This window comes from Crotalus tigris, unplaced genomic scaffold (genome assembly GCF_016545835.1).
Source record: "Crotalus tigris isolate CLP2741 ecotype Arizona unplaced genomic scaffold, ASM1654583v1 scf7180000017550.10884619, whole genome shotgun sequence".
Lineage (NCBI taxonomy): Eukaryota > Metazoa > Chordata > Lepidosauria > Squamata > Viperidae > Crotalus > Crotalus tigris.
The window spans coordinates 7,189,071-7,333,249 of NW_024096468.1; the positions used below are offsets into that span (position 1 = coordinate 7,189,071).

General features: G+C 41.0%; 1 protein-coding gene across 1 annotated transcript; it reads left to right on the forward strand.

The window, feature by feature from the left end:
- Positions 1-20,906: 20,906 nt before the first annotated feature.
- On the forward strand, positions 20,907-86,209 carry WSCD1 (WSC domain containing 1). The gene is made up of 9 exons (XM_039341964.1): positions 20,907-21,417; positions 37,787-38,483; positions 49,283-49,397; positions 50,824-51,008; positions 60,599-60,720; positions 75,852-76,029; positions 81,794-81,958; positions 83,855-84,055; positions 84,734-86,209. The coding sequence occupies exons 2-9, from the start codon at positions 38,054-38,056 to the stop codon at positions 85,084-85,086; spliced, it is 1,749 nt and encodes a 582-aa protein (XP_039197898.1). The 5' UTR covers positions 20,907-21,417; positions 37,787-38,053; the 3' UTR covers positions 85,087-86,209.
- Positions 86,210-144,179: the final 57,970 nt, after the last annotated feature.

Below are 144,179 nucleotides of genomic sequence, written 5' to 3' on the forward strand. Positions count from 1 at the left end.
CGTTCCTTATATGTTTTAGCCTCCAGTCCCCTAATCATCTTTGTTGCTCTTCTCTGTACTCTTTCTAGAGTCTCAACATCTTTTTTACATTGTGGTGACCAAAACTGGATGCAGTATTCCAAGTGTGGCTTTACCAAGGCATTGTAGAGTGGTATTAATACTTCACGTGATCTTGAAGATGAGAAAGAGTATAAAAAGTTGGGACTGGACCTGATTGATTTGCCATTGGCCTATAGCTGTCCTTATTAGAATTGCTATGTCATTGGTCCTCATTGCAATGGGTTTTTAACGTAAGTGATGTTTAGGTGTGTGTTCAAAATTATTGCTGAAATAAACCTCTGAATCTTAAAATAAGAATTATTGCTTTGTGTTGCTGTCTCGTCTTTTTCATTGGGTTTTTCCACGACATTACCATCTGCACTTTGCTTTATATCTTGATCCTCATTCTTATATTATGAATCTCCTTCCTGCATATGGACAGGGTCCCAGTTATTCCTCTCTTAGTCAATCAGGCTGAAGATGTTTCCATGGCTTGCTTCACCTCTTATAAAACCAAGAACTGGGTTTGCTGCATGATCACTCAATGTGGAGGCAATCTCTCTCCTAGCTGAGCTGTATAATACATCTCTCATTCACTCAAGTTACATTTTTTAGCTTTGTACCAAGAAAAAGAAACATGTAGAAGCTTTGACTGTGAACAACTGCTGATATTCCCCTAAATACATCTATTTGTTAGTTTAAACCATTCCTGTATCCTTTTCCATTACAATAAGCTTCAAAATCAGTTACAAGGAATTTTGCATATGGATAAAGGTTTATTTTTATAATATGGTTCACAAGGAGGGTTAAAAAATGTAGTCCATCTCATTGTATTGGTGCAAGCCCTGCCTCCCCAAAAAAGGATTCAGCCTTCTAGTTTATTTACGTGGATATATTAGTACAACATTTTAACCAGGTCAGTTATCACCCAAATAGTTAACAATGGCACAACATGCTATGGTTAATTAATGGTAACCTAGATTGGATCTTTGGGATTTAACTTTTGAAATTTTGGTCAACTTATCTTATATCGAACAAACCCAGAAAATGGGTTAATTAAAACGTTGGGAGCTCAGGTTTTTCAGGACAGAAATATCAGTTGTGTCTACGATTAATAGTAACCCATCTTCAAGGTCAAAACATACAAAGAGAAAGCCTGTTAAGTTATGGGAAAGGGCGGAAAAAGAAAAATTAAGAAAGGGGATCTGTACACCTCTATTGAAAGGAATTCTCTTAAGTTCTAGAATGGAACTAAGAATGCTTGAAAGAATAAAATTACTATCAGTAATAGCAATATAAATTGGTGGTAGCCATCACTGTCACTCATCTCTAAGAAAAGAGACAGTGCTTCTCAATACAGCCTTCATTTCTCGGAAGCTCTGGATTTATAAGGACCTTCTATTTCCAGGTTCTTTTCTTCCCCTTGAGTCTCAGGGAAGAATTTCAGAGGCGCCAAGACCTTACAAGGAATGGTAACTGACATCCCAACTCACCAATGCCATCATTTGACTGAAACCTCTAACTTCCAGTGTCAGCTCTTGAGTGATACCTCAAGTGCCCAGTGCCATCTTCCATCTGAAACATCTAGCCTCTTGGGTCAGCTCCTGAGTGATTCCTTAGACTTCTAGCATTATCTTCTGACAGCTGACGTTTTCAAGAGCTTCTGACTGACATTCCAAATCTCCAATGCTATCTTCTGACTGATACCTCAAGCATCTGGCGTTCTCTCCTGCAGGGCACCTCATTCTTCCCGGTGCCACCTTTCACAAATCTGGTTGACCTGGAGGGGGTCTGTCTAGAATGTCTCAAAGTTGAGGGAAAGAGGGAATGGACTAGCATCACTGATAAGCCCACCCTTGAGGCAGGAAGCAATCCCTTTCGGCTCTTGTTGTTTATAAATAATTTACTTCCACCTGCTCAGAATTATAAACTGCAATGGGATTATACACACAGCAGCAGCTATAAAGGAAAAATAGAATATGCATATCAGTCTGAATGTACGTTGTTGATATCAACGTATGAGATGCTAGCATTTCAAATTCACCCTTTCCAGCTTGGAGCAATGAAAAACTCATCTGTGGAATGGACTATATTTTTCCTCAGCAACAAGGAGGATCTATAGGCCTGTTTTGTGTTGTGTATGCATGCTACTTCTTCCAAAACCCTACATAATGGGTTTTGTAATGCACCTAAGCAGAAAATCCCTAGGTATTTATTTTTGTGAGCATTTGTATGCATACCCTGACTGTGTCACTACATTGCATGTGTTTTCCGGCTGTTAGGATTTAGGTAACATATATTGGCTTGTAGTCAGCCTCTAGATCAGAAACCCCTAGCTTGCATGGAATAACAGAATAACAGAGTTGGAAGGGACCCTGGAGGTCTTCTAGTCCAATCCCTGGCTCAAACAGAAGATCCTATATCATTTCAGAAAAAATGGCTGTCCAATTTCTTTTTAAAAACCTCCAGTGAGGGAACACCCACAACTTCTGAAGGCAAGTCGTTCCACTGATTAATTGTTCTGTCAGGAAATTTCTCCTTAGTTCTAGGTTGATTCTCTCCCTGATTAGTTTCTTGCTTCTTATACTGCCTTCAGGTACTTTGGAGAATAGGTTGACCCCCTCTTCTTTGTGGACAGCCCCTTAGATCAGGGCTTTTCAACCTTTTCACCCATTGTACCACTTTTAGGATATGGCAACATCTGAGTACCACCTGTCGCCTAGCAAGGTATCAAAAACTTGATGACAAAAAAAAAAAAGGAAAAAAGTGATAAAGTACAGGTAGTCCTTGACTTATGACAGTTCGCTTAGTGACTGTTCGAAGTTACAATGGCACTGAAAAAAGTGCCCCCCAAGCCATAGCCGAGCAAGACACCTGCCTGCCCACCCGGTTGCGCTCTTCCTCCTGTCCGAGGTTTTCATTGTTGTGACCATATCTATTGAGGATTGGCAGTGGGAGTGGGGTGGAGGGGTGTTTGGTTTTTATTCCCCCCGTCTGCTGGGTGGTTGCAGCAGGTTTTGGTCACTTCACATGACCCTGGGACACTGTGACCATCATAAATATGAATCAGTTGCCAAGCATCTGAATGTAAATCACAAGACTCTGGAGATGCTGCAACATTCCAGCTGATCAGCGCTTCTTCTGGGCTCAGATGGAGCCTGGAACTGATCCTGGGGCTTCTGCTGAGCCCTGACAACCCTGCAGCTCCAGCCCTCTCTTGCTCAGGCTTGTGCGGTGCTGCCACCAGTTCAGCTCATTCCCCTCTCCCACTACCACTTTTCTAGGATGGTCGTGTACCACCTGCCAGGTGCCAATGTACCACAGGTGGTACCCGTACCACTGGTTGAAAAGCCCTGCCTTAGATACTGGAACACCCCCAGTGTTCCAATATGATATCCTTATATACAGTATCATGTCACTCCCAATCCTTCTTTTCATCAGATTAGACATGCCCAATGCCTATAACTGTTCTTCACCTGTTTTAGCCTTCAGCTAAATGCATAGTATGTTAATCCTTGGGATAAAACTGGGTGTGCTTATGGCACACAGGATAAAACATGTCCCAAATGAAAAATACAGTCCTTATGGTAAGTAGGAAATGTAGCACCACTAAATTTAGGAATCTGAGTTACCTGTCAAAAATTCAATTTCACCAGGAATCAGAGGTCAATATTTATAGGCTGATTGGTGATGATCATGGTATGTACTGTAGAACAGGACTTTTCAACCTTTTCACCGATTGTACCACTTTTAGGATATGGCAATATTCGAGTACCACCAGTTGCCAGCAAGGTGTCAAAAACTTGATGACCAAAAGAAAAGGAAAAAAGTGATAAAATACAGCTAGTCCTGGACTTACAACAGTTTGTTTAGTGACTGTTGGAAGTTGCAATGGCACTGAAAAAAGTGACTTATGACCATTTTTCACACTTATGATCGTTGCAGCATCCCCAAGGTCATGTGATTTACATTTGGATGCTTGGCAACTGATTCATATTTATGACGGTTTCAGTGTCCAAGGGTCATGTGATCTCCTTTTGGGACCTTTTGACAAGCAAAGTCAACAAGGAAGCCAGATTCACTTAAGAACCATGATACTTATTTAACTTATTATAATAATAGTAGTAAAGTAAAGTTGGAAGGGACCTTGGAGGTCATCTAGTCCAACCCCCTGCTCGGGCAGGAAACCCTACACCATTTCGGACAAGTGGCTGTCCAGTCTCTTCTTAAAAACTTCCAGTGTTGGAGCATTTACTGCTTCTGGAGGCAAGCTGTTCCACTGATTAATTGTTCTCACTGTCAGGAAGTTTCTCCTTAGTTCTAGGGTGCTTCTCTCCTTGATTAGTTTCCACCCGTTGCTTCTTGTCCTGCCTTCAGGTGCTTTGGAAAATAGCTTAATTTCCTCTTCTTTATGGCAGCCCCTGAGATATTGGAATACTGCTATCATGTCCCCCCTTGTCCTTCTCTTCGTTAAACTAGACATAACCAATTCTAGCAACCGTTCCTTATATGTTTTAGCCTCCAGTCCCCTAATCATCTTTGTTGCTCTTCTCTGTACTCTTTCTAGAGTCTCAACATCTTTTTTACATCGTGGTGACCAAAACTGGATGCAGTATTCCAAGTGTGGCTTTACCAAGGCATTGAAGAGTGGTATTAATACTTCACGTGATCTTGATTCTATCCCTGTTAATGCAGCCTAGCATTGTGTTGGCCTTTTTGGCAGCTGCAGCACACTGCTGGCTCATATTTAGGTGATTGTCTACTAGGACTCCGAGGTCCCTCTCACAGTTACTACTATTGAGCATGGTGCCACTTATGCTGTACTTGTGCATTTGGTTTTTCTTGCCTAAATGTAGAACCTTGCTTTTTTCACCATTGAATTTCATTTTGTTAGTTAGTGCCCAGTGTTCAAGTCTGTCCAGATCATTCTGTATCTTAAGCCTGTCTTCTGGAGTGTTGGCTATTCCTGCCAGCTTGGTGTCGTCTGCAAATTTGATGAGTTCCCATCTATCCCTTCATCCAAATCGTTGATGAAGATGTTGAAGAGTACTGGGCCCAGAACAGAGCCCTGGGGCACCCCACTACACACTTCCCTCCATATAGATGCAGTTCCATTGAGGACCACTCGCTGAGTACGGCCGGTCAGCCAGCTACGGATCCATCTGGTGGTGGTTCTGTCTACCCCACATTTTTCTATCTTGTCAAGTAGTAGGTTGTGATCTACTTTATCAAATGCCTTACTGAAGTCCAAGTAAATTATGTCCACAGCATTCCTCTGATCCACTAATTTTGTCACTTGGTCAAAGAATGCAATAAGATTTGTCTGGCATGATCTATTTTTGACAAACCCATGTTGGCTTTTAGTAATGACTTTGTTTGCCTCTAGGTGTTCGTTGATTCGTTGTTTGATTATCTTTTCCAGGATCTTCCCAGGTATTGAGGTCAGGCTGATAGGTCTGTAATTTCCTGGATCCATTTTTTTTCCTTTTTTGAGGATGGGAACTACATCAGCTCTTTTCCAGTCCTCTGGTAGTTCCCCTGTGTTCCAGGATCTTTGAAAAATATAGTTCAGTGGCTCCGATATCACATCTGCCAGTTCCTTGAGAACTCTGGGGTGTAATCCATCTGGTCCTGGCGATTTGAACTCATCTAGGCTGGACAGGTGCTCCCTAACCATTTTCTTGCCTATCTTAACTTGTGTTTCTGTTTTGTTTTTTATGGCACTATTTTTGATAGGTTGGTCTGTTTTTTCCCTTTGTGTAAAGACAGATGCAAAACATGAGTTAAATAGTTCTGCTTTCTCCCTGTTGTTTGTCACCTTCTTGCCACTTCCACCCACTAATGGACCAATCGTTTCCTTCACTTTTTTCTTGTTTTTTACATGTTGAAAGAAGCTTTTTTTGTTATTTTTGACTTTGGTCGCAAGCCTTAGTTCATTTTGAGCCTTGGCTTTCTTCACTTCATCTTTGCAGGCTCGGGCTATTTGCTGATATTCTGACTTAGTTATGTTCCCCTCTTTATTAAAGTTGTTACTTATTTAACAACTGATTCACTTAACAAATGTGGCAAGAAAAGTCATAAAATGGGACAAAACTCATTTCACAAGTTTCTAGCAACATAAATTTTGGGCTCAGTTGTGGTTGTAGGTTGATGACTATCTATCTGTACATCCACTTCCAACACTTTTAATGGGAAATATGTGCCTGTTTCTCTGACATTAATCTTTGCACTGTTCTATCCCCTTCTCTCCTTCTGGTTGACTCAAAGAAGCCGATAGGTGATTGCAGGGGCTTTGGGGGGAGTGCGGCTTCTGCCATTGAAGTGGGGGCATGGGTGGCATGTTGGGGTGCTAGTTGACTATCCCCCAAATATTCCCTAACCTTAAAATAGCTCTTGGGTGGCAACAGTTACCCAGCACGAGGGGCTCAGGACAAAGAGATGCAGCTACAAGCAGGGGAGGCAGGGAGGGAGGGTGGAGCAAAGAAAGGAAATCAAACCTGATTGACAGGGACCATAGTAACCCTGTCATGGTTCCGACAGATGAAACTCTTCAAAAGAACTTTGAGGCATTGTTTACCTTAAAGAATCTTTTATTTGAGAAACAAAGTATCGGCACTACATAGTTGAAGCTAAAAACAGAATTCCCCTCCCCTCAGATGTTCTTGCTTTGACACTCCGCAGAGGGCAGATCCCCATCATCCCCACCCTGTCAAGGGTCTTCCTGCTGCACCGTTGCAGACAAAGGGGGGCTCCGGTGAGAAGGAAGAGGTGGAGGAAGAGGGTTTAAGCAAGCTTAGCAATCAGTGGGGATTCGCCCCCCAAAACAAACATGCTTCATGGGTAACCTTCCAGCATGACAGAAGTGATCAAAACCTGCTACATCCACCGAGGTGTGTGTGTGTGTGTGGGGTAATAAAAACCAAACACCCCCTCACCTGACCACCCGCTGCCAATTCTTAACAGAAATGCTCACAACAACGAAAACCTTGGACAGGGGGAAGAACACAGGCAGGCGGGTGTCTTGCTCAGCTGTGGCTTGGGGGGGAAAGGGGGCAGTTTCACTCCCCCAAACGCTGCCCTCTCACAAAAGCAGGAAGAAAACTCCAAAAAACGACAAGAAAAAACAGAAGAGTGTCTCGCAATGGTTTGCTTCCCCACTTCCTTTTAGCAGTTCAAATATGTAAAGACCACAAAGGAAAAACTTGGCTTTCTTTCGTTGTAATTCAGAAGGGAAATACTGTATCACTGTAATAAAAGGACAAAAGATGGGTTTATTAAAAATTGGGGGGAAATTATGAATGAAAAGCATCTGGGGGGAAAAACAACATTTTGCTAAGCGACATGAATGTATGGGAGGGGACAAGGATGAGAGAGTATAGAAAATGTGATTTGGTTATTCAAGTGAAATAAAGTTTGTTTGATGAGAATCAGCTTAGAAAAAGGAGTGCTTAGTTTAAGCCAACTGCAGTGATTCACTTAATAACCGGGATGGGGGGGGGAGTTGTAAGTCTGGTGCAACTCACTTAACAACTGCCTTGCTCAGCAATAGAAATTCTGATGTCAATAATTGTGGTCACAAGTCAAGGACTACCTGTACTCCAAAAAGGTCTTCAGCAATTCCTCAGGAGGAGGTTGAGTTGTGATCTGATTCTAGGGCAGTGTTTCTCAACCTTGACAATTTTAAGGCATGTGGACTTCAACTCCCAGAATTCCACAGCCAGCATTGCTGGCTGTGGAATTCTGGGAGTTGAAGTCCACATGCCTTAAAATTGTCAAGGTTGAGAAACATTGTTCTAGGGGCTCATCAACTGGCCACTCTATCATCAATAATTTTATATTTTCTATTCATGTGGTTTTCTTGGGAAAAATACAGAAGTGATTTATCACTGTCTTGGTCTGCACAGAATAAACTGATGCCTTCGCTAGGGTCACTAAAGTGATCCTCTGCTTTTGCATCTTCCTACATACTGTTGTTCAGTATAAGTGCCTGCGTGTTTTAAGTAGGCTTCTGGGATGATCTTCACAACTCCTCCATAGGAGCCTTGGTGACGCAGTGGTTAGAATGAAGTATTGCAGACTAATTCTGCCGACTGCCAGCAGTTCGATCCTGACCAGCTGAAGGTGAACTCAGCTTTCCATCGTTCCGAGGTCAGTAAAATGAGGACCCAGATTGTTTGGGGCCAAGATGCTGACTCTGTAAACCCCTTAGAGAGGGCTGTAAAGCACTGTGAAGAACTATATGAGTCTAAGTGCTATTGCTATAACTTTGGACACTTTGCTAGGGGAACATACATCTGGCTTACATTCCTGGCATTCTTTAGCCATCCCTCCCAGGAACATCCCTGCCATAATAAGACTGCGTAGCAGGACTTGGGGAGGGGAGGGAGATTGTACTCCTAAGAACACTTCATAATGTGCTTTGTAATCATCATGCAGCTTACATATACATTCTTGTGCATGATTTGTTCATTGGCAAAAATAAATGCAAGCTTGCAAGGTCTGAAGTAATCATTATAGAGATGGGAGGTTTGTTGCAAAATGGTTAAGACATACTTTGCAGTGGCTGTTGCCAGAACACTGTGCAAGTGTTTTCATTATTAACAACTCGTTCATTTATTATAAATCAATACCCTGGCTGTCCTGCTTAGAGAATATTTGAGCAAAGTGAGGCAATCTATTTTCCTTCCTTCCTTCCTTCCTTCCTTCCTTCCTTCCTTCCTTCCTTCCTTCCTTCCTTCCTTCCTTCCTTCCTTCCTTCCTTCCTTCCTTCCTTCCTTCCCCAGTATTATTTCCTTCCTTAGCCAGTGTACTATTGATTGAACAACTGTAGACTTCCTTCCTTCCTTCCTTCCTTCCTTCCTTCCTTCCTTCCTTCCTTCCTTCCTTCCTTCCTTCCTTCCTTCCTTCCTTCCTTCCTTCCTTCCTCCCTCCCTCCCTCCCTCCCTCCCTTCCTTCCTTCCTTCTTACCTACATACCTACCTACCTACCTACCATCTAGAATGGAAATAGCATTTAATATACACTGTATCCATGGAGTTATTGAACAGCCAAGCTTTATCACTGAGTTAAATAACCATCCATGTCCCCTCTGTGCTTTTGATATAGTAATAAAAAAGCAGAATCTAGCCATGACAGATTCAAAATCATAAGTAGGCTTGCATAAGCAAAGTGGGGAGCGCATCCCAAAATGAGTCTTGACCTACCCTATGTTTTCTTCACGAGCCTGATTAGATTTAAAAAATGCATGGCACCCCTGCCCATCTCAAATTTGCATGCTACTATCTCAATTCACATTTTGAAAATTTCTCCCAATTCTTTTCTTCACAAATTGAGCAGGGAATTTAGAGACCCCTTTAAAGCTGAAATCCTATCCTGCAGGTTATAGGCTGCAGAGGGAAATGCAAATTTTATGATTGGACAACTGCATTGGCTGTAAATTATTTTCATGTTTATTTGTTTCGTTTTGGGTGATACAGTTCATCTCAGTGTCTTGTGGTACATGCACAAACCAGATTCTTTTGTTGTGATGTGCAGTTGTATGTCAGCTCTTTAGAACCCTTGGGTTCCAAGCATCCTCCTTTAAATGGAATTTATCATTATAGGAAATTAAAGAAAAACTTCTTTCTAAAACATTAGGAGATACAAAAAGATTTGATTTTACAGGTAAAAGGGACTGAAATTAATTTTTTTAAAAGACTTTTAAAGGAGAAACCCGAGAGCATTGACACCAATGATCTACCTATCCCTATCCATCTGCATACACACAATTTTCAGAAAATTTAAAAAAAAATACGGATATCAACACTCATTAAATTCATACACATGACAACATCATTACTTTATAAATCCCATCATGAGATTTTATAAACATCTCTGCAGAAATTTCTTGCCAAAGGATTTTGGATGTGGAGCAATCATAAATGTAAAGGTGGATGCAGGTGTGTGTCAAGGGAGGGAAAGAAGATGGAATCACCAATCTTCAGATGCACTTTCAACCAGTTCCACCTGCATTCTGGAAATGAATTTTGAGAGTTAGAATCAAGTTATTTTTAAAAATGTAAGAATGTAAACTCATGGTCTGTCCAAGCCAATTCTATAATCCTGGCTAGAATTATAATACTGAAGCACCATTCAGTATGGAAATCCAGACTGAAGCATTCAATATGTGAAGTATTAATACCACTCTTCAATGCCTTGGTAAGGCCACACTTGGAATACTGCATCCAGTTTTGGTCACCACAATGTAAAAAAGATGTTGAGACTCTAGAAAGAGTACAGAGAAGAGCAACAAAGATTATGAGGGGACTAGAGGCTAAAACATATAAGGAACGATTGCTGGAATTGGATATGTCTAGTTTAACGAAGAGAAGGACAAGGGGGGACATGATAGCAGTATTCCAATATCTCAGGGGCTGCCACAAAGAAGAGGGAATCAAGCTATTTTCCAAAGCGCCTGAAGGCAGGACAAGAAGCAACAGGTGGAAACTAATCAAGGAGAGAAGCAACCTAGAATTAAGGAGAAGCTTCCTGACAGTGAGAACAATTAATCAGTGGAACAACCTGCCTCCAGAAGCGGTAAATGCTCCAACATTGGAAGTTTTTAAGAAGAGACTGGACAGCCATTTGTCCGAAATGGTATAGGGTTTCCTGCCTGAGCAGGGGGTTGGACTACATGACCTCCAAGGTCCCTTCCAAATTTATTATTATTATTATTATTATTATTATTATTATTATTATTATTATTATTATTATTATTATTATTATTATTATGGATCATCGCACAGTCAGCCAGATGTTCAGACTGGATTTGGCATTTTGTCTACCTATCGAGTCCTTACCCAGGACCTGGGATAGGCAGATGTGGATGTTTGATGGTATTACAGATATCGTCGCAGGATGGAAGCAGTTCCTAGTAAGGCCGCCTTTTGCAATTGACTAATAGCGAATTTGTCAATGCCAATGGTGTTCAAGTGGTGCTCCAGTTGTTTTGGGATTGCACCCAAGGAGCCTATGACTATTGGTACTACCCTTGCTTGCTTTTGCCACAGTCTTTCTATTTCTATTTGTAGGTCTTTGTATTTTGTTATCTTCTCCAGTTCTTTCTCTTCTATTCTGCTGTCTCCAGGCACTGCCACGTCCACTATCCAGACTTTTTTGTCTTTCTTATCGACAATTGTTAAGTCTGGGGTGTTATGTTGCAGGTGCTTGTCTGTTTGAATTCTGAAGTCCCAGAGCAGTTTAATTTTATCATTTTCTATGACTTTCTCTATTTTATGATCCCACCAGTTTTTGCTTACAGGCAAATGATATTTTTTGCAGATCTTCCAATGCACCATTGTTGCTACTTTGTCATGCCGCTGCTTGTAATCAGTCTGTGCAATCTTCTTGCAACAGCTTACCAAGTGGTCCACTGTTTCTTCAGCTTCTTTGCATAGGCGGCACTTACTGTCTGTTGCTGTCTTCTCAATTTTGACTTTGTATGCATTTGTCCTTAAGGCTTGGTCTTGTGCAGCCAGAATTAGTCCCTCGGTCTCTTTCTTCAATTTTCCTGCTCTTAGCCATTGCCAGGTTTTATTATTATCTGCTTTCCCAGCTATTTTTTTCATGTATTGGCCATGTAGTGCTTTGTCTTCCCATGCCTCTATTCTGTTCTTCATTTGATCTTTCTTGTAGGCCAGTTTGGTCTCTCCAGTAGTTAGTAAACCTTCCTGATATACTAATTTCAGTGCATCTTCATCATTGTTCTTCAGATATTCTTCCAAAGCCATTTTTTCTTCTTCAACCATCTGATGTACTTGTAGCATTCCACGCCCACCTATTTGCCTTGGTAGATAAAGTCTATCAATGTCACTTCGTGGATGAAGGGCATGATTCATTGTCATTATTTTTCTGGTCTGCCTATCCATTGCTTTTAGTTCTGCTTGAGTCCAGTCCACTATTCCAGCTGTGTACCTAATGACTGGAATTGCCCAGGTGTTGATTGCCTTTATGGTATTTCCTCCATTGAGTTTGGACTTTAAGATCTTCTTCACTCTCTTGATGTATTCACCTCTAATCTTTTTCTTGACTTCAGTGTGCTTGATGTTGTCAGCTTGAAGGATACCCAAGTATTTGTAGTACTCTTCCTCATCCAGACTCTTAATGTTATTTTCGTGGGGCATCTTGATTCCTTCAGTTTTCACTATTTTTCCTTGTTTGATAGTAAGTGTGGCACATTTGTCCAAGCCAAACTCCATTACAATATCTTGGCTATATATACGGACAGTGTTGAGCAGCGATTCTATTTCAGATGATGTTTTTCCATACAGCTTCAGATCATCCATGTAGAGGAGGTGGGATAGTCTAGCAGATGTTTTTGATGTTTGATAGCCATGTCCTGAGTTATTCAGTATTGTTGACAGAGGAAACAGTGCAATAACAAATAGTAATGGTGATAATGAATCTCCTTGAAATATTCCTCTCTTGATATTAACCTCTCCCAGCTTCTCACCATTGATCTGCAACTGTGTCTTCCATTGTGCCATCGATCTTTGCACAAATTTTCTGATGTTTCTACTGACTCCTGTTATTTCTAGGCACTTTATTATCCAATCATGTGGCAGAGAGTCAAATGCCTTTTTGTAGTCAATCCATGCCACATTCAGGTTGGTCTTCCTTCTCTTGCAGTTTTCCAAGATCATTTTGTCTATTAGGAGTTGATCTTTTGTTCCTCTGCTATTGGGGCGGTTTCCTTTCTGCTCAGGTGGAAAGAGATTGTTTTCAACTAGATGCTGTTGTACTGCATCAGCTACCACACCAGTTAGTAATTTGAAAGTTGTTGGTAAGCAGGTAATTGGCCTGTAGTTACCTGGTGTTGCCCCTTTTGCTGGATTTTTCATTATTAGGTAGGTTTTCCCAGTTGTTAGCCACTTTTCAATTTCTCCTCCCTGTAGTATATTGTTGAACTGCTTGGCAATGAGTGGGTGTATAACAGTTAGATGTTTCAACCAAAACCCATGCAGTTATTATTATTATTATTATTATTATTATTATTATTATTATTATTATTATTATGGATCATTGCACAGTCAGCCAGATGTTCAGACTGGATTTGGCATTTTGTCTACCTATCGAGTCCTTACCCAGGACCTGGAATAGGCAGATGTGGATGTTTGATGGTCTTACAGATATCGTTGCAGGATGGAAGCAGTTCCTAGTAAGGCCGCCTTTTGCAATTGACTACTACTACTACTACTACTACTACTACTACTACTACTACTACCACTACTACTACTACTATTATTATTATTATTATTATTATTATTATTATTATTAACAGTTGAGCATCCAGGCTTCTCTTGAACTTACTTAACGAAGGCACGTCTATCACCTCTTTAAATATTTACTTTGACTGTCAAATTGTTTTTAACTATTGTTTTTCGCCACATCTCTATGGAGATTCTCAGTCATCCAGGTCATGGTTCTCTCAAAGATGCTTTTTCAAGAGGCAACTGGACTTTCTGAGTTTTTCCTTGAAGACATTTTGCTTCTCATTCAAGAAGCTTCTTCAGTTCTGACTGAATGGTGGAGAATGGAAGGATTTATATTCCTTGCAGCTACCTGGCTGTTAACACTTGGAGGTTTACCTAGCAGATAGACACCACCTATATTGTGTTTACAACACAGTCCTTTCAGCGGTTCCAAGCACTACTCAGGTGACTCTGAGGGCAGAGATAAATCTTCAAGTGGCCTCAATGAGTCTCAGAAAGAGTGTTAATGACCAGATGACTTCAAGGGATATAAATCCTTCCATTCCCCACCATTCAGTCAGAACTGAAGAAACTTCATGGATGAGAAGCAAAATGTCTTCAAGAAAAAACAAAGGAAGCCCAGTTGCCTCTTGAAAAAGACTTTGGGGGCTTTTGGCAACATTTTAAGCAAAGTTGGCCTTCCTGTGACTGAAGGATGTTTCTCTACCTTTTCTCCAAAGCACCTTAAGGCAGAACAAGAAGTAATGAGTGGAAACTTATCAAGAAGGGATCCAATCTAGAACTAAGGAGAACTTTTCTGATAAGGAGAACAATTAATTAGTGGAATGGCTTACCTCTGGAAGTTGTAGGTGCTCCATCACTGGAGGTTTTCAAGAAAAACTTGACAGCCTTTTGTCAGGAATGGTGTAGGCTTCTTCTTGAGAAGGGGGTTAGGCTAGAAGACCCCCAAGTTCCCTTCCAATCCTATTGTTCTATGTTCTGGGGTTTATGGATTTCCTTGGGATGGCATCTCTGAAGTTCTTCTTCACAAAATCACAGAACCATTCCTGGAAGCTTTTCTAGTCCAACTGCTGGCTCAGTCCAGGATTCACTAGAACAGTGGTTCTCAACCTTTTTAATGCTGCGACCCCCAACCGGTCGTAAGTCGAGGACTACTCAACCGGTCGTAAGTCGAGGACTACTCAACTGGTGCAGCACTGTTTGCAGAATGGGACTTTTGGCGGGCTCAGCAGGGCAGAGACAGCCTGGACAATTCCTATTGGCTTTTGAAAGCCAATAGAATTAGACTTTATTCAAGAGAGTCTATTCTATTGGCTTTCAAAAGCCAATAGAATAAAAGGGAGTAGCACAGCTAAGGAAAAGGGGAAAAAAATGACGGACTGCGTTGTTTGGCGACCCCTGTGAAATGGTCGTTCAACCCCAAATGGGGTCCCGACCCACAGGTTGAGAACCACTGCACTAGAATGTCTCTGAAATGACCATCCAAACCTCTAGTGGGACAACCTGTTTTCTGGTTGACAGCTCAGATGTTCTCTTGATATCTAACTTTATCTCTTGCCTGTTTTTTTCTTCTCAAGGCTTCTAGGTATCTCTATAACTAGTAGAACAATGTATCTTACTAAGAATGGGAAAAACTATTTGTCTTTCAATGAGTTTTCCTGGTAAAGCCTACATTTGTTTCATGCCTTTTCATGTTTTTGCATCCAGTTGAGCATATTTTTATTAAATGTCATCATGAATTTTTTATGTCGTTTTGTCTGCAGTCCTTTTTCCTATAGGCTTTTTCGGGACACGTCTCCTCGTATGCATATTTTATACAGAGTTTTTCCTATTGTACATGTTTTTGCAAAATAATTTATCAGATACTTGACCTTTCAAATGCAATTTTCTCTAGTGTATCACTAAATGTATTCCCTGATTGAAAAACTACACCACAAAATTCAGAACTGAATTACCATTGTAGGAAAATTATATATACATACCACACTTGCAGTAGTTGAGGAATTTGTTTAGAAGGAATAAAGCATGGTGGTCTAAACAAGATTTTCTTCAATCTCTCTAATTTCTCATTTAAAAAAAGGTGAAAGTTTCCTCTGTCCAGTCATGTCCCACTCTAGGGGTTGATGCTGATCTGCAACTTAGAACTAAGGAGAAACTTTCTGACAGTTAGAACAATTAACTAATGGAACCACCTGCCTCCAGAAGCTGTGAATGCTCCAACACTGGAAGTTTTTAAGAAGAGACTGGACAGCCATTTGTCTGAATGGTGTAGGGTTTCCTGCCTGAGCAGGGGGTTGGACTAGATGACCTCCAAGGTCCCTTTCAACTTTATTATTATTATTATTATTATTATTATTATTATTATTATTATTATTATTATTATTATTATGGATCATCGCACAGTCAGCCAGATGTTCAGACTGGATTTGGCATTTTGTCTACCTATCGAGTCCTTACCCAGGACCTGGGATAGTCAGATGTGGATGTTTGATGGTATTACAGATATCGTCGCAGGATGGAAGCAGTTCCTAATAAGGCCGCCTTTTGCAATTGACTAATAGCGAATTTGTCAATGCCAATGGTGTTCAAGTGGTGCTCCAGTTGTTTTGGGATTGCACCTAAGGCGCCTATGACTATTGGTACTACCCTTGCTTGCTTTTGCCACAGTCTTTCTATTTCTTTTTGTAGGTCTTTGTATTTTGTTATCTTCTCCAGTTCTTTCTCGTCTATTCTGCTGTCTCCAGGCACTGCCATGTCCACTATCCAGACTTTTTTGTCTTTCTTATCGACAATTGTTAAGTCTGGGGTGTTATGTTGCAGTGCTTGTCTGTTTGAATTCTGAAGTCCCAGAGCAGTTTAATTTTATCATTTTCTATGACTTTCTCAATTTTATGATCCCACCAGTTTTTGCTTACAGGCAAATGATATTTTTTGCAGATCTTCCAATGCACCATTGTTGCTACTTTGTCATGCCGCTGCTTGTAATCAGTCTGTGCAATCTTCTTGCAACAGCTTACCAGGTAGTCCACTGTTTCTTCAGCTTCTTTGCATAGGCGGCATTTACTGTTTGTTGCTGTCGTCTCAATTTTGACTTTGTATGCATTTGTCCTTAAGGCTTGGTCTTGTGCAGCCAGAATTAGTCCCTCGGTCTCTTTCTTCAATTTCGAGCCTTTCCCAAGCTTTGAGAAGGGCGGTAGCTGGGTTGCCTAGGTGGGCTAGTTGAGTGTTCTCTACTAATCGTGTGGAACCTGGTCCCAGCCATGTTTTCATGTGTCCGAGCACTTCGTTATAGCTTCATCTTGGATAGCGGTTTGGAACGTGAGCTTCCACAATACGCAGTCCTTCCCCGGTTTATCGGGGAATTTGTGTACGCCCTTGGATGCCAGATCTAGTTTGCTTCTGTAAAGTCTCATAGGGGTGTAACTGGGTGGCCATGGTACATCGCTTCCAGGAGTAGGGGCGTGTGCGGTGTTTGGCTGGTAACTTCCTTTGGCGTATTGGTGGCTGGGTGTATTTTGCCATGTCACGTACAAGGGACCTTGTTGGCTTGGTCTGAACTCTGCTGCTCTGGCATTGAGCTGAGGGAGCCCAGGCTCTTGCTTGCTTACGTGTTGGAAGATCTGTGTTTCTGGTAGAGTGTAGCTAGCTTCCTGGTAGGCTGTCAGAGCTGATGCTCAAGGCTGTCCTCTGTAGTCAGGATTGGTGGCAGTTCCTTAGGATGCTGCCTCCTGTTGGTGCAGCAGGGACTCTAGTGACTCTAGTGTGGCTCTAACTCTTTCAACCTTGTCCCTGAGCGACGGCTGGTTCTGCTGTAGGGCCGTTGGCGCTACAGGTGGATCCATCCGATTGCCATTAGTGGTATGGTTTAGTGGGTTCTGTGGGGTAATGACGGTGGAAAGATCTTGTGGCACTCCCCGCTGTGCGATTGTTGTCGTTGCTGGGGTAATAATGGTGGAAAGATCTTGTGGCACTCCCTGCTGTGCAGTCATTGCCATTGCTGGTGATCCCATCGGGTTCGATGTGGCAACAACGGCGGGAGGATCTCGTGACCTAGGTGTCATGACATCAACTCTGCAGTTGACCAGCGAATGAGGTCGTTGAGATTCCTCTGTTCGTCTACTAGGTCTTGGGGGGCTTGTGGCTGGCTGTGGCGCTCTCATCTGTGCATTCTGGAATGCGCTTTGGTTGTCCATATAGGTCTGTACGCGGCTACAACGCTCTTCGTTTTCCAGTTGTTGTCTGTCTGGCAAGAAAGTGGTGTACTGGAGTATTTTCTGAAGGCCTTCCGCTCTAGCCATTTTGTCTGCCATAACTCTTTGGCTTTGAGTAAGTTCAAGTTCTTCTTGGGCGTCTTTTCTTTTGGCCTTCATTATTATTATTATTATTATTATTATTATTATTATTATTATTTCCCAGGTGAGGGAACCAGCATTGTCAGAAGATGCTTCAGTGATCATGTGGCCAAGACAACTATTTGCTGAGGCACACAGAACACTGTTATTTTCCCACCAAAGTGGTACCTGTTTATCTACTCACATTTGCATGCTTTCGAACTGCTAGATTAGCAGGAGCTGAGGCAAGGGCAGGAACTCACCCTGTCACACAGTGCTCGAGTCTTGAACTACCAATCTTCTGGTCAACAACCAGAAGGTTTTTGTCTTAACTGCTAGGCCACTGTAGCTTTCCCTAAATAAATAACCCCAACATTTGTGAATTTCAGCTCCCAGAATTCTCAGTAATTAAGAGTTCTGAAAGAGAAAACCCACATTCATTTGGAGACTGAAAGGCAATGCTGACTAAGGAATGTCTGTTTGATCACATTTTCTTTTAAAGAAGAACTAATATTAGAAAAGATGTAAAAACAACTTTAACAATAAAATATGAAAGAAAGCAATTTTGACAGGAGGTTTTGAATGTTTACCATTCTTGGCAGTTGAATTCTGAAATCTCTTAAGATTACAGAAAAGATCTTTTGAGCTCAAATCTCTAAAAAAAAAAAAAATGGTGGTCTTGAAAGATTTAGGCCATTTAGTATTTTCTGTACTTGCTGCATAGGAAATTGCAGGAATATAGAACAGTGATTGATACAACTATGCTGAGTTTCAAACGAGCACTTTGAATTAATGAATCTTCCACCTCTGCATTTGTTCAAAGCATGTCCAATTGTAGCAAAACATTAATGGTGCTGTGTAACTTTGATCCAAGATGATCAAAAGGGGCTTTGGTACATGGGAGCACATGTTCCACAGCCCCCTTTTCTTCAGAATATAGTGATGGGTCAAATCAAATACTCAAATAGAATAATCAGTAATCAGTAGAATGGCTTGCCTTCAGACATTATGGATGCTCCATCACTTGAGGCTTTTAAGAAGAGATATAGGGTCTCCTTCCTTCTCATTAGGTGGCCAAAGTACTTGAGTTTCAGCTTCAGGATCTGGCCTTCTAAAGAGCAGTCAGGGTTGATCTCCTTTAGGACTGACCTGTTTGATCGCCTTGCAGTACAAGGGACTCGCAGAAGTCTTCTCCAGCACCATAGTTGGCTCAATTCTTTTCCGCTCAGTCTTACTTATGGTCCAACTTTCACAGCCATACATTGCAACTGGGAAAACCATGGCCTTGATTATACACACTTTTGTTGGCAGGGTAATGACTTTGCTTTTTAATAATGCTGGGAAAGATTGAGGGCAATAGAAGAAGGAGACAACAGAGAATGAGGTGGCTGGATGGAATCACTGAAGCAGTAGGCGTGAGCTTAAATGGACTCCAGAAGATGGTAGAGGACAGGAAGGCTTGGAGGAATGTTGTCCATGGATTTGCAATGGGTCGGACACAACTTCGCAACTAACAACAACAAAATAGGGTCTCCTGCTTGAGCTGGGATTTAGACTAGAAGATCTCCAATGTCCTTTCCAATTCCTTGACTTACAACAGTTCGTTTAGTGGCCATTCAAACTTACAACAGCACTGACAAAAGTGACTTATGACCATTTTTCACACTTACAACCATTGCAACATCCTCCATGGTCCATGATCAAAATTTGAATGCTTGGCAACTGATTCATATTTATGATGGTTGCAGTGTTCCAGGATCATGTGATCCCCTTTTGCGAACTTCTGACAAGCAAACTCAATGAAGAAGCCAGATCCACTTAACAACTGTGTTACTAACTTAAGAACTGCAGTGATTCACTTATTAAGTGTGGTAAGAAAGGTCGTAAAATGGGGCAAAATTCACTTAATAAGTGACTCACTTAGCACCAGAAATTTTGGGCTCAATTGTGGTCGTAAATCGAGGACTACCTTATTCTCTTATTCTGTTAATCTGATTTTTTTCTAACTGAAATGCCACTGTGAATTGGATTACTCTGAGGTTCTGAGAATGTGATATTTCTAACCTGCTCATGGTGGCTGACATAGGAAAAAGCTGCCCACTTCTAGCTTAGCTTTTAAATGAATCCCTGAATGCTGGGGTAGCTTATAAAGCTGAATTAGATTGGTGGTAATTTCTCACTGACTGCTCATCTTTAAAACACTGGAAAGAACTCAGCTATTCTGTTCAGTTAGTGCAGTTGGCTAAGAATGTCAAGGTTTATTTATCTAGTGTTTTTCTTAAAAGCAACATGTTTCTTCATAAACAAGACAGAAAGAATCTGAGATTAAAACACTATGACTGTGGGAAGAAGTGAAACGGGTGTACTTCCTCACCCAGCAGTTTCTCTTATCACATGAGAAACTGTAATTTACTCCTCATATCTAGCAACACAGAGTACCGTCAGTTCATTTCCTCTGAATTCTTCATCTTGTTCACCACAATGTCTGTTCACACCTGCTGCTTATCAATTTGGGGTGGGGGGGGGACAACCAATCACATGTATATTAGCTTACATCTTTGCATTCTTTTCTAGCAGTCACACTTTTTTTTACATTTTTCCATAATAAACCACACCTGTGCATACTTTATGCATTCATGTCTGTCCATCTGTCCACCCGTTTATCTCTCTCCCGCATGTACATGTTTTGTGTGTATATTTTGAATTGTGCATTAAGTTGGCGTTTCTGAAGAGTATAGATTTTTGGCACTTTAAAAAAAAAACATTGGCAAACCCTGTGTATCTGTTGAAAAATGCCAATAATTGGGTTTTTCATTCTGCTCTATGCATCTCTTTTCTTCTCTACACATTAGAGAAACTCATTTTCCATACCAGTTAAAGTGCCTTTCAACAAATCTTTACTCCTCATCCTACTTCTTGAAATAAAGAAATCATTTTTAGTTTAATGTCAATTCATGAACCAAATGAAACTTTTAGAATTTAACTCAGCAGGGTCCTTCCTTCCTTCCTTCCTTCCTTCCTTCCTTCCTTCCTTCCTTCCTTCCTTCCTTCCTTCCTTCCTTCCTTTTAAATGGTTTCAGAAATAAAATATTTAGACAGTGCTTCTTCTGCTCTATGTGAATTGGAGGTTAAGCAGGGCAGGAACGTTTTAGCCCATAGGCGCAGCTCCTATAGCTGTTTGTTTGGACTGCTTGAAGGAATTCATCAGAGCTGTAAAGCGACGGTGGCGAAATTGTGGTTAAAAAAGAAAAAAAAAGGAAGGAATCACAGTTTATAAGTCATCAGATCAATCTCCCAGGGCAGCTCCCACGGGATCGATCTTCTTTATCCTGCAGCACATAAACCTCGCAGACCCGATCCCGAAGCACAGCCCCAGAAGCGACGCGGGTGATATATATATATAATTTTTTCGTATCCAGGCTTGTCATTTGGAACCGTGGCTGAGTGAGTCACTTAGGACCCCGGAGAGCTTCCAGCTAGTGCAGGAACAAAGGCTGGTGCCCACTGAGCATGTGCAAAACTGAGTCTGCTCTCTTAAGGCTCGGTTAGTTACTGATATAAACAGCTGGAGGTATTTGAGGGCTGAGTTTAGAGACCCAGCAGAGCCGTCAGAGTGGAGATACGGGAGGATTACAGCTTCTGTGCGTTTCCATCGGGCTGGCAGAAGAAGGATTAGTCAAGGGCACCCGAAGATCCGCTTTTCGACGCTGCATTCCAGTTTGGGGTTGTTTTTTCCTCGGGTTTGCCAGGGACGTTTCTCTCTGGTAGAATCGGAGTTTGGAATATTGTTTCCAAAGGTGAGTGTTTCCTTCCCTTCCTCCTGGCACATGGGGAAACCTTTGCACGTTCCCGTCCGCCACTGCTTGACTCGGGACTGGAGAACTTTTCCAGGGCTTTCTTCGCCACAATTGTTCAGCCTTAAGGGTTTGCGCGTCTTTTTAGAAGGAAGCATCTCTAAGGAAGGATGGAAACCGTCGGGGGCGCATTCCCATGTGGGAGACGGACACGACGGTCCCACGAAGGTTGCGGTTAGTGGATAAGGATTTCTCTCGCGCATGTAGGGCACCAAGGGAGGTTTGGAAGGACCCATTTGTATCTGGGTCTATTGCAGAAAGAGGTTGCCTGGGCAGGTTTTGAAAAAAAAAAAAGAAAACAGCAGGTAGACTCCACTTTCTCTTCCAAGCACCCTTCTTAATGCACAGATAGATTTTCTAGGACATCTATCGCTTTATGGGGCTCAATTGCTGGAGGGGGGGGTGTCTTCTGGCATTTTGGATGCTTTCAATGATCAGGCCTCTTTCAAGATGTATTGGGAACAGTGTCCTCTCGGGCTGGAGGGAGCTGTTTTTCCGAAATTGGTGTTATGCAAAGCTTCTTTTAGGGGTTCTCTCTTCAAGAGAAAAACTTATTCCTTCGTCCCTAAAAATCACATTGGCTTGCAGGGAAGTATTTTCATGCTGTTCCAAGGGAGATCCAAAGTGAGCGTTTATTATTGTTTTTAAAACTCCACTTATCTTAAATTTTATAAGAATTCTTTTGCAGCCTGGCTTCTCCTTTTTAATTTTGATATAAAAGACGATAGACACACATACACACCAAAGCTCAAGTTTATTTCTGTAAATATGTAGGGTTCAATCTTGTGCTAGAGTATATTTTTTACCCCGTAATCTGCAAATGTTTTGATTGACTCACAATAGACCATTGTAAGATTGCAGGAAGCAATCATATAGTTCTACTAGAAAGGAAGGAAGGAAGGAAGGAAGGAAGGAAGGAAGGAAGGAAGGAAGGAAGGAATTTTCCTCTTCCCCTTCAATCAGTCTCTGTTTCTCCAGGATAACAGTAATGTTCTTGAAAGTAATTGCAAGAATACGTTTCCTTCTCCAAACCTTTCTTTTCCAATTTAACATTGACTATGATGAACACCGATATCTCAGATTGTTGCTGATGATACTACTGATGACCAGCGCAGGTTCAGCTTGATACAGTTTCTCTACAATACCATGTTTATTGACTGCTTTTCACCCTCTCCCTGGGCATTTTTGTATAATTTCTTGCATTTCTAATGTGGCATCTGCCTTCCTTCCACCATTCTTCTTCACATATTCTCCATGATTGCCCTTTGCCACTTCTGTATCTATTGGTTGCCCTTTAAGTCATCAAGGCTTGCCAGTTCATATTAGCTTCTGATCCTCAGAACAAGGGAAAGAGTGCAAATGAGCCACTTATATCATTAAAAGGAGAGGTTGTTACCCAAGAGGAATTGAAATCAAATTGGGTTTCAGTAGTAGAAGTAGGTCCATCAATAACTATTTTTTCTTAAAGGCTCTAGGACATTAAGGATGTAAAACAAATAATTGCCTATTTCCTTTAGAACAGAAAAATACAGTCCAGCAGTACAGTCTGAGTCATAGCACGGCTGGCAGAAATACACAGAATGTCCTCAAAACTTTTATATAAAACTACATGTGTTTGAGAAAGAGGTAGGCACACATCCTTCCCCTTTGTGGGGGAAGGGGGGGGCGAGAGGAAGTCGGGTGAAGGAGTCATGATAGATGCATGAGTAAAAAAAACAGTTATGAATAAACTGCATAACAAGTTGGGTGTATATTAGGTAAGTTTGTGTACAAAGATATTTTGGGAAAATTGCATAGAAAAAGGTGATCTGATTTGATGTGCATTTATGAGATAGGGATTGGTACAAGGTACAGGTATAGATACAGGCGGAAAGATAGGACAAAATAATAAGTAAATATACAAAATCTAATCCAGAATGTATTTGCAAAAAACCCAACGCCTGTATAAGGTGTCAAGTGTCAAAGGGAGCATGCTCCTAACCAAATGTAATTTGCCAATAGGTAACAAGGTAAGCCTGTTCAAATGTTAACCTGTTATGTGACTTCTAGGAAATCTCTGACTTACAAGCATAAATATCAGATTGCTCCTATAACTAAACTGGGGGTATAATTGTCCAGAGCTCAGTTTCATTAACTGGATGCAGTATTCTAAGTGTGGTCTTACGAAGTACCGCTTTATAAAGCCTTAGTAAGACCACACTTAGAATTATTGCATCTAGTTTTGGTCACCATATTATAAAAAAGATGTAGACATTCTGGAAAGAGTGCAGAAAATAGCAACAAAGATGATTAGGGAGCTGGGGGCTAAAACATATGGAGAAGAGTTGTAGGAAATGGATATGGCTAGTCTAAAGAAAAGAATAGGGGTGACACGATAGCAGTGTTCCAAAATTCGAGGGGCTGCCACAAAGAAGAGGGGATCAACCTATTCTCCAAAGCACCAGAGGGCAGGACAAGATGCAATGGATGGAAGACATGAAAGAGAGATCCCAGACTAGAACTAAGGAAGAATTTCCTGACAGAACAATTAATCAGTGGAACAGTTTCAGAAATTGTGGGTGCTCCAACACTGGAGGCTTTTAAGAAGAGACTGGACAGCCACTTGTTTGGAATGGGAGTCTCCTACTTGAGCAGGAGATTGGACTAGAAGACCTCCAAGGTCCCTTCCATCTCTGTTATCCTATTATTCTGTTAAGTATCTATGGATGTTTGGGAGAGAATTCTCATCTTCAGTACAGCTTTGATTGCTTTATTGTCCTCTTTGGAAGCACTGCAAAGAGATCTCATGAACATGAGAAAACTTGACTGGATGTTCTTTGGTATAATCCATCTGGATGATGCCACTTAAATTCAAGAAATAAAATACTTAGTGTATGCATCTAAGCCTGTTTTTTTTAAAGTCCTTGCTACATGTATAATTCTGGCAAGAATAATCTCTTTTACCTGTCTGAGAAGTAGAGTGAAGAGAGAACTGAGTGACAAAGAGAAGAAAGACTCACAAAAGAGAAGAGGGAGAAAAAAGCAAGGACATCCACATTGAGAAGGCCAAAATCAGCAAAATGGTGGATGGAGCCAAGGCAGTGAAAGCTCCTCCCCCGTTAAATATGGACATTGGAAAAGAGTGGGGCTTGCACAGTGAAGTTCTGCCCACTTTTTTTTTTTTTTTTGATAATTTTGACCCTCCCAATATGACACTCCCAGATTTTGCTTGGGAAAGGAATGTTGACAAAAATTGAGAAAATCTATTACTCTTTTTTTTTTTTTTTTACTTTTGACTCTAGACTCAGCCTAGGCTCCACCCACCATTTGTGCCTGAGGGAATATACTCCTTGGGAAATATATATATTTTTTATTTTTTATTTTTTAAAAAGGTGATCTCTGTTCTATGTACTTGTTTTAAGATGGAAAAAATAAGACTCAAAAACATGTTTTTTTTTTTTTTTAAAAAAAACAAAGACAACTAGTAGATGGAAGCTTAGTTTGAGGCTTGAGGAGAGCAACAGGCTAGGTAGAATAATTCCAGTTTATTGCTGAGATTGTCTAAATGCTGTATGTTAATTGAGCTTGCTGGGTCCCTATAAGAGAGTGGGAGAAAATGAAACACAACTTTCCCACAAACACCTAAAAGTGCACTCATTGTTTCATTCAGTAGTAAATGGGATAGATCAGAAGCCCAATCAGCTGAACAGAGAGAAAGTGGATTACAGGTAGTCCTCGATTTACAACACCTCATTTAGTGATTGCTCAAAGTTACAATGGCACTGAAAAATGTGATTTATGACCGTTTTTTCAAAGTTACAACTTTTGCAGCATCCCCTGATCATGTGATCAAAATTTGGATGCTTGGGAACCGGTTCATATTTATGACTGTGGCTGTATCCCTTTTGTGATCACCTTTTGTGATCTTTTGACAGGCAAAGTCAATGGGGAAGCCAGATTCACTTAACAACTGTGTTCCTAACTTATCAACTGCGGTGATTCACTTAACAACTGTGGCGAGAAAGGTGGTAAAATGGGGCAAAACTCACTTAACAAATGTCTCACTTAACAACAGAAATTTTGGGCTCAATTGTGGTTGTAAGTTGAGAACTACCTGTATTTACCAGGCCTGCCTTCCACTCTTCTGGTTTAGTTTTCTCTCTTTGCAACCTGCATAGCCTTCTGCAACTTTCTACTAATTTTAATTCACTTGTATCTTTCCCCTTCTATGCTACTTATGTTCATAAAATACATTAAAATAAAACACATGCTGTTCCTACCCATCAGACAAAAGGAAACTTGACGCCAGTGTAATATGATTTCCTTAAGAAGAAAAAGACCTGGTCTTTTAAAGATGGGCATTTGGTTTCTTTGCCCGCTGCTAAAACACTATGTGTATTTCAATCATCTTTGGTCAGGAGAGCCAGCTTGGTGAAGTGATTAAAGATACCAGGCAAGAAATAGGAAGGCTATGAGTTCTAATCCTGTCTTAGACACAAACCCAGCTGGGTGACTCTAGGAAGAAATGGTGGGAAAATCACGTTCTGCCTAGAAAGCTGCAGAGATCTTTCCATGTAATCATCAGGTGTCAAGATTACAGCTTGCAACCAGGTCATTTAATGACTGTTCAAAGTTAAGATGGACTAAAAAAAAAAAAGCTATTGATGACCCATCCTTGAAGTTACAAGTGATGACCCCTTCCTATAGTCATATTATTATATTTTGGACACTTGGCTAACATTTATGACCAATTGCAGCATCTTGCGGACATGTAACTGCAGTTTGCAATTATTTGTTTTGCCAATTCCTGGCATTTTTTCATGGTTTCTGGCAAAACCCTGCCCATTCGGAAGAATGGATTCGCTTGATGACCAGATGGTTGGCTTAAGAACTGTGGTGACTTTTTCTGATATGATAAAAACAGTTGTAAAATGGAGTCCACTCGTGTGGTGCCTCAATTTATGATGGCAATGACTTAAAACTGAATTTCCGATCCCAGTTGTGGTTGCAAGTAACTAGAAGGGACCAAAATGAATAAGGACATTAAAATGTTCAATCAAGATAAAACTAAAGCAACTAAAAACTGGGTAGAAAATCATACAGAATACTGAGATGGGATTTGAGGGCTTATTTAGCTCTGCTAAATGTTCCCAGGTAAACCAGACAGGAAACAGGACCAGATAAGCTAATTCTACTTTCTTGTAAGGTTAACTTTAAGTCTGAAAGTACAAATCTCCCACTGTTTCCTTTACAGTCTGAGAAGTTAGGGAGGGTCTTTTCTGAGTGTCTTTCTCCACCCATTATGCAGCTGCAGGATATGCCATCATTATCTGACCTTTCCATAGACAGCATTCTGGCTGGGGAATTCTGGGAATTGAAGTCCGCACTTCTTAAACTTGCCAAGGTTGAGAAACACTGATGTAGAGAGTTCTTCTGAGTATGTGCAGAATACTTCTATGTAACAGAATCATAGAATAACAGAGTTAGAAGGGACCTTGGAGGTCTTCTAGTTTAATCCCCTGCTCAGGCAGGAAACCCTACACCATTTCAGACAAATGATTGCCAGTCTCTTAAAAACTTTCATTGTCAGTGCATCCCAACTTCTGGAGGCAAGTTGTTCCACTGATTAATTGTTCTAATTGTCATTTGTGCCGGGTCAGCGCTGTCAGTTCTCACCCATCATGAATGGGGAAAAGTTTGGTGCCTCTCTGAAATCTTTTTTCTGTTTAATCAGAATTAAACTCTTGCATAAGAAAATGATGCTAGATTCATAGTGTGATAAGACAGGAAGTATAGCTTTCTGTTGTGTTTCCTGCCACCCACTCTGTCCATCTCTGGGTGATTCATGTTTTTTTCCAGGTTTTAAATCAGGTGTTCTTTATAGTTAGGATGATGAAAAATGCATTGATACAATTCCAGAAACACCTTTATTTATTCTGGGAATAGAGAAATTGAATGGACATCATTCCAGTGATCCTCAGTGGGACTAACACTGTCAAACCTTGTTGGTACTTATAAAAATGTACAGGGACTTTAGTCATTTGCAGCCATCATATAAACCAGCATTTCTTAACTTTGGGGAAACTTTAAGATTAAGGACTTCATCTCCCAGAATTCCCCCACGAGGCTGGCATAGACTGAGAGACTGGGCATGCTGACACGTCCCGGAAATGTTATGATAGGAACAATAGGTGATGTATTATGGGAATGAATATATATATTCCAAAATATATGGAAAAGTTGTCTCTTTCTGTGTTTAAAGCTTTAGCTTCTGTAGGAAGAGTTGCAATTGAGGGGGTCCTTGGTGCTCCCCGAGCTTGGTTTTTTTCTTGCAGATGTTTTATTATCCAAACTAGGCAACATCATCAGTGCTAGTCAGTGTTCAACATAGTCAAGGTAGAAAATTTCCCATCTCATAATTCCTTCTAGCCATTCACGTTCTCCTGTGGGTTACCAGAAGAATCTGAATTTAGCCATCCTGATCAATGCTGAACTCAAATCAAAGATGTCTTCAATCTTCTCCCTCTCTTCCTACGAAGAGACTTCTGTTTTTTGACCTCATTTTCAAGATGCTTAAGAATTTCTTTAGAATTCCCCTTTGAATGTATTTGATTGTTGGACATGGTGAGGTTGCTACTGGTGGTGATTTCTGTATCGTATTATTCTATTGATCTACAGCAGGAGTCTTCAAACTTGGCCCTTTTATGACTTGTGGACTTCAACTCCCAGAATTCCTCAGCCAGCATGTCTGGCTGTGGAATTCTGGGAGTTGAAGTCCACAAGTCATAAAAGGGCCAAGTTTGAAGACCCCTGATCTACAGCTTTCATAGTTTCCCAAACATTCCTGAATATGATCAAGGCCCCTGGGAAGACACCTCTTTTGAGGTCCACCATCATGATTGAAGGGGGTATAGAAAGCCAAACAAGCTGTCATTCACTGCAAAGAAGACTGCACAAGGGTAGACAAGGCAATTGCGCAAATAACCTTGGCCATCTTGTCATTAAATAAGTGCAAGACACAACTTTCCTTCCATGATGAATTCACCATCTTTTTCTTCTTCTTGGAAAGAAATCTTGAACTTCTGCTTCGTCAAACTAAATGAGAGCAGACAGCAAATAACTGTGAGAATTTTTTTTGCCTCCTTCTCTAAATTTGGCATGGGAGATAAATTCCACATGGTGATCATAACTTTATGAGAGCCAGTGGTTAAGACAAAGAAGCAGACTAGAAACTGGGAAACTGTGAGTTCTAGTCCTTTCTTAGACACGAAGCAAACTGGGTGAACCTGGGCCATTCATTATCTCTCAATCATAGAAAGAGAATAATATCAAACCACTGCCAAAGTGTTGCCAAGAAAACTAGAGAGACTAGTTCAGACAGTCACCAGGGGTCCACATTAACTTGAAGGTGTCCATGTGCACAGGTGAGTGCATGTTTATGTGTGTGCATGCACACACACACACAGTAAAATCTTAGGGCATGTAAGCCCATAATCTCCTTTGATCTGTTTGTCTTCCATATTTTAGCAGATTTAGAACTTCACTATCGAGACCAGTGTTCCCCAATCTCAGCAACTTTAACATGTACAGACTTTAAGTCCCAGAATTCTCTAGCTAGTATGTTGGGAGTTGAAGTCCATACATCTTAGAGTTGCTGAGGTTGTGAAATAGTGATCTAGACATTTAATACAAGGAAAATCGAATCGATCCCTTGTGCCTCTAGTGACCTCTCTTGACAGCCATTTCCCAGTGTTTTTATTGACCAGTCATTAAAACAAGTTTGGGCGATACATCACTGGTGTTAAAAACGAAGTGAAATACGTCATTGCAATTTCTATTCAAAGAATCAGAGACAGAAACTCCAACAATAAATAAGAGAAGTCTTTTGTGAATCCCATTTTGTAAAAAAACATGGGTTGGATTATCAAAATGTTCTCATTCCTCAGCATGATGATTCTGAATGTGATGTAAAAATGTATATACTTTAAATGTCATCAAAAATCATAAAAATAATGGGCAATAATTCTTTCCATTCCTGTCGCTCCCAGGTTGACAGGGAATAGGTTTTGTTACCCAACTAAACAACATCTTCAATGTTATTCAGCACTGAAGATATCACCTAATCAGTTAATGAAATGTCTGCAAGCAAACAATCAAGCTCAGAGAGCAACAAGGACGGTACAGACTAAATTCTACCTAGCATTTTAAAAATGTTCAACTTAGCCTGAATCTCACTATTTTCTTTCTTTGAATAATGAAATGCCTCATTCATTCACCCTACAGACCGCAGGATTCTTCTCCAAGACCTCTCTGTCTTTGCAGAGTTTCCTGGATTGAACATGTTACCAGACAACCTGGGAGGGGGCACACAAACCTGTTTACTCTTAAAGAAGAGAAAAGATTAAGAGATCCTTTGTTCATTTTAAGAAATAAAATGCAGAAGTAATATCTCCATTGCCTATCAATATTTAAGGTCCCCATCCCTCCCCTGTGGAGTCCTTGGTGCTTTCTGGACTTGATTGTTTCATGCAGACATTTAGTTAATTGAGCAGGTAACATCATCAGTGCTAACGAGTGTGGTGTTTCCTCATGGGTAATATACAATAGTTTGTCCTATTGGTGGTAATGTGGTTTTCTCCTTGATTAAGCTATTGTTTTCTGCTTGACTGTCTATTACTTGACTGCTTGCAAACTCCTGTATATAAACAGGAAGTAAACACCACACTCACCAGCACTAATGGTGTTACCTAATCTGACAATGAAACATCTGCAAGCAAACAACTAAGCCTAGAGCAGGGGTCTTCAAACTTGGCCCTTTTATGACTTGTGGACTTCAACTCCCAGAATTCCTCAGCCAGCGTGTCTGGCTGAGGAATTCTGGGAGTTGAAGTCCACAAGTCATAAAAAGGCCAAGTTTGAAGACCCCTGGCTTAGAGAGCATTAAGGACTCCACAGCTGAATCTTGAACTACAAATATTCTTTTCTAATTTTTTTTGTTTTCATGGGTTCTGGTTATTTTACACTAAGAATCTGGGAGGAAATGCTTGTTTTAAAGCAGCCAAAATACACCAGACTGATATCAATCCAAACATTCCTGTTCATATTTATGGATGCCTTGATGTACAGTATGTGAAACTGTTCAATTATTCTTGATATCTCTCCATTGTGTGCCTTCTGATGTAACCTATTGTTAGCCAAGTTGACCTTTCTATTAATAACAATGCTTTGTTGCATAGGTATATATTTTTGGGCTTTTTTACTAGTGACACTTTTACTTCAGTTATTCCAAATATAGAGAGTGATAATGGGAAGGGATTGTAATGGAACAAGTTACTTTCTGTATTGACGGTTGTTTTGAGCCGGAATAAACACGCAGCTAATTTATGCACCATTGCTAGAATGGTGTTAAAATGCACTAATGGAGCTCAGCAGTTTTCTGACCACAATACAGAATTCATTACATTTGGAAACCACTGGAAGGAGAAGGAAACATTTCAAATGAACACAATTGGATTTTGTTGTTTCAGTTACTAAATGTTTTTCTGCAAGATGATCACTGGATGATCACTGGCATATGAGCCAGCAGTGTTAACTGTTAGCCTAAAAAGCTAATACAATCCTGGGTTGTATAAACAGAGGCATAGAATCAAGATCACACAAAGTAATAGTACCGCTTTATAAAACACTAGTGAGACCACACCTGGAATACTACAACCAATTTTGGTCACCATACTACAAAAAAGATGTTGAGACTTTGGAAAAAGTTCAGAGAAGAGCAACTAAGATGATCAAAGGCCTGGAGACTAAAACATATGAAGAAAGGCTGCAGGACTTGAGTTTGGCTAGTCTAAAGAAAAGAAGAAACAGGGGTGACATGATAGCAGTATTTCAGTATTTGAGGGGCTGCCACAAAGAAGAGGGCATCAAACTATTCTCCAAAATACTAGAGGGCAGGACAAGAAACAATAGTTGGAAACTGATCAAAAAGAGAAGCAACCTGGAATTAAGGAGAAACTTCCTGACCATGAGGACAATTAACCAGTGGAACAGTTTGCCTTCAGAAATTGTGGGCGCTCCATCACTGGAGGCTTTTAAGAAGAGGCTAGGCCACACATGTCAAACTCGCGATGTCACGTGACGTATCAGAGCTTTTTTGCCATTGCCGGCAATGGGGTGGGCGCAGCTCCAGTATGATGAAACTGGCCCACGGGCTGGCAGTTTGACACCCCTGGGCTAGACAGTCGCTTGTCTGAAATGATATAGGTTCTCCTCCTTGCACAGGGGGCTGGACTAGAAGACCGCCAAGGTCCCTTCCAGCTCTATTCTCTATTCTTTTCTAAGAGTAACCTCAATTTCTTCTGACAGGAGGATTGCTTAATATATATGTTTTTATTAGTTAGATTTTTATCTTGCCTTTATTAGTTTATAAGTAACTCAAGGTGGTGAATATACCTAATATTCCTTCCTCCACCAATTTCCCCCAATTTTCAACCCTGTGTGAGAGAAGGACCAGCCTAAATCCACCGAGTTGGCTTTCATACTTAAGGTTGAACTAGAACCCACAGTCTCCTGGTTTCTAGGCCAGCACCTGAACCACTACACCAAACTGTCTTTCTTCAACCAATATACCTGACTGAACATCTCAATTCTGATTTTCTTTTTAATTGGAAGGAGGATGTAATGTTCTGATGATCCATTTTATCTTGGTTTAAGACTAAAGAATTGGACCCCAGCAACAGATTTGACTGTGGGTCATTACCAAAGGGGATGTGAATTTGAATGGATGTTTCAGGTTATTTCTTCCAAAAAAGAAACTGTTTGTCAAAAGCCGGACAAATATGCTCTGCATATTTTTGCATTTTCCTTCTTGACATGACACCATCATCACATCTTTCGTCTAGTGGTGAAAATATCACCAAGAAAAACCACAGACTGGAAAACAGGAGGACCTAGGTGACTGCTTCAGCTTGGTAATATCACTGAGCCTTTGGATTCAGGGTCAGAGTGAGGTGGCAAGATATAGATATATATACAGTATATAGCAAATATATCTTCAAAAGAAACAGACCTGCATGATGCAAGTGGGATACACAGAGAGGAAATATGTTTGTAAATGATAAGGGAAAAAAAAGTGAGGTGCTTCGCTGGTTACTAAGGAGGCAGACTCCATAAATTTGTTCTAAACCCTTTATCTGGTTGCAGAGCTATCTGACCTACATTTCAGATGAAGGACGTAAAATGGCATCTGACAAGCTATCTGTTCAAAATCACTATGAAGGCTTAACTTTACTACTAAGTAGCCATTCTTAACATCTTCTTTAGTTTGGGAGTTGAAGGCCACACATCTTTCGGTCACCAAGTTTGAAAAACAGAACAGAACAGAATAACAGAGTTGGAAGGGACCTTGGAGATCTTCCAGTCCAACCTCTTGTTCAAGCAAGAGATCCTGTACTATTTCAGACACGGGACTGACCAGTCTCGTCTTAAAAGCCTCCAGTGATGGAGCACTCACAGCTTCTAAAGACAAGCTGTTCCACTGATTAATTGCCCTCACTGTTAGGAAATTTCTCCTTAATTCTAGGATGCTTCTCTCCTTGATTAGCTTCCATCCATTGTTTTTGTCTTGCCTTCTAGTGCTTTGGAGAATAGGTTGACCACTTCTTCTTTGAGGCAACCACTGAGATATTGGAAGACTGCTTTCATGTCACCCCTCGTTCTTCTTTTCACTAGACTAGATATACAGTACTTAATTCCTGCAACCATTCTTCATATATTTTAGCCTCTGGGCCTCTAATGATCCTTGTTGCTCTTCTCTGCACTCTTTCCAGAGTCTTAACATCTTTTTTATACTGTGGTGACCAAAACTGGATGCAGTATTCCAGGTGTTGTCTTGAAGCACTGCTCTACACCCTCTGTTTTGTCTTGCATACATCTAAGACCAATAGGGAGAGAAAGGCTATTGACATAGTCTGTTGAGATACAGGTAGCCCTCAACTTACAAGCATTCCTCACTTTTCTCAGTGCCTAGAAAACGAACAGCTGTAAGTTGAGGACTATCTATATATACGTGGTTTTGAAAGGGTGGAGAATTCGAGCATCCATACATATGATAAGAAAGCTTCCTTCCTCTCTGGGCTTCCAAGAAAACCTAGAAGGCTTGCAGGCTGAGAGGCTGTCACTGGGAACTTCCTTTCAAGGTTCTGAACAGTAGGAGGCTGTCCTAGAATGAGAAGAAAACTATTTATGTTCTGGGTAACCTTTAACCTTTTCTTGCAAGTGGAAAACAGTTTCTGGCCAAGAGTTTTCTTGGGTGTCCAAGGAGCATTTTTTTTCATGTCAAAACAGCTTGAGGGAAGGCAAAGGAAACACGTCCCTTGTTCAGCTTTGTACAAAGAAGGCAGGAAACATTTCCATAGTGAGAGCTTTCATTTGCTCTCTGGTTGCAAAGATGTCAGGCAAAAAGTTAGGTGCTGCATGAAAAGGGAGATGAATAGAGTAGAATAGAACACTTTATCGGCCAAGTGTGATTGGCCACACAAGGAATTTTTCTCCAGTGCATAAGCTCTCAGTGTCCATACAAAGAACAAAATGATAAATCATGATCATAATCATAAATACAATCATCATAAGTCATAAGATACTACACTCGGTGATAGTCATAGGACACTAAATCATGAGATACAAACAACAAAGTTATAATCATAAAAAGCTAAAGAAATGGATAACAGAAAAGATGATAAGTATAATAGTAATACAGCCCTACTAGGTATTTTGACATCCCAGGGGCATAGGTCAGTGTTGTGGGAATTAGTTGTTTAGCAGAGTGATAGCACGGGGGAAAAAACTTTGTGTCTAGTTGTTTTGATGTGCAATGCCCTGTAGCATCATCTTGAGGGAAGAAGTTGAAACAGTTTATGATCAGGATGTGTGGGATCTATTGATATTTTCATGGTCCTCTTTTTAACTTCTGCATTGTACCGGTCCTCAATGGAAGGCAGGCTGGTTGCAATTGTTTTTTCTACAGTCCTAACTATCAGTTGAAGTATGCTTGTCTTGTTTGATTGCTGTACCAAACCAGACAGTTTTAGAGGTGCAAATGACAGACTCAATAATTCCTTTGTAGAACTATATCAGCAGCAATGATAAAAAAAATAATTTTATCATTGATAAAATAAATAATTTTATCAGCAATTTTGTAGACCTATATCAGCAGCAATGATAAAATAAAATAATTTTATCATTGATAAAATAAATAATTTTATCAGTAATGATAATAAAACAATGATTGGATTAGATTACAGCGAGTCCTTGATTTATGACCAGTTATTTAGCGACCATTTGATGTTACAATGAACCTCTCCTGAGGTAACTGTGGCCTGGTTCTGATGGCCAGGCCTCTTGTGCGGTCATGTGACTGCATGTCAGGATCTTGGCAACCAGTTAGCATTTCTGGCTGTTTGCAATGACTTATGATTGGACCTTACACTTACAGCCATTATAGCATCCCTGGGATCATGTGATCAAAATTTGGGTGCTTGGGAACCGGCATGTTTTTATCACATTAAAGGATCCCAGGATCTCCATTTGTGACCTTCCAAGCTGGCTGCCAATAAGCACAGTCAATGGGGAAGCCAGATTCTCTTAACTGTGTGATTCATTTAACAATCAGGACGATTCACTTAACAACCATGGGAATTCACTTAACTATGGCAAAAAGGTCATAAAATCAGACATGGCTCACTTCACAGTCATCTTACTTAGCAACAGAAATTCTGATCCTAATTGTGGTTGTAAGTCAAGGATTACCTGTATTGTGTGGATATCTCTGGACAGGTCCTTCTATTTTAAGCACACACCACAACATTTTGGTAGTCTATTTGATTTTGGGTAGTTTATTTGATGATTGGAACTGACACATTCAGAAACTATTCCTTGAGAATCAAGACCACAGGAAAAACCCATGGAGGGACTATGGCCACTTATTTGTTGATTTAGGAAGCTTTGCAGAGGTTAATCTGAGAAATGAAAAAGCAGCCTAGACGAAGGCAATGGCAAGCCAGTGGTGGGATTCAGCCAATTTGCACCAGTTCGGCACAATCGGTAGCTAATTTTTTGTTGCCCAGGCCCAGAATGGACTTCTGGAAGCAACATCCACACAGAGATCTGGTTGTTCACATATTTGAATCCCGCCACTGTGGCAAGCCTATGTTATTTCCAAGAAAACTATATGGATTCAATTATCATTAACTAGGCTTGGCATATTTACTACTTTAAGAACAGATAAATCGATCTATTTCCAGTTTGTGTCAGTTTTACATAAAGTCAAACATAAAACTCTTCTTCATGGAGTTTTCAAAGATAGTATGAACATCTGTATTTACTCTCTAAATGTACATTTCCTCTCTAAAATTTGCATTTCTCCTAAAGTACTCTATTTAAATCAATATTTGCCTAAAAATATAGATGCTTGTGCACATTTTCTTCTAGAAAGAAGTGAAATAAAAAATGTGGAGGAATGTGAAACATGGATAACTGTATTCTGACATATGAATCCTGGGAATGCAGATTAAACTGCTTTGCTTTAAAAAAGGAAGACACAGTCAACAATCCCATCTGAGACTTGTTTGCAGTTCAGAGCTCCTGAAACAACTGGCAGCGATGTAATTTTAATGTTCCAGAAGGGGATAATTGTTAAATGCATGGGGAACAATACTTTCTACTGTATTCAATTAATTTTGCTAAGTTTTAATTAGGTTTTAATTTAAATTAGGTTTTAACTTTTCATTGGCTGGCCCACCCAAAATCCAAGGATAAACTTGGTTGAAAATAGGTTATGTAGCTTGTTTTAAAATAGGGTCTGAATCCATTTCTCCATGGTTCCGTTTTAGGCACTGAAGTCAAAATACCATAAAACAGAACAGAGAATAGAGAATAGAGAATAGAATAGAATAGAATATACTTTGTTATTCAAGTGTGATTGGACACACAAGGAATTTGTCTCAGATGCATAAGCACTCAGTGTACATACAAACAACAAAGTAATATAATCATAAAATACCAATAGGAGAAGGTAATAGGAAAGATGAGAAGGATAATAGTGATGTTGAAAGAAAAATCTTCATCAGGGTCCACTTCAAGCCGGGAATAAACAAAATGAAGATTGCTTTAGAGAAGGTTGCAGTTTATTGAAGAGCAGAGCCAGACAGAAATGAAGCTCTGGGAAAGCTGAACACATGTAGTAGGGAGTGGTGGGTTTTTATACATCCTTTCTGGTATTCTAATGGCGGTGGGTTAATCCTATTATGTCCCAAAGGTCGTACCCTGGGACTGGGCCTGATGACTATGTCCTGTGTTGGTTTTTTTTTTTGGTGAGGGGTTGTTGATTCTAGGGATCTTCGTCTTTCTAATCCTATCAGCTCCAAGCTTCCTGGCTCCAATCTTTCTGAAAGAATTAACAAATCTGCATTTCTATAGACCTGGTTTCTGCTCGGGGCAGAGAGACTTGGGGGGCAGGGTCTGCCTTTTAAGATGCTCCATTATTCCTTTGGGGAAATATATTATTCTGCCTTTTTAATATTCCCCAAAATATTTCTGTCTCTGGGGTGGGCTGACTTTCCACAGTAATATAGTCCTATTACATGGGTAAATATCCTTAGACATAAGGCAATACTGTGGTTATTAGGTATTCAGCAGACTGATGGCATGAGGGAAAAAACTGTGTCTAGTTGTTTTGGCACGCAATGTCCTATAGCAGTGTCTCGAAGGGAGGAGTTGAAACAGTTTATGTTCAGGATAAGAGGGGTCTGTAGATATTTGTCAGCCCTCTTTCTGACCCTTGCAATATACAGGCCCTCAGTGAAAGTCAGGCTGGTTGCAATTGTTTTTTCTGCAGTCCTAGCTATCCATTGAAATATGTACCTGTCCTGTTTGGCTCCTGTACCAAACCAGACAGTTGTAGAAATACAAATGACAGATTCAATAATTCCTCTTTAGAACTGTATCAGCAGCAACTTGGACAGTCTGAGCTTTCTGAGTTTATAGCTGCCAAAAGATCAAATGTCTTTGATCATCACAAACTTTCTCAGTGTGAATTTTGGTGAAATTCAGAGAAAGTAGAAGGAAAATGAGCTACCGCAAGCTGAAGGCCCTCTGTTTTGTTTCTCTCCTACCCTATGTCTCATCCAGCATTTTTGAAGGATTATTATTTTTACAGACTGTGATAGAAACAGACTGTGGTAAATTACAGATTAAGGTTTCAGCTAAGAGGAATGGAATGGATTAGGAGAACAAATTGATAAACCGGAACTGAACAGATTGTGCTTTCTTATTGCAGATCTGAGGAACTGAGTCTTTGAAGTGTGATGGGCCACAATCAAGAAGATGCTTGTGGATGGTTGACCGGATGTTCTGGTCTTCTGAAGCCTCCTCAGTGCAGAGGACTATGGCGACAAGCCTAGTGGTGATTGCAGAAAGCAGCTTATTTGAGACAGGAAAAGTTCTAAGATGATCAGATGAACCCATGGGAGGACCTAGCAAGAAGCCAAGGTGTGGCTTCAAAGCTGTTCTAAAGGTGTGAACGGCTCCGTTTCCCAGGAAGGGTATGGCCAAATCCTTTTTCAGACCACAAAAGTTTCTTCGGAGGACCCAGGTTCTGCTCTTTTTCCTCACAGCCGCCTATCTGATGGCAGGTAGCCTTCTCCTCCTACAAAGATCTCGCTTGGTTCTGCAGCAAGGCTCCCGAGGCTTCTCCAGGAATCAGGGCCTACCAGTTGCTGAGACTTTGCCAGGGGACACAAATGCAGAGAGCAGACCAGTGCAGGTGCCTCGCTTGACTTCTAAGCTTCTTGTAAACATGGATACAGTGTATGGGCCCAACCCGGACCAGAAAGATGGACCACTGTGGTTGATTTCCAGAAATTCTGAATTGAGACAGTTACGGAGGCGCTGGTTTCTCCAATTTGTAAATGACCAAGAACCTGTTCTGGCTTCTGGAGCGAAAACATACCTGAAGCACACCTCCAAAAGCAAAGGTAAATCTGGTTTTGAAGTTTGCACTAGATTTTGCAGAAGTATTTCAGAAAGGAGACCTAGATACCTTGAAATATCTTCTGTGGGTGATATTATTATTATTCCCCACCTTTCTACTTATCAAAGCACACCAGGCAATTTACAATAGCCTGAAAGAAAAAATATTAAAAAGCACCACCAAGAAATCAGCAAAGAGCTAAATCAATATTGAGATAACCTACAACAATAGCATTGTAGTAACTGATTCTTGCAAATTTGCGTCTCCTATCCTTTGTATCATAGGGCAGCATCTCTCAACTTGTCAACTTGAAGATGTGTAGCGTTAACTCCCAGAATTCTCCAGCCACCATATTGGGAGTTGTAGTCCCTACATCTTAAGAGTTGCCCAGGTGAGAAATGATACCCTAGGGCCATGGGTGGCGAGCCTATGGCACGCGTGCCACAGGTGACACACAGAGCCTTCTCTGTAGGCACGCATGCCGTTGCCCCAGTCCTAGGCCTTCAGCTGGGTTTTATAAAACCTTTTTGCTTTAGGCCTCCACCGCCGTGTGCAAAAAAAAAAAAGGTTCGATCAATCAATCAATTTCAACTTCTTGCGGGGAAAAAAACGATCTTGCAAAGTTGGAATTGATTGATTGAACTTTTTAGTCCCACCCAGTCTGCTGTTACCACCGTAGCCCCGCCCACCCAATGGGCCCCGCCCACCCAATGGGCCCCGCCCACCCAATGGGCCCCGCCCACCCGGCACCCGATGATAAATAAGTGGGTTTTGGGTTGCAGTTTGGCACTCAGTCTCTAAAAGGTTCGCCATCACTGCACCCCGCCATGGTCATGTGATCAAAATCCAGACTGGCAAGTAGTAGTAGTAGTAGTAGTAGTAGTAGTAGTAGTAGTAATACTAATATTAATAATAAAGTTGGAAGGGACCTTGGAGGTCATCTAGTCCAACCCCCTGCTCAGGCAGGAAACCCTATACCATTTCAGACAAATGGCTGTCCAGTCTCTTCTTAAAAACTTCCAGTGTTGGAGCATTCACCGCTTCTGGAGGCAGGTTGTTCCACTGGTTAATTGTTCTAACTGTCAGGAAGTTTCTCCTTAGTTCTAGGTTGCCTCTCTCCTTGGTTACTTTCCACCCTTTGCTTCTTGTCCTGCCTTCAGGCGCTTTGGAGAATAGCTTGACTCCCTCTTCTTTGTGGCAGCCCACAAGGAATAGTATTTATGAGTGTTGCAGTGTCCTTGGGTCATGCGATCACCTCCTGTAACCTTCTGACAAAGGTCAACGGGGAAGCCAGATTCACTTAACAACTGTGTTACTAACTGAACAACTGCAGTGATTCACTTAACAACTGTGGCAAGAAAGGTCGTAAAATGGGGCAAAACTCACTTAACAACTGTCTTGCTTGGCAATAGAAATTTTGGGCTCAATTTTGGTCCTCCATCAAGAACTACCTGTCATCTTAATTAAAAACACTAACATAAAGCAGGAGGAAGAGGTGAAACCAAATATTTTATCTACCTGGCAATGCAGCAGCACCTGAGGAAGCCCAGATGGCTTCCGATCTGCAGCTGCAAAGGATAAAAACAAAAAAACAAAGCCCTTCCAAACCTGTGAAATGGAGCTCAGAAAGAAACTCCCACCTTCTTAGCAGCTTATTGTGGGTGTCTGTTCACAGCTTGTGAACTTCCTAATTGCACGTTTGCAAAGTGCCGATGTTCACCTCTTTGGAAGAAACATACCATTCACCTTGTCTCAACATTTTAATTCAAGAATTCTAGCTTTTCCTCCTTCTTTGCTGATTTTTTTTCCTTCTTCTTTCCTCCCCCCCCTCCCCCCAAAGGGAGGGTGATGTAGACTCTGTTGGCTATTTTTAGCAAAAAAGAAAAAAGCAGCTGAACATTGATTTATTTTGGATCCATCTGTGAAAAGCTTTCGTTCAGAGACTGCATGTGAGTCTGGAAATAATGGAGGAAGAAAATGGAGAGAAAAAAAGCACAGCCTCCATTAAAATCTAAAAAGCTTGGGTATAGAAGTGTTCGCAGACATGGTGTATGTCAGAAAAAGTCCGGATGGTAGCTGTAGTTATTCAGAATTGCCCTCTTGAATTTCTTGATCCTGTTCCCTGTAAAGCAGGGGTGTCAAACTGCCAGCCTGCGGGCGGGTTTCATCATACCGAAGCCGTGCCCACCCCATTGCTGGCAATGCAAAAAGAGTTGTGATACATTGCAACACGTCATGTGACGTGGTGAGTTTGACACCCGTGCTATAAAGGAACATAGAACAGACTTTGGGGAAGAGATAAGCAATCTGTTAAGAGGGTCGATACTATGTTGCTTTACGCCAAGGGTATCCCACCTTGGCAACTTTAAGACGTGTGGACTTCAACTCCCAGAATTCCTCAGTCAACCATTCAGGCTGTTGAACTAAAGCAGGGGTTCTCAACCAAAGCTGGCTGAGGAATTCTGGGAGTTGAAGTCCACAAGTCTTAAAGTTGCCAAGGTTGAGAACCCCTGAACTAAAGGATCACCCAGATGTCATCTAACTGGTTGATTTCTATGATAGCTTGATTTGTTAGAAAACAGGCTCATGTAGCTCTACAATAACAAGGAAATGGAAAAGGTGTGCAGGAATGTGAAACTCGAGAGACTTTTTGAAACAGGAACATGCATGCCATTCATATATACAATTCTTTCTACTTCACTCTCCTTTAAAGAAAGAAAAGAAAAAAGTAGGCTAAATCAGGCAGGGTTTTGCAAGTTGCTTTGAAGTGAAATAAATAATTAAATGACAACATGAAACAAATCTCTCTCTCTCTCTCTCTCTCTCTCTCTCTCTTCTCTCTCTCTCTCTCTCTCTCTCTCTCTTATCTTTTCCCCAACTTTAAAGTACTCAGACTGGGATATGAGAAATATAGGTAGTCCTCGACTTACGACCACAAGTGGGACTGCAAATTCCATTGCTATGAGATGCGGTTGTTAAGTGAACCCAGCTTCCCCATTGACTTGTTAGTCGGAAGCCCATGGAAAGGTTGCAAATAGTGATGACATGACCACAGGATGCTACAACTGTCATAAATACACGACAAACACTTGAATTTTGATCACATGATTACGGGGACACTGCAACACTTGTAAGCACAAGAGCCAGTTCTAAGTCACTTTTTCCAACGCCATTGTAACTTCAAACATTGTTAAATGAATGGTTGTAAGTTAAGAACTACTTATACCTAGAACAGTGTTTTTCAAACTTAGCAATTTTAAGATGTGTGGACCAGGGCAGGGGTCCCCAACCATCAGACTGTGAACCAGCACCGGTCTGTGGCCTGCCAGGAACCAAGTCACACAAGCAAGCGAAGCCCCAGCACACGGATCGGATCTAGGCAGCAGGTGAAACCACATACTCCTGGTCCATGGAAAAAACATCCTCCATGGAAGCGGTCCCTGGTGCCTAAAAGGTCAAAGGCTGCTGGACTAGAGTTCTGGGTTTTGATTGGAGAAATCCAGGCTGGCTGGGGAATTCTGGGAGTTGAAGTCCACACATCTTAAAGTTGCCAAGTTTGAAATACAATGACCTAGAAATGTCTGTAATGTGTCCTTGTCGCAGAAGTAATTTAACTACATTGCATGAATTCTTCATTCATGGAAATGAAATTGTAATAATAATAACAACAACAACAACAACAACAACAACATTAAGAGTCTGGATGAGGAAGATTACTACAAATAGTTGGGTATCCTTCAAGCTGACAACATCAAGCACACTGAAGTCAAGAAAAAGATTAGAGGTGAATACATCAAGAGAGTGAAGAAGATCTTAAAATCCAAACTCAATGGAGGAAATACCATAAAGGCAATCAACACCTGGGCAATCCCAGTCATTATGTACACAGCTGGAATAGTGGACTGGACTCAAGCAGAACTAAAAGCAATGAATAGGAAGACCAGAAAAATAATGACAATGAATCATGCCCTTCATCCACGCAGTGACATTGACAGACTTTATCTACCAAGGCAAATAGGTGGGCGTGGAATGCTACAAGTACATCAGATGGTTGAAGAAGAAAAAATGGCTTTGGAAGAATATCTGAAGAAAAATGATGAAGATGCATTGAAATTAGTATATCAGGAAGGCTTACTGACTACTGGAGAGACCAAACTGGCCTACAAGAAAGACCAAATGAAGAACAGAATAGAGGCATGGGAAGACAAAGCACTACATGGCCAATACATTAAAAAAATAGCTGGGAAGGCAGATAATAACAAGACCTGGCAATGGCTAAGAGCAGGAAAATTGAAGAAAGATACCGAGGGACTAATTCTGGCTGCACAAGACCAAGCCTTAAGGACAAATGCATATAAAGTCAAAATTGAGAAGACAGCAACAGACAGTAAGTGCCGCCTATGCAAAGAAGCTGAAGAAACAGTGGACTACCTGGTAAGCTGTTGCAAGAAGATTGCACAGACTGATTACAAGCAGCGGCATGACCAAGTAGCAACAATGGTGCATTGGAAGATCTGCAAAAAATATCATTTGCCTGTAAGCAAAAACTGGTGGGATCATAAAATAGAGAAAGTCATAGAAAATGATAAATTAAACTGCTCTGGGACTTCAGAATTCAAACAGACAAGCACCTGCAACATAACAGCCCAGACTTAACAATTGTCGATAAGAAAGACAAAAAAATCTGGATAGTGGACGTGGCAGTGCCTGGAGACAGCAGAATAGACGAGAAAGAACTGGAGAAGATAACAAAATACAAAGACCTACAAATAGAAATAGAAAGACTGTGGCAAAAGCAAGCAAGGGTAGTATCAATAGTCATAGGCTCCTTGGGTACAATCCCAAAACAACTGGAGCACCACTTGAACACCATTGGCATTGACAAATTAGCTATTAGTCAATTGCAAAAGGCGGCCTTACTAGGAACTGCTTCCATCCTGCGACGATACCTGTAATACCATCAAACATCCACATCTGCCTATCTCAGGTCCTGGGTAAGGACTCGATAGGTAGACAAAATGCCAAATCCAGTCTGAACATCTCGCTGACTGTGCGATGTCTGAACATCTGGCTGACTGTGCGATGATTAATAATAATAATAATAATAATAATAATAATAATAATAATAATGGCATGGATTGACTACAAAAAGGCATTTGACTCTCTGCCACATGACTGGATAATCAAGTTCCTAGAAATAACAGGAGTCAGTAGAAACATCAGAAAATTTGTGCAAAGATCGATGGCACAATGGAAGACACAGTTGCAGATCAATGGTGAGAGGCTGGGAGAGGTTAATATCAAGAGAGGAATATTTCAAGGAGATTCATTGTCACCATTACTATTTGTTATTGCACTGTTTCCTCTGTCAACAATACTGAATAACTCAGGGCATGGCTATCAAACATCAAAAACATCTGCCAGACAATCCCACCTCCTTTACGTGGATGATCTAAAGCTGTTTGGAAAAACATCATCTGAAATAGAATCACTGCTCAACACTGTCCGTATATATAGCCAAGATATTGTAATGGAGTATGGCTTGGACAAATGTGCCATACTTACTATCAAACAAGGAAAAATAGTGAAAACTGAAGGAATCAAGATGCCCCACGAAAATAACATTAAGAGTCTGGATGAGGAAGAGTACTACAAATACTTGGGTATCCTTCAAGCTGACAACATCAAGCACACTGAAGTCAAGAAAAAGATTAGAGGTGAATACATCAAGAGAGTGAAGAAGATCTTAAAGTCCAAACTCAATGGAGGAAATACCATAAAGGCAATCAACACCTGGGCAATTCCAATCATTAGGTACACAGCTGGAATAGTGGACTGGACTCAAGCAGAACTAAAAGCAATGGATAGGCAGACCAGAAAAATAATGACAATGAATCATGCCCTTCATCCACGCAGTGACATTGACAGACTTTATCTACCAAGGCAAATAGGTGGGCGTGAATGCTACAAGTACATCAGATGGTTGAAGAAGAAAAAATGGCTTTGGAAGAATATCTGAAGAACAATGATGAAGATGCACTGAAATTAGTATATCAGGAAGGCTTACTAACTACTGGAGAGACCAAACTGGCCTACAAGAAAGACCAAATGAAGAACAGAATAGAGGCATGGGAAGACAAAGCACTACATGGCCAATACATTAAAAAAATAGCTGGGAAAGCAGATAATAATAAAACCTGGCAATGGCTAAGAGCAGGAAAATTGAAGAAAGAGACCGAGGGACTAATTCTGGCTGCACAAGACCAAGCCTTAAGGACAAATGCATACAAAGTCAAAATTGAGAAGACAGCAACAGACAGTAAGTGCCGCCTATGCAAAGAAGCTGAAGAAACAGTGGACCATTTGGTAAGCTGTTGCAAGAAGATTGCACAGACTGACTACAAGCAGTGGCATGACAAAGTAGCAACAATGGTGCATTGGAAGATCTGCAAAAAATATCATTTGCCTGTAAGCAAAAACTGGTGGGATCATAAAATAGAGAAAGTCATAGAAAATGATAAAATTAAACTGCTCTGGGACTTCAGAATTCAAACAGACAAGCACCTGCAACATAACACCCCAGACTTAACAATTGTCGATAAGAAAGACAAAAAAGTCTGGATAGTGGACGTGGCAGTGCCTGGAGACAGCAGAATAGAAGAGAAAGAACTGGAGAAGATAACAAAATACAAAGACCTACAAATAGAAATAGAAAGACTGTGGCAAAAGCAAGCAAGGGTAGTATCAATAGTCATAGGCTCCTTGGGTACAATCCCAAAACAACTGGAGCACCACTTGAACACCATTGGCATTGACAAATTTGCTATTAGTCAATTGCAAAAGGCGGCCTTACTAGGAACTGCTTCCATCCTGCGACGATATCTGTAATACCATCAAACATCCACAGCTGACTATCCCAAGTCCTGGGTAAGGACTTGATAGGTAAACAAAATGCCAAATCCAGTCTGAACATCTGGCTGACTGTGCGATGATCCATAATAATAATAATAAAGTTGGACGGGACCTTGGAGGTCATCGAGTCCAACCCCCTGCTCAGGCAGGAAACTCTACACCATTTCGGACAAATGGCTGTCCAGTCTCTTCTTAAAAACTTCCAGTGTTGGAGCATTCACCGCTTCTGGAGGCAGGTTGTTCACCAAGATGTGTGCATGGAAAGAGGGCAAAGTGGAAAGAGGATCGGTCAGTAATAATTTTTAATCCACAAACGCACGTCTGAATAAAATTCTCTGGTGAAGCTTAGTACCTTTCGTTATTATTTATTTATTTATTTATTTTTACTGTCTGCAGTGGCTTCCCTTTGCATCAAAGCTTTGTGATTCAGACTTCCTTGCATGTCTTTATCTTCCATGATTCAAACCAATCAGATAAAATTTAGCTGTGCTTTTAGAGAGCGCTGTGCACATTTGTGTTGCTGACAGATTTTGTGTAGGATAACACATGCAGTTGAAGAGATTTCTAAGAAACCCAAGAAGGCAGCTAGCTATCATGGGAAAAGAGACTTTATAGACCATCAACCAATCCATTTCCAAAGCTTTTACAGCAAATGCTTAAATGAAAAGGAGATATTTATGAGTGCTACACTTTTCTAGTTGATATGATAGAGTGCTATAAAAATACACATGTATTCAGTTTGGGAAGCCTTACAGAAAATGTCAGCTGATCAATAGCCAGTGCTGCTGGCACGCACTAACCAAAAGGTGATATTTTTTTTCACCATCATGTCCTTTCACAAGAAATCAAATAAACGGTTAGTCTTTATTTCTCCAGGTATGATTTTTTTTCTATCATCTTTTCACTACATTTGCCTGACAGTTTGCAAGATCGAATTCAGAAGCTTTATCAAGGAGATGCAAACTTGATGGTTTCATTTTAATTTTGCATTACAGAAGGAGGCAATGAAGGAAGATTGGTTTTAAATAAATGTCGCATTGCTTGAAGATTTTTCAAGTGGGATGTCAAAGTCAAGGAAACGCAGCAAACATGCCTTAACAATGCCAGAAGAAATTATATCACTTCTGCTTTCTAAACCTGATTCTGCTTTTTTTTTCTTATTTCTCTGATTAATACAAAATCTGGGTTGGCTCATTTCTTCAAGCAGATCCGCTTTAAAGTCTGACTAGAATCAGGGAATGGATTATAATGGTTTGCAAAGGGATATGGGAAGTTTCATAAACACTCCAATCAACCTTTATGGTGGAAGTGAGAAAGTTGATTGTAAACAGTCATAGTTTTGAACAAAAATGAAATATCTAGCAGTTAGTCCTCAACTTACAACAATTCCGTTAGCAACTGTTCAGAGTTACAACCGCACTTTGGATAAAGTGACTTACGACCAGTTCTCACACTTACAACCATAGTAGCATTGCCTGAAGTCACATGATCAAAATTTAAAATGGTTGCAGCATCCTGGGGTCATGTGATCAGCATTTGCAATCTTCCCAGCCAGCTTCCAACAAGCAAAATCAAGGGGGAATCCAGATTTGTTTAACAACCACATGATTCAACTCTCTGATTCGTTTTAAAAAATGTGGCCGAAAGATCATAAAATTGAACATGAATCACTTAACAAGCACCTTGCTCAGCAACAGAAATTCTGGTCCCAATTGAGAAGAAGGGCTGGGGTATGTGTGTGACATGACAGCAGTGTTTCAGTATCTAAGGGGCTGCCACAAGGAAGAGGGGATGGTCAACCTATTCTCCAATGCCCCTGAAGGCAGGACAAGAAGAAATGGATGGAAAATAATCATGGAGCGAAACAACCTAGATTAACCGCAATGATTCACTTAACAACCGTAGCAAAAAAGAACATAAAATCAGGTACGGCTCCCTTAACAATCACCTTCCTTAGCCATGGATATTCTGATCCCAAGTGTTGTCATAAATTGAGGACTATCTATACCAGAAGATTGTTTTTCAATGTCAGCATGCAATTTCCCTCAATTCAGGTTTCCTGCAGTACTGTAAGAAATTAAAATGGTTTAACCAGATGGATATTTTTTATAGAAGACCCACCCAGACCTATAGATAGCCATCAGGAAGGAGCACCAGCCATTGTTACCATTCATAACCCACAAATTTAAGGCGGGGAGGCAGGAACACCAGGGCAGTGATAAAGTGAAAGATGTTGAGACCCTGGAAAGAGTGCAGAGAAGAACAGCAAAGATGATTGGAGGACTGACGGCTAAAACATACAAAGAACAGTTTCAGGAATTGGGTATGTCTAGTCTAGTGGAAAGAAGGACTAGGGGTGACATGATAACAGCGTTCCAATATTTGAGGGGTTGCCATAAAGACAAGGGGGTCAACCTATTTTCTAAAGTAACTAAAGACAGGACAAGAAGCAAGGCTCAGGCACGAAACCCTATACCATTTCAGGCAAACAGTTGTGATTTGAAGAGATTGGACAACATTTCCAGTGATTAAAAAAAATCAGTGATGGAGCATTCACAACTTCTGGAACCAGGTTGTTCCACTGATTAATTGTTCTAACTGTCAGGATGTTTCTCCTTGGTTCTAGGTTGCTTCTTTCTTTGGTTAGTTTCCATCCATTGCTTCTTGTCCTGCCTTCAGGTCCTTTGGAGAACAGCTTGACTCTCTCTTTTTGTGGCAATCCCTGAGATACTGGAAGACTGGAACCCTTGTCCTTCTCTTCATTAAACTAGCCATGCCCAATTCTAGCAACCATTCTTTATATGTTTTAGCCTCCAGTCCCCTGATCATCTTTGTTGCTCTTCTCTGCACTCTTTCCAGAGTCTCAATTTTAACTTATTCTAATGTGTTGTGTGAATATATCCTTACAATCGAAGAAGCACATCGAAAGTTTGTAAGTGGGACTAGAAGGGTCATCATCTGTCATTTTTGCATCAGATCACCTCCAGGGACTATTCTGAACCATGGTCTTCCATGAATTCAACTAGTCTTCTTGGAAAGTCACCTAAGATGGCAGCTGTCACTCCTACCAATTCCAAATTATTTCTGCATTATGTAAATATGTCCTTATTTGGTCTCAGCTCCACCTTCAGTATGTTTTAGAGCATGTACTTGAGTTCTGTTAATTAATACATAATTAATGTTACATGTGAGAATTAAAATATATATTCTCACTGCTAATGCTGCACAAGACAAGGTAGAAAGAAACAACAACAACAAAAGCATGGTACAGGTAGTCCTTGACTTACGACCACAACTGACCCCCAAATTTCTGTTGCTAAGCAACACAGTTGTTAAGTGAATTTTGCCCCATTTTACGATTTTTCTTGCCACATCTGTTAAGGGAATCATTACAGTAGTTGTAAATAACATGTTAAGTGAATGTGGCTCCCCATTGAATTTGCTTGTCAGGTGATCACATGACCCTGGGACATGGCACGGCAACTGAGTCAGTTGTCAAGCATCTGGATTTGATCATGTGACCATGGGGATATTGCAATGGTCGTTAAGGGTGAAAAATAGTCATAAATCACTTTTTTCCAGTGCCATTGTAACTTCAAACAGTTACTAAATAAATGGTTGTAAGTCAAAGTTTACTTTTGTTATTGTTAGTTGCAAAGTCATGTCCAACTCATCGCGACCCCATGGACAACATTCCTTTAGGCCTTCCTGTCCTCTATCATCAGTTTAATTCTTAATCATATTTTATTGGTTCTTCCTGGCAGAACATGATGCTACTGGTATTATACGAGAGGAATGCAAGGCTGTTCTTTAGAAAGAACACTGATTTTTTTTGTATTCTTCTCATGATTCTTTCTAACTGTCTTTCTATAATATTTTCATATGCTCAAGGCACTTACATTGGCTGCTTTGGTGATGACTCAAGAAAAAGGACATTGAAAGGAGCCGTGTTCCACGACTTGAGAAAAATGACAATTTCCCACTGCCAAGAAGCCTGTGCTGAGAGGTAAAAAATTAGAATAAGAAATAAGAAAACAAAAAACAAACATTTCTTCTGCATCCTGTTGCCTCTCAAATGTTCAGAACAGATTGGATAAACCAGCCTAACGTGAATTGGTCCCTATTTTATAAATATATTGACTCAGCATGAAATGGCAGGTGAGAAGGACCTTGGGAGGCAGAAAGAACTGCTGCTTCAGGGAATTCATCACATTTGCAGATGACACTGAACTAGTAGAAATAGCCAACATAACAGAAGATAGGCTCCAGATCCAGATGGATTTCGACAGACTTGAACACTGGGCTCTATGAAACAAAACGAAATTCAGTATAGAGAAAAGTAAGGTTTTACAGTTAGGCAAGAAAAACCAAATGTACAGGTACAGATTAAGTGAAACATGGTTCAATAGCAATAACTGTGAGACGTTACTTGGAATCTTGGTGGACAATCACTTAAATATGAGCCAACAGTATACGGCAGCAGCCAAAAAAGCCAGCACAATCCTAGATTGCATTAACGGAGAGATAGAATCACAGTCACATGATGTATTAGTACTGCTTTATAAAGCCTTAGTAAGACCACACTTAATACTTATTACTTGCTGCATCCAGTTTTGGTCACCACTTTATAAAAAAAGATGTAGAGACTCTGGAAAGAGTGCAGAAAAAAGCAACAAAGATGATTAAGGAACTGGAGGCTAAAAGATACAATGAACGGTTGCAGGAATAGGATTTGCCTACTCTAGTGAAAAGAAGGGCTAACAGTGACCTGATAGCAGTGTTTCAATAATTGAGGGGCTGCCCACAAAGAAGAGGGAGTCAACCTATTTTCAAAAGCACCAGAAGGCAAGACGAGAAACAATGGATGGGAACTAATCAAGGAGAAAAGTGCCCTAGAAATAAGGAGAAATTTCTTGACAGTTTAGAACAATTAATCAGTGGAATGACTTGCCTCCAGAAGTTATGGGTGCTCCATCACTGGAGGTTTTTAAGAAGAGATTGGACAACCATTTGTCTGAAATGGTATAGGGTCTCCTGTTTGATCAGGGGGTTGGGCTAGAAGACCTCCAATTCCCTGCTCAAGCAGGAGACCCTATTCCTGTAACCATTCTTCATATGTTTCAGCCTCCAGACCCCTAATCATCATAGTTGCTCTTCTCTGCACTCTTTCCAAAGTCTCAACATTTTTTTTTTATAATGCGGTGACCAAACATGGATGCAGTATCCCAAGTGTGGCCTTACTAGGGCTGTATAAAGAGTCCTTGGAGTCTCTACCTTTTCCCTCTTCAACTTCTCTCCTTTCAGTTTCTCCTGGACTCCCCCCACCTCCGCCTCCCAGGTCCTTCTCTTGGCTGTCAAATATTACTCCATATTTGTTTTTGGTATAGGTTGTAATAATGATATAGGAAGAAATTCTTTTTGATTTCATCCAGGGCTTATAAATATGCCGGCTTAGAATATGGAGCAGAATGCTATTGTGGAAACCAGCTGCCAGTGAATATTGCAAAGCAGGAAGAATGCAACAATGAGTGCAAAGGGGAGAAAGGGACCATCTGTGGAGGCATCAACAGGCTGTCTGTTTACCAGGTGGAGGAATCAGGGGCAGGGCCTAAACGACGTAAGTGATGTAAGCTTCTTAAGTGAGTATTTATTTCCAATAGGGATGGGGGCAACTGAATGCATGTATGGTTTTCTGTTTGACTGTTTGTCTGGTGTTAATAGATTTGCAGGGAGAAGCAGTAAGTAAGTAGATAAGCAGGGATTAATACCAGATAAACAATCAAGTAGAAGGCTTTATGGGTGGGGACCCCCCAAATGCTTAATAATCTTTATTATGGGTATAGGATATGGGTGCAAGAGATGGATCTGGGAAGTTGATGGGGTTACATTTTGAACTCTATATTCTTAATTCACCTCATCAGGACAGTTCCAGGTTGTCCCTTTGCTAATGTACACATCAACACACTTTGATATGGAAGGACCCTACAGACATATAGATTAGCACTTCCCTCAGCTGATTTTGTTTGATTCTTAGCTTCTGTCCTAGTTGTAGCCTATCATTAAGGGACCAAACAACAGAAAAAAATGGAAGATTCTAAAAAAAAAGACATAATACCTGTAATGAGTAAGAGTTAATTCTGCAATGAATAAGAAATTTGTGATAAACTTCGTTCATCATTTTTGGTTTTAAAGGAAAAACATTTCCTTTTTCGTCCTTTTCTAGTTATCCTGTTAGAGAGAGTGGAGAATAATATATCTTAAATCTCTGATTCATTCTTATTTTACTCAAATATATAGCTTCCTATGAATGCTATTTGTGGATAAGGAATGCTAAAATTGTTCCCTTTGCTAATAAAAAGGATTTTTACCCTGCAGAGTTTAACTTGCTCCTTGGCCCATTCCCAAATTTGGATCAGTGCTAACACTTCCTCAAGTACAAAAGCAGCCTGGGGTTTATTGAGTGATTGAGTTATTTGTTCCCAGAATTGGGAATGTTTGAGTGGGAAGAGGGAGTGGAGATACTCTGTGACTTACAACCATTCATTTAGTGACTGTTTGAAGTTTCAACAGCACTGAAAAATGTGACTTATGACCATTTTTCACACTTAACAGCCATTTCAGTATCCCCATGGTCACGTGATCAAAATTCGGATGCTTGGCAACTGACTCATATTTATGACAGTTGCAGTATCCCGGGGTCACGTGATCCCCTTTTGCGACCTTCTCACAAGCAAAGTCAATGGGGAAGCCAGATTCACTTAACAACCGTGTTACTAACTTAACAGTGTTGGGAGGAATTCCCCCGTTCGGTTCTTCCAGCCGGGATTCTCCTTGACAGCGCAGTGCAGAAGAAATAGATCGTGAAGCCAGCTACCAGAAAGAGGTTTTATTTCAAGGATCAGCGTTGAGTGACAATTCAGCTCGAGTCCCCGGCTAGCTAGACAGAATGATCTTTAAACAGGGGTTTTTATACCCTTTTGTGGTTTCCAAACTTGTCATTTCTGATTGGTAACAAACTTACCATTTCTAATTGGTGAGTTAAAATTTGTCTTTCTTGATTTGCTGGTTTGTGACTATTGTTAGTTCCTTTTTCTTGCCTAAAAGGTGTTAATTACTTTTATTGTTGTGTCCTGATTGCTGCTAGCTGGTTCCTCATTGTGTGTGTCAAGTGTTTGCTGTTTTAGCCTCAGGCTGCTGTTGACCCAGTTTAGTTGGGGTGTTCCTAGATTATTTCTTAGTTGGGCTGGGGAGGGGGTGTCCAACTCTCATCAATTCCCCCATTTTGGGCTATTACTGATGTATCAGTGATTAGCCCAACTGGTTCATATATACGGTAGTGGTGATCAATTTGGCACATCATGAGAGATGTTTTCTTGCTCTGTCCCTTGCTTCTGATGGGAGTTGTGCAGACCTTTAGGCATTTTAACCCTAAAGGTGCTAATTGGCATAGGCAACAAAGGAGGGCTCCACCTATTGCGACTGTGATTATACTAACAATGAGAATTTTCAACCAATGGAAGTCTGGTAACCATGAAAAGAGCCAGGAAAGGTTCCAGGATGACTGGTTGTGCCCAATGTTTTGTGCTAGTTCTCTTAAATGTTGGATGTCACCTTTAGCTTCCAGTCAGGTTTGCATACCCCCCAAAATTCTTCACAGCCATGGTTTTCCTTAGTACATGGTTGCCCGTTTTTAGGGGTTGTTTCCTGCCTTAGCTCTTAATTCAGTGCATCCAGGTTTGTAATGTCCAATATGCCAGGCTATTAAATTTTTCTTTAAATTGCACATACTGAGCTCTAGGAATCCCAATCTGGGCTCACCAGTGCAAGATATTCAGGGCTGAAGTTTGTGATTTTTCCTGTTGTTTCCTTAGTCAGGGCATATGAATTGCAAATCACCTGAGGGGGCCTAGTTCCCTACCCCTTGGAATCTGTTGGAAGTTGGTCCCACAAAGCTTTGGTGCAATAGAGCAAAAATCAGCCTGGGGAACTTTACTGAAGGTAGGTGGAGGGAATAGACTCTGAATGGTGTGAATGGTGTATGTGTGCATATGCAGCTATTTCTACAAAACAGGCAATACAAACATTCTGGAAAAGTTTTCCCTCCCACCAGATAGAAGTCCAAGGTGTTCAGTACTTGTTCTGCCACCTATTCCTAAATGCCATCTCTCCATTAATACATTCAACTGGCTTGTTACAATACAAATGGGGCAAGAAAGAAAAGTTTACAATGAGTTTCCACCCTCCCCCCACAGTCTTAATTTTCTCTTCTGAGGCTTCACATGGCACCACCTTCCTTCTGCAGCTCTCACAGGCATCTGGGTAAATGGTAGGACTTGGGAAGATATTCCACTCAGATTGTTTGGTGGCTTTTTAGTGGATGGCTGGATTCAAAACTCAATTCCATGGCTCAAATGGATGGAGGCAGCATCTGGGTCTGTGTGTTCTGCTTCCAAAGGCTTGGGAGAAGGTTTCAGGGCTGAAAGATACAAGAACAAGGTCTCCCCCCCCCCCGCTTTCTGGGCGGAGTCTACCAGGAGAGGCAGACAAAAGGTATGGAGAACAAAGGGCAGGAAAAGAATTGGAAGGGGGGTAACTTGCAGGCAGTTTGAAAATGCTGAAAACTCCAAATAATTTTAAAAGCCTAATATTTTAAGGTGTGCAACTTTCCAGAGGTAGGAGAACATTTATTCTAAAATAGACCACATCATTTTAGAGATTGAGAAATGCTTATGTTTCAGAAAGCTTCATAGTAGTTTCACCAGTAAGTGATAGGATAAGAAAAGTAACTTTAAAAAATTATTTCCCCACACAAGCAGACTTGAGTTTCAAAAGGCTCTTGTAGATAGACACACATTTTTCAGGAAAAGGAAAGATAAAACACATACAGTAAATGCAAGTGAAACTTTTCCAACAGATAAACTTAAAACAATCCCTCATGGTAACTTAAGGCTGTTCTTGAGCGTACACAGAGAGAAAGAGGAAAACAAACAAACAAACAAACACCATTCTTTTTCTTCACTCTGTTTGTTGGCCAGACAAACAGAGTGAGGTATTTCCTTTTTGTGGCTTATTTTTAAGCATAATTTCTAGCAGAATTTAAAATTCTTTTTTCTTTGGATTTGAAACAGTTAACAGTCACATTTACCTCTCATGCACAGACTTTGACAAACATATACACAAAGACAAGCGAACAGAAGTCTTAGTTTTACACATCCTAGTCATTCCCACCATAAATTTCAGATAACTCAAGTTAGGGAAGGCACATATTTTAAACATACCACGTGGTTGCATAGAGAAGAGAGAGAGAGAGAGAGAGAATCACTATTTCTTATTTTCCCTTTTAAGTACCTTTATTTAGCCAAATTGGTTTCCCAGCAAGGCCCTAAGCAAAGTCTTTCTTTCATACACTACACAGTCGAAGTCTCCTTGTGAGACTTCTTTCCTAACTTTGCATTGCTTACAGGGCCTTACCAGCTAGTTGCCCAAATCCAATTCTTTCATTCACTCATTCCATTTCATTTTCACACATTCTCTCCCTTTTCCCTAACAAAAGGTTCTGTGCTCTGGCCAACCCCCATGCTTTCCAGGTTCTGCCAATTAAACAGATCCTTTCTGCGTCTAGGAAAGACCAGAAGCAGCAAAATCCAATTGTGAGTGTCTACAATAGACTTTATGGTCTCTATAACGGTTTGAGGATCCGCACGAAAGGTGGCAGTATCCTTTTTCCAAACAACCAAATCGGACGGGGAGAAAGGGGTGTGGGTTAAAATGTGTCCTGTCTGGCCCCTCGGTCGCCCGGGTATGGGCCTGTTCAACAAGGGGGCCATGAAGGTCGGTTCAGGGTTATCTAAGGGAGGCTGGGGGTCCAAGTTGACTTGGGTCGGGTTCCTCTGTCTGGATAGTTCGACCCAGCAATACCAGTACGGTAGTTGGGTTGGCTCTATCCTTGACCTAAGTTCTTTTAGTATTCTGATTTCTAGGGTGCCACCTTCGGGCCAAATTTGTCTCCCGCGGTCATCTTTAAGCAAAGCCCATTTCCTACATAATTCCCCTAATCGCTTCTTCTTCATTCCAGCCTAGACAGGAAGCTGATTCCTGTCCCAGGCTTCGAGCAAGCTCTCAACTGGGAAACCCACTTCGGCCCTTGAATTGGAACTCCCCAACCTTTTATAACGGGGTTTTAAACCCACTTCAGCCCTTGAATTGGAACTCCCCATTCTTTTATAACGGGATTTTCCTTTCAATGTTAAAGGGCACTAACAGTCGAAGTCTCCTTGCGAGACTTCTTTCTCCTAATACAGTCGAAGTCTCCTTGCGAGACTTCTTTCTCCTAATACAGTCGAAGTCTCCTTGCGAGACTTCTTTCCCAATACACAGTCGAAGTCTCCTTGCGAGACTTCTTTCCCAATACACAGTCGAAGTCTCCTTGCGAGACTTCTTTCCCAATACACAGTCGAAGTCTCCTTGCAAGACTTCTTTCCCAATACACAGTCGAAGTCTCCTTGCGAGACTTCTTTCCCAATACACAGTCGAAGTCTCCTTGCGAGACTTCTTTCCCAATACAGATTCTCGGAGGTGAGCGGCCACCTCTGCTCGGGGCTACTGCTTTAATATTTACTGGCAGAAGGGGTCCTGGCTTGCCCAGAATAGAGTTTTCTCTCTCTTTCTCTGCCCGCTCGGTCCTCCTCTCTCACCAGAAGGTCTCACGCTCCGGTGCCCCCCCCTTGCTTTCCCGAATTCCACCGGTCACGGCTCTACTAGAGCTAGCAGCAGGTCGGGGTGCGGCTAGAGGGCACACGGAGGGAACGAGCTCCAGCTGATTCTAAGAGGAGGATGCCTCACATACACACTCATGCATTCTTCCTTTCATTCCCCCAGACCCTTTAACCTAATAGATTTAAATTTGGTGGCACTTACCCTCTTTCCTGGTAGCTGTTCGAGCATAAGACTCAAAAACTCCCTTTGCTACCCGATGCCGACCGGGCAGGGTCCGAGGAGGCTTCCCCACGGATCAAAGTGTCCGCTGCCGGCTGGGTGATGACTCTTCCGGGCCCGGTCCGGTGGCTGGGTGAGCTGGAAGTCCCTTCGTAGGTCGCCAGATTGTTGGGAGGAATTCCCCCGTTCGGTTCTTCCAGCCGGGATTCTCCTTGACAGCGCAGTGCAGAAGAAATAGATCGTGAAGCCAGCTACCAGAAAGAGGTTTTATTTCGAGGATCAGCGTTGAGTGACAATTCAGCTCGAGTCCCCGGCTAGCTAGACAGAGTGATCTTTAAACAGGGGTTTTTATACCCTTTTGTGGTTTCCAAACTTGTCATTTCTGATTGGTAACAAACTTACCATTTCTAATTGGTGAGTTAAAATTTGTCTTTCTTGATTTGCTGGTTTGTGACTATTGTTAGTTCCTTTTTCTTGCCTAAAAGGTGTTAATTACTTTTATTGTTGTGTCCTGATTGCTGCTAGCTGGTTCCTCATTGTGTGTGTCAAGTGTTTGCTGTTTTAGCCTCAGGCTGCTGTTGACCCAGTTTAGTTGGGGTGTTCCTAGATTATTTCTTAGTTGGGCTGGGGAGGGGGTGTCCAACTCTCATCAACAGCTACAGTGATTCACTTAACACCCATGGCAAGAAAGTTCGTAAAATGGGGCAAAATTAATTTAACATCTGTCTCATTTAATAATAGAAATTCTGGGTTCAGTTGTGGTCGTAGGTTGAGGGCTACCTATATTCCTGAAGCTTTCAAAATTCTGATTGATACCACTTGGGCTCTGTGAGATGCCTAAATAAAAAGCATTATTATTTATTAAAACAGCCGGACCATTTAATTGATTAATTGGGGGGGGGAAGAGTAAATGATTGGCATTACTATCATATTCTTACTGACTTAGAAATAAAGTCTGCAATATTCAGTGGAGCTTAATCAAAATCTTTCTGGCTGAAAAATTGCAGCCTCTGCAGTTTTCTTAAGTATACACCAATTAATTTGGGTTGTTTTTTGTTTTGTAAACTGTTCTTAATCGTGGTTCATACAGATTCTGCAAAGTATATCATCCAATATGGTACTTTCCCATTCTGGCTGATTCTTCTGTCCTGATGTGGCAGAGAATACATTTTGGTCATCTTTCATATGCAAAATTAATCAAGATTAATTGATTCATCACATAAAATCAGTTGGTTAAGAACTTTCTCATAAGGAAATTTAATAAAATTTTGTTAAAAAAAAGAACTTTCTCATAAGGGAGTTACAGTCTCCAAGAAGCCTGCCTGTTCTCTAATGAAACCAGGATTTTTTGATCATTTCACTTAAAAGTCTAATGATCAAGAAGGATATGATGTCTTCGTAGGGTTCCTTTTGTTTTCTGTTGAAAATGTAGAAGCTCGGGTCCCTACATGTTCCCCTTTTAAAAGACAAAAGTCAAAATGAACTATACAGATAGTCCTCAACTTACAGCTATTCATTTAGTGACTGTTCAAAGTTGCAACAGCACTGAAAAAGTGACTTATAACTGGTTTTCATACTTAGGACAGTTGCAGCATCCCCGTGGTCACATGATCAACATTCAGAGGCTTGGCAACTGGCATGTATTTATGACGGTTGCAGTGTCCCTGGGTCAAGTGATGGACATTTGAGACCTTCTGACAAGCCAGGTCAATTCGGAAGCTAGTAACCATGTTACTAGCTTAACAAGTGCAGTGATTCACTTGACAACTGTTGCAAGAAATGCTGCAAAAGTGGGGCAAAAGTCACTTAACAGCTATCTAACTTAGTGACTGAAATTTTGGGCTCAATTGTGGCTGTAAATTGATGACTACCTATATACAACATTACCTCTACATACAGTCCATGGGTTCCTCCTTCATTAAAGTCTCCTAGCTTTCAAGGATCTTTGGCAAATCTTCATAGGTACATTATTTTGTATAAATGAATATCATTCAAGCTTTTGGAAAGTTTTGGATCCCCCGGGATTTAGCTGATTTTATTTCTGATCATCAAAGTATCCTAGAGATGCTTTTTCAAAAGACAACTATACTTTCTTTGTTTTTCCTTCAAGGGGCTTCGCTTCTCATCCAAGAGGATTCTTCAGTTCTAACAGTCTATGGAGATTCTCAGTCATCCAGGTCAAGGTGCTTTTTCACGAGGCAACCGTACTTTCTTTTTTCTCTTTGAAGATGTTTTGCTTCTCATCCAAGAAGCTTCTTCAACTGGATGGTGGGGAATGGAAAGATTTATACTCCTTGCAGAAGCTATCATTTGCATTCTTTTAGAGAGTCGTTGATGCCACCTGGAGGTTTATCTGTGTCTTCAGGGTCGCCTGAGTAGTGCATATGGGTGTGGAGCCTTCTTGAAACTGTCGAAAGGACTGTGTTGTAGACTGGAGATAGATGATGTCATATCTCTCCCCCTCTGTTGAGAGAGGGCTATTCAGTTTTGACATAGATGGCCTCTTTGACCCCTCTTTCAAACCAGATGTCCTCTCTGTCCAAAATGTGGACTTTGCTGTCTTCAAATGTGGCCTTTGTCTTTTAAATGCAAATGGATTGCTGAATCTTGTTCTGATGGGTTTGTTCTCCTATATTGTGCCATACATTTATGAAGTGGTTGTTTTGTTTCCCCAATGTATAGATCTGCACATGGCTCACTGCATTGTACTGCATAGTTAAAACAATTAACCAGTGGAACAACCTGCCTCCAGAAGCGGTGAATGCTCCAACAGTGGAAGTTTTTTTTTAAAAAAAAGACTGAAATGACTGAAATGGTATAAGGTTTCCTGCCTGAGCAGGGGGTTGGACTAGATGACCTCCAAGGTCCCTTCCAACTTTATTATTATTATCATTACTATATACCACGTTGCTCAGTTTGTGTCTGGGTGTTTTGTCCTTGAGGTGGACAAGCTTCTGCCTTACTGTATTCTTAGGTTTGAAGTGTGTATGTATATCGTGTTGGCTGAACATCCTCCTCCTGCAACGTATGTAATGACTTCATTTATTGTTTTCTTCTTTATCTCTTATGGAGGATCTCCTGTTGTGTCTTTTTTGGATTTGATGAAGGCCCATTTGGGATAGCCACAAGTTCTGGGGGCTTCCTTGATATGTTTTAGTTCTTGGTCTTTTCCATCTTTGCTGGTAGGCAGGCCTTCAGCTCAGTGATGTAGGGTTCTGATAACTCCCATTTTGTGCCCCAGTGAGTGGTGAGAATCCAAATGTAAATATTGATCTGTGTGTGGGGGATTTCTGTAAATTTCAGTGTTAAGGCTTCTGTCTTCCTTAATGTATACTGCACAGTCCAGGAAGGCTAGACTATTTTCCTTAACATTTTCATGTGTGAATTTGATATGTTTGGTGAATGCTTCCAATTCCTGTGTTTTGATCCTGACCCAAGTATCGTCCACATACTTATACCAGTGAGTGGAATTCCTGTGAAGGGCTTTAGTTTCTACTTCTTCCATGTGGCCACAATGGGGGATAGAGGTGAACTCATGGCGCAGCCATGTTTTTGTCTGTAAAAACCTTCACTGTATTTAAAATAGTTCAGTTCTAACAGAACAGAAGAAGCTTCTTGAATGAGAAGTGAAACATCTTCAAAGGAAAACAAAGAAAGTCCAGTTGCTTCTTGGAAAAAAAAAAACATCTTTGGGACAACCATGGCTTGGATGACTGAAAATCTCCATAGACACATCATCACACCAGAAATTGGTTTAGTATCTGAACATCGAAATAACCTTCCTATGAAAAGGAATAAAGATGAAGACATGTTTTGGATAAAAAAAATCCGCCTTTCCCTCCACACACAAATACACAGGAGGCTTCCTGAAGCTGTTTTTGCAAATCATTGAAATGCCAGGTCTTTCCGGAAGAGGAACAATTTTGGAGAATTGTTTTTAAATCGAGAGCTTTTCAAACCTCACAGGGGAGAATGAGGAAGAGGGGACAGAATAGAAGAGACATTTTCAAAGGGAAAAAAATAGTGTTGCTTCCCTCAAAGGGAGGGGGTCATTTAAAACCAAAAATTTTAACAGGCCAGTAGGGCCGAGTTAAAAATCAGGAATTGTGAGTAGGCTTCACAGAAACCAGATCATATTTTTTATCATGTTAACTATTTCTCTCTCCCTCCCTCTGTGAGAGCATGAGTATGTTCATGTACATTCCTTAGGGTAATAGGAGATTATCCTGGTTGCCATTATTTAAGAGCAATCTTCTTGTCTTTCTTTTGCAGGGCAAAATATTATCTATCGAGGATGTTTTAAAGTACCAGAAAATTTAACGAACATCTTGCCAGCCTCATTGATACATTCCAATTTGACAGTGGAGATGTGTTCTGAATTTTGCTCCCAAAAAGTAAGAATTCCTTTCCTTTTTCCTTTTCCTCTTCTTTTTCTCCCTCCCACCCTCCTTCCTTCCTTCCTTCCTTCCCTCCCTCCCTCCCTCCCTCCCTAGTTTAATATATTATTAGGGTTGGATGTTGTTTAATAAGATATTGCTGCAGGATGTAAGTTGTTCCAAGTACTGGTAATCCTCAACTTACAACAGTTCATTTTAGTGACCATTCAAAGTTACAACATCACTGAAAAAAGTGCCTTATGACCATTTTTCACACTTAGGACCATTGCAGCATCCCTGTGGTCACATGATCAAAATTCAGATGCTTGGCAAGGGTTCATATTTATGACGATTGCAGTGTCCCTGGGATCATGTGATCACCTTTTGCAACCTTCTGACAAGCAAAGTCAATCAGGAAGCCAGATATACTTTACAACCTTGTTATTAACTTACCTACACTACAGTGATTCACTTAACAAGGGTGGCAAAAAAGTCATAAAATGGGGCACCACTCACTTAACAAATGTTTCATTTAGCAATGGAAATGTTGGGCTCAATTGTGATCAGAAGTTGAGGACTATGTGTAAAGCTGCCTTTTGCAATTGACCAATGATTTTCTCCATGCCAATGGTATTCAAGTGGTGCTCCAGATGTTTTGGATACTGGCCAGGATATTCAAGCTGTTCCAGATGTTCCAGATACTGGCCAGTATCTGGATACTCCAGATGCTGGCACTATCTTTGCTTTCTATTGCCACAGTTGTTCTACCTCTCTTTGCAAGTCTTTATATTTTGTGATTTTCTCCAGTTCTTTGTATTCTATTTCAAGAGTCTCTAACCTTGGCAACTTTAAGACTTGTGGACTTCAACCCAGAATTCCTCAGCCAGTTGAAGTCCACAAGTCTTAAAGTTGCCAAGGTTGAGGACCCCTGTACTATTATATTCTATTCTACCGTCTCCAGCAAATGCAACATCCAATAGCCAGACATCTTTGTCTTTCTTATCAACAATTGTTAAATCTGGGGTGTTATGTGGCAGGTGCTTGTCTGCTTGAAGTCTAAAATCCCACAGTACTTCTTCAGAACTTCTTCATTTCCTATTACTTTGTTTATTTGTGATCCCATAATTCTTGATTTCTGGCAAGTGATATTTCCTGGAGATTTCCTGTGCATTATTGTTGCTACTTTGTCATGCCATTGTTTGTAGTCAGCCTGTGTGATCTTCTTGCAGCAGCTAACCAGATGGTCCACTGTTTCCTCAGTTTCTTTACAGAGACGGCATTTCCTGTCTGTAGTGCTCTTTCAATTCTGGGTGTTTTGCATTTGTCCTTAAGGCTTAGTCTTGTGCAGCTAGAATTAACTCCTTTGTTTTTTTCTTCAACTTTCCTGCTCTTACCCATTGCCAGGCCTTGTTGTTACCTGCTTTGTTTTCTACTTTTGCTTATATTTAATGTACTGGCCATGTAACTTTGCCTTGTTCTTATTATTATTTAATATGAAATCACAGACGCAAGTTCTTTAGCTCATGTTGGCCTTCAAACACATTGAGTAATTCCCAAGAACCTAGGATGTCATTATGTGTGTATGTTTGTGTATATATTCATGTGTTTGTGTATGTGTGTATGTGTGTACACACATGCACACTGTATATCCCATGTTTATTATTTTTACAAATAACTCAAGGTGGCAAACATATCCAACACACCTTCCTCCTCCTATTTTCTCCATAACAACAACCTTGTGAGGTGGACTGGGCTGAGAGAAAGGTCAACCAGCAGGTTTTCATGGCCAAGCCCTTTAGATGTTGGAACACTGCTATCATGTCACCCTTAGTCCTTCTCTTTATTACACTAGATATTCCCAATTCCAGCAACTTTTCTTTATATGTTTTAGCCTCCAGTCCTCTGATCATCTTTGTTGGTCTTCTCTGCACTCTTTCTAGAGTCTCAACATCTTTTTTATATGGTGGCATCAAAACTGGATGCAGTATTCCAAGTGTGGCCTTATCAAGTCATAGTAAACTGGTATTAATACTTCATGTGATTCTATCCCTTTGTTAATGCAGCCTAGGACAGTGGTGGCAAATCTATGGCCCAGGTGCCAGAGGTTGCACTCAGAGCCGTCTCTGTGGGCACGTGTGCCATTGCCCCAGTCCTAGGCCTTCAGCTGGGTTTTATAAAACATTTCGCTTTATACCATATGCAAAAAAAAAAAAAAGGTTCGATCAATCAGTCAATTTCAACTTCTTGCGGGGAAAAAAACAATCTTGCAAAGTTGGAATTGATTGATTGAACTTTTTAGTCCCACCCAATCTGCTGTTACCACCGCAGCCACATCCACCCAATGGGCCATACCCACCCAATGGGCCACACCCACCCAGCACCCAACAATGCATAAGTGGGTTTTGGGTTGTAGTTTGGGCACTCAGTCTCTAAAAGGTTCGCCATCATTGGCCTAGGACAATGTAGTCCTAGGGCAGATATAATCTATCAATATAACTATGGGATGTAATGCATAGTGAACAGTCATTAGCTTTCTTTTTTTTTTGTGCCCAAATTGTCCAGTTCAGCCTGTGTCCAGTTAATAATTCCAGCAGCATATTGTGTCACAGCTATGGCCCAGATATTGATGGCTTTGATGGTATTTCCACCATTCAGTTTTGTCTTTAGCACTTTTCTCACTCTTTGGATATATTTGTCACTAATTACTTTTTTTTAATTTGTCATGCTTGATATTATCCAACTGTAAAATGCTCAGATACTGGTTGGCTTCAGACTGATGGTTCCTAATGGTTTGGCCATTTGGCATTTCAATTCCATTATTGTTCATGATTTTACTTCAATTTATTTCCACTGTAGCAATTTTCTCTGGGCCATTATTATTATTACATCACATTTCATTTTTCCTATATTTTCTGCCACAAAATTAGAGCAAACTGAGCCACTATTGCTTGACAAATGAGGTCAAAGAAGGGTCTTGGGATATATCTATGAAAGAGGTTTGTAAGCTCTGAGTCTTTAGTTTCCTAACCTCTTCTCAAAGCTAGGGGCTTCTGATATAGAAAATGTATCTGTAATTGATTTTAAGATGATAACAAAGATGATTAGGGGACTGGAGCTAAAACATGTGAAGAACAGTTACAGGAATTTGGTATGTCTAGTTTAATGAAAAAAAAAAAAAGGACCAGAGTGACATGATAGCAGTCTTCTAATATCTCAGGGGTTCCCACAAAGAAGAGGTAATCAAGCTATTCTCCAAAGTACCTGAGGGAAGGACAAGAAGCAACAGATGGAAGCTGATCAAGGAGAGAAGTAACCTAGAAGTAAGGAGAAATTTCCTGACAGTTAGAACAATTAACCAGTGGAACGACTTGCCTCCAGAGGTTGTGAATGCTGCATCACTGAATTTTTTTAATCACTGGAAATGTTGTCCAATCTCTTCCAATCACAACTGTTTGCCTGAAATGGTACAGGGTTTCCTGCCTAAGCAAGGGGTTGGACTAGAAGACCTCCAAGGCAACTAACATGGATTTATGGCAACTGCACTATCCTTGGGTCAAATGATCACCATTTGTAACCTTCTTTAGCTGACTTCCAACAAGCAAATTCAATGGGGGGGGAGGGGAAGCATGATTCATTTAATGTCTGAATGATTCACTTAATAATTGCAGTGATTCCCTTAACAAGAAAGGTCATAAAATGACAAGAAAGGTTGTAAAATGGAGCAAAATTCACTTAAGAACTGTCTTGCTTAGTGACAGACATTTTCGGCTCAGTTGTGGTTGTAAATTGAAGATTACCTGGAAATTGAATGGAATAAGACTGTGTTTGGCCTTACGTTTATGATTCTTCACATATTTTTCACTCTAGACATATTGTCAGTCCTACAAAATGTTGCCCTTTCTTAGTTCCCAGAGATTTATAAAATTCCAACCTTCAGCATTCTCCCTCAATCTTTTTTACTAATGAAAAGAGAAAGATACTTAGATTTGCCAGTCTTAGAGACGGGAACTTGAAGAAGCCCTTTCCTGAATTGAATATTCAGGACAGCAAAATAAATCACAATATTGTAAACAATGTGGCACTATTATCTCCAAATGTTCCAATTCTGGGGTAAAACATCCAGAGAGGAGATTCATCTCCTGAAATAATCAAGAGTCTTGCATGTTGAATGAGATGGCTTCCTTTGACAGACCAATGGCCAATAAATTAAAGTTGGTGACATTTCAAAGATTACGTTTTGGTTCTGTCATATTTTCTAAACACTCGGTGGTAACTTAAGTCTATATAGTGTTTGAATGTTTTAAAAAATACCATGCTATGCTCCTAAGTATTTAGATCTTCATCTAAGTTGAATATGACAGTATGTAATTTATCAGTTAGATACTAAAGCTGCCTTTTCTTTGAGAACAGAGATGGGTAACCTTCAACTGAGGGATGTTGTTAACCACAAAGTAACCTACAATCATTCTGCTGAAAATCAGTAGCAAGGTGTCAGATCTTCATTAAAAAGGAAGCGTTAATTGTTGTAAATGTCTGTCGTGACCTTTTCAGCCTCTTCATATCAACTACCTCTCCTAAAGCTTCCCCTCAAATAGCATCTAAGGTTTTTCTTTTTCCGATTCATCTTCACAACAATCCTGCAAAGTGGGACAGGCTGATTAAGAACGAGTAGGCTGAAACCTAAATGACTTTGTTAGCTGAGGATGCAGACCAGCCCTAATCCAATAGTTCATGTCTAGTCTAGTGAAAAGAAGGATTGGGGTGATATGATAACAGTGTTCCAATATTTGAGGGGCTGCCACAAAAAAAAGGGGGTCAAGCTATTCTCCAAAGCACCTGAAGGCAGGACAAGAAACAACGGATGGAAACTAATCAAGGAGAGAAGCAACCTAGAACTGAGGAGAAATTTCCAGACATTGAGAACAATTAATCAGTGAAACAACTTGCCTCCTGAAGTTGTGGGTGCTCCAACACTGGAGGCTTTTAAGAAGAGACTGGACAGCCTCTTGTCTGAATTGGTATAGAATTTCCTGCTTGAGCAGGGGGTTGGACTAGAAGACCTCCATGGTCCCTTCCAAGTCTGTTATTCTGAAGAAGACATCCAGCCCCCTTCTTACACTTATAGGCCCATGCAACTGATTTTAGAATTACTAATTCTTTGTAACTTTAATTGTTCTTATATTTATAATTGTTTCTGGATTTCTGTAAGCCATCCAGAGTTACTTTGGACAGCAAGATGAGTGATGTATTAGATAGATAGATAGATAGATAGATAGATAGATAGATAGATAGATAGATAGATAGACAGACAGACAGATAGATAATGTTTTCTTAGAATGCTAGCCTCAGGTGTCTTCACCGTCAGTACCATTTCCATGATAACATACATCGTTAACATTTCTCTTCATTGTTTCCATGAAAGCAGAAAGTGAGCTTGCTCCTGCTGTGATTCATTTTGAACGTGCTTAATGTTAGATCATGGCTTTCTTTGAGAAAACGATGCTATATTTCAAATGTGAAAACAAAAGGCAGAAAGGAACATTTGGAATAACACACATCTACTTGCCTGTGGCTGAAAAGGGTGACCGCTCCAAAGAAACCATCACGTCCATCAAAATGTCAAGTCAGATTATTGTAACTAGTTCTGTTTTCACCCCAATCCCTCTTCTCTACCCTGAGGAGTCCTTCTGGGGGCAGTCAAAATATCAAGATGGCAATTGCACTAAAAGTTTTTTTTTCTTTTTTTATGCAACACACCCACACACCCACGTAAAAGGCAGGATTTTAATTGTGTGGATTTCGATCGCCATCTTTGCATTTTTGACCTTTCCTCCAGATACCCCTGAGCAGATATTAATCTCTGCAAAGAGGATTAAATAAAAAAAGGATTAATAAAACCTGAATGTGGTTAGTTCCAATTTTATGCAATTCCAGGAATTTTAATAAGAGTAGCAGGGGTAGGCAACCTTGGCTCTTTTATGACTCATGAGAGTTGAAGTCCATGAGTCATAAAAGAGCCAGGGTTGCCTACCCCTGGATTAGGGTTAAGAAGATCAGAGTCCTATTGAGAGAGATTGAGGGTGAGAGTGTACATGGAGTTCTCAACTTATGGACCATTCATTCAACAACCCGGAACCTCCCCCCTCCCAAAGCATCCCATGCATCACATAATTATTGCAGTGGGAAGCGGGATTGCATCAGTGCCTTGCTTAATGACAGCGACAATTTAATGGACTCAATTGTGGTCATAAGTCGAAGATTACCTGTAGAAATTTTGCATTCAAAACATTTTGGGCTCAAAACATCTCCTTTGAGGAGGAAACAATTGTTCTGAGTTTGAAACAGGTTGTTCTGCCTCTGATAGAAATATTTTCATAGTGAGCGTAAGACATTTCCAGTTTGAGTTAATCTATTTTGAATTGGAAGTTGAGCTGTTTTGGGGTTCCAGGATGTCCTAAATAGTATCGAAAGCCCATTGAGATGTCCCAAAAAATCCATTCAGGTCTCAAAACCAGTGTTATCAGTTTTAGATGTCATGCCACAATCTTGAAAGACCTAACTTTGAGCAAAGACAATGACAGAGCGGTGATGACGCAGTGGTTAGAATGCAGTATTGTGGGCTTACTATGCCTACAGCCATGAAATTCGATCCTGACCTGCTCAAGGTTGACTCAGCCTTCCATCCTTCTGAGGTTCGATAAAATGAGGACCCAGATTGTTGGGGACAATATGCTGACTCTGTAAACTGCCCAGAGAGTGTTGCAAAGCACTGTGGAGTAGGATATAAGTCTAAGTGCTCTTGCTATTGCTATAGAAAGAAGGGATATCAATATGGGAAAAGATCAAGTCCGTTTTCTACCTTTGCTGAATGTCTTTAAGTTACAAGGAGGCAGTGTCTGATTGAACATTAGGAAACACATCCCAGTGTTAAGAACAACTGAACCACCAATACTGGAGGTGAACACCACTTTGATGAGTGCATTTTTCTATAGGACATGCTTTAATCTGTGTTACTGTATTATTTCAGTAAAAAGTTGAACCTCGTGACTTAAATACAGATAGTCTTCAATTTCCGATCACAAATGAGACCCAAATTTCTGCTCCTAAGCAAGACAGTTGTTAAGTGAGTTTTGTCCCATTTAATGACCTTTCTTGCCACATTTGTTAAATAAATCCCTGCAGTTGTTAACTTAGTGAAATGTTTGTTAAATGAATCTGGCTTCCCCATTGACTTTGTTTGTCAGAAGATCAGAAAAGTTGATCACATGACCCCGGGCCATTGCAATCATCATAAATACATGCCAGTTGCCAAACATTTGAAATTTGATCATATGCCCATGGGGATGCTGCAATGGTTGTAAGTGTGAAAAACAGTCAGAAGTTGCTTTTTGTCAGTGCCCTTGTAACTTCAAACTGTCACTAAATGAATTGAGGATTATCTATAGTCTCTTCCAACTCAATGGTGGTGTTCAAACGCTATTCTTAAACCTTGTTACTAAATTAACCTGTTTTCTGGATTTGTGCTACACACTGGACCACAATCCAGCCAGTAAGTTAGATAATGTGCTAAGCCACAGAAAACTCAGTTATGGTTAATACTAATCAAACTTAGCATATTATGCAAAGGCAGCTACAAGCTTTTCCACTGTGATTAGTTGTGTTGTGTATCCAGAAGATACAATTTAGCAGTCCGAAATATTGCAGAAAATCACAGGACTCAGACCACAGAATCAAAAGAAGTTGCTTTATTTTGCGCAAACGGTTCAGAGCACTATATTTGTAGCCACATCTGAACAGCTTCTCATAACAAAACAGAAGTTTATATATTCTCATCAGAAACAGCAAAACACGGAAATGTAGCAGGTAGCATGGATTGGTTGCTTTGAATCACAACCCCCTTACAGCATACAGCCCCCCTTTCCATAGCTAACATATCTTGCTTAAACTTCTGTCTAAATTTCCTGTAACGTACTTGTGGTTAGCTACAGAGGAGACATGGTGACATATGTGGTTAGCTGTAGCAGGCCTTCAAACTTTAGCACTTCTGTGTGACCGACAAATGAACCTGTGGTTTTGACATCTTTCACTTCCTTTTGTTCTTCTTCTAACTAATACACGTATTTAAAACTCATGTCTTGTCTTATGACTGTAATACACACATTTAAGTTTCATGTTTCACTCCATGACCCAGGTCCCCCTGCCTCAAAATGATAGCTCTGTCCTGCTCAGATAGACCTCACTGTTTTCCTAGGCTTCATCTCTATGAAGGAAAAGGAAAATCTGCTAATGATTTTCTCTTAGAAGATGTTTTTTTTAACATGTAATCAAACTGAATTTCTTTCTATCCTGTTAAAATGGACTAATGAGAGCCAGTTTTCTCCCCTGCCATGATTTTAACCTAAAGGGAAAGTCAGAAGGGGACAGTTTGAACCCAATTATGTTGACAACTATTTAATGCCTTGTCATGCTGAAGGAACATTATTAAAAAAAGCCTTAGGGACTCTCCATAAATTACCTCATTAGGAGGGGATCATTACCAACAGAGCCTATGTTCTCTTTAGGAGAATAGCGTTGGGTCCTGTTCACCAGACACATTTAGGGAGTTGATAGCTGCTGCCTGCTTTGAACTGACCTTCTGTTTTGCATAGATAGGAGAAAGAATAGGTTTATTCTTTCCTGATGCCCTGATCCATAAAGGTGATCCTAGACATACCTTCTTAGCTATAAGACTCACCAGATTATGGGGCTTCCTTTCAAGTCCACACTCATTTTGTTTATTTAATTTGTATCCCATCTTTGAGCGGTGTGATGGTCTAGAGGTGGAGGTCTTGACTCACAATCAGGAAGCTGTGAGTTCAATCGTAGGTAGCTGCAGATATTTCTCTCTCTGGGCGCAATGAGTAATTCTTTGCTGTGAACTTTGCATAGGCGTCAGGAAGGGCATCCAGCCAGTAAATGCTCAGCTCCATTCAGTCGTCCTTTCTCCACCCTTATGCAAGATATTATAGGGATGTTAAAAGAGGAAAAATGTATCCCACCTCTATTATTTTTACAAATAACTCAAGATGGCAAACATAGCCAACATAGCCAAGCTTCCTCCTTCCATTTCCTTCACAATAACAACTTTGTGAGGTGGGTTGGGCTGAGAAGGACAGGCCCAAAGTCATCCAGCTGGCTTTTATGGCTAAAGTGGGACTTGAACTCAAATTTTCCTGCTTTCTAGCCTGGTGTCTTAATCATTAGACCAAACTGGTCCTCTTTTATTGCATTTCACAATTTTAACCCATTCACTGCATGAAGTGAGGTGAAAAGCACAATTTTGCATGTAGATAGGTTGTAGATAAGTTGTAAATAGTTCCAAGGATACTCTTTTGGGTGATTTTGTTTAGTTTCCATGGAAAAAATAACCTCCACATGTTTTATATTTCCTGGAATAATAAGTAGATTGGAGTATGGCCCCTTTCAGATTTTCACAATGTGAAATGTTGTGATTTAACTTTCAAATAAAAAAAAAACCTGCTCTGAAATATTTATAGTAATTGAGAAAAAAGATCTTTAGCAAGATTTGTTTTGAGAGTTAGCACAGTACCTTCAGATTGGGCCTTCATTGTCATATGTAATATGCTTGTTCAATCCAAATTCCAGATCAGTCTGAAATTAAAAAAAAAAAAAAACCACTCAAAATGGCACACAGTGTTTTCTAGCACAAAATGGTTTTTAGCAGATCATTCTACATGCACATAAATGTACACAAATGCAGAAATGATATATACTTGGCCAGTAAAGTTCTGTTCTGTTTTGTTCTACTCTACTCTGTTCTGTTCTGTTCTACTGTACTCTATTGCAGGGATCCCCAACCTATGGGCCGTAGCCCGGTACCAGGCCGCAGGCTCTTGGCCAGTGGGCTCCAGAAATGGCTAGCCAGGGCATGTACACGTAGGCATGCATTTTCCCCCACTCACACTAGCACCCACAGTCCTGTTTGCACACGCGCATGGGCATGAACAGAACACTAGCGTGGGGGGCATGCTCCCCTGTTATTGCATGCATGAATGGGCTGCTTGTGTGTGTATGCATGGCCCATTTGCACATGTGCGAATGGGCGGTAGCCACCCCAGGGGATGCACAGCCATCCGTACAAGTACATGGCACCAGTGCTTGCTGCATGCACAAATGCGGCTACTAGTACTGCGCAACTGGGCGTGGCCCTGTTTGCGTGCACATGCGCAGGCATGCAGAAATTTGGAAGATGCTCTCCCCTCCGGGCCATGAGCCTGGAAAGATTGGAGAACTCTGCTCTACTGTACTCTATCCTGCCTACTCTATCCCTATCCCTATCCCTATCCCTATCTGCATTCCATTCCATTCCACCTTTATAGGTGATTACAAGTAGTCCTTGAGTTACAAACATTCATCTATTGACTGTTTGAAATTACAGTGGCAATGAAAAAAGTGACTTACAACTGGTCCTCACACTTGCAACCACTGCAGCAACCCCACAATTACATCATCAGAGTTTAAGCACTTGGCAACCAGTATGTATTAACGATGGTTGTAGCATCCTGGAGTCATGAGATCACCATTTGCGACCTTCATAATTGGCTTCTGACAAACAAAGTTAATAGGAAAATGTGGACAATTCACTTAATGATTACAATGATTCACTTAATCATGGCAAAAAAACCCTCAAAAAGTCAGGTGCGTTTCTCTTAACAATTGCCTTGCTTAACAACAGAAATTCTTGTCCTAATTGTGGCATAAGCCAGGGATTACCTGTATTCAGAGAAGACCATGCTCAAAAAGGCAGTTTATTAACCTGGAAAGTATGTGTCATCTGTTGCTTAATATACACATAGAGATATACATTTATTCAGATTGATCTCAAATGTTTCTGTTCCATAGAACCAGGTAAATGTCTTCTTTTATTTCTTCAAAATTATATGAAAAGGTACTATAGCAAACATTGTACAAATAACAATACATATTAGAGCTGGCTAATGTTTTGAAGACATAATTTCCCAGGTGGGGGGCAAAGGCATGAATCTCTACAGTGGCTTAATCCAAATTAATCTTGTCCTGTGAGAGATTCCTGGGAACAGATTCTGAGACAGTGAATATGGTGGCCACGACTCTGCAATTTTATTTACTTATATCCCACCTTTATTATTTTTAAAAATAACTCAAGGCAGTGAACGTATCCAACACTCCTTCCTCTCCTATTTTCTCTGCAACAGCAACCTTGTGAGGTGGGTTGGGCTGAGAGAGAGGGACTGGCCCAAAGTCACTCAGCTGGCTTTCATGCCTAAGGTGGGACTGGAACCTATGATCTCTTGCATTCTAGGGTGGTATCTTAACCACTAGGCCAGGGGTTCTCAACCTTGGCAACTTTAAGACTTGTGGACTTCAACTCCCAGAATTCCTCAGCCAACAAGCTGGCTGAGGAATTCTGGGAGTTGAAGTCCACAAGTCTTAAAGTTGCCAAGGTTGAGAACCCCTGCACTATGCCAAACTGACTCTCAATTGAAGCCTATCTCTTTTTAATGAATGCCCCATGTTGACAGCCCTGGATACAACACATACTTTCACAGGATTCAATCAGCAACTGCTTTTTGAAGTTCTTGAAAATCCTGCTTAAAACACCAATGACAATATCTAGCCACTTTGTCTTCTGTAGGCATCTTTTTCTATTGCTTTCAGTTTTTATCAAGATCTTTTCCAATAACTCTTGCCTTCACAATATGGCCTCAAAGTATTTAAACTTTAGCTTTATTATTACTGCCATCTGGTTTTACTTTGTCTGGCACTGAGTGATTTGTTCTTCCTGGTGTCCAAGGCATTCTCCACAATATTTTCTAGTACTACAATTCAAAGACATCAATCATTGTCTTTGTTCACTTTCTGATAATCTAGCTTTCACACCCATATGTTGCAACTGGGAGAACTCTGGCCTTGGCAATATTTATCCTCGCTGTCAATGGGAAGTCTCTGCAATATATTAGTTTTCCTACATCCATCATTGTCTTTTTCCCAAGTAATACCCCAAAGGTGCTTTTTCAAAAGGCAACTGGACTTTGTTTTTCTTGGAAGACGTTTTGCTTCTCATCCAAGAAGCTTCTTCAGTTCTGACACTTCTTGAGTGAGATGTGAAACATCTTCAAGGAAAAACAAAGTCCAGTTACCTTTTGAAAAATCACTTTGGGCTCATGGCCTGGATGACTGAAAATCTCCATAGATACTCCCAAGTAGTAGATATTTCTTCACTCATTGCCACCATCATCCCTATGACTGTTTGAGCCTAGGAAGAGAATGTCAATTACTATTTCAACCTCTTCTTTACCACTTTGTGGGGCATTGGTGTTGCCTCTGGACATAGACTGAGTTATTATTCTGTGCAGTTTTTGCCTTTTTGTCATCTTCAACACAAAAAGTCTCCCTGGATGCTTCTGTCCATCAAAATAGTGGCTCCTTTATGTATATATGTATTTGGACTTCTGTACTATTTCAATCAAATTTTGAGCAATTATAATCATACATACAGTAATATTAAGGTTAAAAACCACCTAAATACAAAAACTTTCAAGAATAATCTACAAAACAACATACAGGTAGTCCTCAACTTACAAACACAATTAAGCCCAATTTTGGGGGGGGGAAAGCAAGACCATTATTAAGTAATCTTTTTACCCTATTTTATGACCTTTCCTGCCACAGTTGTTAAGTGAATCTCTACAGATGTTAAATTAGTAACCCAGTTGTTAAGTGAATCTGGCTTTCCCATTGACTTTGCTTGTCAGAAGGCCGCAAAAGGTGATCACGTGACCCTGGGACACTGCAACTGTCATAAATACAAACCAGTTGCCAAGTGTCTGAATTTTGATCACGTGACCATGAGGATGCTGCAATGGTTGTAAGTGTGAAAAACAGTCATAAGTCACTTTTTTTAGTGCTGTTATAACTTTGAACAGTCACTAAAAGAATGGTTATAGGTAGAGGACTAACTCTAATTTGAAACCCTAGCCCCATATCTTAGTTTGTGGACACTTCTCCTAGCAATTTTAATTCTAGTTTCTACTTTTTCATTTCTCATGACCTGTTCTACATCAGAGTTTCTCAATTTTGTCCTCTTTAAGATGGGTGGACTTCAATTCCCATTGCTGGCTGGGGAATTCTGGGAATTGAAGTCCACCCATCTTAAAGAGGACAAGTTTCTATCTACATAGATACTACAGAAGGAAGGTGACTATATGCAACCTTGAAATATTCGTTTTCCATTTTAAACCATCTGATTATTAAGGGCCATGAGGTCATTGTTGATTCCTAATGATCACGTAGGTAGATTTTCTCAGGATAATCTATTCCTAACCTAGTCTTTCAATGGTACACTCTTCGTCACTGTTATATTCTGACTGTAGGTCAAAGTAATTGCTATGATTCAAGATTCATTTCCTGCTCATCATCCAAACTGTATAATAAGCAGTTGAACTGGTTTGTTATATCCATGTTTTTAAACACTATGCATAATTAGCTGTAATCCATCCAAAAGACTTAAAATGAATGAAAAATGGGCATACTTTTGAATTCCCTTGTTTGTTCTATGATCCATCAGATGCTAAGCAATGCTTAGCATCTGATGGATTTTTCCTTTTCTGAATTTTATTCTTGACAGTTCTCATTCCATGAAGTCTGTTTTGTAAAACCCTGAGGATTATTTTATAAGCATTTGCAATATGTGCAATTGTTTGATAATTTCAGCATTCTTTAACATTGCCCTGCCTATCATTAAATAAAGATCAGTAAAAATTCTTCTCATCATTAGCCCAAGTATTTATTCAAATACCCTTATATTATTACAAACACAATTTCTTTCTTTAGATAAAATGTAGGTTTAATGCAAAATCAGAACAAGCTCATAGAGTGGACTTATGAATAGATACACGGTAGGGAGAGAATAACCAATTGGGAGTTAGATTTAAATATTTTTTTCTTGAATCATAATAATTACTTTGACCTATTTACAGATGTATGCATTTTTAATATATTGTTTTGTGTCAAAATGAATATCTGAGGTCAGGTCTTATCACATCATTGGGGTGGGGGGTTATTAGTTTATTATTTTTATTTTTTATTATTTTTACTTCTTTTATATTGTGCTTTTATGTCTTGTAAGCCACCTTGAGTTGTCTTGTGTGAGTAGGCGGCAATATAAATTTTCTAAATAAAAATAAATAATTTACAAAGGCTATCCTTCACTATGTGTTAACTGGGGTGAGTCTCACTGAACTCAATGGAGTTTATTTCAGAGTAGATATATATTGCATGAAATTGTACAGTTAGAGAATTTTTGTCAGATGACACTCTCATTAATCCTCTTCATCTTGCACAATCTACCCCCAAAAGCCCCAACACACTGAAAATGAAATTCAAAAGAGTGCAGAACTTAATTTCTCTCATTAGTTAGGGTAGCTTCATCCCTGCTAATGTTCAAAAGTCCCTCAGGATCTGGTTATGTCACCAGGTTGGGGGAGATGGTGACATGTTAAGGCTGCTTATTGGGGATAATACTTAAATATATTTTAGATTTTTAATGCCACCTTTATTATTTTTATAAATAATTCAAGGAATCAAACATACCCAATACTCCTTCCTTCTCCTATTTTTTTCCCCCACACAACAACTCTGTGAGATAAATTGGGCGGAGAGAGAGTAACCGGCACAAAGTCACCCAGGCAGCTTTCATGCCTAAGGCAGGATTAGAACTCAGTCTCCTGGTGAATGGCCCAAAGTCACACAGTTGGTTTTCATGCTTAAGGCAGAACTAGAACTCAGTCCTTTAGTTTTTAGCCTGGTGTCTTAAACACTAGACCAAATTAGCTCTCTGAATATGGTAGATATGTGCTAATTATACTTTTCTGTTTATGGTTTGCATAATTTTAATGATTAAATTATTAACAATTTTATTTTCTATATTTTTATAATGATGTTTTTATATTGTGGTTTTACTTGATTGTTGAATGCTGTCCAGAGTTACTTATGGTGACATAGGTGGCTATATAAATTGGGTAAATATATTTTTAAGAAAGTAGCTGGTATTTACTGATGTTTGTCACTATGGTTGACAGCCTAATTTTCTTCACTTTCTTCTTGATTAGGAATTCCCTTTGGCGGTTATTAGAAGACCTCAATGCCACTGTGGCTTTGCAACAATTAATTTCCCACTGCATAATAGTTCTGACAGATCATTCTGCAGCAGTCTTGAAGATGTCAACAATAGGGCTGAAGTTTCAAATGCCGAAGACCATCGCTTTGTTTATCAAACTCCAGTCCAAGGTATAAGAGAGTCCGTTGACACTTATGTTGATTGTAGTCATATCATCTACCATTATATTAATATTTGTAGAGTAAATACACATACAGACAAACACCACAGGGATTGAGGAAGGAAGACAGAATTTTACTCTTTAAACAACATTCTAGAACAATGTTTCCCAAACTTTAGCCATTTTAAGATGTATGGACTTCAACTTCCAGAATACCTCAGCCAACATTTTTAAAATGTGTCCATTAAATAAGAAATGTGTCCATTAAATAAGAGTTGTGGTTAGAATGCAATATTGCAGCTAATTCATTGCTCACTGCCAACAGATCGATCCTGACTGGTTCAAGGTTGACTCAGCCTTCCATCCTTCTGAGGTCAGTAAAATTAGGACTCAGATTATTGGGGACAATAATGCTGACTCTGTAAACTGCTTAAAGAGGGCTAGAAAGCACTATGAAGCAGTGTATAATACTAAGTGCTATTGCTATTGCCATTCTGGGATTTGAAGTCCACACATTTTAAAATGGCTAAGGTTGGGAAGCACTGGTGTAGATTTACACTTCCATATTTCAACTTCCAGAATTATCACCAATGGTCATCCTGGCTGGATAAGTCTGTAAAGTAAAGTCCAAACATCTGAAAATTGCCTACTTTTTGTCATTTCCCCCTGCAGGGGCAGGTGTACACAAAGGATGGAGCAAAGGGTGAAACACAAGTTTCATATATATTTTTACAATGCAAATTATAAAGGTGGATCTTGCGTTGTGTACATCACCACACACATTTCATTGTGTTCACCTCATGGTTAGAATAGTTTGTTTCTAGTGGCCCTCTCCTGGTTTTTTAGTGTAATTTAACATACCAGTAAAAGTATCCAAGGGCCTATATGGTAAGGTGGGGTGAGATAGAATTCAGATTGATGTGGTGTAGCAGTTAGTATTGTCAGAAGAATAATTTGGGGTTCCAACTTGAACCGGGGCTATGGAAGAATAAATAAAAATGAGATCCAGACTGCTGTGAGGAAAGAATAAATATTTATTTTTAAAAGCAAAGAGTTTTCCTTTAGAGGCAGCTGCAGAGAAATGGGATATATAGCAACATACTTTTATAGGGGAAGTTTTTTTGGTGTGGAAGTGTCTACATGCTGACACTTGAGGGGCATGTGTGCAGGTATGTTACTGACGTTTATACTTGTGAATATGCAGTTCCACTGGGAGACTTAATTAACTGTATTTGCAGACCTTATCTTTTGATATATGGATCAGATTTGGGTAACTTAATTGGGGGTTTGAAGAAGTTTGAATAAAAGATTTTCCCTGTTTGTTATTTTTACTTGATTAACTTAGTTTCAGTTTGATTGTCAATTATCTAGTAGAGATGCTGATTCTTAGTCCATTGTGAATTCTGTAAATGTTTTAAAGGAAGATGGAAACAGTATTGAAGAATAAAATATATTTTGATATAAAACTTCTCACAGTATGCTGAATTGGCACCCAGTTTCAAATCTAACATAATAATAATGATGATGATGATGATGAAGATGATGATGATGGAAGGGACTTTGGAGGTCATCTAGACCAACCCCCTGCTCAGGCAAGAAACCCAGTGGTGGGATTCAAATATGTAAACAACCAGTTCTCTGTATGGATGCCCCTTCCGGAAGTCCATTTTGGGACTGGGCAACAAAAAATTAGCTACCAGTTCTGCCGAAGTGGTGCAAACCGTCTGAATCCCACCACTGAGGAATCCCTATACCAGGGCTGTCAAACTCAATTTCATTGAGGACCGCATCAGCATTGCGGTTACCCTGGGGGGGTAGGTGTGGCCAAGTGTGTGGCCTTTAGGGTGGGTGTGGATGGAGTGGGTGTGGCCTACTGGATGGGCGTGGCCAGCTCTACATCATTCACATCAAGGGTGCCTGTGGGGGCCTGGGCAGGAGTAGGACAGATCTGAGGGTCTCTGGCAGAAGGGGGTGGGACCAGGGCAAGTGCCAAGGCATGGCCCAGTGGAGGAGCCTCACTGTTCCTTTCAGGCCATGCCGGGGGGGGGCTGGATAGTAGTGTGGGCTGCTGGGAGTCCTGGACAGCAGAGGTCAAATGCCCACCTGGCCCTTGAGCACCTGTGGCATCAAGCCGAGCCCACTTCCCCAAGGGGGCACCCAGCTGCACTTACCTCCTCCTCAAGGTGCTGCTGCTGTGCTTGCTCTCTTTACCCAGGTTGCTCATGATGGGTACAAGGGCAAAGTCAGAGGGAGGCCCATTCCCTCTCCATGGGAGGAGACCCGGCTTTGTTTTGAAAGCTTCCTTAGCAATAGGATGGGAGACCCCCAGGATAGGCCAGGAGGAGGGTGCAAGGGGATGGTGAAAGGACAGCAGGGCAAGACTAAAGCAGAATTTCCCTCAGACCCTCCCTCTCCTTCTTTCCTTCCTAAGTACAGAGTGGTGGGAAAATATTTGATATGAGGGAGGGAGAAAAACAGACAAGAAACGCAGCTGGGGAGGTGTCACCTTTCATGAGGAATGAAGAAATGCACCATCACCTGGAAGTGGCCAGCACATGGCCCTCACCTACTTCACATATCTGGCTTGGTGGGCTCTGGGGGAGGGGATGCCATGAGCAGTGTGAGAGTCAACATTACCTGCACAATGCCACCCAGCCCCCAGCCTGCCTGGTTTCAGCAGGCAGCCGGGCGCTCTCCTCACAGCGCCAAGAGGTTGAGCCGGGTTGCTGCCTGCTGAAACTGGGCAGGCTGGGGGCTAGGTAGCATTGTACTTCTCATCAGATTCGCACCACCCGGCTCAGCTCTCGGCGCTGTGAGGAGAACGCCCCACTGCCTACCGAAGCCCCTCCCCCAGAGCCCATCAAGCCGGATATGTGAAGTAGGCGAGGGCCATTTTCTGGCCACTTCCAGGCGATGGTGCATTTCTTCATTCCTCACAAAGGGTGACACCTCCCCAGCATGCACCCAGGGGGTCAGGCCGATGTGGCAGGGGTTGGTTCCTTGCTGTTTCCAGACGGCCTTGTGGAGCTAAGACTGAATGCATTTCAGCATAGATGGCCACCACAAAATTGTACATTGGCTCCCAGCTGGCCTGGGCCAGGGCCAAGGTAGCGGGGGCCGTTCCCTCACTGTTTCCAGGATGGCTTTGCGGGCCACATGAAACCATTTCGTGGGCCGCATCCGGCCCCTGGGCCTTTTGTTTGACATGTCTGCCCTATACCATTTCATACAAAGGGACTCTTCTTAAAAACTTCCAGTGTTGGAGCATTCACAGCTTCTGGAGGCAGGTTGTTCCACTGATTAATTGTTCTAACTGTCAGGAAATTTCTCCTTAGTTCTAGGTTGCTTCTCTCTTTGGTTAGTTTCCATCTGTTGCTTCTTGTCCCGCCTTCAGGTGCTTTGGAGAACAACTTGACTCCTTCTTCTTTGTGGCAACCCCTGAGATATTGGAACACTGCTATCATGTCCCCCCTTGTCCTTCTCTTTGTTAAATTAGACATACCCAATTCCAGCAACCGTTCGTTATATGTTTTAGCCACCAGTCCCCTAATCATCTTTGTTGCTCTTCTCTGTACTCTTTCTATAATCTCTGTACTCTTTCTAGAGTACAGACATGTGATAGAGAAAGGTCAAATTAGATGACTTTAGTGTAATCATCTTTGTGAAATTGTGGTGGAATCTAGCATTGAGGGGAGAGAGGAATGTAACAGTTGAATCCCTTGTGGGGAAGAAGAGGCTGAAGGGAGATCCTCCCTAAAACTTAGCAGTATTTATCTAGTAGTTATGCAGTGTGTACTTTAGTCTGCCAAGATTCCTATCTATAGGTGAGCAGCAATGACATATCACTTTGATCAGTTCATTTTGTCATTTTTTATTCCTTGTGCCTGACAATTATGGGCTTAATGTTGAAGAAGAAAAGGTTTTGTTTTTTTTACTATGACAAACTTCCTGAGAAAAGGCAGAGTATAAATCTGATAAGTAAATAAACTCTCATCCTATGGTCTGTTCTGTTCTCCTATGCTTTTGATGCTTTTTAGAAGGACTTACAGTTTTTTTTAACTGCTTTTTTTTTCTGGTTGAGCTGCATTCCTTTCTTGATTTCAGAACTGCTGATCAGTTCCCCTTGAAACTGTCTTATCAATGTTCATCTTCTTTAATGTTATCTGGAAGTCATTTGCTGTGAAAGATAAACCATAGTCTGTAGGTCTGTGTCCCTGTGTGTCCAAGTGTGAACATGTTCATCTATAAAAAGATCTTCAACTGCTTTTGCTAAAAGAAAAGGGAGATTTTCAAACTTCAGCTTTCCCATTGTTATGTCAGCTGTCCACCCTTGGGGGGAAAATGATTGATTGATTTATTAAATTTATATGCCATCCTTCTTGCTATCATGTGTCTCTGGGTGATTCAAATAGAATAAAAATTACAGCGAAAGAAAGAAAAAGAAAGAAAGAAAAGAAAGAAAGAAAGAAAGAAAGAAAGAAAGAAAGAAAGAAAGAAAGAAAGCCAAGTCCCTTGAAGAAAGATAAGCTATAAATTTACTAAATTGTAAAAGATATAAATAAATGCCAACATTTAAAAAATAAGCAATACCTGCTATATAGTCCAACTGGCTTCACACAATACATTTAACCTGGCTTCATGCCACATAACTGCTCTCTTTACATAGCATGCTACACCCCAAAAAAACAAATCACAGTATAACATATTGGCCTGGTTAACCCAACATTTCAAGACAGCAGTTGGGCTCCACAACATGCTGATCAACAGATTACTTAGTTTCATGAGCTTAGCCTATAAAAGGAATGTTTCTCAACCCATAACTAAAAATAAACTCACATAAAATTAAGCCAGGTTTTATTAATCCTGGTTCTTTGAGCAAGTTTTGACAGGCTGGGTTCACTAATAATAATATACCACAATAGGCAGATAGACACATTTTTAGCTAAAGAACAATGAGCTACTTTATAGCTTAGTCTTTATGAGCTAGGTCTCCCTGATGGAGACAGTTTCAGCATGGTTTCTGAGGAACCTCTTGTGATAAAGAAAAAGACAGGTTGGATTGTCTATTTATTTTATTTCTTTTAATTTATCACATTGTCATGATACTATGATACTAAACTATGATATTAAAATGATCTCTGATACAAATATATAACTTCCAACATTTGTTAAGCCATTTTGTCATATCCTCTCTTGCCTCTCCTCCCTTAGGAATGCTTATATGACCTAGAATCTCGTATCCAAAACTGACTCACGTTTTTAAAAGAATATTGACAATCTGGATCAAATCCAGAACAGGGCAACCAAGATAATAAGGGTCTGGAAGAAAAATGAGAAATAGCTGAAGGCATTGTGTATCTTTAATATGGAGAAGAGAAAGCTAGAGGGAGACCTGATAGCTGCCTTTTGTCAAGCATGGGGGAAATCAAGAAATTCAGGCAGTTCAGTTCAGACAGAGTATAAAGATAAAGTATTGCAAGTTTAAGCTGTCCACAAGAATCTGAGCTACTAATGGTCAAAGGAAATGAGTGGGAATTAAAGTATTCGAGGTGGGATGGACTTAGATCTCTTGTGGGCACGCAGGGACTCATGACTGATGATGCATTTGACCCCTCCCTCAGGATCAGGTTGGATTAGAAAACCTTCAAGGTCCTTTCCAACTCTGTTATTCTGTTATTCTATGACAATATTAGCAAAAAAGCTACTTAATAAGTAATGGGAGAAGCAGTTTTTATTTGACTGTGGTCAGATATGTTATTTATGTTTGTTTTCAGATACCCGTTGTATTGACCGGAATTTTCTCCCAACCAAATCAAAAGCCCTTGTTGCTTTGTCGAGCTTCCCAGGAGCTGGGAATACATGGCTTCGCCATTTAATAGAGCATGCCACAGGAATCTACACAGGGAGCTATTACTTTGATGGAACTCTGTATAATAAAGGTATGTGCTGACTCTTCCCTAGATTACATTTCTAAAAGTAGCTTGGCCTAAGTCAAATTGGATCAAGCTGTGGATTAAAAGCAGCCAATGTTTTGGAGGTCAGTGGACAACCTACAACTTTGGAGGCACATGGTAGGTGGTTTTACAAAATAGCTGCCACAGTGGTTGTTTCCCATCCCCAAATATCTTTTAAGGGGTAAGACCACTTTTCATTATCTCCTCTACATTCGCACATGGTCTCTATCATCTCAGCTTTCTTTTGGTTTGCATGATGCAGTTTATCTCAATCTAGACAACTGCTACTGCCTTCTAGATCTTTTGAGACTATAACTACTAGAATTCCAAGCAAAATGGATGTCACGATAACCATGTGCCCAATTACATTAGCTAAGATGTTCTAAAGTCCTATTATATATCTATGGTGGATGTGTATATTTTGGAAATTATTTGAAAGACTGTTTCTGAATGCATGGAACCAAAAGTTTCCATTTGAAACAGCCCCTTCTTTTTTCAGATTCCTGCATGATCCTGAAGAATGTCAGATGCTAAAAATTGCTACAGCTAGCTCATAAAAGACACAGCTATTATGATTTTGACCTTAAAATCTGACTACATCTTTTATCTGAGCCTGGAGTAAGAATGGCTGTATTAATGAATCATATTAAAAACATGATTGCTTTTATGTGGCCTGGTATGAGATGCATAGCAAATAATTTTAATAACTAAGCTAAGCTAAGCTAAGCTAAACTAAGCTAAGCTAAACTAAACTAAACTAAACTAAACTAAATTAAACTAAAGACATGGTTGCTTTTAGGAACTGACTAATTAAAGTAGTGAGGTTTCCAGTTTGAAGAGCTGTACCCTTGCACTCTGCTCATTCTGAAAAACCTCTTTCAAATCATCATTGGACCAAAGCTAGGGCTGTGTATTCTCAATGTGATCACCCCTCTCTTTAGTTCCAGTTTTGGAGCTTACATTTATTTAATTCATAATTTACCATCATAAGCTTATATTGCTAAATAGTACTCACCAATTATACTATGCAAGCATATAATAAGAACCTATGAAGATATTTAAATATCAATTCCAGGTGCAATTCAAGGTGTTGGTTATTACCTTTAAAGCCCTGCAGGGCATTGGGTCCAGGTTACTTGAGGAACTATCTCAATCCGATGGGACTGGCCTGGCAGAGGAGGCATATTGCGAATCCTGTCAGCCAAGGAATTTTGGCTGGTGGGATCCAGGAAAAGAGCCTTCTCTGTCATGGTTCCTTCCCTGAGGTTAGATTGGTTCTCATTCAACTGACCTTCCATAAAGTCCTTAAGACCTGGCTCTGCCAGCTAGCTTGGGACCTCAATGGGGGAGTATCACACTGGAGGTGGTTGATTAATTAACAACCAATCCCACCTCCCCCTCTCCCCCCAAATCTGGCTTGCTCCTTCCCTGTCTTGTAACTAACAATTTGACTTTGATGATGTTTTCATTTTATTGTATCAGAAATATTTATCTTTGGTGATTTAAATATCTTTATGCTGTAACCCAGCCACACGATGGGCAGCAAATAAATGTAATAAATAAATAAATTCAGAATGAAAATTAATTTAAATCATGGACAATTAAAAACACACCACTTTTAATAACCAAGCTCTTAATGGCTATTTTTAATGTCAACACAGACTTCACTTTACTCAATGAATGGAAACTCGGATAACTATAGAAAAGACTTGACTTGGGTTACCACCTGATGAGAGTTATGTAATTTGTAGGTGAACTTTTCCAGATGATGTCAATGAATGGGGAGGAATAATAGAAAAATAAGTATTTTCTTCTGTAACATATATCCAAGAATTTTTAAGACTTTGAAAATAGTAACCCCAGTCTTTACATCCTGCCCAGGTTTCAAAGGAGAAAAGGACCACTGGAGAAGCAGAAGAACTATTTGTGTCAAAACACATGAAAGTGGCAGAAAGGAAATTGAAATGTTTGATGCAGCCATCTTACTGATACGCAACCCGTACAAATCGCTGGTGGCGGAATTCAACCGGAAGTGTGCTGGCCATCTTGGATATGCCACAGATCAGAACTGGAAAAGTAAAGGTAACTAGGGTAGCTAGTTCTCTTGTGATCATTTTGGCCCTGGGAATATGTCTTCCTACCATGGAAGGATTGGGGTCAGTTTGGGATGGCGACAGAGTAGAGTTAGTTAGAATCACTGCCAAATAGACCCATAGCATCTCTCAGCAACTTCCCCAGATGATTAATTCATTCTGGGACAAGAATGTAAAAGGTTTCAAAGGGAGTGAGTAGCAGTTATTTTCTTGCCCACAAATAAATTGGGAGCTGCTATCATTTTAAACATAGATTGGACCTCATTGAATCCTTCCTATGACTAACCTTGAAGCAAACCTTTCCAGACATGTGAGGCTACTGCAGAAAAGACCCTTTCTCTTATGTTAGCCATCTGAACAGCTTTATTTCAAATGTTATTTCTAATCTTCTATGACTGTTCTATGGTTACCTACTGTAGGAGAGCAGGCAGAGCCTGGGGCAGAATCAAGTGAGTAATCAGCCTAGAATCATTATGTTCCCGCAAATGCTCCAAGTCCAGCTCCCCCCCCCATGAATTCTGTTGACTCTTATCTAGTGCCAATTTAGAGCTGACCATTAATTGACTAGATTCAAGAAGGTGCAAGAGATTTTTTTTCCTGCACAGTGCTCCCAAAAGCCACTTATGCAGACATATAAAACATCTTTATGGTATTTCTCGCCCCACAGAATGGCCTGATTTTGTAAACAGCTATGCTTCCTGGTGGGCCTCTCATGTGCTCGACTGGCTTAAATACGGCAAGCGTCTCCTCGTGGTTCATTACGAAGACTTAGAAGAAGCCCTTCTTCCCAAGCTGAGGGAAATGGTTGACTTTCTGAACATCACAGTGACTTACGATCGACTCCTCTGTGTTGAAAATAACCGAGACGGGAATTTCAAGCGGTCGGGAGCCAAGCAGAAGGAGTTTGAACCCTTCACAAAGGAAATGAAAGAAGTGATAGATCAGCTTATTGTGATAGTGGATAAAGCCCTACGTGAAAGGAACTTTACAGGGCTGCCAAAAATGTATTTGCGCAGATGATGCCCTGCAGCCAGCTTGCTGCATTGTTAAGGAAAGACCGAATAATGAAATTAAAGAAAAGGCCAGGATTTTATAGCATTTAAAAGCAAGATTTGCACAGAGTCTGCTGATGAATGCAAATTCTTAAGACTTGGACAGTCTTCAGGGTACTAAGTGCTATGAAAGGCAAGCAATGAAGGATGGAAATTAGGTTATAAACCGAGGCAAAAGCCATTAGCATCTCTGCCTGTGTGTGTCCTTTTCTCTATAAATGGCTACAAATTTTAACATTTTTGTGCACTGCTAATTCTGGGAAATGTGGCTGGGGGCGGGAAGCAACAGTGTCTCTTATCCTTACTGTCTACTAGCAATATTTTCTCAAGAGTATCAAACATTTTTATAGACGTTTTTGGCAATTCAAATGTGTATTTTTCCCCTGGGGTTTTGGTTCATTGGTTCTTTTGTTTCAAACTCATCCTGACAAATATTTTTAGTGAAGCAAGTTAATGGGAAAAAAAAATGTCTTTGTCTTTTTTTCCGCCATTTCTTAAAGTATTTTTAAAAGTTTTCTTGTCAACTGGGATATGATACATGAAGATATTTCAGTGCTTCTTGCTATTTCTTATTTACAGGAGAATCCTGTATGTTTGTATTTAGCTGTAAGTCTTGACAACTATAATGAGATTTATTCCCAGGTAAGTGTGTTGGTGATTATAGGTTTAGGAATGAAATTAATTTGGTGGAAATTATTTTCATAAACTTATTTCTTTAATTGGCTTATAACAACAACAACAATTCCAGAAACATTGCAAACACAATGGCTTTCTGGTCCTTAAATAATTAAATAAGTGGAGTGCATCCATTTTAAGAGATGTGGATCGTGACACTGAATAAGATATATATAAAGACTTTTGAATACCCACCCTGGACTCGCTAATCCATAACCCTGTGGCTCTATGAAAAGCTATCCGGGCAGTTAACCTTTCTTGTCATTCAATAACAGAGACAGTGTTTCACTATCTAACCTTTATTCAGTGCTGCAAGATCCAGTAAAATGTAAAAAAAATAAGCAATAGTATGTGATTACAACATGAATAACAAATAGGTGTCATGCTCCATAAAAGAGACGACGTGTTCCTAGCTATAACATGGTCTGTTTTCTGTCTAGGCTAAAAATATAACTGCCCCTACACCACTTAAGACCTAAACTGAATAAAGGTGTGTAAGGATATGCTGCTTACCTGCAATGCCCCCAGATTGGTCGAGATTGCAGCTGAAAACTGAGTGGATTCTCTGAATGGAAGATGGAGGCTGGAATGACCTCACTTCCCTTCTCTTTCTCATCAATGCTTGTAACAGGAAATAGGAAAAGGGAAGTAAGTAAGAATCTCTAAACACTTCCTTATGAAGGGAACATGCTGTCCCTACTTTGCGCAGCAAGGTTGAGGTTGCCAAACTTACCTATAAGCTAGCTAAATAGAAAGAAATTAACCTTATCCTGCCAGAGCGGCCAAAGCCTTGGGGACAAAACAATACCAAAGAGGTCAAGCTAAAGACTAGGCCCAATTCTATTCCAAGATCAATCAAGGATAGTTAAGTACTGCCAATTGCTTAGGCTCTAAGTTCTACATTGAGAAACAGCAGAGAAATGAAACGCATAGGATACAAATATTAAGATGTACCTAACTGACAATGGCCATTTGCAAAACAGAACATGAAAAATCTTTGTCGTAAGCCACCTAAACCATACTGTCAAGATAATCAGAAGAAGATATTCAACAAAAATTAGGAAGGATTTATTTTCACTATTTAAAATGTGGTTCTAACAGCAACAAAAAGACAGTGCTTATGGAAACCAATAATCTAAAATAGAGTTGAATTTTCAACTCAGATCTTACAGTTTTCCCCTGTGTTGCCATAAAGGTTTAGGGAATCTTTAATTACAAAGCCATCAATAAGATGTATGGACTTCAACTCCCAGAATTCCCCAGCCAGCATAAACAATACACTGTTATAAACTGTCTATAATTTTGATCCTTATTAGATCTAGGAAAGAAAGCTTCAATATTTTTGAACAAGGTGCTTTGAATAGCAAAGGCAACATGATTCTTCCTGAAGATGTGAAAATGTAACACAATTTATCTCAGGTTTTTTGCATCCACCATCCAGCCTGATCTAGCAGTTCAAAGGCTTATGCATTTGAATAGTACATTAAAGAGACATATCCTACAACTGTTAGAACTGCTGGAGGGATATGGATCCAAATGGACGCTTTACACTGGTTCTGGAAACAGGTGTGAACTGAGATGCTTCTGTTGTTTTATGAAGTAGTTTCAAGAGCTGCCATATCTGGATTACAAACAAGAAAATATCTGAGTGACTGCTAGGTGGCAAAATAGGGTATTCTGTATCCCCTTTCTATCATCAAGTGGTCACCATGATTTTTGCTGCAAAGATGGGGATCTCTACCCTTTATGGCTTAACATTACAGGTAGTCCTCAACCTATGTGTCGTGGTTCCGATGGATGAAACCCATCAAAAGAACTTCAAGGGAAAAATTCTTCCTTAAAGAACATTTTATTCAGGAAACAAAGTATTGGCACTACATAGTTGAACCCAAAAACTAAATTCCCTTCCCCCAGATACAAAATAACAAAGTGCAATTCCCACCCACAATAAGCTTTCATAAATCACATTCTCCAATTAGCCTAGAACGCGGGCTTTCTCCCCAGCTCCTCAGCCCGCCAAAACGTTATCAGCTTGTCCTTGGATTCCCACAAAGCAATGTTATTATCATGGCTAGCTGAGCTCGAACTTTCATCCCAACCCCACCTTCTTCACCTGAATTCTAAATACCAGAAAAAGCATGTCAAAAGGAAAGGCAAAATGGCTGCAATTTTCATCATTTGTCAGAGCGGGAACATCCAATGTTTACAGCATTGACACTATGATCATAGTGGAGCCTGCCCATTATAGTCATAAGTTGTGATGGTCATAAAGTGGGTCAACATATGATTGACCCAATTTTACAGCCTTTTTTGTGATGGTTGCCAAACAAATACCACTGTCATTAAGTGAACCCATTGTTCACTGTGAATTATTTTTGCTGAAAACTGGAATTAAACACCGGTTTTCAGCAAAAATGTTGTAAATCACAGTCACATACATGGTATGATGCAAATGGCCATAAATGTGGACCGTTTGTCAAGTATGCAAAATTTATTATTTATTTATGAGATTTATATACCGCTTTAAGTGCAAGCACTCTCTAAGCGGTGTACACCAGTAAGCAATGTATACATATGTTTACATTGCCCCCAACAATCTGGGTCCTCATTTTACCTACCCCGGAAGGATGGAAGGCTGAGTCAACCTTGAGCCGGTGAGATTTGAACCGCTGACCTGCTGAACACAGTCAGCTAAAGTGGCCTGCAGTACTGCACTCTAACTGCTGCGCCACCTCGGCAGTCACATGAGCAGGGGGTTGGACTAGAAGACCTCCAACCTTCCTTCCAAGTCTGTTATTTTGTATTCTATGTTCAGTGTACCTTAATGTTAAGCAAGGATGGTTCTGGCAAATGTCTAGATTTGGGCTAGAAGACCTCCAAGGTCCTTTCCATCCCTATTATTCTACATTCTATGTTCTAGATAAATAAAATATCTAGGGTAGATGCTGGAGACAGAGCCTTTACCAACAGCTCCTTCAGCTCTTGCAGTGGTTGAATCTGTTAATATTTTCAACCAGTTTCTAAGTCAATCAATCCATTTATGAAGGTCACGGGCCTACAGAAATTTCCCAGCACCAAGGTGCCAAAATTAAAAGCATGAATCTCAGTATAACCAAATTACCCAGCAGACACTGGCAAATAAAATAATCAGCCAGCTCAATGACCCAGGATAAAACTTAGCCCGCCGCATGCTTTTTCGTGCAGAAGACTGAAACTTAGCGATTGCTTTGATAATACTTGTCTTTGTTTTCCACAAAAAGAAGCATTAGCAACCATTGCAAGCCATCTGTCAGGGCATTTTGCCGTGTCAGAGGCTAGAAATCTTACCCACTTTTCTACTTAAACAAAGAAATACAAAAGAGAAAAGAGCAGACTTAATTATTCCGCTAGCCTATCTTTTTTATTCATCTTTGCTGTGTTAATCAATTTCTTTAAAGACTGTGCTGTCAAATCACGAACTGTCCAACACGTCTCCAGTAACAACAGCACTCAAAAGACTCAAATCCGTGCCCCAATCAATTCTCACTCAGTGTGATGGGAAAGAATTGGCTTTAGAAACACTTTCAAAAGGAGAAGATTCCAGAGAAATTAGGAGGTGGGGGTGGCATGTGGTGCCATTGAAGTTAACTTAGGGACTACAGCCAAGAGACTTGGTGAGTGACTTCCTGGATTTCATTGCAAATCGATTTCCCCTACTTTTTGACATTTCCCTTCATTCCCACAGAAAGACCTTAAATGGGAAGGGAAACTCCTTCTCAAGTTCCCCTGAGATCTGGCTAGTCTCCTCTGTGCCTAAGTCTTGTTCAGTCCAGCGACTGTCCCGACCGCAGTTGTGAATCCTTCAAAAAATTGTGAATCACCTCCCTGTAGCAGGAATGCTCATTAAAGGATATGCTTTCTACTATACAAGATTGATTGATTTGTTCAATGTGAAGACAAAGAAAGGCAATAAAGACTTATTGGCTGAATTATCTTCCACCTTTCTCTAATGCTAAGAATAATGTTTGCTTTTTTAAAAAAGTTTGATTTCTGTCACATTCATTTCAATGCTTCTTTTATGCCTCTTTTTAATCCCAACCTAGGTTAAAATCAGCTTTTAGATTTGGAGTATATTTTTTCCATGAAGGATAAATATGGAGGAGAAAACACATCTCTCTCTCTCCCTCTCCCTCTCTCTCTCTCTCTCTCTCTCACACACACACACACACACACACACACACACACATACACACACACACACACACCTATCTATCAATCCATCCATCCATCCATCCATCCATCCATCCATCCATCCATCCATCCATCCATCCATCTATCCATCCATCCATCGATGCAATCATCTAGTTTCTACTATAGTCTGAGAAATGTATCCTCTGAATGTACATATATTCATTATATTTAACAGTAATGAAGAAAGGATCTCTAGATTATTTGTGTATTTATTTAATATGGCTTCCCATCTCAAATTTATGATACTGAGAGGCTACCCTTATACAAAAACACATGACAATAAAAATAATAGAAACATAAACAGCAGCTGAGCTAAAAAAAATCTGCACAATCATAAAAATCAAAGCAGAAACATATTCCATACCCCAAGTGCGCAGGTTTGTGGAGAAGCATAGTAGAGTAGAGAAACAAGTACTTCTTTCATAGAGGAAAAACACGAGGCAGATTTCACTGTTAATTAAAACTTGTCATCTGTGAAAAAACTCCTCTTTTTTCTCTCTCTCTTGTGTCCCTGGAATGCTTGAGAATTTCTTCTGGCAGTGTTTTGAATTTATGTTATGGCTTTCAGGCAGAATTTATCTATTAAATTTATTTGCTGCCCATCTCACTGTGTGGATACTCTGGATAGCTTACAACAACAACAAAAAAAAAAACAGGAAAAAAGTGATAAAAAATGTAAACATAGCAATAGCAAAGGAATAATAATACAATAAAAATAAACAATGGGAGTCAATAATACAAAATTAAAAAGATGGTCACAGGTGGAGCAGGAAGCGGGGGGGGGGGGGAGAAGGTTGGGCCAGTTAATTAATTCAACGAAATATGCTACTTCTAATTTTCTGTTGCATGCCTTTCCATATATACTTGTTTGTTACTTTATTTAATTAGCTATCTGATCATAGGGTATGATTACGGTACCACATAATATGAAACAATTTAAAATAAAACAATACAGCTTCCCATTGTACAATACAATTCCCATTGCTAAGCGAGGGGGTTGTTAAGAGAGTCATATCCAATTTTATGACATTTTTGCCACAGTAGCTAAGTGGATGGCTAAAACTTTTAAGTGAATCGTGTGGTCTTTAAATCAGTTGGCTTCCCTAGCTGACTTTGTTCATCAGAAGCTGGCTGAAAAGGTCCCACGATGCTGCAACTGTTGTAAATAAGGGTGAAGGCTCATTCTCCAAGTTTATGAGTAGATTTCCCAATGTTTCGTTACCAGGCTAGGTAACATCTTCAGCAGAGTTTAGGGGATGTCAGTATCAGTGTTCTGTTTATAAGGGCTTCAGGTGTGGGTGTGTCGAGTGAGGGCCTTGTGATGGGTTTTGTGATGGGTCAGATGTGAGTCATCAGTGAGAGGCTTGTGATGGGTCTTGTGGGGAGTTCACATTGGGTGACGGTCATTGGGAGGTGAACTTCTGGTGGGGGAGACTTGCGTGGGTTGCTTGAGGGTCGGTGCTGTTTCTGGTTGGCTGTGTGGTTGATTTGGATTCTGAGGGATTCGTAGGCTGGTTGTAGGTCAATGTGTTTGTTGATGGAATTGCTTGTGGAGTGCCAGGCTTCGATGAACTCACAAGCGTGGCGGGTGGTAGTGTGGCCAATGATTTTTGTGTTGTTCCAATCGAACTGGGGTTGTTTGGTGTTGGTGTGGGTAGAGATTAAGGATTGGGGATCATGGTGTTTGACTGCCAGTGTTTGTTTTTTAATTGACATGATGTTTATCCCACTGTTTTAAATATAACTCAGTTCCCAAGCATCCAAATTTTGATCACACAACTGTGGAGATGCTGTGACAGTCATAAATGGAAGGATTGATTGTAAGTCATTTTTTTCAGTGCCACTGTAAGTTCGAATGTACCCAGATCAGCATAGATTAACTCCAAGATTAACATCAGACCAACAATCAAGAAAACAATACCCCAATCAAGAAACTGCCAAAGAAGCCAACAGCAAACAGCCCAACCCAAAAATATCTAAGACCACCCTCAACAACGCTGACAGGCAAGCCACTAGAATATAAATTGACAGCAAACTGCACTCCTTACTACACTGATGATGTTACCTAGTTTGGGTAATGAAATGTCTGCAAGAAAACAAGCAAACTCAGGGGGCATCAAGCACCCTCTCATAAGTTTGAATGGTCTCCAAATGAATGATTGTAAGTTAAGAACTACCTTTACAAACAATACAATCACAAATGTTCAGTCGAAGAATACCAACATTAACAGATCAAAACATCCAATAAGAGCACCACTAATCACTCTAGTCCAAGATCTAAAGAAAGCCTCAATATAGTCCAGATGGGGCCATATGGAACCTCAGGACGAGGAAGAATCATTCCCAAGAATAGCTACTATGACTCTGAAGACCTACTTCCTGGGTCCCCTCATGTTACACTATTTGTGTCATTCAACAGCATTGGTGTCCTTTGAGTCCTATTAGTTAAATTGGATTCAAAGCACACCAATGCTGTTGAATCATGTAGGATGTACATGTAGGTGACAAAGGGATCCTTAGGTAACCAGGCCTTATGTCATGAAGGGCTTTTTAGAATCATAGAATCATAGGGCAGAAAGGGACCTCAGGGGTCTCCTAGTCCAACCTTCTGCTCAAGACAGGAGCCTTATACGATCCCTGCCAAATGTTTGTCCAGTTTATTGTTGAAAACCTCCAGTGATGGAGTACCCACAACTCTGGGAGGCAGGCTACTCTATTGATTAATTGTTCCCAGAAAATTTCTCTTTACTTCTAGGTTGCATCTCTCTTTCACAAGCTTCCACTCATTACTTCTTGTCCTGCCCATTGGTGCTTTGGAGAATAAGTCAATCTCCTCTTCTCTATGACAGTCCTTCAAGTCCTGAAAGACAGCCATCATCTTCCCCCCTAATCCTTCTCTTTGATAGGCTAGGCCAGGGGTAGCAACCCTGGCTCTTTTATGACTTGTGGACTTCAATATCCAGAATTCCTGAACCAGCCATGCTGACTCAGGCATTCTGGGAATTGAAGTCCACAAGTCATAAAAGAGCCAAGGTTGCCTACTCCTGGGCTAGGGATACCTAGTTCCCTCAACTGTTCATCATATGTTTTCATTTCCAGACCCTTATCATCTTTTTTGCTGTTCTCTGGATACTTACTTGTGTGTGTAATAACCACTATTCTGAAGAGTACCCAACAGCCTTCTTGAAACCCATGCAGCTCACAAAACAAAAGTATTATGTGGGCATAATTTGGTATGCCCATAACTTTTGTTTTTCTCCAAAAGTACTCTAAAATCTCTTCTGGCATTTCAGCCTCTGGAGGAACTTGGAGAACTAAGGACCATCCCAGATCAATTCACAGCAAAAGGCTACATAGGCTCTTCTTGCTTACCCATTCTGAGCCCTGAAGATTTACCTTATAATGGATTTAGATATAAAACAGCTGGCATTCTAAAAACCTCAGTGAAAAGCAATTGAAAATAGATGACTCTTTCATTACAAAAGTGCTGGAGGCCCTATTTGTTAAAACACAACTTAGCTTTTAAGGAACATGCCCACGAATTATTTAGAGTTTCTCTCAAATGTTCACTTATTATGCAGTTCCATTTCAGCTCCTATCAATCTGCCATTTTAACCAAAAGCACTCTTAAAAATCACACATTTTAAAATGTGACTAAATATACGATGTGCATATGGGTATGCACACACAGACCTCTCTCCTTTAAATCAAATTTGACTTCTGGTGACTTGAGGACATTCTTGGCAAAAAGTTTTCTTGGCAAAAATGTAAGAGCATTTTGCTTTTTCTGTGATTTGTTTATTATTATTATTATTATTATTATTATTATTATTATTATTATTATTAATCATCGCACAGTCAGCCAGATGTTCAGACCAGACTGGATTTGGCATTTTGTCTACCTATCGAGTCCTTACCAAGGACCTGGGTTGGGCAAATGTGGATGTTGATGGTATTACAGATATCCTCGCAGGATGGAAGCAGTTCCTAGCAAGGCCGCCTTTTGCAATTGACTAATGGCGAATTTGTCAATGCCAATGGTGTTCAAGTGGTGCTCCAGTTGTTTTGGGATTGCACCCAAGGAGCCTATTATTATTGGTACTACCCTTGCTTGCTTTTGCCACAATCTTTCTATTTCTATTTGTAGGTCTTTGTATTTTGTTATCTTCTCCAGTTCTTTCTCGTCTATTCTGCTGTCTCCAGGCACTGCCATGTCTACTATCCAGACTTTTTTGTCTTTCTTATCGACAATTGTTAAGTCTGGGGTGTTAGGTTGCACGTGCTTGTCTGTCTGAATTCTGAAGTCCCAGAGCAGTTTAATTTTATCATTTTCTATGACTTTCTCTATTTTATGATCCCACCAGTTCTTGCTTACAGGCAAATGATATTTCTTGCAGATTTTCCAATGCACCATTGTTGCTACTTTGTCATGCCGCTGCTTGCAGTCAGTCTATGCAATCTTCTTGCAGCAGCTTACCAGGTGGTCCACTGTTTCTTCAGCTTCTTTGCATAGGCGGCACTTTCTGTCTGTTGCTGTCTTCTCAATCGAAGGTGCTACATCACTGGAGGTTTTTAAGAAGAGGCTAGACTGTCACTTGTCTGAAATGGTATAGGTTCTCCTGCTTGAGCAGGGGGCTGGACTAGAAGACCTCCAAGGTCCCTTCCAGTTCTGTTCTGTTCTGTTCTGTTTGCATGTGTGTGGATTTCAAAATGTAATTTTAAAGTATTTTTAAAATTAATGTTGGCATATGTTGAGAATACAGAAAAAAAACCCAAAAGAATTTATGGCTGAGTAGGCTTCCATACATACAGGTAATCCTTGACTTATGACCACAATTGTGCCCAAAATTTCTCAGGTTAAGCGAGACAGTTGTTAAGTGAGTTTTGCCTCATTTTCCAACCTTTCTTGCTACAGTAGTTAAGCGAATTACTGCACTTGTTAAGTAACAAGATTGTTAAAAGAATCCAGCTTCACCATTGACTTGGCTTGTCAGAAGATTGCAAAAGGGGATCACGTGATCCCAGCACACTGCAACCGTCATAAATATGAACCAGTTTCCAAATGTTCAAATTTTGATCCCGTGACCATGGGGATGCTGCAACAGTTTAAGTATCAAAACGGTCATGTCGCTTTTTTCAGTGCCGTTGTAACTCTGAACGGTTACAAAATGGAGTAAACTAAGTTGAGGACTACCTGTCTTTGGCCAAATCCATCTTTATGAATTATTTAAATGTTGAAAGAATTACAATTATGAAGGTAGTCTTCTACTTACCACCTCAGCTGGAATCAGAATCTCCGTTGCTAGAGAAGATCTTGTGAATTGGCACCCAATTCTGCAACCTTTTTGGCCATGGTTGTTAAGTGTCTCACTGCCATGAATCACATGATCATTAAGCAAATCCACCTTCCCCTATTGACGTTGCTCACCGGAAGGAAGCTGGGAAGGTTGCAAATGGTGATCATGCATGACCTTGGTACGCTGCGATCATTGTAAATACATGCCAGTTGTCAGGTGCCCAAATCATAATGCAAGGGCTAGTTGTAAGTCACTTTTTTCAGTGTCCTTGTAACTTCTAACAGTCACTAAAGGCATTATTGTAAGTTGAGGACTATCTTTATTACAGACAGCCCTCATAAGTGCAAAGAATGGATGTAAGTCATTTTCTTTCAATCCTGTTGTAACTTTGAAGGGTCCCTTAAGAATGATTGCAAGTTGAAGAATCCTCTGATACTATTTGCGCAGTAGACTAACAGCCCAAGGAAGAACAACCGGCATTCTCAGGGCTAGAACTATTCTAATTATAAAAGCTTTTTTGCAAGGTGTCTGTTCAAATGATCTGACCCTTCTCTGAGCCTCTATGATACAACCGAAGAATGGAGGAAAGTGTAAGTTAAATTCTCTGGGGTGCGATTTTTTTCTACTTTCCTTAATTTGCAGATGGTGTGTGAGGCAGTTTCCCCAGTTTCATTCTGCAATCAGTTTTCCGGGGACCTGCAGACTCTCTGGCTTCCCACGTTTTCTATAAACTCCAATGAGGGCATTACACAAGAGTTCTCACAATAATTTTTGAGATGAATGAAAATCGGCTGAAAAGTTGGAAATGAATGTTTGAGAAATCCCATTTGCTCAGGCAGAAGAAATCAACCTGTTGTTTTTCAAAAAACCATTAAACCACTGAGGATTAAACCAACCACCAGCTAGTAAGCAAACCAAGTCTCCCTCCCTCCCTCCCTCCCTCCCTCCCTCCCTCCCTCGCTTCCTTCCTTCCTTCCTTCCTTCCTTCCTTCCTTCCTTCCTTCCTTCCTTCCTTCCTTCCTTCCTTCCTTCCTTCCTTCCTTCCTTCCTTCCTTCTCAAACCAAATCTAACCATCATCTTATTTCTCAGGCTGGTAATCACAGTCAACACAGCCTTTGAAAGTGGGGAAATAGTATCCTAGAGATTTTCCTCTTTTTTCCCCCTTAAATGGGAGATAGATAGATGACAGACAGACAGACAGACAGACAGATATTAAATGGATGGATGGATGGAGAGAGAGAGAGAGAAACAGACACACAGCCAGGCACACAGATAGGCACACACAGTGTACATGCACATTATCATCTATTCATTGCAACTAACCTGCATATACCCACCAGTACAAAAGAGGTGCTGGAGAAGACTCCTGCGAGTCCCTTGGACTGCAAGGCGTTCAAACCGGTCAGTCCTAGAAGAGATCAACCCTGACTGCTCTTTAGAAGGCCAGATCCTGAAGTTGAAACTCAAATACTTTGGCCACCTAATGAGAAGGAAGGACTCACTGGAGAAGGGCCTAATGCTGGGAAAGATTGAGGGCAATAGAAGAAGGGGACGACAGAGAATGAGATGGCTGGATGGAGTCACTGAAGCAGTAGGTGTGAACTTAAATGGACTCCAGAAGATGGTAGAGGACAGGAAGACCTGGAGGAACGTTGTCCATGGGGTCGCGATGGGTCGGACACGACTTCGCAATTAACAACAACAACAAAAGAGGCACACACATACATCTCAAATACACACAATTTACAGTACTGTGTAATTTGTGCATGTAAAGATGTGCTATGTAACTCAAGACTTATAAAATAAAGATTTTAACAGATGGCCTCCTGACAGATTGATCTTGGTAAAACAAGGTCAAAAATAAATTATAAGCAGTGCATTTAAGGAGTTGGAAGGACCTGGCTAGATAAATGTTCTAAGTGAAAGAAGCAGTAACTCAGTTTTCTATATTTGAACACCTCATTATATTCCATGCCAGTGAAAGACATATTAGTTTTTGGGGAGGTGACGCTGAGGGGGGCGTCCTCTAAAATCTAGCCTTCAATTATTTTGTGGAAGTTAATGTGCCTAGAATTGACCTGCTTTAAGAGTGAATATTAGATCTCCATAGGAATTGGTTTAATGGGAAATTAATAAAGCAGGGCAAATCGTTATGAAGATTAAAGAGGAATACTTGCCCTATGAGAAGGAGAAGGTCTGGAGTTCAAATGTCTTCCTTAGAGTGGAAAACTTACTCTCACATTGTGGAACATATGCCAAATTGGTCACAGAATTGCTCTGAGAAGGAGATGGGCGGTCTCCAAATTTGATAAATAAAAATGAATAAATGAGTGAACACTGTTGAACGGATTGTCTCTTCTTCCAGATCTCCTCCTGGAACGTTAAGGAAATTCTGTATACCTCAATTTTAAGCAGAGAAGGTTTGGGTGAATGTCTAAATAAGCAAGACTCAGTAGTCTTCTGAAATTCACAAACTAATTTGTAGGCATAGGAATCGGCTGATTTTCTCTAAATTACTTCAACAGAACAGAATGTTTTCTATGATTTTCTGAGACAGAAGTCCTCCAAACAATATTTGAAAACTTCAGGCCCCAACTCTAATATTAAAAAGTTCTTCACAAAGTTTTATTATATGATAACTGCAGTAAGATTATTAGATGTGCCAGGTTGGAAAGATTCAGAAAAAAACTATGGTTAGTGAAGATGACAGAATTTGCAGAAATGGAGAATTTGACTTTTTTGATTAGGAAAAAGACAAGTATATTTATTAATCCCTGGAAACCTTTTATGGACTTTTTGCTGAAAATGGAAAAAAACCCCTGGTGATTTATGGACCTGAGGATTAGAAAAGACAAAATATGGAAAGTAAGGAACTATGATGTAACCTTACAGAAAATGATAAGTTTATTTGTAACTGCTGTGAAGAAGATTGGAAGCTGCTTCTTTATTCCTTTCTTTTTCTCTTTTTCTTTTCTTTATCTATATACCACTTTTCTTTTTTCTTTTTCTTTTATATAATTTTTACTTCTGTATAAAATTCTTCAATAAAACTTAATATCAAAAAAAGTCCTTCACAAGGGATGGATTAGGCTTGTAGGAAGGCTAGGCTCTGGTCCCCTCTAAGAATTTGCAAAATAGGAAGAAGAGGAAAGGAAAGGAAAGGAAGGACAGTATGGAAGGAAGGAAGGAAGGAAGGAAGGAAGGAAGGAAGGAAGGAAAAAGAAGGGAGATGGAAGGAAGGAAGGAAGGAAGGAAGGAAGGAAGGAAGGAAGGAAGGAAGGAAAAAGAAGGGAGATGGAAGGAAGGAAGGAAAGGAAGGGAGGTAAGGAGAGGAGAAGAAAAAGCAGGAGAGGGTGGAAGGGGAGGGAAAGAGATGGGAGGGGAGAGGAGAGGGCAGAAGAGGAGGAAAGGAGAGGGGAGAGGAGAGGAGGAGAAAACAAGAGTAAAGGGAGGGAGGGAGGGAAGGAAGGAAGGAAGGAAGGAAGGAAGGAAGGAAGGAAGGAAGGAAGGAAGGAGAAAGAAAAGATGGATGATGGAGAGGAGGAAAAATGTAACACTACCATTTCTCAACATTAGGAAGCTAGTTTTCTATTTTTTATATTTCTTCCATTCCATTTCCTTTTTGTTTCATGGATTCAGCCCATAACTGCACTTCTCTTGATTTCTAACTTTATTAGCATTTTTAATGTTTAATTAGAAATTTATTGCCCTCTGGAAAAAAGTTTCAGTGGCATCATAGTAGTGGGTGGAAAGGCAGGAAATGTTTCATTTTTTATTCTTTTGAAGATTTAAGGCAAGGGACTTTGCTTTTTTTATTTTTCTGCAGAGAGAATAGCAGTCATCTTATTTCCTATTTCTTGCATATTTAATTTTACTATTATTATTATTGACAATCTGCTGTCAAGACAATCTTAACCTATAATTCATTAAATTAAGTATGCTGTGGAAACACCCTTCTTCCAGGGGTCTTCAAAGTATAGCTCTGACTTTTTACCATTAATTTCATGAATACAGTATCTTGAAAACATTTTTTGGGGAGGAAAAAAGGCACAACTTATCAATTCCAGAAATGGAGTGTGCATAGTTTGACTCATATATCAGTTAATTCATGTACATCTTGCAAATACTAGCCTAGAACAATTTTTGTGGTTAGAGAGATGAGTTATCACTTTAGGCAAAGAAATTCATATCTTTCCCTTTTCATCATGACACTTTTTGCTTCAGCATTGCAAAAACACATTTTATATGATCATATGCAAAAATATTGATTTGCATATAATGCATATGCATTATATGCTTGGTGCTCTCTGAGCTTGGTTGTTTGCCTGTAGATCTTTTATTTCCCAACTTGGTAACCTCATCAGTGCCATAGAATGCATATGCATTAAATATATACACCAGGGGGTTATTACAGTAGCTAGCACAGTTAAAATGTGGGAAATTAAACAAAAGGATACAGAGCATAATGTATGACAATAGTATTGCATTCCTGTAACAATGTCTTTCTTTCTTTCTTTCTTTCTTTCTTTCTTTCTTTCTTTCTTTCTTTCTTTCTTTCTTTCTTTCTTTCTTTCTCCCTCCCTCCCTCCCTCCCTCCCTCCCTCCTCCCTTCTTTCTTTCTTTCTTTCTTTCTTTCTTTCTTTCTTTCTTTCTTTCTTCTCAAACCAAATCTGACCATTACTTTATTTCTCAGGCTGTTAGTCACAGCCCATAGTCTTTGGAACTGGGAAAATATTATCATTCTAATAACATAGTTCTTACTTTGGTGAATATTCTAACTTTGAAACTTAATTAAACAAATGGTTGTAAGTCAAGGACTATCTGTAAGTCCATTGGGGGAAGCACACCTCACAGTTCAGGGTATGATATGCAGATGATATTTACTGATAGAAGACAATATTTATAGCTCAGGGTTGAACTGTGTGTCCTTGGTGCACTGATGGGAGCTATAAATATAGTCTTCTATCAGTAGGTGTTCATTATTCAGCATTTTCATTAGTAAGCACTGATGATGTTACCTAGTTTGGTAATGAAAGGTCTGCAGGAAACCAACCAAGCTCAGAGGATCCTATATATGATAATTAATTTTATATCACCACCGCAGGGTATAGAGAAGTTGCTTTGATGTTTTTTTCCCAGTGCTTGATGTCTGTCAGGATCTGGATTGGACAACAAAGGCTGAAGTCTTCAAGCCAAGTTGGTGATACTGTTTGCCCATTGAGGTTTCCATAGGTAGTCCTTGACATTACCACAGCCGAGCTCAAAATTTCCATCCCTAAACAAGACAGATGTTAAGCAAGTTTTGCCCCATTTTACAACTTTTCTTGCCACAGTTGTTAAGTGAATTACTGCAATTTTTAAATTAGTAATATGATTGTTAAGTGAATCTGGCTTCCCCATTGACTTTGCTTGTCAGAAAGTAGCAAAAGGTGATCACATGACCCCGGGATGCAGCAACCATCATAAACACAGGGCAATTGCCAAGTGTCTGAATTTTGATCACCTGACTGTGAGGCTTCAACAGTTGTGTGAAAAACAGGATTTTGATGGCCAAATCTGACCTTAGGTTCTGCCTCAGTACATTCCCTCCAATAAGCAAATGAGTTGGAAGATCATTTAATAGCAATAGTACTTTAATAAAGAGGAATCTCTCTATTAAAGAGAGAACCTGTAAAAATGGCTTACATTTAGTTTTATAGTTAGCCTAACAAAGAACTTCAGAGTAAAGGTTGATTGGTGTAGAAATAATCACCTGTCTAGTTGCATCATAAGAATTAAGGCATCCAAGAATACGTGAGCATAGTCATCGAAAACAGTATTTTATTAAGTAGAAAAAAGGAAAACGTTAGCATGGGAAATCCCACAGAGTTTGTTACAAAAAAGATACTATTTCACCTAAGTTGAAACTTCTTAAATTGCACAGTTGAATAAAGTTTTTGTTATTCAGCCTGAGAAAGGTTTTATCTTGTAGTTAGCTACAGCAGTTGGTAGCTAAGGGAAAACTTCAGTACTCCCTTCTTACAAGATTACACTCAAAATGTAGGCTAAATTAAAGAAGGTAAAGCCATGTTTAGTTTGCCAGTGCGACAGTACAGGTAGTGACCGTTTGAACTTACAACGGCACTGAAAAATGTGATTTAAGACCATTTTTTCACATTTACAATCGTTGCAGCATTCCCAAGGATCAGGCGATCAAAATATCAGGCGATCAAAATTCAGACACTCGGCAACTGACTCATATTTATGACGGTTGCAGTGTCCCAGCGTCATGTGATCACCTTTTGCGACCGTCTGACAAGCAAAGTCAATGGAGCAAACAGATTCACTTAACAAGCGTGTTACTAATTTACCAACTGCAGTGATTCATTTAACAACTGTGGCAAAAGAGTTCGTAAAATGGGGCAAAATTCACTTAACAATGGTCTCGCTTAGCAACAAAAATTTGGGGCACAATTGTGGTCATACATCGAGGACTACCTGTACTACAAAACCCATCCTACGTGGCCCTCCGCATGCTCAGTGGCAGAAAGCTTACAGTGGGGAAAGAAAAAGAAGCCTGTGAAATTGTAGGCTGTCTGTTGCCAGATTAAAATACAATCTTGTGGTTCATGATGGATTTTTAACTGATCAGTTTAGTCAGTCACAGAAATCTTCATGGGGCATCCTTGGGAAGAAACCATATTGTGTGGATGTTAGTGGCATCTGCAGCAAATCACCACAGTGCCAAAATGAAGACACGTGTGACAACATCATCATGCAACATCTAAAGGCAATATGTGAGTCCTGGCATTTTAAAAAAACGTTTTAATTTTATTATGATGGTTTTACATACTTGTCAATTGCCCAGAATTGTGGTACTTTAAATCAATCAATCAACCAATTTGAATAATGACATCATGATGTACAAGTTGACCTTTGCCTATGGCAGGCACCCATTTTTAAAATCCTCAAATACTTGATGGATTGAGGAATAGAAACCTAGCATCAAGCCAACAGAAGAATAACTACCAGCTTGTTGGATTTTCAAAATTAATTAGGCCCTGAGGGTGCCTGACTAAAGATCTGAACAGCCTGCTTTCTCTGACAATCACCATTAAAATTATATGGGGAAAAATATGCAAGAATAATATTCATCAAACAGTGAAAAGCATGAATCAGAAAGAAAGCAAGGATATATGCTTCTTTTCAAAGGTGAAGCGATACAGTGTTCCCACTTCAGCTTTAGTCTAAATTTGGTCTTAGTTCACCTCAGCCCTTTAATTTGTTTTTGTTCCAGAGCTCACAGATCACATGCTCACATTAAAGATGGAATTAATAATGGGTTCCTCCTCCTCCTCCTCCTCCTCCTCCTCCTCCTCCTCCTCCTCCTCGTTAAAGAACATTCATTGATTCAGTGATTAAAGAACATTGAAAAATAGCTATCTTCCATTACTTGAGGGTCTGTCACAGAGAAGAGAAGGTCAACCTATTCTCCAAAACACTTGAGAGCAGGACGAGAAGTAACAGATGGAAGTTTATCAAAGAGAGATCCAACCTAGAATTAAGGAGAAATTTCTTGAAAGTGAGAACAATGAATTGGTGGAATGGCTTATCTCCAGGAGTTGTGGATGGAGGTTTTCAAGAAGATACTGGACAGCCATTTGTGCAGAATGGTATAGGATCTCCTGCTTGAGCAGGGGGTTGTGTTAGAAGACCTCCAAGATCCCTTCCAACTGTGTTATTCTGTATTCGATGTTCAATGTACCTTGATGTTAAGCAAGGATGGTTTTGGCAAATGATACGTGATCTTTGTGATGATGATTGTGATCATTTTTATTGTCACAATATTTATTAATAAGGGTTTCTATAGAATAAAAAAAAACAATAAATAAAAACAATGGTTTCATTTATAGTTCTTTTTTATTCTTGTTCATCCAGACTCACCTTTGTTGATAATGTCCCACTAATTTGAGGTACAAATTCCATGAAAGCTGTACATTTCTTCTGAAATGTGTAAGTCTCAATAGTACAGTGTAGTCTATCTGACACAATCCTTATTCAATGTAGGAAAAACACAACAAAGGAAGAAATAATGTTGGAATTGACCTGTTGATCTCTTCAAATCGATAAAAGGGGCATCATTCTGTCACATCACAAGGCCTGTCCTTTTTGAGCATGTGTGCAATATCATTGATCAACATCAAAAAGACTGAATATTTAGAGACCAGCCTGAGCACCGCCATCATACAAGTCAGCAGTGAAGATCTAGTGAAGACCAGTTCTAATACCTAGGATCCTATCTACAAAGTGATGGCAGCATCAAAGACAAAGTGTGTGCATGAGTGAACAAAGCATGGTTAGAGTGGAAGGAGATAGTTCACTGGTGTGCTGTGTGATTGATGCATGCCAATCCAAGTAAAATCGAAGGTGTATAAAACAATGGTGTGCCTAGCAGCTCTATACAATATGATGCTGGCTAGTCATCAGATGTGTTGAGTGCACTTTACATATCATGGAGATGCACACGCATCTCTGTCAGTTTGATCTTCCCTTCTCTTTCAGCATGATATTGCCCTGAGAGCTGGTTTTCTTACTATTTTTCCCCCATATGTATTAAGTGTAGCTTAAGACAACAATTTTTAATTCTTTCTTGTTTCTGCTAAGAAATCACTAGGAAGTGATGCTCCAACTTGTCTATCATGATCTAAACAAACTACAGAGGCTGAGAATAAATGATGGTTCATAGTTACATACAACATAGCTAGATTCCTCTTTAGGAATACAGCTTTCTACATAATTGGAGACTGCTATTATATTTACCCTTAGCTTTCTTAGCTTTCTTAAGGACGAGGGGGGACATGATAGCAGTGTTCCAATATCTTAGGGGATGCCACAAAGAAGAGGGAGTCAAGCTATTCTCCAAGGTGCCTGAAGGCAGGACAAGAAGTAATGGGTGGAAACTAACCAAAGAGAGAAGCAACCTAGAACTAAGGAGAAACTTCCTGACAGTTAGAACAATTAACCAGTGGAACAACCTGCCTCCAGAACTGGTGAATGCTCCAACACTGGAAGTTTTTAAGAAGAGACTGGACAGCCATTTGTCCAAAATGGTATAGAGTTTCCTGCCTGAGCAGGGGGTTGGACTAGATGACCTCCAAGGTCCCTTCCAACTTTACTATTATTATCAATCATCGCACAGTCAGCCAGATGTTCAGACTGGATTTGGCATTTTGTCTACCTATCGAGTCCTTACCCAGAACCTGGGATAGGCAGATGTGGATGTTTGATGGTATTATAGATATCGTCGCAGGATGGAAGCAGTTCCTAATAAGGCCCTTCCAATTTTACTATTATTACTATTATTATTATTATTATTATTATTATTATTATTATTATTATTATTATTACTACTACTATTATTATTATTATTTCTCTGGTTTTCTGTCTGAGTAAACACAACAAGAAAAACAAATGAGTAATTTGAACAGTAAATTCAGGAGCTAAATACTGGCGAACCCAGTTTATTTCTTACATATGCTACAGAAACACACAAAAAAGGAGATCAAATACATTTGAAAGAAGAATGATTTATCTCAGAGTCATATCTCAAGTGTTAATTAAAGATGTGCTGTCAGCTGTGAACGCCAACAAGTTGAGGATAGAAATTATCCTAACGATTACTGTTATTATGTTATTCCACAGCTACAATGCCATATTAATTAGAATGTCTTGGGATGGAACTAATTGAATATTTCAGCCAATTCAGTAGCGATGGCATGAAGAAGTCAGTGGGAACATATCCGAACAATTTCAAAACCTGTCGGGGAAGAAGAAGAAATATCTCAGAAACAAAGACTGAAGAAAACTCCCTAACACATCACCTTGTAGCAATAGTCCTCCATACACAGGGTATCCTTATGAGACAAATTGAACCCACAATGTCAAGATGAAGAATAAAGAATCACCCTATGTTAAGAAACTGGTAGAATCTCCTTTAAGTCAAGCATGATTTTTTAATGATGATATGAATAGCAAAATAATAGAGTTGGAAGGGATCTTGGAGGTCTTCTAGTTCAACCTCCTGCTCAAGCAGGAGATCCTATACCATTCTGGACAAATGGCCCTTCTTAAAAACCTACATTGATAGAGCACCCACAGCTCCTGGAAGCAAGCCATCCCACTGATTAATTGTTTTCACTGTCAGATGAGAACTGTATTTATGCAGTTGATTAGTGAGGTCAGATCCTCTCTTCTTTGTGGCAGCCCCTCAAATACTGAAACACTGCTATCATGTCACTCCCTAATCCTTCTTTTCATTAGACTAGACATTATACCCACTTTCTGCAACTGTTCTTCATCTGTTTTACCCTCCAGTCCCCTAACCATCTTTGTTGCTCTTCTCTGCACTCTTTCCAGAGTCTAAACATCTCTTTTATGTTGTGGCGACCACAACTGGATGCAGTACTCCAAGTGTGGTCTTACCAAGGCATTATAAAATGACACTAATATGACATAGCCCTTTGTGCTGAGCCCCAATTCCTGGTCAGCAGACTATCAGAGTCCTTGGCTTCTGGCTGCTGGTCCTAGATGGCAGGTCAATCTGTAACAAGGCCCTCCTTATTCTGACTTGACCCCAGATCACAGGGCTAATGTAAGGCCAAGGAACCAAGAATGACATGAGCAGTTACTTCGGAGTAATTTCTTTATTGTTGTTTGCCAATAGAAATCTTGCCAGACTAAAGCAACTTAACTGCATAACTCTTATTTGAATTGTTAAGGAGAGTCTGCCTCCTTATCAATTTTTCTGCATATCAAAGAGAGGAAAAACTCACTTAACAACTGTCTTGCTTAGCAATGGAAATTTGGGGCTCAATCATGGTCGTAAATAGAGGACTATCTGTAATATATTATTGGAACATTGGGAAACCATATGGTTGAAATGGTTGAAATTCATATTGTTATAATCTAACAGAATTTTGATAAAATGAAGTACAATACAGGGATACCTTGGTACTCATTAATTGGTTCTGGGAAGTGTAAGTACCAAACAAATGTTGGCATAAGGAATAATGTTGTGAGTCAAGAGGCAGTTCTAGTTTGTGCATTGAGTACTAAACAAACACTGAGTACTGGGACAAAATTTTGCATCAAAATACATTGAGTGCCAAATTTGATGAGTTTCAAAGCATTTGAGTACCAAGGTATCACTGTAAATCTCCTCAAAAAAATTATCTAGCATATATAAAAGTACCTTGAATTTATGTTGGAAATGTGGACAACTGAAGGGCATTTTATTATGCCTGGTGGACTTGTAAAAAAAGCCAGAAAACATTGGGATTCAAATACATATACTGATACAAAAATTTTACAGACTAAGATTCAATGGAAACCAGGATAATTTTTTTCCTGGGGGGGGGGTGTTAATGGACAACTAGAAAAAAGATGTTTATAAATTATCATTCCTGCAAGACTTCTATATACGCAAACATGGACAGATTCTGAAGTACCTACAATGGAGGAATATGGAGGTGATGAAAATCATGAAACTAGCAGAGATGGCAAAAATTGTTTACCTAGAACAGTGGTTCTCAACCTGTGGGTTGGGACCCCATTTGGGGTCGAATGACCATTTCACGGGGGTCGCCAAACAACGCAGTCTGCCATTTTTTCCCCTTTTCCTTAGCTGTGCTACTCCCTTTTATTCTATTGGCTTTTGAAAGCCAATAGAGTAGACTCTCTTGAATAGAGTCTAATTCTATTGGCTTTCAAAAGCCAATAGGAATTGTCCAGGCTGTCTCTGCCCTGCTGAGCCCGCCAAAAGTCCCATTCTGCAAATGGTGCTGCACCAGTCGAGTAGTCCTTGACTTACGACTGGCTGAGTAGTCCTCGACTTACGATCGGTTGGGGGTTGCTGCATTAAAAAGGTTGAGAACCACTGGCTTAGAAAGAGATCAACTGCTGCATTCATTGTGGACTTTTTGCTGAAAACAAGAACATTGTTCTGATGACTTGTGGGTTTGATGATTAGAAAGGCTAGCTGATGGAAAGAAGGAAAACTTTGATGTATCTGCCCCTTTATTATTCTTTTTCTTTTTCCTTCTTTTCATTTTCTTTATTTCTTTTTCACTTTATTACTTTCTCTACTTTTCTTATGTTTAAGTTAAAAATTGTATTGTTTTTACTTTCTGTAGAAGTTGAGTTCAGGCAGGGGTGTGATTAAAGACACTTTAAACCGCTCAGCAGTTAAAGATGCTGAGCTTGTCAGGTGGAGAGCTGACAGCCCTCTTTCGAGACTCAAACAGATGGGGTGATCTCCCGTTCCTTGCCCTAACTCAGGGGTGGCGAACCTATGGCACGCGTGCCACAGGTGGCACGCAGAGCCGTCCCTGTAGGCACGCGTGCCATTGCCCCGGAAGGAGGCGGGGCCAGGCTCCTCCCCTCCACCTCTCCACGTGCAGCTGCTGGGCACCGTCCGTAGCCAGGAAGCCTCTGATGGGGCTCCATTCTCCAAGCAGAGCGAGGCTGCAGGCCAAGGACCATGTGGTGAAAAGAAGGTTAGAGTCGAGGAAGTGGTTGGACTTATCTGCTACACGTGCGCCTTACTGGGAGGGGGAAATCTGCACCTCCAAAGGGAAAAAAAAGAAAGAAAAAGCTCCAACTTGGTGGAAGGCAGGAGGGAGAAGGGAATGTGCCACAGCAAGCTTGCTTTGCAAAAAGGTGGATACTCCTTTTTGGGTTTTTTTCCACCCCCCTCCGAAGTCATTCGCCACTTAGAAGCGCCACTTAGAAGCGACCCTCTTTCGGGCTGTGATGGAAAAGTTTTGCTCGAATTTGCAAAACCAGTTCAGCCACTTCTACCGACTACCGAAGAAGACTCTTTGAGATTTGCTCTTCGGAGAAACTTTCCAGAGTTAACTAGTTGCAGGGCAGGGGTGCGCAGTGTAAGCAGACACCCCTTTGAATGTTTGTGTTGGGAAGGCAAGCTGTTTGGGGGGGGGGGCGAACGAGTTTGGCTGCCTTTCCTTCCAGGAAAGATCAGATGACAGCTGGAGAGCAAAGGTTGGGGGGAGTTGAGAAGGTTTTGCTCTCTGGAATGAGTTTTCCTGCGCTTTAAGACTTCTTTGAGCCTTATGGATCAAACTTAGCAGGGAGGTGCCTTCACGCGAATTTGCCATTCAAAAACATAAGTTTGTGCCCGTTGTTGAGTCCTTGGCGCAAAGCAGATATGAGAAGCAGTTGGAGTTCTCAGTTTTCTTTATTCTGCGTTCAGCTTACAAGTAGATGGCTTTCCTTAACTTCCCAAACGCTCGCAGCCTCTTATATAGGCAACTCCCAGGTAAATGTGTTACTTTTCCCGTGCCAGCACCCGTGCATGCGCACAGCGCTGGCGACAGCCTGTCTGGTCCCGGGCAGCCTTGCACCTGCCCGGGACTGCCTGCAAACGCCCGAGCCGTTTGCAAGGCTCGGGACATAACACCCCTTTCCCCCGGGCTGAAACTACTACCAACATATAATCATTTGTTCTATACAGCGTTCCGCTCCCCAGTGCTTCCACTGTTTGCTGGCTTTTGCCTTGCCAGCAATGTTATATAATCCTCTAGGTACTTAGGAGATTTCTTTGCTCTCTGTGACCTTCTCAGCTCTGGGTTACTAGCAGGAGTTCCCTGACTGGAGGGAGATGTGAGCCTGTTCTCCTTATTTTGTCTTGGTGCCTTCCAAGGGCTGTGCCCTGATGCCTGGCCTGCTTGCTCGCCCACCGGGCTCGTCAGGCCAGGACTTCTGTCACTTTGTGACCTGGTTGACCTGCCTCGCTGTAGACCCTCGGGCCCCCTGAAGTGATAGCCACTGCTGGGCATCTCTGTTGAACCTCCTAGGTCCATCCAAGACCTGTCAGGAGGCTGTCCATTCCCTGAACCCCGTTCTGTGTCCGGGCTTGTGTGGGTTTCTGTACTTTCCCAAAACTCAGTTATTCCCTGATTTGGGCTAGAGGTGTTGTAGTCGGGGCTTGGTTCCTCGACCACCTCCCTGTATGTTTGACCCCCTGTAGGATTTGGGGTAAGGTCAGGCCAACCTTGGGGATTGTGTGCTAGCTCTCTTGCGGGGAATGATTTGTTGGGATGCCCCCGGGTATCCTCTGTGACTGGAGTGCTGTGTGATATGTGTGGAAAGTGAGTATGCCCCCGGGGTGACTCCCTGGCTGGAGTAGGCGTGGATGCCTGGTAGTTGGGTAGGCTCATAGAATTCTTGTTCGGAGCTCTCGCAGAACCCTGGAATGGGCCATTTGTGGCTCCATCAGTGGAGATGGGCAGCAGCTCGTGCCCTTCCCTTTGCTCCAAAGGGTCCCCCTCCCCCCCTGGAAAAGACCCAGGAGTCTCAGCTGGAAGATGCCGCCTAGGGCGGAGTTGGTCGATGTGCCTGCGCAGGACACGACCGTTGTCCAGAGCTACCTCGTAGGATAGAGGACCCGTGACCCTGGAGACAGAAGCGGGGACCCATGTATGACCAGGCCCGTAATTGCGAGTCCAGACCGGGGCACCCTCAAGTAGTTGTCTAGGTGCCCTAGGATGTGAGGTAGATGAAGGCAATCTGTCCGGATGCAACCGGTCAAGTTTAGTAGTAAGTTGACGCCCCCAACAAAGTTCAGCTGGACTTCTCCCTGTAGAAGTGGACGGTGTGGTGCGATAAGAAAGGAGAAAGTCAGCCAACCTGTGATGCCAGTCCCCGTAGGTGAGTCTTTCAAGGCGTCCTTTGTGATGCGCACCATGCGTTCAACCATACCGTTGGTGGACGGGTGGAAAGGCGCAGACGTGGCATGACGAATCATGTTAGCCTGTAAAAAAGCTTGGAATTCGGAGGAAGTGAATTGAGGGCCGTTGTCGGACACAATGACATCTGGCAGCCCGTGTGCAGCAAAAATCCGCCTCAGTACCTGAATAGTCTTTGCAGTGGTGGTGGATGAGACAGGTACAACTTCAAGCCATTTCGAGTGGCTGTCAACAAGGACCAAGAAGAACTGGCCCTGAAAGGGCCCAGCGTAGTCAATGTGCACCCTAGACCATGGGGACTGTGTTTCCTCCCATCTGTGCACGGGAGCTTGGGGCATCTCTGGGCGAGATCGTTGGCACGGGTGGCATGCATGCACCTTATCCTCAATATTTTTATCTACACCAGGCCACCATAAGTGGCTGCGTGCAAGAGCCTTCATACGAACAATGCCAGGATGACCCTCGTGGAGGGATTCCAAGACCCTAGTCCTCATTGAGGTGGGAATGACAACTCTGTTTCCCCAAAGCAAACAACCCTGAGAAAGGGACAGCTCGTTCCTTTTGGACCAGAAACTCTGAAACTCAGGACTAGGGCAGTCCTCAGGCCAACCAGACAAAACCCAGGAACGGACACGTGAAAGTGTGTGATCTGTACCTGTTTCAGCGGCAACATCCCTGGCACTAAGAGGGAGCTCGGGCAAGGCTTGGATTGATAGAATGTTGACAGCTGGCGCAGGGTCAGCTTCCACTGTTGGCAGAGGCAGTCTACTGAGGCCATCAGCATGGCCCATTTCTTTCCCAGGCTTGTGGAGTAAAGAAAAATCATATGCAGACAAAAAAATAGACCACCTAAGCATTCTAGGGGAAATGATTTGGGGAGTCTGCTTACGTGTGGTAAACAGTCCCAGCAGAGGCTTATGGTCAGTGAAGACCGTGAAATGCCTGCCATATAGAAAATCGTGGAATTTTTTAATTCCAGCAACAACAGCCAGAGCCTCCCTGTCTATCTGAGCGTAGTTGCGCTCGGCAGAAGACAATGTTCTTGAATAATATGCAACAGGAACCTGAGTTCCATCAGACCTGAGGTGGCTCAGGACAGCCCCAACCCCGTAAGGGGACGCATCACACGCGATGCACACAGGAAGAGACTCGTTGAAATGTGCAAGTACACTGTTAGAAGTGAGCAAGGCCTTGACTTCGTTAAAGCAGGCCTCATGCGTCTGTGACCACCGCCAACTGCTTGCTTGTCTAGTAGCCTGTGAAGAGGCTCAGCTACACTAGCTTTATGTGGAAGAAAAGAATTGTAGAAATTCAGGAGACCCAGGAAGGCCTGAAGTTCGGCCTTGGACTTTGGCCTAGGTGCTTCTAAATTGGCAGTTAGTTTGGATTCAGCAGGGTGAATTCCAGCAGCATCAATTTTGAATCCCAGAAATTCAGTAGAAGGCACCCCAATTTTGCATTTGTCTTTTTTGAGCTTGAGGCCTGTTTTCCTGAACCTTAACAGAACAGCCCTTAGCCTTTCAGCTAGAATGTGTGTGGAGTCTCCTGCAATTAAGACATCATCAAAGTAGGGGCAAACCCCCGGTATGCCCCGCAGTGTGTTTTCCATTACGCTTTGGAAAATCCCAGGAGCGACATTCACTCCAAACTGCAGCCTTTTTACCTTGAAAGGCCCCCTGTGGGTCACAATAGTCTGAGCTATAGCAGCATCATCATCAACAGGCAGCTGTTGATACGCTTGAGCTAGGTCAAGCTTTGCAAAAACGCGCCCCCCCTTGAGGGAGGCCAGAATATGACTGACCACAGGAACAGGATAGGCATGTTGCTGCAATGCCTTATGAAGAGTGCATTTGTAATCAGCACAAATGCGAATGTCCCCATTTGCCTTTAGAGGCGTGACAATGGGGGTCTCCCAAGGGCTGGAATCAACAGGTTCTAGGATTCCCTGTTGGATCAGTTTGTCTAACTCAGTGTCAATTTTACTCTTTAAAGCAAAAGGGACCCTTCTTGCTTTAATCCTAATGGGAGTGACAGTGGGGTCTAGCTTTAAGGACACAGGGGTCCTTTGAATGTGCCCAGCTGGGGGCTGAAAACATCTGCAAATTCTTTGCAGACTTCCTGTAGGTCGAGTGTTTGTAAGCTGTTGAGTCCTGTGACGTGTATCCCCAGGGCCTCAAACCAATCGAGTCCTATGAGACTCGTTCGTTCACCCCCTACTACTAATAAGTCTAGTGGACCTTCAAAACTCTTGTATTGCACGTTAAGGGTGGCCTCCCCCTTAACACACACTCTTGAATTTTGAAAATCTGTTAACACAATGTCAGAAGGCCTTAACTTGGCCTGAGTTCCACTACCGGAACAAATCTTCCTAAAGGTATGCAATGAGATGATTGAAAGGGCAGACCCTGTGTCCAGTTCCATAGACAATGGAACCCCTTGTAGCTTCACCTTGAGTGACAGCTTTTTCTTAATGGGCTTGTGTGTGCCTGTCCTAAGGATGCTTCTTCGCGAAGCGCAAAACCCTACCCGATTCTGGCTGGGGAATCTGGTACCTTTCAGGCGCAGTTCTTCCTGAGGTTGTACCTTTCGTCGGCCCAGACACACAGCTGCAATGTGTCCTTGTTTGCCACATGCCCGGCAGGTAGCAGAGCGGAACTTGCAGTCGGTTCTCCTGTGGCGACCTCCACAGCCGATGCACTTGAGCGGAGCTGAAGAGCTTCCCTTCTGATTTTCTTCCTTCGTGGGGTGGAGACGGTTGACTTCCTCGTCCGGATCCTCCTCGGAGTTTCTTTGGACGTCTTCCTGATGCACGGATGCAACCTCTGGACTGTTTCTGATCGGCCGCATGTTCTTGACAGCGCCGCCTGCTGCTTCTTCTGCAGTGACTTCCCTTAAGGCATCTTGGTAGGACAATTCTTCTTTAGCGAAAAGTCTCTGTTGTAGATCTCGATGCCTTACCCCGCACACGAATCGGTCCCTCAGTCGTTCTTCGAGGTCTTTGAACTCGCAGTGCTTGGCGGCCTTCCGTAATGCGGCGATGAATTCTTTGGCCGACTCACCGGGCCGTTGATCCCTCTGCTCGAAGGTGTGGCGCCATGCGATGACGGACCTCTTGGGGTGGAAGTGCTCTTTCAGTAGCTTCTTCAGATCTGCGTAGCTGACAGACTCTACTGGAACAGGTGCTGCAAGGTTTTCTGCGATGTCGAAGGCGTCTTGACTGCAAACACAAAGCAGGGTGGCAGCCTTCAAGCTCTCTTCCCTCACTTGGTTTGCCTTGAAGTAGTTCTCCACCCTCGCTACGTATGACTCCCACCGCTCTGGATGTGAGACGTCGAACTCCGAAAGCCTTCCTATTTTCGCCATCTTCAGGAGATGGGTCTATCAGCCAGCCTACCCCCGAATGCGCACTGGATTGGCGGGCAGCTGCCGAGTCGACGCCGTTCCGCCGCTCAGGACTTACTTGGGTAAGCTTACACTTCTTCCTTTCCAGGCGGTGTAAGGCATCCCACCTTCGTCGCCAGTGTTGAGTCCTTGGCGCAAAGCAGACACGAGAAGCAGTTGGAGTTCTCAGTTTTCTTTATTCTGCGTTCAGCTTACAAGTAGATGGCTTTCCTTAATTTCCCAAATGCTCGCAGCCTCTTATATAGGCAACTCCCAGGTAAATGTGTTACTTTTCCTGCGCCAGCACCCGCGCATGCGCACGGCGCTGGCGACAGCCTGTCTGGTCCCAGGCAGCCTTGCACCTGCCCGAGACTGCCTGCAAACGCCCGAGCCGTTTGCAAGGCTCGGGACATAACACCCGTCCTTTTTCTTGTACTAACTTGGCTTGCAGAATGGAGTCCATTTGCGCTTTGCAGAAGCTCGCTGTAGGCAGGAGGAAGGGGATGCATGCGTTTGCACTTTGGAGGAGGCAGGGGGAATGTAGTGCCCATTTGCGCTTTGCAGAAGCTCGCTGTAGGCAGGGGGAGGAGGATGTGTGCATGTTTGCATTTTGGAGAAAGGGAGAGAGAAGAAGGAAGGGAGGGAGGGAGGGAGAAGGAAGGAAATGGGAATGAGAAAGCGTGGCAGGCAAGGAAGGAGAGGGGGAAGGAAGGAAGGAAGGAAGGAAGGAAGGAAGGAAGGAAGGAAGGAAGGAAGGAAGGAAGGAAGGAAGGAAGGAGATGGGAATGAGAAGAAGGAAGGCACCTGACCCTGGGGATGCTACAAAGGTCAGGTGTGAAATATGGTCATAAGCCACTTTATTCAGTGCCTTTGTAACTTCGAACAGTCACTAAGTTAGCTGTTGTAAGTCGAGGACTACTGTACTTTATCACTTTTTTCCTTTTTTGGGAGGGGGGGGTCATCAAGTTTTTGACACCTTGCTAGGCGACTGGAGAAGCCCTGAGTTAGAGTACTCAGATTGCAGCTGCTTTCTTGCAGGTATGTGGAATGGCATGGAACCCACAGGTTTTGCAAAGTTAAGTGAAGAAGTTGGTTACAGCATATTAGGAAAGATAAAATAGACAACCAGGAATGCTTTATTGACCATTTGTCGTCCAGATTTTATATCAGTTGCATCTTCTAGTACAAGCATTCTGCTTCAGATTTCTGTTATTTTCAGCATCTGGCAAAATAAATGAGTACTTTTCCAACAACCTATAAAATCCAAGACACCTTGCTTTCATTATTTAATTCCCCCCTCATACAGTAGTGGCCAAAATTGTGGAAACCTTTGGGGACAAGTGTACAGTAGAAATGCCACCTTTGGTTAAGTTTCCGCCAATTTTTCTTCTAATTTCTTTATAACTGTAGCCTTGTTCACTTAATAATACTATTTAACATCACTTTCTGGGCAACCGGTCAACTCTTTGCACCATGATTTTAATTTTATTACATTTTACAAGCTCACTAAATGAAAGAACACCAAAAAACCCAACCAACTTGATAGCGATCACATAACACACTGACAAATATCCTCCTCTCAGCTTCCATACATGACATCAATAACAGGATCCTACTGTGATCTGATTGGCTTATTGCCAAAACAAGATGATGACCCTCCTGCCAACTGCCCCACCCGCCAGAGACCCCCTGGCGGCCCCCAAAGGCATCCCTCCTCAGGAGCAACATTGATGTGGCCACACCTACCCTGGCCATGCCCACCATGCTGCCATGACTACCATGGCCACGCCCACTCAGTGGCCATGCCCACCTGGTACCCGGTGATGCATAAGTGGGTTTTGGGTTGCAGTTTGGGCACTCGGTCTCTAAAAGGTTCGCCACCACTGCCTTAATATATTAAAAAAATTAACTCAAGTCAAACAAGAAGGGCTTTCTCAAAGAGTGAAAAAAATCAAAACTATGTTTTTCTTTTTTCCTTTCTGCATGCCATGATAATGTGGACTCAATTTCTTAGGCTGAGAAACATTTTATACGCTGTTGAGCCTGTTGTGATGACTTTTAGTGGATTCTGGCACCTCCGCCTCACTGAAAGATTCCTCACTTTATTAAGCTGTCAGTTCACATACTCCAAAATCAGTTGATTTCCTGCTATATATGCTGCTGATTTAAATGGAGGGAAAGATATTTTCCAGTCTTTTGACCTTCACACCAGCTCTCTTTTCTACTTTTCCGCTTATTCTGTAGCATCTGTGAAACCTTCACAGATTTTTTGGGTTTTTAATGACATTTGGCTTTGCCTGTAGTTTGTACTCATTGTGTCTGAATGACTGCCAAGTTGAAGTGTTGTTTCGTGTACCTTCAACCTTTACTATTTGATCAGTAAACACCTGGAAATCAGCCCAGAAATCAGTCAATACAATAGCCTAGTCCCTATTGTAATCATACATTATACAATAAGCTGATACATCTCTGTGGGGCAAGAGGTTCCCCCAGAAAACTTTGGGGCTACCAGAGAATGGTCTGATCCTGACAGAGGAATGACTAAAAAAAATACCTTAATCCAGATCACCTTGACAGTGCTCCAATGGAAAAACTAGATCAAATGTACAACCAATGTCCTTTGTTGAGCCTTGTGTGACTTGGAATAGGTCCATAGCTGTCACAGAGGCTATGAATTCCCAAGCTACCCCACACAAGAGGTAATAGATGGAAACTCATCAAGGAGAGAAGCAACCTAGAACTAAGGAGAAATTTCCTGACAGTGAGAACAATTAATCAGTGAAATGATTTGCCTCCAGAAGTTGTGAGTCCTCCAACACTAGAACTTTTTAAAGAAAAGATTGGATAACCTCACTGTGGAAGATAAATTGAAATCCTTCAAGATCATAAACCTTAGAAACTCCAATGGCAACCTGGTTATGGGTCTTCCTCCTCCTCCTCCTCTTCCCCCATCATCCTCAGTAGCTTAAATTTTATTGGAATAACATACTCTTAACTTTCCAGATGCATCCAGCTGTACAAGTTCAGGCAGGGAGATTGCTATGCAGGAGGGAGACTGGTACAGCAGCAACATTCCCAAACTTATCCCTGCGGACAGGTTGTCCACAACAGCAACATTCCCAAACCAGTGTGGACAGGTTGTCTGCAAAATGACTAGTACCTAGGCTGCTGGTGCCCTGTCTCTTTGAAACTTCTCCCTAGCCAGCCCAACAGCTAGAGGACTCTTACAACTCACCACTGCCATGGCCATCTCACCACGGCTAACTCACAATGGCCAACTTGACTCCCTCTTCTTTGTGGCAGCCCCTGAGATATTGGAACACTGCTATCATGTCCCCCCTTGTCCTTCTCTTCGTTAAACTAGACATACCCAATTCCAGCAACCGTTCCTTATATGTTTTAGTCTTCAGTCCCCTAATCATCTTTGTTGCTCTTCTCTGTACTCTTTCTAGAGTCTCAACATCTTTTTTACATCGTGGTGATCAAAACTGGATGCAGTATTCCAAGTGTGGCCTTACCAAGGCATTGTAAAGTGGTATTAATACTTCACGTGATCTTGATTCTATTCCTCTGTTAATGCAGCCTAGCACTGTGTTGGCTTTTTTGGCAGCTGCAGCACACTGCTGGCTCATATTTAAATGATTGTCCACTAAGACTCCGAGATCCCTCTCACAGTTATTACTATTAAGCAAGGTACCCCTTATACTATACCTGTACATTTGGTTTTTCTTGCCTAAATGTAGAACCTTAGTTTTTTCACCATTGAATTTCATTTTGTTAGGTAGTACCCAGTGTTCAAGTCTGTCCAGATCCTTCTGTATCTTAAGCTTGTCTTCTGGAGTGTTGGCTATTCCTGCCAGCTTGGTGTCGTCTGCAAATTTGATGAGTTCCCCATCTATCTCCTTGTCCAAATCGTTGATAAAAATGTTGAAGAGCACTGGGCCCAGAACAGAGCCCAGGGGCACGCCATTACACACTTCCCTCCATGTAGATGCAGTTCCATTGAGGACCACATGCTGAGCCAGTCAGCCAGCTACGGATCCATCTGGTGGTGATGCTGTCTATCCCACATTTTTCTATCTTGTCAAGTAGTAGGTTGTGATCTACTTTATCAAATGCCTTACTGAAGTCCAAGTAAATTATGTCCACAGCATTCCTCTGATCCACTAATTTTGTCACTTGGTCAAAGAATGCAATAAGATTTGTGTGGCATGATCTGTTTTTGACAAACCCATGTTGGCTTTTAGTAATGACTTTGTTTGCCTCTAGGTATTCGCTGATTCGTTGCCAGTTGCTAAACACCTGAATTTGATCAGGTGGCCATGAGGATGCTGCAATGGTCATAAGTGTGAAAAAGATCATGTCACTTTTTTCAGTGCCATTGTAACATTGAATGGTCACTAAACAATTGGTTATAAGTCGAGGATTACCTGTATTCATGGGTTCAAAGATGCCCATAACCGCATGCACGCACAACCACACCTTTAAAAGAAAAAGTGATGTGAAAAGAGAAGGGAGGAATTGATGGCTTTTTTTTCTTTTTTGCTTTGTTCCCAGAATGAAAGATAGTAATACATGAATTATATTATATTGAACAGGTTTCTGCTGATCGCTCCTTCTAGTCTAGTTCCATAAGAAAGGAGATCTGAGCCAATTTTTTCTATGGTAGTTTGAGTCAAGGAGCTATTTCTCCCTGATAGACTGTTTACCAAGTCCAATCAATCCCGGCAGCAGTAATTTGCACTCGGGTAAATTGCGTGCTTTATTTAAAAGCAAGGTCTATTGATTGTGGCAGAACTCTTTTCCAATAACTGTGTTCAGCCACAGAGAATGTGGGACAATTTACAGATATGGACATGCACATTTCTCAGTTTGGAGGAACGGAAGCAGGACCGGAAGGACACCCACAGCTGCTGTGGCCATTGCTCTTCTAAAGAAAGGGTGGGGGGGGGACAGAATGACAACCAAGAAAACAATGATGATTAGCAACAGCGTCTGCTTTCAAAATACAGGTAAGTCCTCCTTAGGACCACAACTGAGCCCCCAAATTTCTGTTGCTAAGTGAGACGGTTTTTAAGTGAATTGTGCCCCATTTCACAATCTTTCTGACCATGCTTGTTAAGTGAATCACTGCAGTTGTTAAGTTAGTCACACGGTTGTTAAGTGAATCTGGCTCCTCCATTGGCTTTGCTTGTCAGAAGGTTGCAGGTGGCAATCAAAGGACCTTGGGATATTGCAACCATCATAAATATGAGCCAGTTGCCAAGCATCTGAATTTTGATCACATGTCTAATGGGGATGCTACAATGGTCGTAAGTGTGAAAAACAATCATAACTCACTTTTTTGAGTGCCGTTGCCTCCTCTGAGAAGGAAACAAGGAAAACAGGTCATGGAGAGGATGTGTAGTGTCCCAGGCAATATTGCAGACCCTGCTCAAGCTACAGGTAGTCCTTGACTTATAACCATACATTTAGTGATTGTTTGAAGTTAAAAACGGCACTGAAAAAAAGTGACTTATGATCATGAAGAGAAGGATGAGGGGGGACATGATAGCAGTGTTCCAATATTTGAAGGGCTGCCACAAAGACGAGGGAGTCAGGTTATTATCCAAAGCACCAGAAGGCAGGACAAGAAACAATGGATGGAAACTAATCAAAGAGAGAAGCAACCTAGAACAAAGGAGAAATTTCCTGACAGTTAGAACAATTAACCAGTGGAAGAACCTGCCTGCAGAAGCGGTGAATGCTCCAACTCTGGAAATGTTTAAGAGGAGACTGGACAGCCATTTGTCTGAAATGGTATAGGGTTTCCTACCAGATCAGGGAGTTGGACTTGATGACCTCCACGTCCCTTCCAACTTTATTATATTATTATGGATCATCGCACAGGCAGCCAGATGTTCAGACTGGATTTGGCATTTTGTCTACCTATCGAGTCCTTACCCAGGACCTGGGATAGGCAGATGTGGATGTTTGATGGTATTACAGGTATCGTCGCAGGATGGAAGCAGTTCCTAGTAAGGCCGCCTTTTGCAATTGACTAATAACGAATTTGTCAATGCCAATGGTGTTCAAGTGGTGCTCCAGTTGTTTTGGGATTGCACCCAAGGAGCCTGTTACTATTGGTACTACTCTTGCTTGCTTTTGCCACAGTCTTTCTATTTCTATTTGTAAGTCTTTGTATTTTGTTATCTTCTCCAGTTCTTTCTCGTCTATTCTGCTTTCTCCAGGCACTGCCACGTCCACTATCCAGACTTTTTTGTCTTTCTTATCGACAGTTGTTAAGTCTGGGGTGTTATGTTGCAGGTGCTTGTCTGCTTGAATTCTGAAGTCCCAGAGCAGTTTCTTTTTATCATTTTCTATGACTTTATTTTATGATCCCACCAGTTTTTGCTTACAGTCAAATGATATTTTTTGCAGATCTTCCAATGCACCATTGTTGCTACTTTGTCATGCCGCTGCTTGTAGTCAGTCTGTGCAATCTTCTTGCAACAGCTTACCAGGTGGTCCACTGTTTCTTCAGCTTCTTTGCATAGGCAGCACTTACTGTCTGTTGCTGTCTTCTCAATTTTGACTTTATATGTATTTGTCCTTAAGGCTTGGTCTTGTGCAGCCAGAATTAGTCCCTCGGTCTCTTTCTTCAATTTTCCTGCTCTTAGCCATTGCCATGTTTTATTATTATCTGCTTTCCCAGCTATTTTTTTCATGTATTGGCCATGTAGTGCTTTGTCTTCCCATGCCTCTATTCTGTTCTTCATTTGGTCTTTCTTGTAGGCCAGTTTGGTCTCTCCAGTAGTCAGTAAGCCTTCCTGATATACTAATTTCAGTGCATCTTCATTATTGTTCTTCAGATATTCTTCCAAAGCCATTTTTTCTTCTATATTATTATTATTATTATTATCATCATCATCATCATCATTTTTCACACTTATGACTCTTGCAACATCCCCTTGGTCATGTGATCAAAATTTGGATACTTGGCAAGTGGTCATATTTACGGTATGACAGTTGCAACATCTCGGAATCATCTGAATGGCATTTGCGACATTCTGCCTGTAAAATCAACGAGGAAGCCAACTTCACTTTAAAACGTGTTATTTACTTAACAACTGTAGTGATTCAGTTAACAACTGTGACAAGAAAGGTCATAAAATGGGGCTTAACAACTGTCTCACTTAGCAACTGTCTTGCTTGGCAGCAGAAATTTTGGGCTCAGTTGTGGTCATAAGTCCAGGACTACCTGTAATTCAACATACACACCAAAACAAGAGGTTGGACTGGAGAAATCTGCAGAAACTGAAATGCTTCTGAATCTGCTTTGAGAGCACTTCTCCCCAGAATACATTTAAGTGCTTCATGTTTGCCACAGGGCTGCATTCCAACATGAATTGATTTCTCATGGGCCACAAATGGCTCCTTCAGTATGTAAACATGCCAACCAGTTTCTTAGCAGAAGCAGCACTAGCTTATTTGAAAAGTCCTGGTGATATTAAAATCAATGTGAGAGAAATGAAAACAGCCATTTAGTAGCAATTTATCTCAGTGTAAGCTGTAAATCCTCCATTTATCCTTGTCACCACCAGCATTTGGACTAATTTGTTTTCCTGAACTTCTTTTAGCAGATAGACTCTCTGGAGGAGAACAAGAAAGTGATCCATCGGAAAGAACTGAAGTCAAATTACTTCTGTTGTTTGCTAATTTTCCATGAATAGAGTTCATCCATGGTCATTCTTGGCAGATCTGAGAAAGAGGTGAGAGAACAAAGTCCTCTTTTTTTTTTTCAAAGACTGCTACTCTGCAGAGTAGAGAAAATGACCTTGATAGAAATAAGCAAGAACTATTACTTAGGTCAGGGGTGGAGAACCTCAGTTCTTTTATGACTTGTGGACTTCAACTCCCAGAATTCCTGAGCATGGCTCAGGAATTCTGGGAGTTGAAGTCCATAAGTCATAAAAGAGCCAAGGTTCCCCACTCCTGACCTAGGTAAAGGGGTAATGGTGATGCTGGACATTTTTTAAGTATAGGAAAACAAAACATTCAGAAGCAACTCAGGCAGGCAAGACCCTGATTCATTGGAGTAGGGGTAGATTCATCTACATTTCTTTAAGCCATTAAGCCAATGCCATCCAAAGGTAGCCAATCTCAATAAAAGTGGTTTTAGCTTTCAGGTGGAATTGATGTCTGGTATGGCCTAGCTGGTAGGGCTGACATATACTAGCAGCCATTTGACAGCTAGATAGCGAAACCCTTTCATAGAGCTTCTCCTAGATAGGAAATCTTGTCAACCTTGAGTGTTGTAAAAAAACAAAAAGCTAAACACGATTGGCCTTAGTTACTAAGATGGGAGCCCACAAGGTAATCCAAGGGTTGGAGATCATATTGGAAAGCTAAACAAAATGATATGATAGCAGTGTTCCAATATCTAAGGGGCTGCCACAAAGAAGAGAGGGTCAACTTATTCTCCAATGTACCTGAAGGCAGGACAAGAAGCAATGGATGGAAACTAATCAAGGAGAGAAGCAACCTAGAACTAAGGAGAAATTAACCAGTGGGATAACCTACCTCCAGAAGTTGTGAATACTCCAACACTGAATGTTTTTAAGAAGAGACTGGACATCCACTTGTCTGAAATGGTATAGGGTTTCCTGCCTAAGCAGGGGGTTGGAAAAATGATCTCCAAGATCCCTTCTAACTCTGCTATTCTGTTAAATCCTGAAAGAAGGCAACTGCAATATACTTTAATTTTTTTAAAAAAGACTTTCTTGTGGTCAAAGACACAAAAGACACAATAAATAATGTAAACCAGTTAGACTGGGAAGTTTGCCGAGATATGACATTATCAGCTTTGATCATCTACCAACATAAAACTGCAGGGGCAAAACATTAGCCTTGATGGGATACCTTTGTTTCTCTGATCTAGGACTGCAGGAGGGAGGCCATCCAATTAAGCCAAGAGATGCCCTTCTATATTTAGGAATTGCAATTTGACTTCATTATCTAGCAGATTGGGGGGAAGGGTGAATGAGCTGATTAAGAGCATATCCTTGGAAAGAATTGCCAGATTTAATTGGATGTCAATATCTTCAATCTACTTTCTCAGCATTAAATATTGCTTCCTCATACCCAGATGTGCAGAGTTGGGTTAGTGAAAATACAAGGAGTTCATTTTAAGTTATGACCACAACAGAGACTGGAAAATTCATTGCTAAACAGTGCGGTCATTAAGTGAGGCATCACATGACTGCACCTGATTTTATGATCTTTTTTGCAGCGGTCATTAAGCAAGACATCATGTGAATGCAACCTGTGACTTCCTCTGCCAACTTTCCTTTTGATTTTGCTTGTTGAAAGCCAGTAGAAAAGTCACAAATTGCCCAACCTGTGACTGTGGGGTGCTATGTTTGTTGTGAATGCATAACAGTTGCCAAGTGCTCGAATTATGATCACATGACTATGGGGATGCTGTGAGATCCAGAATCACAGAGTTGGAAGGGACCTTGGAGGTCTTCTAGTCCAACCCCCTGCTCAGGCAGGAAACCCTATACCATTTCAGACAAGCCCGCCAAGCTGAAAAGGTTTGAGAACACTATTCTAGTCCAACCCATTGTACTATTCCAGACAAATGGTTGTCTAATCTTTTCCAGTGATGGAGCACCCACAACCTCTGGAGGCAAGCCATTCCACTGATTAATTGTTCTCACTATCAGGAATGTCTCAAAGGTGCTTTTTTCACAAAGCAACTGGACTTTCTTGTTTTTCTTTGAAGACATTTCACTTCTCATCCAAGAAGCTTCTACAGCTCTGACTGGATAGTGGGGAATGGAAGGATTTATACTCCTTGCAGACAGTCATTTGCATTCTTTTAGAGAGTCATTGAGGCCACGTGGAGGTTTGTCTGTGTCCTCAAGGTCATCTGAGTAGTGCAAATGGGTGTAGAGCCTTCTTGGAACTGCTAAAAGGACTGTGTTGTAGACTGGAGATTGTTGTTAATTGCGAAGTCGTGTCCGACCCATTGCGACCCCATGGACAACGTTCCTCCAGGTCTTCCTTCCTCTACCATCTTCTGGAGTCCATTTAAGTTCACACCTACTGCTTCAGTGACTCCATCCAGCCATCTCATTCTCTGTCGTCCCCTTCTTCTATTGCCCTCCATCTTTCCCAGCATTAGGCCCTTCTCCAGTGAGTCCTTCCTTCTCATTAGGTGGCCAAAGTGTTTGAGTTTCAACTTCAGGATCTGACCTTCTAAAGAGCAGTCAGGGTTGATCTATTCTAGGACTGACCGGTTTGAACGCCTTGCAGTCCAAGGGACTTGCAGGAGTCTTCTCCAGCACCATAGTTCAAAGGCCTCAATTCTTTGGCACTCAGCCTTTCTTATGGTCCAACTTTCACAGCTATACATTGCAACTGGGAAAACCATGGCCTTGACTATACGTACTTTTGTTGGCAGGGTGATGTCTCTGCTTTTTAGTATGCTGTCTAGAGACTGGAGATAGATGATGTCATATCCCTGCCCATTTTTCAAAGAAAAACAAGAAATCCAGTTGCCTCTTGAAAAAGCACCTTTGAGACAACCATGACCTGGATGACTGAGAATCTCCATAGACATTCACTGTCAGGAAATTTCTCCTGGTTTCTAGATTGGATCTCTCTTTAACTACATCAGATTCTCAAAATAGTTGATAAGGTTTTTTAATCTCTAAAGCTGCTGAGATTTAGATAGCATGGGAGGCTTGACTGTTTATATGCTTTTAGGTCTTTATCTTATGGTTTGCAATGAACAACTTGCAAATGAACAGAATCCCCTGTGCCGCTGGTAGTCTTCTCTAAGCCACCAGAGTGAGAACTGGAAATATTGTTACTAAGTGATGGGACTGCTGGGAGAAACATGATATGACATCATTGATCTGGACGAGGGGATAGATGGGGAACTCATCAAATTTGCAGACGATACCAAGCTGGTAGGAATAGCCAACACTTCAGAAGACAGGCTTAGGATACAGGAGGATCTGGACAGACTTGAACACTGGGCTCTATCTAACAAAATGAAATTCAATGGTGAAAAAAGGAAGGTTCTACATTTAGGCAAGAAAAACCAAATGTACAGGTATAGTATAGGGGGTACCTTGCTCAATAGTAGTAATTGTGAGAGGGATCTCAGAGTCCTAGTGAACAATCATTTAAATGAGCCAGCAGTGTGCTGCAGCTGCCAAAAAAGCCAACACAGTGTTGGGCTGCATTAACAGAGGAATAGAATCAAGATCACGTGAAGTGTTAATACCACTTTACAATGCCTTGGTAAGGCCACACTTGGAATACTGCATCCAGTTTTAGTCACCACGATGTAAAAAAGATGTTGAGACTCTAGAAAGAGTACAGAGAAGAGCAACAAAGATGATTAGGGGACTGGATGCTAAAACATATAAGGAACGGTTGCGAGAATTGGGTATGTCTAGTTTAACGAAGAGAAGGACAAGGGGGGACATGATAGCAGTATTCCAATATCTCAGGGGCTGCCATAAAGAAGAGGGAATTAAGCTATTTTCCAAAGCACCTGAAGGCAGGACCCGAAGCAACGGGTGGAAACTAATCAAGGAGAGAAGCAACCTAGAACTAAGGAGAAACTTCCTGACAGTTAGAACAATTAACCAGTGGAACAACCTGCCTCCAGAAGCGGTGAATGCTCCAACACTGTAAGTTTTTAAGAAGAGACTGGACAGCCATTTGTCTGAAATGGTATAGGGTTTCCTGCCTGAGCAGGGGGTTGGACTAGATGACCTCCAAGGTCCCTTCCAACTTTATCATCATCATCATCATCATCATCATCATCATCATCATTATTATTATTATGGGCCTTGACCTCATTTCTGCTGCTGTCATTATACAAATCACCCCTGGTCATTATACATGACATCACATGACCAAATCCAGCTTTTCCCATTGACTTTGCTTCCCAGGAAACAACTGTGAAGTGCCCAAATGGCAATCATGTGACTACGAGATTCTGCAGTGGTCATAAATGTGAGGACTGGTCATAAAATACCTTTTCAACACTATTGTAAGCTTGAACAGTTGCTAAGCAAGACATTTTTTTCAGCAAGATCTACCCATAAATAAAATAGAGTTGGTTACTTTGCAGCTAGCGTAAAGCTAGCCCTTAAGCCTTTCTTTGATCAAGACACTTCACTGTTCTCATCCAAGAGAAACCTCAGTTCAGCATTTCTCTTATTGCCACTGTGTTAAGTGATGTATCAAGTTAAGGTGGGCTGCCTTCTTCCCTTCAAATGTTTTCAACTGCAGTCTAGGAGTGAACATGAAGTGTCTAGCAGAGCTTTGAGAACAGGAGTGTGGGAAGTCAGCCTCCCAGAGAAGGAAATATTAAAAGGGCAAAAAATTATATTTCCTCAAAGGACCTTAAAGAGGCAGAAAAGCATACCCAGGTTTTCTTAATAGCCCCAAGTCTCCTTCCCCCAAGCAGAATCCAGCTCTATAGAAATGCAGATGTAAACCATCCAGGAAGGTTGGAGGTCCCCAGCTAGAAGCTTAGGAAGACAAAGAATCCTAAAATCTACATACCCCGCCCAAACTCTAAGACAGGACATAATAGGATTAACACGGAGATATCAAAGTGCACACTCAGACTCAGGTCAAAGTTCATGCCACAGAAACAACTCCAAACAAAAGGCTCCAGAGGGTATAAAAACCCACTCCCTACATGTGCTCCCTCTCTTTTCTGCCAGAGCCATCTTTCTGTCTGGCTCTCCTCTTCAATAAACTGCAACCTTCTTTCTAAAGCAATCGCCATGTTATCCCTGGCTTGGACTGAACCAGGATGAAGACTTTTCTTCCAACATGAGGAAAGAAAACAGTGTTATTTCTTTTGCAGGTAATCTTTGACTCATGACCCACAATGAGGCCCAGCATTTCTCCTGCTAAGTAAGACAGCTCTTAAGTTGACTTCTGGCCCAGTTTACCACCTTGCTTGTCACGGTCATGAAGTGAATCGTTGCAGGTTTTAAGTCAGCAACACGATTGTTAAGCGAATCTGGCTTCCCCCTTGACTTGGCTTGTCAGAAGTTTGCAAAAGGGGATCACGTGACCTCAGGACATTGTAAACCATCATAAATATGTGTCAGTTGCCAAGCGTCCAAATTTTGATCACGTGACCATGGAGATGCTGCAACGGTCATAAGTATGAAAATCAGTCATAAGTCACTTTTTTCAGTGCTGTAGTAACTTTGAATGGTCCCTAAACAATGCTTGTAAGTTGAGGACCCCCTGTATTTATTTATTTAAGAAGCCACCCATCCCCTCCCTCACATTTATTGCAGATTAAATCTGAGAAAGAGCAACTCGACTTTAGACAGACTTGTGTATTTTATTAAAAGTGCCCTTTAACTTACGTCCATTGGGTTAATGGACCATTCCAAGTTATGATAGTACTGAAAGAAAAAAAAAGGGCTTATGACTGGTACCTTCACTTATGACAGCTGCTGTATCCCGGTGGTCATGTGAGCGTGATTTGAGTGCTTGACAACTGACATGTATTTATGATGGTTGCAGCTTTGTAGGAGCGCTTGACCACCATTTATGGTCTTCCTAGGTAACCACCAACAAACAAAGACAATGGGGAAAGCCGGAATGATTTAACAACAACATGATTCACTTATGAACCACAACAAATTGGACATGACTCACTTAACAATCACATTGCTTGGCGACCGAAGGTCCAGTCTCAATTACTGTCTTTAAGTCAAGGATTACCCACATTCTACCTGACTACCATAAAGACCATTCCTAGAATGCCTGTCTAGTCTAGGAGCTGTGGTGGCACAGTGGTTAGAATGCAGCATTGTAGGCAAACTCTGCCCACTGCCAGGAGTTTGATCCTGACTCGCTCAGGGCTGACTCAGTCTTCCATTCTTCCACGGTCAGTAAAATGAGGACCCAGATTGTTGGGGCAATATGCTGACATTTGTAAACTGCTCAGAGAATGTTGTAAAGCACTATGAAGTAGTATATAAGTCTAAGTGCTATTGCTATTGCTAGTCTCTTTCTTGATCTGGCCTACCTCAATCTTGAAAACCTGTCCAGATTTTTGGCTGCCTCATATTATACTGTACTTAAAAAAAATGGGGTGTGTGTTATTTTGATTTTTTTTCCCCACATGCTTTCTTCTATCTCAAGACTGTGTCATGTTTTCAGCAAGTATCCCCCCTTAATGACTCCCTCATACCTTCCCCAAGGGCAAGTATATATATTCCTTGACGTTCTCCAAAATTGACTTCTCCTCTGGGTAAAAGGAAATAAGTATTTTACATCAAATTGAATGTGAATAGCTGGGAAGCGTAACTTTGAAAAGTGATTCCAAAGATGTGCTTGAGATCCCAGGTGTGTATAGCTTTTCACCTATTCATTCAAGCAGCCTGACTTTTGATAAACTCCCATGCAAGTCTGGGGGATAAAAAATACATTTGCAGTTCCCTGAAGTATTATAACAGGTTTTAAGAGTGGGTTCTTTAAATCAGAAGTAGAGAAGCTTGGAAAAAAAAAATGCTTGAATGAATAGCAATGATCTGAAGTAGTTTTTGCAAAGGCAACTATGCAGTAGGAGTGGGGCACTTAAGAGAGGCACAAAGGACAAAAATGAGTTGTGTCAACTCTGGGGCAAACTCTGCCCCTTTTTCTTATGTCTTGGGATGTCAAACACGCAACTGCATGCAGCAGAACTTGCCTTACAATGTTGTGGTGCTGCTTTTGCCATGTTGGCAAAAGCATCAAAACCTGGGGTCAGCTCTGAATCCTAAAGAATGTAGGTATTCCTTGATTAAAGCCATTTATTTAATGACCACAAAATAACAACAGTATTGAAAAAAGCAACTTCTACCCAGTTCTTGCCCTTGCAACCATCATAGCATCCCCACAGCCATGTGATGAAAATGTGGGTGCTTAGCAACCAACATGTATTTACGATGGTTGCAGTGTCCCAGGTTCGATGGAATTGCTATTTGCAACTTTCCTAGCTGGCTGTTGAGAAACAAAACTAACAGGGAAAGTGTATTTGCTTAACTACTGCATGATTCATTTAACAACTTCAGTCACTTGTTTGATAGCCATGACGTAAAAGATCATAAGATCAAGTGAGACTCACTCAACAACTGCCTTGCTTAGCGAGGAAAATTCTGATCTTAATTTGTGGTCATAAGTTGGGAACTATGTGTAGTTTCAAGAAAATGTCCCAGCCATGTTTAAGGCTAGAGTTTTCATATTGCGGGATTAGAGTATGACCATTAATCATACTGTTGTTGTTGTTATTTAGTTGCTAAGTCTCTGACTGTTCATGACCCTATCGACCATAGCATGCAAGCCTCCACTGTCTCCTGGAGTTTGCCCAAATTCATGTTTATTGCATCAATGACACAATCTACTGCTGTCCCCTTCTCCTTTTGCCTTCAATCTTTCCCAACATCAGGGTCTTTTCTGATAAGTCCTCTCTTCGCATGAGATGGCCAAAGTAAATAGAATAGAATAGAATAGAATAGAATAGAATAGAATAGAATAGAATAGAATAGAATAGGAGCTGGAAGGGACCTTGGAGGTCTTCTAGTCCAGCCCCCTGCTCAAGCAGGAGAACCTGGAATACTGCAACCAATTTTGGTCACCATACTACAAAAAAGATGTTGAGACCTTGGAAAAAGTTCAGAGAAGAGCAACTAGGATGATCAAAGGCCTGGAGACTAAAACATATGAAGAACGGCTGCAGGACTTGGGTTTGGCTAGTCTAAAGAAAAGAAGAAATGGGGATGACATGATAGCAATATTCCAGTATTTGAGAGACTGCCGTAAAGAAGAGTGGGTCAAATTATTCTCCAAATTACCTGAAGGCAGGACAAGAAACAATGGCTGGAAACTGATCAAAGAGAGAAGCAACCTGGATAGTAGTAGTAACTGTGAGAGGGACCTCGGAGACCTAGTAGACAATCACCTAAATATGAGCCAGCAGTGTGCTGCAGCTGCCAAAAAGGCCAACACAGTGCTAGGCTGCATTAACAGAGGGATAGAATCAAGATCACGTGAAGTATTAATACCACTCTTCAATGCCTTGGTAAGGCCACACTTGGAATACTGCATCCAGTTTTGGTCACCACGATGTAAAAAAGATGTTGAGACTCTAGAAAGAGTACAGAGAAGAAGCAACAAAGATGATTAGGGGACTGGAGGCTAAAACATATAAGGAACGGTTGCTAGAATTGGGTATGTCTAGTTTAACAAAGAGAAGGACAAGGGGGGACATGATAGCAGTATTCCAATATCTCAGGGGCTGCCATAAAGAAGAGGGAATTAAGCTATTTTCCAAAGCACCTGAAGGCAGGACAAGAAGCAACGGGTGGAAACTATCAAGGAGAGAAGCAACCTAGAACTAAGGAGAAACTTCCTGACAGTGAGAACAATTAATCAGTGGAACAGCCTGCCTCCAGAAGCAGTAAATGCTCCAACACTGGAAGTTTTTAAGAAGAGACTGGACAGCCATTTGTCTGAAATGGTGTAGGGTTTCTTGCCTGAGCAGGGGGTTGGACTAGATGACCTCCAAGGTCCCTTCCAACTTTACTACTATTATTATTATTAATTAAGAAGAAATTTCCTAACAGTGAGGACAATTGGTCAGTGGAACAGCTTGCCTCCAGAAATCATGAGTGCTCCATCACTGGAGATTTTAAAGAAAAGACTGGACAGTCACTTGTCTGAGATTGTATAGGTTCTGCTTGAGTGGAAGGCTGGACTAGAAGACCTCCAAGGTCTATTCTGTTCTATTCTATTCTATTCTATTCTATTCTATTCTATTCTATTCTATTCTATTCTATTCTATTCTATTCTATGTCAGACAAGTGACTCTCCAGTCTCTTCTTAAAAACCTCCAGTGATAGAGCGCCCATGATTTCTGAAGGCAAACTGTTCCACTGGTTAATTTTCCTCACTGTTAGGAACTTTCTCCTTAATTCCAGGTTGCTTATTTCTTTGATTAGTTTCCATCCATTGCTTCCTGTCCTACCTTCAGGTACTTTGGAAAATAGTTTGACTCCCTCTTCTTTGTGGCAGCCCCTGAGATATTGGAAGACTGCTATCATGTCCCCCCTCATCCTTCTCTTTGTTAAACTAGATATACCCAATTCCAGCAACCGTTCCTTATATGTTTTAGCCTCCAGTCCCCTGATCATCTTTGTTGCTCTTCTCTGCACTCTTTCTAGAGTCTCAACATCTTTTTTTACATCGTGGTGACCAAAACAAAATTTGAGCTTCAGCTTCCATGATTAATTAATTAAAATTTAAATATTAGTCATACTGCCTTGATCCAAAGAGAATTACGGCCCCTTATTTTCAATCCCAAAGTTAAGAATGACTAGAATAAGAAGACAGACCAGCTGACTTTCTAGGATGTTGGGAGCCCTGGCGGCAGATATTCATGTTAATGAGATCACATTTATAATATAGGCAGATCCTCTCTTGAGACAATCCTTGTGTTAGCATCCTAATGTAAATTTGGCAAGACAGATATGTCACTGCAGAGGTGCTCTGGGTTTTCCATCTACTATGCTCTCTAATAGTCTGAGAGTTTATACCAAGAATGGAAAACCAATAATCGGATCTGACTTCACAGGCCAATTCCAATGGAGGCTTTTGATCATTTTAGCTAAGTCCCATCTGTACTGTTTAACCAGGATTATTGACTTCCTGTCTCAGCATCCTAGTCACCTAGTAGCCAGGCATGAGACAGAATACCTAGGATTTATGTAAAATATGTGAAATGTCTACATACTGATTAAGTGGGGGAGATGTTCATTAAAATGGAGACTCTGTGTGGATGCACTCTTAAAAATCCATTATGCTGTTATAGGAATTGGACAGCCATTTGTCTGGAATGGTATAGGGCCTCCTGCTTGAGCAGGGGGTTGGAATAGAAGACCTCCAAGGTCCCTTCCAATTCTGTTATTGTTCGCTGCTGAATCTTGACCCACCTGTCCTGGTTTTAAACTAAAAAGCTCAGTGGGATTTCAAAGCTAGCAGGCAAGATATCTAGCACCCAAGAGGATGGTCCTTCATAAGTGGTGAGATGAAGCAATTATACAATGAAAGGCCCACACAGCTGGAAGGGTTCTTTAGCTCCAACAAACTAAAACAATGATAAAGCGTTGTAGGCTAATCTCCAAAGAATTATAGCTTTCCTTCACCAGATTTACCAGTTCAGTAAGAATTTAGCCCAACTACATCCTGGCTGAAGCAAAAAAGAGAAACATTTCTAAATGGTTGTCCACATTTTCATTTTCTCACCAATCATCCATCTCCCACTGATCCCACATGCCCAGCCTGGAACATATCAATGCTTTCTTTTCTAAAAACAGACTTCTAAAAAAAATCCATAGTGATTTGGTATAAGCTTCATGCTAGAGAAACATTTTATGTCTTTCTCTCGGCTTTGCAGTGTGTTTCTCTCCCTCCCTTTTGTGGGGCTAATCCATTTGTCTGCTCAAGCTGTGGCCCTGTCAAAATTCTCCCCCACAGGCTTTTTTTCACAGACAAATCCTTTGTTGGTTTTCTCCATTCACTCTTTGCAGTCTGGGATTGAGCATAAACAAGTATAAAAAGAGGGGAAATGAATGCCATCTGTTGTTCTTCATTAAGCTGGTGTACCAGAGAACAATTTGGAATTGATACACACAAAGGTGCATTTCCCCCCCCCCCCCAAGGACATCACAACAGAGCTCCTTTTGTCATTTGCTGGAATCAGGTATTCAGCAAAACAATACTGAGAAGACCAAATATCTGTGCATTTTACAGTTCATCCTTATTCTGAAGCAAATCCTCAGTTTGCATGCCCAGACCTTCTTTTACTCAGTGTTCTGAGTCTGCACAACACCATGAGCAATAAACAAACTATGTAGGTTGGAATGCATAATATGGTAGGCTAAAATATGATATCTAATTTGTAATTTAAGGAGTTGAGCAAACGGACCTAAGGTATATAACAGCAGCAGAGAACTTCCTGGTGTCATTGAATTAAAACTCAGCAGGACAAGTCAATGTGGCTACTGGTAGACTGGCTGGGAGTTGTAGTCACTGGCATTTGTTAGAAACCATAATGTGTTTGGTCTTGGTCTTAGTTGATTGAAGTCCTGATAATATAAAAATGTTATTTGGATGCACCTGATGTCACTTGTCCCTTGGATCCCCATGGTTTGTTGTTGTTATTGTTCAGTCACTACATCATGTCTGATTTTTTATGACCCTATGGACCACAGCACACCAGTGCCCCCTGTCCTCTATTGTCTCCTGATGTTTGCCCAGATTCATGTTCATTGTGCAGATGACACTATCTAGCCATCTCATCCTCCAAATATATGATGGCTAAAATATTTGTGGCCTTTTCAAGGCTATAAAGGCTTTTAAAACCCAACAGAAAAAAAATTACAAAATTAATGGAACACATCAAAGGGAAGAATACAGGCCTGGATAGCTAATAAGTACCAGAAGAATTTGCATAAAAAAATCAAATTCATGTTTTTTTCTATATTTCAGCATATGAAGATCTCCCGAAATGGGGAAAAAATAAACAATTAAGATGAGATGCAGATTTCAGGGTCTCAATCAGAATAATTTTTTTTCCTGGACTTAAATAGTTCTCACCTGGTACAGGTAGTCCTCGACTTACACCACAATTGAGCCCAAAATTTATGTTGGTGTGTGAGACAATTACTAAGTGAGTTTTGCCCAGTTTATGACCTTTCTTACCATAGTTATTACCGTAAATGTCAGAGTATAAGGCGACTTCCACGAGCGCTGAAATCGGCGCCAAAGATGGGGGTCGTCTTATATGCCGAGTCGTCTTATACGCCGGAAATACTGGTAGTTTCCGGCGTATAAGACGACATTCTAGGAATGCGGCCTGGCGATAAAGACGGGGGTCGTCTTATACGCCGGGTCGCCTTGTACGCCAGCATATACAGTAAGTAAATCACCACAGTTGTTAAGTTAATAGCATGGTTGTTAAGTGAATCTGGCTTCCCCCTTGAGTTTGCTTGTCAGAACGTGATCACCTCACCCTGGGACACTGCAACCATCATAAATATGAGTCAGTTGCCAAGTGTCTAAATTTTGATCCCATGACTATAGGAATGCCGCAATGTAAGTGTGAAAAATGGTCATAAGTCACTTTTTTCAGTGCCGCTGTAACTTCAAATGGTCAGTAAATGGACTTTGTAAGATGAGGACTACCTGTATAGTTTTCTTTCCTTTACCTTTTGTTCCTATTCTATTCCTGCTGCATAGCTGAACCTAGAGCTTTTATTTTACAAAGTTCTTCAGCTAATACAGTCCTGGGTTGTATAAATAGAGGCATAGAATCAAGATCATGCAAAGTATTAGTACTGCTTTACAAAGCCCTAGTGAGAGCACACCTGGAATACTGCAGCCAAATTTGGTCACTATATCACAAAAAAGATGTTGAGAGTTGGAAAAAGTTCAGAGAAGAGAAACTGAGATGATCAAAGGCCTGAAGATTAAAACATATGAAGAACGGCTGTAGGACTTGGGTCTGGCTTGTCTAAAGAAAAGAAGAAATAGGGGAGACATGATAGCAGTATTTCAGTATTTGATGGGGGTCAAATTATTTACCAAAGCACCAGAGGGCAGGACAATAAATAATTGTTGGAAAAGTGATCAAAGAGAGAAGCAACCTGGAATTAAGGAGAAACTTCCCGACAGTGAGGACAATTAAACAATGGAACAGCTTGCCCCCAGAAATCGGGGGTGCTCCATGACTGGAGATTTTTAAGAAGAGACTGGACACTCACCTGTCTGAGATGGTATAGGTTCTCCTGCTTGAGTAGGGGCCGTACTAGAGGACCTCCAAGGTCCCTTCTAATTCTACTCTACTCTACTCTACTCTACTCTACTCTACTCTACTCTACTCTACTCTACTCTACTCTACTCTACTCTACTCTACTCTACTCTACTCTATTCTGCTGGAAAATCTCCCCAAATGGTTTATCAATCAGTGAAAAACAATACTTTGCTTTTTAAATGCAGATGGACTGCTGACTCTTGTCCTGATGGGTTTGTTCTCCTATGTTCTGCCATGTGTTTATGAATGAGAAGTGAAATATCTTAAAAAAAAAGACAAGAAAGTCCAGTTGTCTCATGAAAAAAGCCCCTTTGGGACAACAATGACCTGGATGACCGAGAATCTCCGCAGACACGCAGCAGCTGTTCCTCATCAGAGGCAGCCTGTTGCTCATTGTCAGTGTTAACCAGTGGCAGTGTCCCTCTCTAAAAAACAGAGACATCACCCTGCCAACAAAAGTGCGTATAGTCAAGGCCATGATTTTCTCAGTTGCAATGTATGGCTGTGAAAGTTGGACCATAAGAAAGGCTGAGCGCCAAAGAATGGAGGCCTTTGAACTATGGTGCTGGAGAAGACTCCTGCGAGACCCTTGGACTGCAAGGCGTTCAAATCGGTCAGTCCCAAAAGAGATCAACCCCGACTGCTCCTCAGAAGCCAGATCCTGAAATTGAAGTATTTGAAATTCAAATACTTTGGCCACCTAATGAGAAGGAAGGACTCACTGGAGAAGGGCCTAATGCTGGGAAAGATTGAGGGCAACAGAAGAAGGGGACGACAGAGAAGGAGGTGGCTGGATGGAGTCACTGAAGCAGTAGGAGTGAGCTTAAATGGACTCCAGAAGATGGTAGAGGACAGGAAGACCTGGAGGAACATTGTCCATGGGGTCGCGATGGGTCAGGCACAACTTTGCAACTAACAACAACGACAATAAGAAGAACAGTGTACTTCTCCATCCTCTTCTTGAGAGGATGGCTGTCCATCTGGTCATTCGCACCCCCTGATGACTGACCCAGGACTGCATCCTCCTCCACCTCTAGGCTCTCTGAGTGTCTTGGAGACCTTGGCCCTGATTTTGGCTCCTCCTCCTCAGCAACCAGTGGAGCCATCACAGTAACTTCAGCCAATGTAGCTTTGTTTTGTGATTGTGGAAAGGTAATGTAGGGGTCCACTCCTACTCTGGAGCCTAGACCTATGGGTCATCTAGAGTGACAGCATGCAGCTCAGTCCTAAGACCTAAATGACTCCAAGATAAGAAAGATTAGAAGTTTGAGCTTCTTGGAAATGTATGTGACATTGGCAGAATTGGTCTCGGTTTCATAGGATACCTTGTTCTTCTGGAGTCTTGCTATAGTGTTGAAAGGATCTCAAACACCCTTCAAATAAAGTTAGAAGGAGGAAAATGGATAGTGGTCTTATTCTATTGCAGAATGGCAACTGACTGTTCTCAAGGAGAAGGACGAACTTAAAACAGCTGCTTGAAGCGAGGAGAGATGCAGGGAAGGTCCCTCCCAATTTGAATCTCTGCCTCCTGTTCTCTCCCCCCCCCCCTCCACACACACACACACACACACGCTATCCTACTTTCAAGATGTATGTATCCAGATTTGAAAAATGCTTGCCCCAGTGACAGTGATGAACATTAGGGCCATTCAAAGCTTCAAAGGGGCATTTGGCTTTATTGACGCTTGGATCAAAAGACCCTTTGAAATTCTTTAATGAAGCACTGTGGTTGCTCATCTCAAAATGTAGCAGCTGCTCCTCTCAGTCCTGACCCAAAAATGGGGCTTTGTGGATGTGAAGCGCTTATGAAAGGGCCCCATTCATTGAACTCAGGTGACCAGTCAAGCCAAATTGGCACCATATCATGTGATGAACCAGTTATTTTTCAACTGTCCCTAATGCAGGCTAGAGACCATTCTTCCTAGGGTTGTGTGAAGCTCTGATCTGAAGGCTCTGATTTGAATGCAATTAGAGCCAAACATGACTTTCAGTTGGCCCTTTGAACCGAATCAACCTTTTCAGTTTGATGCTTCAAACAAAACTGGCCCCTTCAATTGGACTGAAATATCCTATAAGCATCTATACCCATGTACAGGGCTTTTTTTCTCATAAAACGCCCAGAACGGAGTTCCGGCATCTTTTTTGGATGGAACCTTGTAGGGTAGGCAAGGCAGGTTGTATGACATGTGTGAGTTCCAGCACCTTTTTTTTTTTTTAGAAAAAAATCACTGCCCATGTATGGCAGCCTCTCAAATCAACTGTGTCAGTCAAACTGATGAGTCAATCAAATTCAGGTCTCAAATTAGATCTTTGGTTTATGCCCTTACCTGACAGGATGGCACAACTCTGCAAGGCAACAGCTAGGAAGAGCTTTTAAAGCCGCTGTATGAATCTGGAAAAGAAAAGTAGCTTTAACTCTTTGGACGAAAAAAACACCCCATCTACACTCTTGCATATTCTGAAGCATCCCCTTTGAAGGATATCCATAACTCATACAAGTATTTACCAATTTCTTTCCAAGACAGACATCTATAGACTTTCATAACTGACTCTAATTCAGCAGTGCTTTGGGCTGAATGGTTCATATCAAATCAAATCAAAATCAAATCAAATATTTTTATTACGGTCTTTGACTGGCCTTTGCAATAAAAAGAGTACAGTAAAGAAGAGAAATAGTTTAACACAACAATTTATTATTGGGAAAGGAACAAAAACAATAGGACAATAAAACTACGTATCTAATTAAAAGTTTTGTGTGGTATACCTTGGTATACCTATACCAACTTGAATAAGTATATACATACAAGTATGTACAAGTTTCATCAGTATATACTTATACCAATTTTGTATAAATTGCTGAAGATATTTGGCCACCTGATACATGAGTGTGGGGTTAACATCCCTTAAAAGTAATAATTCTTAAAAAAAAAAGGTAAAGTTAAATTTATCTGTATTACCTTGTGTTTGAAAATGATTGGGGAGTTTAGAGCATCACAGAAAAGACAGATTATGAAGTCATGAGCAAGAATGTCTGTCTCCCTGGATCCACAAGGCAAAGTCTCTACAAATAAGGACTCCCATGAAGTCTTCTTGCCAGGAGAGCTTGATGGGAGGGCATCGAAGTGGAATCTGGAAAAGACCCATCTATATTTACTTAGATTGTAGAGGGTTTGCAACTTTCAAACATTTGGCTTGACTGAATGAATCAGAGAATCGTAGATTTGGAAGAGACCTTGGCGGTCTTCTAATCCAACCCCCTGACCAAGGCAGGAGTCCTTAATTTCATCCTGGATAAATGGCTGTCCAATCTTTTCTTGAAAACCTTCACCGATGGAGCTCCCATAGCTATGGGAGGCAAGCTATTTTATTGATTAAATGTTCTCTTTGACAGGAAATTTCTCCCTCTGACAAGCTTTTACCCATTGCTTCTTGTCGTGCCCTCAAGTGATATGGAGAATAAATCAATACTCTTCAAGTGTTGGAAGACTGCTATTATGTCTCCCACCTCTCTTCATTAGGCTAAACATACCTAGTTCCCTTAGCCATTCATCATATGATTTAGCCTAGAGACTCCTTATCATCTTTGTTGCTCTTCTCCCCACTCTTTCTAGGTCCTCAACATCTAGAGCAGATTTCTTCCATGTCCCTATTTGGAATCATTGCAATCTTAAAATGCCATTCAAGAGCAATCTCCCCCAAAAGTGTGACAATGGTCCCCAAAGGCTATGCATCATAATGTGTTGTTACCTTCAGAATAATATTTACAGGGCTGTCACTGGGAAGAGGCTATTCACTTATTCTCCTTGGAGAAGGAATAGGATAAGAACCAACAGTGGAAGTTTTATAGAGGAAACTCCCAACTTGAAATAAGGAGGATTTTTTTTGGGTCATGCAGTGGTTAGAATGCAATATTGCAGGCTGACTCTGCTCACTGCCAACAGTTCAATCTTGACCGGCTCAAGGTTGACTCATCCTTCTATCCTTTCAAGGTTGATAAAATGAGGATTCAAATTGTTGGGGGCAATAGGCTGATTCTGTAAACTGCTTAGAGGCTATAAAACACTGTGAAGCAGTAGATAAGTCTAAGTGCTATTGCTATTAAGCAATGAAACTATTTGCTGCTTGGACATATGGGGGGGGGCTCCATCACCACATGTTTTCCAGCAATAGCAATGGCACTTAGACTTATATACTGCCCTGTAGAGCTTTACAACACTCTCTGGACAGCTTCCATTGTCAACAAATTGCTCCCAACAATCTGAGTCCTCATTTTCCCACCTCGGAAGGATGGAAGACTGAGTCAGCCTTGAGCCCTGTCAGGATCTAACTCCAGACTATGGGCAGAGTTTAGCCTGCAATACTGCATTCTAACCACCGCACCACCTGTAACAGTTGGGCAACCAGTTGTTTGGGAAAATCTGAAGGTTCCTTTCCTAGACAGGAAGTTGGACTAAAAGATTTCCAAAATTCCTTCCAAGTCCATAATTCTAAGAGCACTAAAATATACCTTGACAGAAAATATTGATTCTCAGCATGCAATATGTTTTTGTCATCTTTCCTTGTTTTTAATTCCATTACCATAATTAGAACAGGCTATGTGTACATTATAAAGATTATTGAAATGCTAGTCCTTTATGGTTACAAGAAGAACTGGCATACATTTTCCTGCATAGAATTTGACATAATTACATATATTCAGAGGTGTTCACAACTGCTAATTCTACACTGTGAATCCCAGAAGAGATTTTTCAATGTGTCAATACTCCATCTCAAGATAATTTCAGATATTGTTTTTCAGAAGCATTTCTTTCCAGCATTGCTGTGTTGAGATGTTATTACTGTGTTGGAAATAAATTGGCAGGGCAATGGATTGAAGGTATTTGTGTCAAACAAAAGAATAAATGTGGTATATTAGGTTATGGGGAAATGTGCAGTGCATTAAAATGTGCTGCATGCAGTATACAGTACTAGGAAAGATAAAAAACCTAGTGTTTTAGACAGTGTATCTCTTCAGCAAATGTCTGCTGCAAACATTTCTATGGACTACTGGGAAGAATTAAACATATATATGTAAGGGGAAATGTGTTGGTACACCTATAGTACATATCTGGAGATGGCTGAACCAGCATTGAGCTTCAGTGCCTGCTGTACGATGTCTGTTCACACAAACATGATCATTGATGGAGAGATGGCCAAGATGCCCATCCTCTTATTAGTGTGGACAAACTAGCTCCATTCCATTGTTTCCCACTTTCAATGCTTATTCATCAGTAGCCATTCAATAGGCTTCTTTGTATGCTCACCCTTTTCTTCTTCTGATTCTGAAGTTCATATCTTGGATAGAATGTTCATCTCCTGTAATGATATGTGGGAATTATCTCTGGAGATGGGAGAAAGAGACGCTGTGTAGGGAACGATCAGATAAGAGAAGGCATAACCCACAGCTGCTTAACGGGCAGAGAAAGAAACTCAGAAAGGAACTCCCAAGCTTCTCAAACTGTAAAAAGAGACAGCAGGAGATTTGTATGGTCAGACTTGCAAGATTCTTACAACACAGTAAAGTAGAATTAGCTCATCTGGTTATGTTTCTTGTCTGGTTTACTTGGGAAGGCTGGCATCGGTCTTGCAGGTCTGAAAATACAAATCTCCTGCCCTCTTTTTTATAATTTGAGAAATTAACAGAATAATAGAATAACTATTGGGAAGCACCTTGGAGGTCTTCTAGTCTAACCACTGCTCAGGCAGAAGACCCTATACCATTCTAGACAAATGGCTGTCCAATCTCTTCTTGAAATCCTCCAGTGATTGAATTTCTCCTTAGTTTTAGGTTGGATCTCTCCTTGATATGTTGATGTTACTTTTTGTCCTGCTTTCAGGTGCTTTGGGGAATAGATTGCCCCCCCTATTCTTTGTGACAGCCCCATAAATATTGGAAGACTGCTCTCATGTCACCCCTAGTCCTTCTTTAGGGAGTTAGGGCAGATCTTTTCTTTATTTATTTCTTTGCCCATTATGCAACTGTGGGCTATGCTCTCTTATCTAATCATTCCCTAGGCAACATTTCTTCTCCCACCACCCCATCATCTTCCAAGATCATTCCCAAATACCATTACATCTCCTTTGATCTCTAAACTAAGTAGAGGAGCTATCCTAATGTGCTTTGTCTATATGCCACCCATCTTAGACTATCTATAGAAGAAAAGCATAAACATTAATCAGAACAGCCTTAATGAAGCATCATGACTACACTGTTCAACTTTGTGTTATAGCAGTGAAAGTACTGGCTAAAAACTGGGGTACCCAAGCCCAAAGAATTCTTTCATCCTTGAAAGCTTCCCAAATAAGTTGTGGTAATTACTTCTGTCATGCCTTTAGCATAGAGTCTGTAGGTATATGCTGTTGTTTTTCTGTGGCATGTATTGAGCTGGTGGCTGCGGACAAACCTTTCATTGTGTGAGGGGTTGGTTTTGGTAGTATTTTGACCCTACAGAGCACCATCCTCCCATCCGCCTTCATTCTGAAAAAAGAAAGAAAGAAAAAGAGGTGCATCCTGAGAAGACAGACTCCATTTTCTAACATTCTGAGGAAACAGAAGCATCTAGAAGAATCTACCCTAATTGTGACACATATTCTTTAGAGGATAAATCCATGTCCCATATACATTGCATTGCTGTTTCACCTATCCAGTTTTTTTAAATAAAGCATTAAGATCTATGTATAGAATCTGGTTTATTAAAGGATAGAAAGATTTCATTGCATGTCAAGCTACAAACAGGATAACATGTAGTGAGGCCAGAATAATTCTCAGCACAACCTACCTTCACAGGTTTGTCATTGCCAGGAAAAACTGGAAGACGAGATGATATGTATGTTGTCTTGAGCTCCAGAGGAAAGGCATGATATACAGTAGATCTACCAAATAAATAGGTATGTACCTGTGTTCCTTCTTAGGAATGCCACTGATCACCCTCCTGCCATGTTTTCCCCAAAATAAGACCTATCCCAAAAATAAGCCCTAGCTTGATTTTTACGTCTGTGCCTAATATAAGCCCTACCCCCCAAAATAAGCCCTAGTTTTGGGGTGAGGCACAGGCGTAAATATCAAGCTAGGATGGGGGGGTGGAGCTGCCCCACATGCCCTGTACCCACTTACCTTAGGACTGCTGCAGCCAGGTTGCCCACACCTGTTGTGCCGCTGCCCGAGTTCTTCTGCACTGATGCAATCAGCACGATGAGCCACGTGGCCTCCTGCCATGAGCAGCAGCACTGGCACGATGCACGACATGGTGTGTGGCCACAAGCAGCATGACAGGTGTTGGGGCATGGAAGGCCTGGCTGCGGCAGTTCTAAGGTAAGTAGGTAAGACATCCCCCCAAAATAAGACCTAGTGCTTCTTTTGGAGCAAAAAAAAAATAAGACCAGGTCTTATTTTCAGGAAAACACAGTACCTGCATTTTGAAGCTGGATCTCTTGCCAAAAACATCCGCAAAGGGGCAGTTAACAAAAATAACTCTTTAAATTACTTCCACCCACTAATCTCCTTCTTCTTGAAATTGGAAATAAGCATGAAGACAGTTAGAAAGCTTGAAGGTTTGGAAACGGGAGAAGAGGGATTATCACTCCACTAAATGTGGCTCGGAGAGCTACATTGCTACCTGACCAGCCTGTAAATAAACAGATTATTGCAACAAATGTCTTTTCTCGGCCCAAGGGAACCGAGACTGCAAAGAATATCTAAACTTCCCAAGTCTTGAAGAAAGGGATTGGAAAAAAATGTGTCGGCCTCATCAGTAATAAAAGCTCTCATTTATTTCAAGAATGGTACGAACCCGAATTTGCTTCAGTGTGCCAACAATTTATTGGCAAGGTTTCCAGGCAGGTGTAAAAGATATAATGGTGTGCAATGAAGTAATAATTATGTTCTGCAATGACCTCTGTTTGGAATTATTTATCTTCACTTCAAAGAAAGGTGGAATAGTATATTATCTCACCGTGAGATCGCTTGCTTTGATTTCAGAGCCAGTGCAGATTTATCAGTAGTGTCACATTCTCTATATTTTGAAGGCTCTTGTATTAGATGGTGGGGAGGAATTGCCATCTTTTAATGCATTCTTTGACAGGGGACAGGAAGCATGCAGGATTACCACTCCCTTGGAAATACTGTACTTTGATTGCTTCTGACTTGTCTATCCCCAGTGCTTATCCCCAGTGCTGAATTTATTTTAGAATACAGGTAGTCCTCGACTTACAACAGTTCATTTAGTGACTGTTCAAGGCTACAATGGCACTGAAAAAAGTGACTTATGATGTTTTTTCACACTTACGACCATTGCAGAATCCCCATAGATCAAACCCAACTCCCGCAGCCGTTCTTCATATGTTTTAGTCTCCAGACCTTTGATCATCTTAGTTGCTCTTCTCTGAATTTTTTCCAAACTCTCAACATCTTTTTTGTGATATGGTGACCAAAATTGGCTGCAGTATTGCAGGTATGGTCTTACTAGGGTTTTATAAAGAGATACTAATACTTCGTGTGATCTTGATTTTATGCCTCTGTTTATACAATCCAGGATTGTATTAGCTTTTTTGGCTGCTGCTGCACACTGCTGGCTCATGGTTAAGTGATCGTCCACTAGGACCACAAGGTCCCTCTCACAGTTACTGTTTTTAAGCCAGGTCTCGCACAGTCTATACTTAAACATTTTATTTTTCCTGCCTAGATGTAAAACTTTGGTTTTCTCCATGTTCTCATTTTGTTGGATAGGATCCATTGTTCAAATTTGTCAAGATCTTTTTGGATCCTGAGTTTGTCTTCTGGGATGTTAGCTACTCCTGCCAGCTTGGTGTCATCTGCAAATTTGATGAGTTCCCCTTCAATTCCCTCATCTAAGTCATTTATGAAGATATTGAAGAGTATTAGGCCTAAGATGGAACCTTGTGGTTCCCCACTGCTTAGTTCTCTCCATGTGGATGTAGTGCTGTTGAGGACTACTCATTGAGTATGGTCTGCCAGCCAGCTACAGATCCATCTTGCAGTGATGTTGTCTATTCCACCTTTTTCTAACTTACCAAGGAATAGGTTGTGGTTTACCTTATCAAATGCCTTACTGAAGTCTAAGTATATACTATGTCCACAGTACTTTGCTTATTTGTTAGTTTAGTCACTTTCTCGAAAAATGAAATAAGATTGGTTTGGCATGATCTGTTTTTGACAAACCGGTTATATCTTTGTTTGCTTCTAGTTCACAGATCTGTTTTTTGATTATCTTTTCTAGGATTTTCTCAGGTATTGATGTTAGACTGATTGGTCTGTAGTTTCCTGAGTCCGTTTTTTTTCCCTTTCTTGAAGGTGGAAACCACATCAGTCCTTTTCTGGTCCTCAGATATTTCCGCAGTCTCCAGGATTTTTGAAAGATACGATGCAATAGTTCTGAGATAACATCTGCCAGCTCCTTCAGAACTCTGGGATGTAATCTGTCGGGTCCTGGTGATTTATATTCATCAAGGTCGGATAGGTGTTCTCTTACCATTTTCTTGTTTATTTTAATTTATGGTTCTAGTTTGTCTTTTGCAGGTTTTTTTTTTTTTTTTGGCATGTTGGGCTATAGTTTCTTTTTGTGTGAAGACTGATGCAAAGTATGAGTTAAGCAGCTCTGCTTTCTCTCTGTTGCCTGTTATTTCCTTGCCATTTTTTCTCTTTAATGGACTTACAGTTTCCTTGACTTTTTTCTTGTTGGAAGAAACTTTTTTTATTATCCTTGATTTCTGTTGCAAGTCTTTCTTTCCTTTCCTGACTTCATCTTTGCATGTTCTGGCTGTCTGCTGATTAAAGAAGAGAAA

What these genes read in the sequence shown, in the direction of transcription:
- WSCD1 (XM_039341964.1), top strand. Translation starts at nt 38,054, where the DNA reads ATGGCCAAATCCTTTTTCAGACCACAAAAGTTTCTTCGGAGGACCCAG. An exon ending in AGGGGCAGGGCCTAAACGAC is followed by an intron (nt 51,009 to 60,598) that starts GTAAGTGATGTA and finishes TTTCTTTTGCAG; the next exon opens with GGCAAAATATTATCTATCGA. An exon ending in TTATCAAACTCCAGTCCAAG is followed by an intron (nt 76,030 to 81,793) that starts GTATAAGAGAGT and finishes GTTTGTTTTCAG; the next exon opens with ATACCCGTTGTATTGACCGG.